Below are 143,272 nucleotides of genomic sequence, written 5' to 3'. Positions count from 1 at the left end.
ATTTCATATTTTTCATTGTTTTGTTTTAGTTTTAGTTTTTTTGTTCTGTTTTGTTTTGTTTTTTGTTTTTTCAAGACAAGGTTTCTCTGTAGCCTTGGCTGTCCTGGACTCGCTTTGTGGGTCAGGCTGGCCTCGAACTCACAGCCATCCGCCTTCCTCTGCCTCCCAAATGCTGGGATTAAAGGCATGTGCTAACACCGCCCGGCTTATTTCATACTTTTCAAGTGCTCTAAAATTTGTAATTACATTGATTTACCATGTATATGTGTGTGTGTGTATACATATGTGCAAATCAAGTACAAGAGGGCTCATGTGCCATGGCATACATGTGGAGGGAGGTCAGAGAACAATTTGTGAGAGCTGGTTATCTCCTCACCTTCCACCAAAAGGAAGGAGAATTTACACAAAGAGGAGAAGTAAACACAGCACAATTACAACAGCACAGGAAAGACAAAATTTCCTGAGATAGATAGATGAACGGCTGGGTGGTGGTGGCGCATGTCTTTAATCCCAGCACTCAGGGAGGCAGAAGGAGGTGGATCACTGTGAGTTTGAGACCAGCCTGGTCTACAAAGCGAGTCCAGGACAGCCAAGGCTATACAGAGAGACCCTGTCTTAAAAAACAAACAAACAAACAAAACAAAAAAACAAAACAAAACAAAAACCAGATGAACAAACCACAACTATGAAAGAAATTATCATGTCCAGTATGCCAGCAAAAACATAATACAGTGGACAAAATAATGAAAAATAATAAAAACAACCAACAAAATTCCAGAATGAGTAAACTCCTCTCAGTAATAAACACAAATGCAAATAGTTTCAACTCACCAATAAAAATATACAGACTATCTGACTAGCTTAAAAAAATAAGATTTAACTCTCTGTTATTTCTAAGAAACACAGTCACCATCAAAGACACCCACAGAGTCAGAGGAAGAAGCCAAGTTATTAAGTACATGAAAGCCAAAACCAAGCTGACATGGCTATCTCACATCTGACCTTGACACAATAATAGTGCGTAACTTCAATGCCTAATTCTCATCTATACAGAAGCCATTCAAACTAAAAAAGAAAGCAACAAATTGCAGAATTATATCCTAGCCCCCCAAAACATAAGCGCATCAAAATAATTTCTCCTATCTTAATGGATAATAGTGGAATCAAAGAAATTAATAAGAGAAGTACACAAACCCTTAGAGACTAGATTATTGAATGATCATTGAATAAGGGAGAAAATTAATACATCCCTAAATTCAATGAAAAAAAAAAGCATAACTTACCAGAACACCTAATATTTCAGCAAAGACAGCACTAAGAGTAAAGTTTACAGTTGTGTTTTGATTTTCCTTCCTTCGTTCGTGCACTCCTTCCTTTCCTTTCTTCTTTGTTTCTTTCTTGGGGTAGTGGCGGTGGTGAGAGCATGAAGTTGAGTGGAAAAATATGATCAAAATATTTTATATTAAAAGTTTCAATAAAAATTTTTTGAAAATCAGAGAATTCATATCAAAAAGTTAATGATGCAGGCTGGAGAGATGGCTCAGAGGTTAAGAGCACTGAGTGCTCTTCCAAAGGTCCTGAGTTCAATTCCCAGCAACCACATGGTGGCTCATAACCATCTATAATGTGATCTGGTGCCCTCTTCTGGTGTGCATGCAGGCATAACACTGTATACATAATGAATAAATAAATAAATACATAATTGTAAAAAAGTTAATGATGCACCTTAAAATCTTAGAAAAAGAAGCCAAACTCAAAAGGAGTAAATAAAGAAAAATAATAAAGATCATGGCAGAAATTAATAAAACAGATATATTAAAAACCAACAGTTATGGGCTGGGGAGATAAATCAGTGTTTAAGAGTACTGACTACATTTCCAGAGGACCTGAGTTTAATTCCCACCTCCCACATGGCAGCTCACAACTGACTGTAACTCCAGTTCCAGGAGATCTGATGCCCTCACACAGACATATGCCTCGGCCTGCGGGGTTCGACTAAAACTCGGGATGGAGTTCACCTGCTGAAAATGCAAGACACAAAGGAGAGTGAGTCTGATTGATCAAACTCTCAAACATTATTAGTCAGGCAGCAGCTTTTATAAGTCAGAAGAGCATATTGCTATAGCAACCGAACTGCAGGCCTTTCTCAAAACATAGGGAATTCCAGGCAGGGTGATAATGTCATGCCACACAGGGTATCTTGCTCTGTCTTCATCTAGCTTTTTATTCTAACTGCTGACTCACAACAGGGTCAGCTAGTTTCTGGTGAAAGGGAAGCTCTGGGAAAGACAGAGACTTAAAGGTGCAGACTTGGACAAGATGGCTGAACATTGGCCATATGGCCTATTGTCCCCAACAGACATACATGTAGGCAAAACACCAATGCACATAAAATAAAAATAAATACAATAAAAAGAAAAAAATATGAGATTAAAAGGGGTGGGGCATTACAACAGATTCTAATGAAATCCAAAGGATCACTGAGGAAGGTTTTGAAAATTCATATTCCAAAGAAACCTGAAAAAAATCTAGAAGAAATGGGCAAATTCATAAACATATATATATATATATCTACCAAACTTAAATGAAGAGGCTATATACAACTTAATAGTTTAATAACAAGCAACGATATTAACACGGTAATAAAGAGCCCCACAACCGCTTGTGATTCCAGCCCTAGGGGATTTGATGTCTTCTGTTGGCCTCTGCAGGTAATTCACTCATGTGCACAACCTCCCAGTGCCAACACAGAGATACATAGCGTTAAAAAAAAAAGCCTAATACATCCAAGCCGGGATTGGTGGTACATCTCTTGTAATCCCAGGACTCAGGAGGTAGAGGCAGAAGAAACTCTGTCTTGAAAATCAAAACAAAACAAAACTTAAAAGATACAAATGGGTCAATATATACTAGGAAAAGTGTTAAATATCCTTAACCATCAAAGATCTACAAAATAAAATTGCTTTGAATCAGGCATAGTATAGTACTCAGAAATCAGAAACAGGAGGATTTCTATGAGTTCCAGGACAGCCAGGGTTACATAGTGAGACCTTGTTCTTTAAAAAAAAATGTTTTAAATTGCTTTGAGATTCCATCTCACCCAGTCAGAAGAAAAACAAATAACAACAACTGCTAATGAGATTGTAAGGAAATAGGAATCAGCCTGGTGTGGTGGCGCACGCCTTTAATCCCTAATCCTAGCACTCGGGAGGCAGAGGCAGGCGGATAGCTGTGAGTTCGAGGCCAGCCTGGTCTACAAAGTGAGTCCAGGACAGCCAAGGCTACACAGAGAAGCCCTGTCTCGGGGGAAAAAAAAAAGCAAATAGGAATCCTTATTCACTGCTGGTAAGAATGTAAATTTGTGGGCTAGAGAGACGGCTGCTCTTCCAGAGGACCTGAGTTCAATTCCCCGCACCTACATGGCAACTCACAACTGTCTGAAACTCCAGTTCCAGGGAATTGGATGCCCTCACACTTTAGAGGCACAGGCAGGCAGATCTCAGAATTCCAGGCCAGTCTGGTTTACAGAGCTAGTTCCAGGACAGTCAGGGTTAGACAGAGAAACACCAAAATAAAATAAAATAAATAAAAAGTTCAAGTTCCCATAATAGACCTACTGCCCCTTCCAGTGTGAATCCAATGGTCTCAAAAAAAGACAGAAGGGCATGATGACTGATCAGAATCTGCCCCAGTCTGCCTAGCAACCTGTGATATCATTTGCCTGCCTGTGACTAGGGGTGGCCTTGCCCAGGAATATAAAAGGACAAACCCACTATCTCTCTCTCTTGCTCTCCTTCCTGTGCTTTTATCCTTCCCCTCTCTTTTCTTGTCTCTCTCGTTTCTTTCCCTCTATTCCTGTCTCTGTGAGTCCCTCTTTCCTTCTTTCTCCATGCTCATATAATAAACCTCTCCATTTCATATCTGTTGTGTGGTGCATATTTCATGCATCATATTTCATTGGTATTTAAAACTGGGAAGGCCCTTCCAGAATCACCTAACCCTGGGATCCTTTCTAGCTAGGACCACGTCCTAACTGCCACGCTGACTGCAACAGTTTGCCTTTTGTTCCAAAATTTACTTACTTTCTTTTTTTTTAAGATTTATTTTTTTATACAGTATTCTGCCCACACACGTGCCTACCCACCACAAGAAGACACCAGATCTCATTACAGGTGGTTGTGAGCCACCGTGTGGTTGCTGGGAATCGAACTCGGGACCCTCGGAAGAACAGATGGTGCTTTTAACCTCTGAGCCATCTCTCCAGCCCCCAAATTTGCTTTCTTTCTCACTCCAAAACCACTGCCTCGGGAGCTCAGTGGCAGCGATGGCTCCGTTGAGACACATGCACCTCACAGCTGCCACAGGAGAGCACTAACCCCGCCTTCAGACCCAGAGTCTAAGCAGAGTCTAAGCGAAGGTAAATTTCTGCTACTCCACTCTCTGCTCAGCTCTCCCACCATCTGCAACCTGGTGCGGCCCAGCCATGGGCACGGTGCACAGAAGATTCACTCTGCCGCATGGCTGCGCGGGTGGGGGGGGCCCTATAGCGCCAGTTAAGGCGCACCTCACAATTCTCCTTGGCTCTGCTCCCTGCAGGGTGGATTAACAGGCTGCCATGGGCAGCCACCGGCTTGGACTCGGGAGTGGCCTGGCTGTGGTCCGATCGCTCAAGCCTTGCCATTGAATTGCCATCATTCCTGACAGATGTCCGTCTGTTGTTGCTGAGCAAATGCCCACCGCAGAGTGTGACCGATTTTTGGGTCCTTCAGTGATGGTCGTAGACCCCCGCTGGTCTCGGGGAGCGGTCTCTCTCAAAAGGCAAATCTAGCACTCTCCTTGGCCGCTGAAGCACGCTCGCCACCTCACCCCTGCCCCTTGCTCCAGCCTCTTAGTGAGAGCCGCTTTGAGTTGGCCACTCCCCACCAACCACATGCCGGCCAGAGGTCCAGGGTGCAGCCCCGCTGCGCCTGGTGCCCCCTGCAGCGCCAATCACACAGCACGACCCCACAGCTCCCACACTCTAGGACCCGAGCCTTGGGCACTGAGGATTTTTTGGCTTGTGTCTGGGGATCCTACTCAGGGCCTGGGCCACTCCTGCTGTACTGGCAAACTGCGGAGCTGAGCTGGGATGGGGTCAGCAGGAAACCAGCAGCTGCCCCTGCCTCAGTGCTTCCCCCATCTGCTGAAACAGTGCATGAAGCAAGCCACCCTGAGTCACTGCAGCCTGCTAACAATATCAAATCTGCCTGCCATTGTTTGCTCACAACACGTGGCCGTCGCCTTGAGGGTTTTGAGATAGAAGAGGTGGAGCTATTGCCCACAGCCATCTTGGCTAAAGGCAATCACGTGACTAGCAGCCATCTTTGCTTTGGAGAAAATCATAGTTAAAGAGTGGAGTTATTTATTGCCTCACTGTAATCATGCGATAATCCACCATCCTTCTTTTAGAAGTATCCTGGCCGCACCCACCACCTTTATTAAGGGCTCCCAGGCCTGTTCAAATCCTTTTTCAGCCTTTTGTTGCTTGGTGTACAATGATACAATTAATTACAGGTTTAAAGTTACCTAATTCCAGCTGGGCGTGGTGGCCCACGCCTTAATCCCAACACTCCGGAGGCAGAGGCAGGCGGATCGCTGTGAGTTTGTGCGCCACCACACCTGGCTCAAAATATTTTTATTTCTAATTTATGTCTTTACTAATTGCTAGACAAACAAATACTGTTACTGTTCCTTCTGTCACCAGCTGCCTTGGATTCAACCTCAGACTTCCTGGCTAGTGGATTTGATACATTTAAAAAATTATTCTACAATGTCCTGCTGTATTAACATCCATTTGTTTACAATGTTAAAACTGGAGTCACGCCGGGCGCGGTGGCGCATGCCTTTAATCCCTAGGAGGCAGAGACAGACCAATCGCTGTGAGTTCTAGGCCAGCCTGGTCCACAAAGCGAGTCCAGGACAACCAAGGCTACACAGAGAGACCCTGTCTCGAAAAACCAAAACCAAAACCAAAACCAAACCAAACCAAATCAAACCTTGAGTCACTGCCTTATAAATATATTTAGCCTTATTTTCTAAATATAATGTTATTAATCATAAAAATGCTGTTCTGCCCTTTTCATGGACTGTGTTTTATATTTTTAAGATTCCAACTTAACAGAGATAAAACCTAAATTCTTAGTCTTTTTTTTTTTTTTTTAAGATTTATTTATTTATTATGTATACAAATCTTGTTATAGATGGTTGTGAGCCACCATGTGGTTGCTGGGAATTGAACTCATGACCTTTGGAAGAGCAGTCAGAGCTCTTAACCTCTGAGCCATCTCTCCAGCCCCCTAAATTCTTAGTCTTTAGTGATTAAGATAAACTATAAACAAAGTCTGTTTATCTAAATAGTCTTAAGATAAACTGCATTCTCACTGCCATCTTAACTAAAAGGCTGAGAATGGTTCCTAAGCCCCCATATAGAAACTGGTTTTAAAAAATACGTTTTGTTTTTGTTTTTGTAGACAGGGTTTCTCTGTGTAGCCTTGGCTGTTCTGGACTCATTTTATATACTAGGCTGGCCTTGAACTCACAGCGATCCACCTGCCCCTGCCTCCACGCCCGGTGAAACTAGTAAAAGTAGTTTTTAAACTCTTTAAAACCTGAAAGGAGCCTTCCCAACCGGCTCAGCTACAGAAAAAAAAACAAAAAACTATGCTCCAGGCCTTAGCCACTGCTCTGAGGCAAAGAAATAGAGGTCCAAAAGGTATAAGAAAATGATTTAAGAGCCGAGTATGGTGGCACACGCCTTTAATCCCTGCACCTGGGTGTCGGAGGTAGGCAGATTACTGTGAGTTTGAGACCAGCCTGGTCAACAAAGTGAATTCCAGGACAGCCAAGGCTACACAGAGAAACCTTGTCTTGAAAAAATAAAAAGAAAAAATGATTTAAGGTATTTAAATGTGCCAGGTGTGGGGGTGCACACCTTTAATCCCAGCATTTGAGAGGCAGAGGCAGGTGGATCAGTGTGAGTTCGAGGCCAGTCTGGTCTACAAAGTTAGTCCAGGACAGCCAAGACTACACAGAGAAGCCCTATCTCGAAAAACAAAAACCAAACAAAAAAAAATGACAGACGTTTCAAATTTATTTCCCTTGCTATGCAACTACTGTATTAAGACTTGAAAAGTTTGGGCTAGATAAATGGCACAGAGCTTAAGAGGTCCGGAGTTCAATTCCCAGGAACCACATAGGTGGCTCACAATCATCTATAATGTAATCTAATTCCCTCTTCTGACATGTAGGTAGATGTACATGCAGGCAGTGCACTGTATACATAATAAATAAATAAATCTTTTTTAAAAATTAAAAATAAGAAGACTTCAAAACTTCAGAGTTTTAACGTTAACCAATGAAGTTCTGATAAGCTATTAATCTAGCTCTGGTAAAGCGCTGCTACTGTGATCATAGTCACAAACTCAAGATTTTTAAATTCCCTTTGGTTGTCTTCTAAGTATAGACTTAAACGTCCTTCTCGTTGTGCTAAGAACACCTGTCTAATCTATATTCACTCAGTCTTCTGGATAGAGGGAAGAGTGTTCATGCTTTTAACCAAAAATAACGTTTGGGTCCCTGTTAGAAGCCGAGAAAACTCACTTCAGATATAGAAGCTTAAAATGAAAGCTTTATTTTCTGAGCTCAGGGACGTGGCCAATTTGGGATCTGAACCACATCCCTGAAGGGAAGCTGTATAGCATATTGAAAGGGTGAAAAACAAACGGTGAAGGAGGGGGGGTTGGTGAGTGTCAGGGACATCCAATCAAATTTTAACATTATGGGTTAAGCAAGAGAGTTTCTCATGGAGGCTGGGCCTGCCTGATCCAGGACACCTGGCCTCAAGGCCTTTAACTATTTTTTTCCAAGACATTCAGTCTGGAATCCAAGGTCCTTAATTTATCCTCCTAGACTTTTGGTGTGGAGCTCAAGATGATAAGGGAACAGACAATTAGGAAAATGTTGGAAGGAACCTGGTAAGGAGATGGCTCTACAAGCCTGAGGATGTGAACCTAGTTTGACCTCGCTAGGAAAATGAGGAGGGAGGCAAAATGTAAAAGTTGCTTTGAGAAGGCTGGGCTCCAGCAGCTGCCTCCTTTCAGTATCTAAGCTTTTTACCATGACTCAAAGGTATGGGTCTACTGCCTTTTCCACAATGCGGGTTTCACTGCAGATTACAAACAAACTTTTGTCTCTTTTTGTAACGTTTAAAGGAACATTCTTGTGCCTGGCTGGCATGGTGTCGCATACCTGTAAGACCAGCAGAAGCAGAGGCCAGCCTGGTCTACACAGTGAGTCCAGGACAGCCAAAGTTACACAGAGAAACCCTGTCTTGGAAAACCAAAACCAGAATCAAAAAACACAAAACAAAACAAAAAAAAAAAACCCCGACAAAATAAACAAACAAATATTCTTGTAAGCTTCAGGGAATCCACTTCTCACAGGTCAAATGGACTCCTGTGAACCAACAGCCTGTTTTCCTCTCCCCCCTGTCCCTGGTCTTGGGATTCCCTTACCCCAACCAGTGTTAAGAGTTCTTCTGTCTGCCTACCTATGATGTCACTGTTTACCTGCCATGGGGGCGTGGCCCTGCACAGAGCCATATAGAAGAATAAACCCTCCTCCTGTGTCTCTCTGTCTCTTTTTGTCTCTGTCTGTCTCTCTCTCCCTTCCTCCCTCCCTCCCTCTTCCCCCTCCTCTCTCTCTCCTCTTCCTCTACCCTCCTCTCTCTCCCTCTGTCTCTGTCTCTCTAAGGTACCCCTTCCCCCTTTTCCTGCTCCCCCCATGCTCATTTAATAAACACCGTACAACCTAATATCTGCTGCCTCGGTACCTTACTATAGCTTCTCTTACCTTATATCTAATTACTAAATATAAAAGCCAGGACCTTGGGATTGGAAGTTTCAAATGTCCACACCCTGGATAAAAGAATTTCCCCTAAACTCCTTACTTTTACTGATTGATTCAAACGGAATGAGCTAATGGCCAGACGAAACTATATGATATAAATGCAGGTTTATTGGGAGCAGCGTGGGAGGGGGAGGAGGAAGGGGGGGGGAGAGAGACACATGGAGAGAGGGACAGAGAAGGAGAGATACTGAAAGAGAGAGAGGTGAGCAGAGGAGAGGGAGGGGGAAGGGTAGAGAGCAGGAGAGGGGTGACAAGGTGGAAGGAACCAAAATATCTGGAGTATATAGTGAAGGGCCCCTGGGAGATAGGAAGCCCCGCCCCTAGTTAGAGGGCAGTCTATACCAGCCACATCCTTCAGCAGGACCTAACATTTACCTTCTGTCCCTAGTCTATCTGGCCCAGCAGATTTCTTTTTTCCCCTTTTTTTATTATTAATTTATTCATATTACATCTCAGTTGTTAGCCCATCCCTTGTATCCTCCCATTCCTCCCTCCCTCCGGCTTCCCCCCCTATTCCCCTCCCCTATGACTGTGACTGAGGGGGACCTCCTCCCCCTGTATATGCCCATAGGGTATCGAGTCTCTTTTTGGTGACCTATTATCCTTCCTCTGAGTGCCACCAGGCATCCCCATCCAAGGGACATGGTCAAATATGGGGCACCAGAGTTTGTGTGAAAGTCAGATCTCCTTCTCCACTTAATGGTGGAGAATGTCCTGTCCATCGGCTAGTCTGGGTAGGGGTTCGAAGTTTACTGCCTATATTTTCCTTGGCTGGTGCCATAGTTTGAGAAGGACCCCAGGGCCCAGACAAACCAGTAGTTTTCCAGGACCCTCTGGATCCTTCTATTTCCTTACTCTCCCAGGCTTCTCAAACCTAAAGTCTCAATAGGATGTCCTCCCCTCTGACCCACTTTCCTGGTAGGTAAAGTTTTTAATGGGGATGTACTCCTTGGACTAGTGTTTCGATATCAGTTAGTATATACCATTTAACTCTTTTTGCTTCTGGGTGAACTCACTCATTATGATAATTTCTAGATCAATCCATTTGTCCACAAATTTCGGATATTCCTTGTTTTTAATAGCTGAGTAGTATTCCATAGTGTAAATGTACCACAGTTTCTTTATCCATTCTTCTACTGAGGAACACGTAGGCTGTTTCCATGTTCTGGCTATTATGAATAAGGCAGCTATGTACATGGTTGAGCATATTTCAATGTTGTGTGGTAGTGCATCTTCTGGGTATATTCCAAAGAGTGGAATAGCTGGGTCTTGAGGAAGCCCTATTTCCATTTTTCTGAGAAAGTGCCAGATAGATTTCCAAAGTGGTTGTACTAGTTTGCATTCCCACCAACAATGAAGGAGTGTTCCTCTCTCTCCACATCCTTGCCAGCATGTGGTGTCAGTTGAGTTATTGATCTTAGCCATTCTGATGGGTGTAAGATGGAATCTCAGTGTCGTTTTGATTTGCATTTCTCTGATGACTAAGGAGGTCGAGCATTTCTTTAAGTGTTTCTCAGCCATTTGATATTCCTCTGTTGAGGATTCCCTGTTTAGTTCTGAGCCCCATTTCTCTATTGGGTTATTTGGTTTGGTGGTGTTTAATTTCTTGAGTTCTTTATATATTTTGGATATTAGACCTTTGTCAGATGAAGTGTTGGTGAAGATCTTTTCCCAGTCTGTAGGCTGTCGCTTTGTTCTCTTGACAGTGTCACCTGCCTTACAGAAGCTTCTCAGCCTCATGAGGTCCCATTTATTAATTGTTGACCTTACGGCCTGGGCTGTTGGTGTTCTGTTCAGGAAGTTGTCTCCTTTGCCTATGTGTTCCAGACTCTTCTCTACTTTTTCCTCTAACTGGATTAATGTCTCTGGTTTTATGTTGAGGTCTTTAATCCACTTGGACTTGAGTTTTGTGCATGGTGACAAATAGGGATCTAATTGCATTTTTCTACATGTAGACATCCAGTTAGACCAGCACCATTTGTTGAAGATGCTGTCGTTTTTCCATTGAGTGGATTTGGCTTCTTTGTCAAAAATCAAGTGACCAAATGTGTGTGGATTCATCTCTGCGTCTTCAGTTCGATTCCATTGATCCACCAGCCTATTGCTTTGCCAGTACCATGCTGTTTTAATTACTGTTGCTCTGTAGTACAGCTTGAGATCAGGTATGGAGATTCCTCCCGAGGATCTTTTGTTGTATAGGATTGTTTTTGCTATTCTGGGCTTTTTGTTTCTCCATATGAAGTTGAGAATTGTTCCTTCAATGTCTTCAAAATATTTTGTAGGTATTCTGATAGAGATTGCATTGAATCTGTAAATTGCTTTTGGTAGGATGGCCATTTTTACTATGTTAATTCTACCGATCCACGAACAAGGTAGATCCCACCATCTTCTGATGCCATTTTCAATCTCTTTCTTCAGAGATTTAAAATGTTTTTCAAATAGGTCCTTCACTTGCTTGGTTAGGGTTATTCCTAGATATTTTATATTGCTTGTGGCTATCGTGAAGGGAGTAGTTTTCCTCATTTCTTCCTCTGCCTGTTTGTCATTTATATACAGGAAAGCTACTGACTTTTTTGAGTTTATTTTGTATCCTGCCAATTTGCTGAAGGTGTTTATCAGCTGTAGGAGTTCTCTGGTGGAATTTTGGGGGTCACTTATATACACTATCATATCATCTGCAAATAAGGATAATTTGACTTCTTCCTTTCCCATTTGGATCCCCTTGATCTCCTTTTGCTGTCTTATTGCTCTGGCTAGAACTTCAAGAACTATATTGAAGAGATATGGGGAAAGTGGGCAGCCTTGTCTGGTCCCCGATTTTAGAGGGATTTCCTTGAGTATCTCTCCATTTAATTTAATGTTGGCTATTGGTTTGCTGTATATAGCCTTTATTATGTTTAGATAAGTGCCTTGTATTCCCGCTCTCTCCAGAACTTTAAACATAAATGGGTGTTGGATTTTGTCAAATGCTTTTTCTGCATCTAAAGAGATGATCATGTGGTTTTTCTCTTTCAGTTTGTTTATATGGTAGATTACATTGATGGATTTCTGTATGTTAAACCATCCCTGCAAGCCTGGAATGAAACCTACCTGGTCATGGTGAATGATGTCTTTGATATGCTGTTGTATTCGCTTTGTGAGTATTTTGTTGAGTATTTTTGCATCAATGTTCATAAGAGAAATTGGTCTGAAATTCTCTTTTTTGTTGGGTCTTTGTGGGGTTTAGGTGGCCCAGCAGATTTCAAATCAACTGCAGATTACTCCACCACCAGGCTCCAGGTGTTCCCTTGGAAAAGTGCATCCTAGACAGCTTCAAAGTGGCTAGCCCCAGGAGGTCCAGCCTTACAACCTGCTCCAAAAAGCTGCCTGTACTTTTGTATCCCAGATGGTCCTCTTGGAGCCTGAACAGCAACTGAAGAAGCATCTTGTTCTTTCTGGAAGTGGCCAGCATTCCAGGTTCTCTGGGATATCCCAACAGACACCCCAAAGTCAGCAAGAAATAATAATAGAGAAGATTCCTTCACCTCTCATTATCAGCAAAAAGGCTGGGGTATTAGGTTTCAAACTTGGGACAAATGGCTGAGGGACCTATTTAACATATCAAAGCAGACCTAGCCACCAGGTTCTCCCCTCCCCCCTTCAGCCTTTACCTGTTAGAGGGTCTTCCTGGCTGGCATATCCTGCTCCCTACCCTGAACTCTCCAGGGAGCTAGGCTGCTAGCAAATCTAGTAATTCCTCAGTGATTCCAGGCTCACCATTACTCACTTACCACCACACTGGCCCACTCTCATGAACTGAGTCCATGGCCTCAGATACTTACATCTTCATCTCTTATAAAAACTGAAGAATTTCTACAGAGGTCCTCACATCCCCATATGCATTCTCAATTATTTCCTTTCTGGAATCCCCTAAAATGATCATTCACTGCTTCCACGTGAGTGATAGATACATGGCCTGGATTATCCAAGTGTATTGGACCCTAATTCATTGATCCTCCCATACAGAAGTCCCCCAATTCTTGATTATTGGAGAAACTTAACCCCTAATTTGTTTTAGTGCTAAATTTAAGTGATAAAAGAAAACTTAAAACACTTTCAGGCAAGCCAGGCATGGTAGCAGATACCTTTAATCCCAGAACTCAGAGGCAGAGGCAGGACCATCTCTGAGTTCTAGGGCAGGACAGAATGGTCTATCTAGCAAGATCCAGGACATCAGGAGACCTTGTCTCAAAAATAAACACGTAGCAAAACAATAACCCACTTTCAGGCAAAAATAATAAGTTATTTGCAATGAAACAGGACTATACTTATACTATATTTCTTAGTTGTTATAACAGAAGCCAAACTAGAAAAAAAATCCTACAAATCATTGAGAAACAAGAAAACTGAGATCCAAGAATTTTTAATTTAGCCGGGTGATGATGTCACATGCCTCTAATCCTAGCACTTAGGAGGCAAGGCAGGTGGATTCTGTAAATTCAAGGCCAGCCTGGTTGACAAATCGGAGGCCCAGGACATCCAGGGCTACACACAGAAAAACCTTGTCTCCAAAAACAACAAAAAAAATGAATTTTTAATTCACTCTGGCTAGTTATCATCCCTCTGTCAGAACAAAAGAAAGGCATTATTATTATTATTATTATTATTATTATTATTATTAGTTTGTTTTTTGTTTTTTAAGACAGTGTTTCTCTGTATAGCGTAGGCTGTTCTGTTACACTTGCTTATGTTTAGGGATGGGAGAAAAGTGCTAATATAGTGAAACTCCAAGTTACAAATATTCTGACTCTAAGTAAACTTGTTGGACTTGCAGAGGACCAGGGTTCAATTCCCACCATCCACATGATGGCTCACAACCATCCACACTCTACTCCCAAGATACTTAACACTGTCTTTTGACCTCCAAAGGGGCTAGGCATGTACATGGTGCACAGACATAGTTGCAGGCAAAACATTCATACATATAAAATAATAAATAAATCTATTTTTTTAAAACAGGTTTCTCTGTGTATCCTTGGCTATCTTAGACTTGCTTTGTAGACCAGGATGGTCTTGAACTTACAGTGATCCAAGCCCAGGCTTGTCTCGAAAAACAAAAGCAAACAAACAAACACAAAAAACAACAAAAAACGCCCATATTATTGTTACTTTTTAATAATTTACTTTGTCCCAGATCTAGTAAAATTGATTTGAGTTTTATTTTATTTATTTATTAATTCTTGTTTATTTCTTTGTGGTGCATGTTAGGCAAATGTTCTACCACTAAACCACATTCCTAGGCTAAATTTTTTTTTTTTTTTTTTTTTTTTGAGTTTGGGAGGCAGTCCCTTGCTATGATTGGCTTCGAATTTCCAATCCCACAATCCCTTTTCCAAGGCCTCCAGTTGCTGGGATTATACACGTTCACTACTGCACTCAGTTTTCATTTCTTTACAAAGGCTCCTATGCCTTATAAAATTTATATTGAATAAATATTTATGCTTTTTCTCCTGATAATCTCTCAGACCTAGTCAAAAAATTTGCATCAATTACTTCCTGAGCATCTACCCAAGGGGGAAAAAAAATCTATGTGTATATAATAAACTGTGCACAGAATCTCACAGTAGCATTATGGTAGTTACTAAAAAGTGGAGACAACTCAGATTCCTATCAACTGATTAATGGATAAAAAAATGTGTTGTGAAATTTTATTCAGCAATAAGAAGAAATGAGTACAGCTGTCTCTCCATATTAATGCGTTCACCGTCCACAGATTCTGACAACTGAAAACCAAATATTTGGAAAACATCTTCATGTGTATATTTTTCTTATTATTTTCCACACAATGCAGTCTATCTCCGTAGCATTTATATCACATTAGGTATTACAAGTAATATAGAGGTGATTTCAAAATCAGAATGTTCAAGGGTTATATGCAAATAACATGAGGAGTTCTTTTGTTTTTTTGAGACAAGGTCTCTCTGTATGTAACCCTGGCTGCCCTGGACTCACTTTGTAGACCAGGCTAGCCTCGAACTCACAGTGATCTGCCTGCCTCTGCCTCCCGAGTGCTGGGATTAAAGGTGTGTGCCACCACGCCTGGTTTATAACATGAGATTTTAAAAGGGGACTTGGGCATTAATAGATTTTGGTATCTGCAGTAGTTCCTACTACCATTGTTGACTATTTTTGAAACAGTTACATTAATGAAATACATTATAGAATGATGGTTGCCAAAAGCTGAGGGGAGAGAAAAAATGAAGAGTTTCTGTTTAACAGATGTACTAGATGTCTTTTCTGTTGCTGTAACAAAACATCCAAGGATGGATATTAGGCTTTGTTTTGGAGGCTGAAAGGCCAAGATGCAGGGGCCTCCATGGTGGATAGTGTCACAATGATGAGAAGACGTGCAGTAGAGATGACACAATGAAACAAGAAGTCAGAAGGATTCAGGGTCCTACTTTGTTGTTTTCATTTGTTTTTACTTGCTTGGGAACTGATGTCTCTGAAGTACATGGCCCCTTTCTGAGAGGCAACCCCAATGACCAATCTATATTTCACTAGTTCCAATCTCTCTCTCTCTCTCTCTCTCTCTCTCTCTCTCTCTCTCTCTCTCTCTCTCTCTGTCTCTGTCTCTCTGTCCGTCTGTCTGTCTGTCTCTCTGTCTCTGTCTCTGTCTCTCTCTGTCTCGTTTTTTTGAGGCAGAGTTTCTCACAAGATCCGCCTGTCTCTGCAACCCGAGTGCTGGGATTAAAGGTGTGACACCGCACGGGCTATTTCTAACCTCTTAAAAGTTCCTCTATCTCAATCCCACCACACTGGGGACCAAGCTTCCAAAACAGGAACCTTTTGGGAAAACGCAATAAAAAGCATATCCGAACCGGATTCAACAAGAACCAGGTTTCACATAGACTAGAATTAAATTATAGTGCCTTGCCACACTGTAGCTGTAGTTAATAACATTGTTATAGTGCACTCAAAAATGCTGAAAAGGTTAAATCTCACCAGCCCCTTGATAGGTGACTTTTATGACGCTAGGTGAATTTTATGATGGGGCAATGTTATAATAGGTGAACCCAATAATGCTGTTGGTGACCATACAGCTAGTAAGGGGCTGAATAGGGCTTCAAACCTGGTGTCTGCCATGGAGCACACAGTCAATAAATGTTCCTGAATGGATAAATAACTGAATGGGTAAATAATTACTTTTCATTTTCAAATAAAAATGCTCGTTATTTTTATTAACATCAGCAATAAACAGTAATATTCTCTTTCATGTACCACTCAACATTGCTTTGAGCATGATAGTAGCTAATGCAATAGAAGATGAAATAATCAGAATGAACACTTGATGTGATATAATATCCAGGAAAAGCCACAAACCATGAAAAGCAACTAGCTTTCATTTAGAATTTGATAACTAGATTGTAAAAAAAATAAAATCACGCCAGGTGCAGTGGCACACGCCTTTAATCCCAGCTCTCGGGAGGCAGAGGCAGGAAGATATCTGTGAGTTTGAGGCCAGCCTGGTCTACAAAGTGAGTCCAGGACAGCCAGGCTAACACAGAGAAACCCTGTCTCGGAAAACCAAAAAAGAAAAGAAAAGAAAGAAAAAAATATTTAAAAAAGAAAAAGAAATAAAATCACAAGAATTAACAGATTTCCCCTATGTTAATAGAACAAAATTGTGCATTGTGGGTTTTTGGGGGGCTTTTGGTTTGTTTATTTGGTTGGCAGATTGACTTTGGTTTTTGAGACAGGGCATCACTATGCAGCACTGGTGGACCTGCAACTTACTATATAGACTAGGCTGGCCTTGAACTCACAAAAATCTTCTGCTTTGGCCTCCCACAGTGCTGGGATTAAAGGCTTGTCCTACCATACCCAACATCCCAACCAGCTATTTATCTAAAGTCTGAACCATCTCCTAAGCCCTTGGTTTTTTATCATATTTAAAAGGATAAATGTTGGCTTGGTATTGTAGGACATATCTACAATGCCAGCACTTTAGAAGCTGAGGCAGATCCATGACTTTGAGGCTACTTTTGGCTACACGGTGAGTTCCAGGCCAACCTCTTTTTTTTTTTTTTTTTTTTTTGGTTTTTCTAAACAAGGTTTCTCTGTGTTAGCCTTGGCTGTCCTGGACTCACTTTTTAGACCAGGCTGGCCTTGAACTCACAGCTATCCACCTGCCTCTGCCTCCTCAATGCTGGGATTAAAGGCGTGCGCCACCACCGCCCGGCAAGTTCCAGGCCAACCTAAATCAGAGAAAAAAGCCTTTCCAGTGAACAGTGGTGGGTACATAGTCATGGCTGCACAAAGTGATGCTGCAAATTAAGTGACAGATGAGTGAGTGCTTAGCCCTAAACAAGAGATTTACACTATATCTCTTCTAAGGCCTGGGGACCACTATGAAAGAGGAGACGGAAGCAATACAAGAAGTAGAAGTTAGGGATAAGGGCTGCAAAATGTTATCTTCTAGACAAGATACAGCTATTGCAATCACGAATTTATAGCAGCTGTGGATGCCTGCACTAGGTCTGCACAAAAATAGGACAATCAACAGTCAGGCATGGATGTGCCTCACAGGACCCAATCTCACACTGCTGAACTATTTGCTACTAATAGATTCAGGCAGAGGGAAAGATCACTGCCTTTAGTTGTGAACCAACTGGTGAAGCCATTGGGCTCCAGTGGATAGCTCCAATTGGACAGTCACACAAATGGCTCTGTTTAAACTAAATGGGTCAAAAACAAAACTAAAAGTCACAAATCTGGGAAAGGACTACTAGTAGAGAGGGGGTTTGATAGAGATAGAAAGGAGATAAGAGAGTGTAGGAGGAAGAGAGTAGTCAAAATATATGTATGTATGAAATTTTCAAAGAACAAACTTAATAACAAATTAAAGCAATAAAAATATTCAAATTTATTTAAGAATGAAATGATAGCTCACTAGGTAAAATATGAAACTGAGAACTTAGAAAGGAAAAGATAGATATAGCCAACCAAACCAGGCTTAAAATTTGTCTAATTATCCATGAAGACAGCTTTAAAAACTAAGAAATAAAGAAGTAGCCAAATGTGGATTACCAGCACTCGGGAGGCAGAGGCAGGTGAATTGCTGTGAGTTCGAGGCCAGCCTGGTCTACAAAGCAAGTCCAGCACAGCCAAGGCTACACAGAGAAACTCTGTCTCGAAAAACTAAAAGAAAGAAAGAAAGAAATATACAACATACACACAAAATTATGTTCAGAAAATGACTTAGTGGTATATATTGAATCAAATGACTAAGCTCACATGACAGTCTTTGGTCACAATTTAAAAACGAATAATATTAACAGTTTGATAAATCAGTTAAAATCCAATTAAAAAAGGAAAAAGTGAAAATCTCATATTTAAATAATGCAGGATTAGGCAGATCTGAGAGAATAATCACAATAGAATTCAGAAAACAATAGAAATAAGTTGTAGTGGTAATCTTACATTTCAAAACTTGCAGTTCTGGTGAGATGGTTCAAAAGATAAAATTCCTGGCAAACCTAACCGCCTGAGTTTCATCACTATAACCTACAATGGAAGGAGGGAACCAAGTCCCAAAAGTTGTCCTGAGTGCCACACTTGTGTTGTGGCATGCATGCATACTTTCACACACACTCATCACAAACAATAATAAGAACTTGCAACATAAGTGAATTGCTGAGTTATGTAATCCTGTAATCCTAGCATTTGAGAAGCTGCAGCAGGAGTATCCCAAATTTGAGTTCAGGTTGGAATATACAGAGAATTCCAAACCACCTGGGTCAAAAAGAAAGACTGTCTCAAAAGGCGAAGAAGCCAAATCCTTACAATGGAAAAAAGACAGCATCTTCAACAAATGGTGCTGGTTGAACTGGATGTCTACATGTAGAAAAATGACAATAGGTCCATATTTATCATCCTACACAAAACTAAAGTCTAAGTGGATCAAAGAACTCAACATAAAAAACCAGATACACTAAATCTATTAGAAGAAAAAGAGGGGAATAACCTTGAACTCATTGGCACAGGAGTGACCACTTCCTGAACCGAACGCCAACAACTCAAGTTTTAAGATCAACAATTAATAAATGGGACCTCATGAGACTGAAATGCTGGAGGTTGGTCTGATGTATTTTGATGCTAATTACTGCTTGCTGTCTCAGCCCCACCTGTACTTTGCCTAAGAGCCCAACCTGTTTGACCAATAAAAGGCCATCACACCTGGGCAGGGCAAATGGGATAGGCGTGGCTAAGGTTCCAGAGCTAGAGGAGACAGAGAATCTTGGGAGGAAGAGACCGGGAGGAGAGGAGAGGAAGAAGAAGGTTGCATCATCATGGGTTAGGTGGAAGAGAAGCACATGGCCAGCATGGATGAAGACTTGGCCCAGATGAAGAACATTAGCAAGTAATGGGATTATGGATAGCATATAGCTTGATAGAAATTATTAGAAGCAGATGGCATGGGATTGGGGCAGGTATCCCACATCTGCCCCACAATAGGAAGTAGTTTAGAGGATTGATATCTGCCCTGTCCTAGGTTAACTAAGGCTATTTTAAAATATAACAGGTGTCTGTGTCTTGATTGATTGCTAGCAGGTTAGAAAATATTGGCCATACTGATAAAATAACTGCAACACTGAAAAGCTTCTGTAAAGTAAAAGACACTGTCAATAGAACAAAATGACAGCCTACAGACTGGGAAAAGATCTTCATCAATCCTACATCTGACTGAGGGTTAATATCCAATATATACATACAACTGAAGAAATTAAACACCAACAAACCAAATATTCAAAATTTTAAAAATGAGGTACAGAGCTAAACCAAGAATTCTCAGCCAGCCAGTGGTGGCACACACCTTTAATCCCAGCACTTGGGAGACAGAGGCAGGTGGATTGCTGTGAGTTCAAGGCCAGCCTGGTCTACAAAGAGAGTCCCAGTACAGCCAAGGCTACACACAGAAACCCTATCTTGAAAAACCTTGAATGACTAAGAAGCACTTAAAGAAATGCTGAACTTCCTTAGTCATCAGGGAAATGCAAGTCAAAACAACTCTGAGATTCCTCCTATCAGAATGGCAAAAATCAAAAACTCAAGTGACAGCACGTGCTAGGAGGATGTGGAAGAAAGCAGAACACTCCTCCATTGCTGGTGGGAGTGCAAACTTGTACAACCACTTTGGAAATCAATCTGGCGCTTTCTCAGAAAAATGGGAACCACTCCTGGGCATATACTCAACAGATCCCCAACCATATAACAAGGACATTTGCTCAACTAAGTTCACAGTGGTATTATTTGCAACAGCCAGAATCTGGAAACAACCTAGACGTCCCTACACCAAAGAATGGATAAATAAACTGTGGTACATCTACACAATGGAATACTACTCAGCTATTAAAAACAAGGAAATCATGACCTTTAAAGGCAAATGGATGGAACTGAAAATATCATCCTGAGTGAGGTAACCTAGACCAAGAAAGATGTGCACGCATGGTATATACTCACCTATAAGTGGATATTAGCCATATAATATACAATCCAGAGACCTAAAGAAGCTAAGTAACAAGAAGGACCCTGGGGAGGATGCTTAGTTCTCATTCAGAAGGGCAAATAGAATAGACACTGGAAGCAGTTGAAGAGAGGGAACTCTTCTGTAAGACCACACCCAGCAGGGCATTGAAGCAGATATTGAGCTTCACAGCCAAACTTTAGGCGGAGCACAGGGAATCTAATGGAAGTGTGTGGGGTGGGGGAGGGGGACAGAAGGACTCAGAGGGCACAGGAGCTCCATAAGAAGACCAATGAGCCAAAAAATCTGGGCCCAGAGGGGCCCTGCAGAGACTGATGCACCAAGGACCACGCATGGAGAGGGCCTAAGACCCCCTTCTCAGATGTAGTCGATAGGCAGCTCAGTCTCCGTGAGTCCTCTATTAAGGAGAGCAAGGGGTTGTCCCTGCCATAGACTCTGTTGCCTGCTTGTTGATCACTTCCACTTGGTGGATTGGCCTTGACAGGCCACAGAGGAAGAGGGTGCAGGCAGTCCTGGTGAGACTTGATAGGCTGGGGTGAGATAGTGCGGGGAGGAGAGCTCCCCCTTTCTGAGGATTAGGGGAGGGGGAGGGAGGCGAGCAGGCTACAATCGGGATGTAAAGTGAATAAATAAAATAAAATTTTTGCATTAAAAAAAGAACAAGCTGAGCGGTGCTAGCGCACGCCTTTAATCCCAGCACTCGAGAGGCAGAAGCAGGCGGATTGCTGTGAGTTCAAGGCCAGCCTGGTCTAAAAAGAGAGTTCCAGGACAGCCAAGGCTACACAGAGAGATCCTATTTCGAAAAACAAAAAATAAAAGGTAAAAATAAAAAGAAATAAATAAAATAAAATAAAAATAAAAGAAAGCAAATAGGAAAAAAAACCCGTATCTCAGAAACAAGGATCACTTGTTAGTATCCCCTACATGAAGCAGATCCGATTCCATAGACCCCCATCAATCTACTCCCTGCAAAACATACCAAATGGGCCCAAGCCCACACTTCGCAGACCTACCAGTCACCCTGCCATGACTCCAGGGATTCTTAGCGCTCACTCACAGATACCTAACACCCTAAAGACCTTAGGTCACTTGGTTCAGGTTTCCCTCCTATCTTTCATCCTAAACACTAAACTGCATCGCTAACCCACAAACTTCAGGCAGCTCACTGTACTTTCCCATCAGGGACCTCTGAGAAACTTGAAATCCATGTCCTGACACCCCTGAGTAAAGTGTTTAAGTAGCCCTAAATCTGTTAAGCTCACTCTGAGTCCCTACACTGCTTTGCATTCTTGGACTCACTGGGCACATGCTCAGTGTCAGCCAGCAATCTACGGGCTCGCCACCAATAACACCCAGTGCACTTACACTGTGTCTGAGTGCGCGTGCTTGTCGGAGGAGAGGCGGGCTTTCCGAGGTTCTTCGGTGACTTTCGTCAGGCTAGGAAGGTGGCTGGCCCCTTGGGAGAATCTCTACCAGAACCGCCATCTTGAGAGGATGATCATTCGTGCCGCGGGTCACCTCTTCGTTTCTCTCGGCGGACTGCATGGGCTTTGCGTCGCTCTGGCCGCAGAGCAGCTACTGAGCATCAGTCACCTCCCAGGCTGTGGCAGGCAGGCTCGGAGCGCCGCTCAGCCCCCTAGTCCCACCCCCACTGTGGCGAGCGGCTGAGGTTCTAACAGACACCAGCCACGCCTCTGTGCTCACAGCTCTGGCTGCAGCCTTCGGAGCCCACCTGGAGGCGCCGCGGTCACAAGTTCTACACTGACTGGGGCCACGAATAGGATGGGTTTTATGCCAGAAAAGTCTAGCATCTGGGCAGTCACCGAAACTTGTGAAGTTCCGGAGTGGGGGGGTGGGGGTAATCAGAGGAAAGAAGAAGGTGTCACAGTGTCAGACTTAGGCCAGGAAGCCAAAGTCCCTGACCAAGGATCTGTGGGGAGAAGTCCTGGGGTGTGGGTGACAGCTGCGGTGGGGCTACCTTAGCTCACTTTCTTTCTTTCTTTTGAAAGATTTGTTTATTTATTATGTATACAGTGCACATCAGATCATATTACAGATGGTTGTGAGCCACCATGTGGTTGCTGGGAATTGAACTCAGGACCTCTGGAAGAGCAGACAGTGCTCTTAACCGCTGAGCCATCTCTCCAGCCCCTAGCTCACTTTGAAACTTGACTCACAAGCCTTTTTAGTTTCCTTTCACTGTTCCGCAGCAGTAAGGTTAACTTTTTTTTTTTTTCTTAAAAAAAGATACACTTTTAAAAGAAAATGTATCACTTTAAACTGGGTTGATTTCCCCCAGAGTAGCTTTCAAGTGCTAATTTTGTAACTTTCCGCACATCCGCTTTGACCCTTGAATTATTTAGCAGCCTGATGAGAAACTTGCAAAACAACAACAACAGCCAGCACCTCCTATGCTTTCTAATAACGTGTTCCTCATTTTCTTCTGAATGCTCCTTATCAATACCTAACAGTCATAAAAACTTTCTGTTGATATATGAGTTATCTAAAATGATCCATTGACTTTTTTTTTTTCTTTTTTTTTTGGTACCACATTCCTCTCTCAAAGTGGCTTCAATAACCATGCTTCTACCAACAATTTGGTTTGTAGGCAACCTAGGACTTTAGAGTCATCGTTCTTCTAGCCTAAAGCGGCATTTTAGGTGCTTGTCACAGTAACTTTCTTCCCCTGGTATCTAACTGTGTTTCTTATTGCAACTAACAAATCACCCCCCCCCCCAAAAAAAAACAACTGGTCTCTTAAAAGAGAAATTTGATCTCTTAAAAGAGAAATTTGATCTCTTAAAAGAGAAATTTGACCAGGGAGTATGGTGGAGGCAGAGGCAGAGACAGGTGGAGTTCTGTGAGTTCCAGGCCAGCCTGGTCTACAAAGTTGAGGCCAGAACAGCCAAGGCTACACAGAGAAACCCTGTCTTGGAAAAAAAAAGTTGGTGGAGGCAGACATGGACTTCTGTGAGTTAAAGGCCAGCCTGATCTACATAGAAAGCTCCAGGCTAACCAAGGTTACATTGTGTGACCCTGCCTTTAAAAAGTAAGAATTTTAAGGCTGGGGATATAATGCTTGCTTGGCATGCAGGAGGCCATTCCATCAGTCCCCATCATGGTGAAACAAGCACAAAACAGAAATTTATCTTGTCATAACTAGAGTCCATAGATCCAAAATCAATACCAACCAGCCAAGATTAGAGTCCCCCCAAGAGCTTTAAGGGAATCCACTCTTGTTTTGTCTAGCTCCTGATGGCTGCTGCCTTTCCTTGGCTTGTGAGCACATGCCTCTAATCTTTGTCTCTGTAGTCACATTTTCTCCTCTTCCATTTATGCCACCGATTTCTGCTTCTCTTTCAAAATTATTTATTTATTATAATTTATTCATATTCATATTACATCCTGATTGGTATCCCTTTGCTTGTATCTTCTCGTTTCCACTCACTATTTCTACTTCTTTCCTGTGATTTGTATTTAGGGCCCAGCTAGATAATTCAGGATAATTTCTCTATCTCAAAATGCTGAATGCATTGGAAAAGTCTTCTTTTTGCCATATGAGGACATTGACCTAGGGACTAAGGCATGGATCTCTATTGGGGGCTGTGCTATTCAGGTTACCTTAGTGAGAAAGGAATGTCTATTTCGCCAGGTGGTGGTGGCGCATGCCTTTAATCCCAGCACTTGGGAGGCAGAGGCAGGCGGATCTCTGTGAGTTCGAGGCCAGCCTGGTCTACAAGTGAGTCCAGGACAGCCAAGGCTACACAGAGAAACCCTGTCTCAAAAAATGAAGGAAAAAAGAAAAAAGAAAACAATGTCTATTTCAAAATGGGGTAACAGAGCCAGGAAAACTCAGAAATTAACTTGCATAATTTTTAGCATTATGCAAAAACAACGGAAGAGGGAGCTCTGACATTTGAAAAATCTACCCGGAAAAAAAGAAAAAAGAAAAAGAAAAATCTACCCAAACCCCACCTTCTTCAGAAAGTTCAGGAGCAGCAACATGAATGCACAGGAAATATCCCACACAGCTATAAGAATAGGACAGCAAGTGGTAAGATGTTAGAGTCAAGGAAAGCATGCCAGGGCCACTAGCTCACAACAGATCGAAACTGTAGCCAGCTATTTGGAACGAGCTAAGTGACATTATGAAAATTATTCAAGACAAGTAAAGAAAAACTTAAGAACTACCAGAAAAACTCAGAAACAATCATAGGTTTAGGGAAATACTTGGAAATAAAAGAAAAAACAACAGTCAGAAGAGTAGACTAAACTTCAAATGACACAAAGCCAATAAACAGAGTATGTGATGGCTTAAGAGACACAGAAAGAAGACTTGGGAGGCTGAGGTCGGGGATTGCATGTTCAAGGCAATTTGAGCTGCCAAGTGAGTTCAAGGCTAGCCTGAGGAACATAATAAAACTCAAAAAGAGAACTAGAAAGGGAAAAAGAGAAGTTTGTGTATGTGTGTTTGGTTGGTTGGTTGGTTGGTTGGGTTTTTTAAACAACATGGTCTCACTACATAGCCCTGGCTGTCCTGGAACTCACTTTGTAAACAAGGCTGGCTGCAAACTCAGAGATATGCCTGCCTCTGCCTCCCCAGTGCTGGGATGCCACCACTAGCTGGCAAGAAAGTATGTTTTAAAAATAAGAAAAATAAGAAAAAAGGGGGACCTCCTCCGCCACTATATGGTCATAGGCTATCAAGTCTCATCTTGGTACCCTGCTTATTCTTTCTCTGAGTACCACCAGGCCTCCCCACCAAGGGGGAGTGGTCAAATATGGGGCACTAGAGTTCATGTCCGAGTCAGTCCCTGCTCTCCACACAACTGTGGAGAATGTCCTGTCCATTGGCTAGATCTGAGTAGGGGTTTGATATTTACTGCTTCTATTGTTCTTGGCTGGTGCAGTCATAGACCTAGGGGAGGGGAATAGGGTGAAAGTGAGAGGGAGGGAGGAATGGGAGGATACAAATGATAGGATAACAATTGAGTTGTAATCTAAATAAATGAATTAAATAAAATTTTAAAAACTGTATCAAATCAGCAAAAAAGAAAGAAAGGAAGGAAGGAAGGAAGGAAGGGGCTAGGGCAATGGCTCAGTTGGTGAAGTGCCCACTGTGAAAGCATGAGATATCAATTTGGATTCCCAGCACCCAAGTTAAAAGTAGTGTCACATGATACCTATAATCCTAGAGCTGGGGAGGCATGGATAAGAGGATCCTTGAAATTTTCCAGCCAGCCAGTCTTGCCAAATCAATGAACTCCAGGTTTAATGAGAGACCCTGTCTCAAAACATAAGGTGGAGAGAGGCTACAGGAATTATTCGGCACATTCACATTAATGAACATGTACTATGCATAAAAAAAGAAGGGCACACTTTAACCCCAGTGCTCAGAAGGTAGAGGTAGGGGGATCTCTGTAAGTTCGAAACCAGCCTGGTCTACAAAGTGAGTCTAGGACAGCCAGGGCTATACAGAGAAAACCTATCTTGAAAAACCAGAAGAAGAAGAGGAGGAGGAAGAGGAAGAGGAGGAGCTAGAGATAGTGCTAAAGAACCTGCCCAGAATGTGTGGAGCCACGGGTTCAATCCTTATTATGGAAAATAGAGTGTAGGAACAAATTACAAATATCAAAGATAACTGGGCATGGTAGCGCACACCTTTAATCCCAGCACTTAGGAGACAGAGGCAGGTGGATCTCTGTGAGTTCAAGGCCAGCCTGGTCTACAGAGCAAGTCCAGGAAAACCAGAGCTGCTACACAGAGAAACCCTGTCTCGAAAAACCAAACCAAACCAACAACCAAACAAAAACAAATATCAAAGATATAAAAATAAAAGATACAACTCATATATCTTAGGAAACCTAGAAAAACAAATAAGGACTATGGAAAGAGAACTATACTTCTAGAACATTTCTGAAATTGTAAACAAAAACAAAAAGGGGAGGCTGGGGATGTAGATTCAATTGAATATTTCCTTAGCATAAGTGGGATCCTGGCTTCTATCCTACAGGATGCAAAAATCAAATAAGGACAGCAAAAACCTTTGAAACTACATATTGAAAGAGTACTCCAGACTTCCTTCTACTTTTCGCCAAGATGAAGTAACTAGAACAAGAATAACCTCCCAAATGAAAATGATAACCCAAATCGGGCGTGGTGGCGCATGCCTTTAATCCCAGCACTCAGGAGGCAGAGGCAGGCGGATTGCTGTGAGTTCGAGGCCAGCCTGGTCTACAAAGTGAGTCCAGGATGGCCAAGGCTACACAGAGAAACCCTGTCTCGAAAAAAACAACAAAAAGAAATAATAACCCATATCAATCAATGATCTGTGGGACACTGGACAGTAGACAGCGAGAAAGGGAAAACAAGGGACATGAGAAGCCCACAGAGAACGCTGTTCCTGAGTTAAGGGAGTGGCAGGAGAGTGAGGCAGCTGGAACACACAGAGCAGGGCGCCAGAGAGGAGAGAGCTGCAACGGAGAGGGAAAGGGCTGCCCACCTCTACGCCAGGTTCCCTTGACTCTTCAGGATCTTCCTTAGCTCTTGATCTCCACGTGTGCAAAGAACTACCAGAAATGATCAGTCAAATTAGTCACTACAGTAAGGCTTGGAAATAGTTTCTGCTCTACAACTAGAATAGAAAACCTTCTTGAGAGGGAATTGAGTACAACAGCACTTAGAGGCTTTTACCCCAATACTGGGAACAAAAATAAGCCCAGACCAAATGTATTTAAGTATTTTTTTCCAAAGTGAGGTAAAACTCACAGTGGCTCACATCCAATCAAAAATTAGCAGGCATAGAGATGGGAAAGAAACTCAGTGGTAAAGTGCTTACCTGGTGTGAATGAGGCTCTGGGTCCCATCACAGACACACACATGCAGTTCTCACGTGTAGTCCAGGCTAGCCTTGAAGTCTTCTCTTTTGCCTCTGGTTCCTCAGGACTGAGATTACAAGTGTGAGCTACCATGCCACGTTGCCTGGGCCTTTTGCTTTGGTAATTCAATTCTAATTCATATGCGTCAGCTGTTAGGAACCTTAGTAGTGAGTACTAATATGTCCTGAGTTCTATGGGTCCTTGTAGCGAGCAATTCCCTAAATGTGGGAGTAATTTGGGATCCAGTGACTCAATGAATTCAAAAGGCTTCTCCCACATTACTGAAATATGGCAACACAGCTACCTGGAAGGGAATGAGATAGAGGATGGAGATGAAAATTTCCTGGCACCTGGGTGGCTGTGAAGTTACTGATAAATCAACAACTAAGCTGGACTTTTTTTTTTTTAATTTTTAATTTTTGGTTTTTTGAGACAGGGTTTCTCTGTGTAGCCTTGGCTGTCATGGACTCACTTTGTAGACCAGGTTGGCCTCGAACACACAGTGATCCACCTGCCTCTGTCTTCCCTCCCGAGTGCTGGGATTAAAGGCGTGTGCCACCACGCCCGGTTTATGGCACAACTCTTATAAAGGAAAACATTTCATTGAGGTTGGCTTCCAACGTCAGAGGTTTATCCCATTGTTGTCATGGTGAGAAGCATGGCAGACAGAATGCTGGACAGGAAGTTGAGATTTCTACATCTGAATCTATAAGCAGCAAGAAGAGACAGTGAACCACTAAACTTGGCTTAAGCTTCTGAAACCCCAAATTCCCACCCACCAGTAACATACTTTCTCCAACAATGCCACAGTTACTCCAACAAGCTCACACCTCCCAACAGTGCCACTCTCTATGGGCCTATGGGGGCCATTTTCATTCAAACTACCACATAGTCTCTCTTTCATATGAGAAGAAAGAAAGAGCCTAATGTCCCTTCCAAAAGAGTTTCCAGTGAGCTAAAGACAACAGAAATGTGTTTGTAGCCGTTCCCTTCTTGCAGTAGGTAGCGAGGAAAGTGTGAACATTTCCAAAGGTGGCTTTGGAAGAATCAGAAATGTTTAAGTGTGTGTGTGTGTGTGTGTGTGTATGTGTAAGTGTGGGTGAGGTGGGTGGTGGGGTGGGTGGTACATGTGCTGTAGAGGCAAGCCAGGCTTGTCTATATAGAATGTTCCATGCCAATAATGGCTGGATAAGGGGGGCAGAGAAGGCACAGGAAGGTGGGAAAAATCCCTGCAGGTGTCACAGCCAGCAGGAACTGATCCAGATGAGGTAGGAATGAAACTTGGTTCAGCTTGACTTTAGCCAGGGATGGGTCAAAACTTCTGGAGTCTGATCCCAAGTGGTTTAGGTTTTCACACATTTAAACATAGTAAAACTTTGGGGAAAAGTTTCCGCAAGATGATTATCCCAACAAAACTTTAGGCATGGCTACATCAAAACTCCCTTGTAGAGTATATCTCTTTAGCAAAGCACCTGTGACCTTTATCATCAGAATGGATTCTAGGGCTGGAGAGATGGCTCAGCAGTTAAGGGCACTGACTGCTCTTCCAGAGGTTCTGAGTTCAATTTCCAGCAACCACATGGTGGCTCACAACCATCTATAATGAGATCTGGTGCCCTCTTCTGGTGTACAGGTGTACATGCAAACAGAACACTGTCTGCATAATAAATAAATAAATCTTTAAAAAAAAAAAAAAAAAAGAATGGGTTCTATTGACATAAAAACAGTGCTCCTGAGAAAGACTGGGTCTAGGGAGGAAGGGTTCCTAATAAGCATAATAGTGAGCTTTTTTTTTTCTTCAGTTTTTTGAAACAGGGTTTCTCTGTGCAGCCCTGGCTGTCCTGGACTCACTTTGTAGACCAGGCTGGCCTTGAACTCACAGCAATTTGCCTGCCTCTGTCTCCCGAGTCCTGGGATTAAAGGCGTGCACTACTACACCCAGTTCTAATAGCAAACTCTTTTGCAACACATGGGACCTCTTTCATGAGGATGGGCCCTATTGACTGAGAATGCTCAGAATTCTGGGGGATTCAGTGAGGGTTGGCTTTACAGAATAGCAAAGATTACCACGTATGAACACATCCACTCACAGTCTTCTGGATAGAAAAATGGGTGTCAATTTCGTCTGTTGAAGAAAAAAAAGCCTGTGTGTTTAACAATTCTGGATTTTTTTTTTCTAGTGTTTATCTGTAAGCTCCTCTACAGCTGCAAAGTGAGAGTGTGTCTCAAAAACAAAACAAATTTTTAGAGTTTGCATTGTTTGCTGGGTGGTAGCACATGCCTTTAATCTCAACGCAGAGGCAGAGGCAGGTGGATCTTTGTGAGTTTGAGTCCAGCTTGGGCCACATAGTGAGTTCCAGGACAGCCAGAGCTACATAGTGACTCCCCGTCTCAAACAAACAAACCTCAAAACCAAACAAACACAAGTTTGCATTGCTCTCTGTTCTCCAGTTAGAAGGAAAACAGCAAAACCAATTTTCCTTAGTAGAGAAAGGCTTGAGATAAATTGAAGTTTAAAGGTTTAGATAAAAAAAAAAAAAAGCCAGGTATAATAGTAATCATCTGTATTTTTGGAGTCAGGCAAGAGGTCTGCAAGTCTGAGTCCAGTCTAAATTACTTAATGATTTCCAGGCCTGCCTGAGCAATTTAGCAAGAGCCTGTCTGAAAGAGGCAAACAGACGAAAGACAGAAAACAAAAAATGGTCAAGTGAAACAAACAAGAAAAGCAAGCTAAGGAGCTGCCTTTGCAACAAAGCAGCCTCTCCCTCTGCTCAGCTTAGATTTCAAGGCTGCTACAATGCTAAGCCTGAGCACGTTAAGGTTTAAGAAACAGGAGAATCTTTTAAAAGGTTTTGTATCTTGTGCAATACAAATCGATGTAAAATGTTATATGTGTCCCTTTATCAAACACACGATGGCTCATTCTTATAAAGCTGGAGAGAGCAAGAGCCAGTATTAGTGGCTCAGAGAGCTCCCTCTGCTTTTTGCTGCCTGGGGGTGGCGGGGTGGGGATTGCAATTTGAACTGAGAATTGGAGACACAACAAACCTCCCTAAGTAATGACTTCCGCCTATTGCAGCCCCAAGAAAAAAAGAGAAACAATGAAAAGAAAGGAAAGCTCCCCGCTGCAATCCACTGTTCTTCATTTGCTAGTGTGTTCTTGCTGTCCTGAAATGTGTGGCCCTGGTGGCTGAAGGTTTTACAGACTCATGTGCCTGTTTTGAGTGGGTCTCTTTGGCGTTTCCAACTGTCAAGATAAACAGGCCTGTTTAGCAAACCCTGGTCTGTTAGTTGTGCCCCCAAACACAGCTGTCTGGCCCTCCTTATGTGGCTGTCTGCTTTGCTGCCATGGAAATTAAGCCGCTGCTTTTTTAAAGTCTCGGGACTGACAGATCAAAGTACCTGGCCTGGCCTCCGCTGAAACCTGATAGTGTGTTCTGTGCTGTTTCTGGCCCTATGTAGCAGGGCAGAAATGAAAGGTGACCTCAACAACAGCACTCAGCTTGACACAGACTCTACGGGGCCATAAATGGCGAAAATATGGGTGCTGACAGGACTGTCTGGGTCACAAATGCTGACAGGAAAGGGCATGTTCCCAGGGCACCGTCTGAAACTGTAGTGCCGAATGACTCTAGAATTTGCTGAAAGATAAATGCATTCCTAACCTGTAATTCCTCACACACATGCTTGAGGGGAGGACACCTCCTGTGGGAAGTGATGCCTGTACTCACTCCCCACATGTCATACTTGGGATCCCCATTAGGGATGTCTCTTCGCTGTTGCCTTGGGTTCCATTTGTAGATTAGTTACAGTTGATACTAAGGGATGGATAGCCTCTCCATTGCTTCTTAAGGTATGATTATCCACAGCAAGGGGGTTCTGCTGTACTTTTATTTTTTGGTTTTTGGTTTGGTTTGGTTTTTGAGACAAGGTTTCTCTGTGTAGCCTTGGCTGTCCTAGACTCACTTTGTAGACCAGGCTGACCTTGAACTCATAGTGATCTGCCTGCCTCTGTCTCCTGAGTGCTGGGATTGTAGGTGTGTGCCACCACGCCCGACTATTTTTTGTTTTTGTTTTTGAGACAGGGTTTCTCTTGTATTCCTGGCTGTCCTGGCCTCACTCTGTAGACCAAGCTGGCCTTGAACTCACAGAGATCTACCTGCCTCTGCCTCCCAAGTGCTGGGATTAAAGGTGTGTGCCACAATGCCTGGCATATTGGTTTTTTCTTTTTTAATGTTTCTTTTTGGGCAAATGATTGGGACAAAATGAATGGGAAGTTAAAAAAAAAAAAAAACTCTTGTAAAACAACCCAGGACTCTTCCTGACCAATTCCTGGATACTAATATGTATTTCCCATTTAGTTACTTTTAAATTTCCCATTAAATTGTGTTTTCCAGTAAAAGTTAAATGATTGGGAAACTTTTAAGTCATGACTTCAGAGAGACTCACTGCTTTTGTAACACTGGAATAAAAAGGGAAGTCCTAGCCAGGCGTGGTGGTGTGAGTTCAGGACAACCTGGTCTACAAAGCGAGTCCAGGACAGTCAAGATAACACAGTGAAACCCTGTCTCAAAAAACCAAAACCAAAACCAAACCAGCCAACCAACCAACCAACCAACTAAATACAAACAAAAATGAGATCCTGGGAGGCTCAACAGGGTCAATGATAAGCTTCATTAAAAATAATTATTGTATTTATACAGTATTCTGCCTGCATGTGTGCCTACACACCAGAAGAGGGCACCAGATCTTGATACAGATGGTTGTAAGCCACCATGTGGGTGCTGAGAATTGAACTCATGACCTCTGGAAGAGCAGTCAGTGCACTTAACCATTGAGCCATCTCTCTAGCTCTCTCCAGGCCTTTCTTAAGCTTTGCTAAACAAGGCAGAGGAAGTGGGCAGACATCTGAAACCTGCCAGAAGGCAGGTCCGGGGAGATGCAGTATGGATCTCTCTCAGCAATGGAGCAGGCTTCGGCAGCTGTCAAGGCAGCTCCAACATCGCTGCCTTGACCGCCTTGACCGCCTTGACCACCTTGACTGGCAACCAAGCCCTGAGCATCCTACAGCGGTTCTCCCACAGAATAAATGGAGGCTCAGATGGTCGTGGTGGAGAAATGGCAGGAGCAAGAGAGCAAACCAGCTAGCCTTTATTTACAAACCTTGGGCAGTGGGTAGGGACTTGTGGGTCAATGTGTCTGATTTCCTAGGTCTAGGGTTGCCAGATACTTGCTTTACGTGCAGTGTACATACAGTAGCATAGGGGTCCTATCACAAGAAGGAAAACAGTACTTAGTTATCCAATGGGTGGGAGAACTTATAGATACAACTAAAGGTCATTTGCTTAAGGCTAGGATCTCCTTAGCTTAGTAAGGTGGAGTATCTCTAGGATTCCCCAGGTACTTGCTGAATAGGTTTCTTATCAGGAAAGAGTCCAGTGTGTAATCTTCCCTGAGCACTATGTGATGCTACTTACGAGATCTCGGGTTCCCCAGATCAAGAGAAGAGAGAATGCTGATGAGAAACAGAGTCCATTGTAACAGACTGAGGTTAGCTGGCTCTCCAAATATGCCAGACTTTGACCTTTCCAGCAGTGCCCCGTAAGAAAGATAAACATGCTTTTGTGTTGAAACCCAAGTGTGGGATGGGGAACAGACTTGTGAGAGAGCAGGATGTTTTTCCACTTAGAAGTCGGAACCACTTTGTGGGGGAGCTTGGATGTTGCCAGCTGAAAACATCCTAGTAGAGACTCTGAGAGGAGATACATGAGAGAGAGAGAGAGAGAGAGAGAGAGAGAGAGAGAGAGAGAGAGAGAGAGAGAGAGAGAGAGAGAGAGAGAGAGAGAGAGAGGAGAGAGAGAGAGAGAGAGAGACAGAGACAGAGACAGAGACAGAGACAGAGAGACAGACACAGAGAGACACAGAGAGAGAAGAGAGAGAGAAAGAGACAGAGTGACAGAGATACAGAGAGAGACAGACAGAGAGAGAGACACACAGACAGAGAGAGCGACTGAGAGAGACAGAGACAGAGAGATGGGAGGGGTTGAGGGGGTGGAGGTTCTGGGCGCTCCTGGAGAGAACTGCCCTGGGGAAGGCTTCAAGGCTTTGGGCTCTGGCTGAGCCTCTGGGCCTCAGCTGCTGTTCCAGGTTCCAGCAGCAACCTTGGTTGAATTGCAGGTTTGCTGACTACACCAGGAGAATCGTTCTTCAGAACTGATCTTCTTAAGGTTTCATTATTGTGTTCTTTAATCTCCTTTTCCTATTGTTTGGGTTAGTCAGGTTGTAAGGGAGGTATGATCTGTTAGTGAGTTCATAATAAAGTGTAATTGTTAAGAAAACTGAGCCTACCGTGCCCCACAGGGAAGAGCAGACACAGGCTGGAAATGCTCTTGATTTATATTCTAATTCAGGTTGTGCTTGTGTTTTTCCCCTTTTGCCTGGGGTCTGATCTCACAAGCTTACTCATTTCGCTAGTCTGACAAGAATTGGCACCCAGGAAATAAAGGAATGGGAAATGGATCACTGCTACAAGGAGAAAAAGTTCACTGACCAGGCCATTAACTTCCTAGAATAGAGCAGTGTTCCTTTGTGTAAATAGAGGTTTTACTTTGGGGAGGAGGCCTTAAAACATTTGCATAAAAGTGTGGTGATAGAAGATAAAAGGATTTTAATTCTTTGTCCCAAACACAAATGGTTTTTAATGGTTTTTTTTTGTTGTTGTTATTTTTTGTTTTTGTGTTTTAGTATTGCATAGAAAAGACTTGTATTTGATACTTCTTTCAAGGTGAAGTCAATTCTGCAGTATTGTTGGGATCCTACTGTTGCTGGCCTTCTACTGATAATGGTGCTATAAAAGATGCCTCGGTCACCTGGACACAGTAGACACACACCTGTAATCCCTGCTTCTAGGGAGGCTATGGCCAGAGAAGCTCTTCTGGATTTCAGAGTCAGCTTGTTCTGCAAACACTGACTCCCATGTCAAAGAAAGGCCTGGTCCACCAACCAAGGGACAGACTGGCTAGCTGGGACTGTAATCCTTTGAAAGGTTGGCCTCTAGGAATGGTCCCCATGTCCCTTTTCTGCTAAGGATGGTCTACTCTGTCTGAACTGTGTAAATGGTAGGTGCTTATAGTCTGATCACCTAGAATTTTAGTAAACACAAAACAGAGGGAGAAAACCCTTGGCTCCAAATCTCTGATGGCCTTTTATGGGCATGTGGCATGTGTTGCTATAGGGTTGCTGCTAGTGAGCCCTCCCAGGGGGGAACTTGTACACTGCATCCTCCAGACTCTTCTCTTGGGAGTTCCCAACACAGGGAGATAATGTTTATGAATAATTATGAGATATTCCAATCTTACTATCCTCTGCATCATTGAAAACATGTATTTTTTGGTGTGGAATAAAGGAGCTACAGCTACAATTTAGAGTTAAAAAAATAAGTACAGCAGGTGAGATTGCTCAATAGGACAGTTGCTCCCAAGCAAGACACTTGAGTAGAAGAAGAGAAGTAACTCCATCAAGTTGTCCTCTAAACTCCACAAATTTGTTATGGCATGTGTGTTTATGCACACAGACAGACAAATAAAATATAATGAAAATTTAAACACAAATAAATACATGGTCTGAACCATTTTTTTTATTTTTCCCTTATAGTAGGTAACCATTATCATCAGCACTCAGCTGTTGTGCACTTAGAGTTCTATTCTATGCCCATTTTAAGAAATGTGTGCCAGCGCACACCTTTACTCCCAGCACTTGGGAGGCAGAGGGAGACAGTTTGCTGTGAGTTCGAGGCTAGCCTGGTCTACAAAGTAAGTCCAGGACAGCCAAGGCTACACAGAGAAACCCTGCCTTGAAAAACCAAAAAAAAAAAAAAAAAAAAAGAGAGAGAGAGATATGTTGCCCAATGTTTCCTCTTTTTAAAAACTACCTTTGAATTCACCAATAGGAATTTTCATATTTGTCTTTAAGATGGAAGAAGTGAAAATGAAACAGGTTCTTTCTCTACTCATGCTTAGAGAAGAAAAACTGGAATTGAAACTGTCATTAGTTTTTAACCCAGAGTTGCACTGGCATTTTTAGCATTTTGTCATGACTGAAATCAGCCGTTGGTTTGAGTAGCATTTGTATACTGCATTGTTTTAGCATAGTGGCCTATATTGAATATCCCCAAGATATGTTTTCCAGTTAAATCTTTAAATATTTGAACATGTTTTGTGGCCAGATGCACACAAGGTAAAGTGCATCACCTTAATCATTTTCAGTGTGTTCACCACGATTAAGTGTTCATTTTGTTGTGTTTTTCACTTCGCTAACCTCAAATTCAAATTCAGTGCCCATTAAATAACAACTACCCATGTCCTCCTTGCTTCAGCCCCTGCCAATCACTATTCTGCTTTCTGTCATTTAGAAATGTTATTGCTCTGGGGACTAATCAACGTGGAGTCACATAGGATTTGTCTTTCTGTGACTGGCTTTGTTTCACCTACACAATTGCTGACTGATTCATCATGGTGAGAGCATTTGTCAGGTGCCCTGGAGGTAGCTTAGTTGATATGGCGCTTGCCTAGACAATGCCAAGTCCCGGCTTTGATCCTGAGCACCAGATAAACCTGGCATGGTGGCACACGGATGTCCTGTCAGAGCTCAGGGTGGGCAGGCAAGAAAATCAAGAAGTTCAATGTTAGCCGGGCGGTGGTGGCACACACCTTTAATCCCAGCACTTGAGAGGCAGAGGCCAGCCTGGTTTACAGAACAAGTTCCAAGATAGCCAGGGCTACACAGAGAAACCCTGTCTTGAAGGAAAACAAAAAAATCAAACAAACAAAAAAGAAGTTCAAGGCTACACTGAGAAACCTTGTCTTAAAACCAAAACAAAACAACAACAAAAAGAAGTTCAATTTATCTACTGCTACATAGTGAAATTGAGGCCAGCCTGAGGTACATGAGTCCTTTTCTCAAAAAAGTATTATCTTATATCCAGTATATGTTTAATGACTGGGCAGTTTATACTGAGTGGCATTTAATCACGGATTTCTATATGTCTTGGACTTTCTGCATGGTCCTTGGGCCAGATTCTCAGTGAAAGCTGCAAGGTTTTTCTTCTGAGTCTAGCAGCTCCAGTTTAGGCCGCAGACAAGCCAGGATTGGGGCTCCTAGAAACAGTCTCATCTAGAGAGCTCAGTAGGAACACGGCAGCCAATGGCAACTGTCCCAAGAGCTCTCTGAACCCAGAGAAATACGGTGGCTCATGGGCAGGGAGGGGAAACACTGGAGCAGGAGTTTCTCCTCAGAAAGTTCGTTGGCTGAGAGTGAGCATTGCTGCTCTTGTAAGGGATTTGGGTTTGGTCCCCAGCATCCACATCCGGTGGCTCACAACTGCCTGTAATTCCACAGAATTCCACCTTCTCTTCAGCCTCTGTGGGCACTGAGCACATTCAGATGAGCATACACACACAAATAAAACATTTTCTAATTTAAAACAGGATCAGGAAATGGCTTAGCAAAAGAGCACTGACTATTCTTCCAGAGAACCTGGGTTAGATTTTCTACCACCCACATAGTAAGTAGCTAACAATTGGCTGAAGCTCCATTCCAAGGGATCCAAAGCCTTCTCTTGGCTTCTGTGTGCACCAGACATGCACACGGCACACAGACATACAGACAGCAAAAAAACCCATACATATACAAAAAAATGTTTTTTAATTAAAAATTTTTAATTAAAAAATATTTAAACCCAGGTGTGGTGGCCCACGCCTTTAATTTTAGAACTCAGGAAGCAAAGGGCAGGTTGATCACTGAGTTTGAGGCCAGTCTGGTCTACAAAGCAAGTTCCAGGACAGCCAGGACTACACAGGGAAACTCTGTCTTGAAAAAAAAAATGAAAATTTTTAAATTTAAAAAGTAACCTAGGGGGCTCATGATGGGCAGCAAGATGGCTCCTGCCAGCAGGGTCGTGCAGGTAGTGAAGCCACATGCTCTGCTCCCTGACAGAAGAGACAATCCTAAACTCAGTGCCTCAGAAGCTTTGAGATCTGCTGGGCTACCTTCTCACTCATCTGTAATTTTACAGCATTCTAAGGGAGGTATATCCCCAGATTTGCTCATGCATCAAGGGGCCACCAGACACTGCAGAAATAATAAAAACATTACCTCAGAAATACAGAAGGAAACCTATGTCTCAAGAAGAAATGGAATTTATCCAGCGTGGAGGTCCAGAATGCTCATTATGGCTGCTGTTTGTCGTCAGACAAGAGGATTATCTTTATAGTAAAGGACTTACAAAACGTCAAATGAAAAACTGTATATTAAACAACCTTAATAAATATTCTGCAAAAAGAATGAAGTATAGAAACTCTAGGTGGCCGTTTGTAGCTCCTCCTGCTCTATGTATCTTCGCCAGCTTCTCCACAAGCTGACCTGTATACTTCTTAAAGTCTACATTTTTAAATGTTAAAAAAAGTAACTTAGTAAGAATTTTAAAATAGTTAAGAAAGTAATTTTTTAAAAAAAGAACCCTTGGCTGGGCATGTGGTGGCACACACCTTTTGATCCCAGCACTCGGGAGGCAGAGGCAGGCAGATCGCTGTGAGTCTGAGGCCAGCCTGGTCTACAGAGTGAGTCCAGGACAGCCAGGGCTACACAGAGAAACCTTGTCTTGAAAAACCAAAGAAACAAAACAAAACAAAAAACCCCTTACTGAGCATGGTGGCACACAGCTTTAATCCCAGCACTCGGGAGGCAAAGGCAGGCACGTATTTCATACCGTATCCTACAATAAGGATAAGTAGTTGCTGTATTGCTTCTTTGAGACACTGGTTTTATTCTATGGTTGGCCTTGAGCTCCCACCAGTCTTTTTCCCTCTGCCTCCTAGATGCTCAGTACTTCTTTTTTTTTTTTTTTTTTTTTTTTTTTGGTTTTTCGAGACAGGGTTTCTCTGTGTAGCCTTGGCCATCCTGGACTCACTTTGTAGACCAGGCTGGTCTTGAACTCACAGCGATCCGCCTGCCTCTGCCTCCCGAGTGCTGGGATTAAAGGCGTGTGCCACCACGCCCGGCTCTCAGTACTTCTTTCTTTAAAAAAAATGCTATTGAGGGCCGGGGCATGGTGGGACACACCCAGCACTCAGGGAGGCAGAGGCAAGCCGAATGCTGTGAGTTCGAGGCCAGCCTGGTGTACAAAGCAGTCCAGGACAGCCAAGACTACACCCCCTCCAAAGAAACAAAAACCCTGTCTCTAAAAACCAAAAAATAAAAATAAATAAGCTATTGAAGGGGCTGGGGAGACGGCTCAGTGGTTAGGAGCACTTGGTACTCTTCCAGAGGGTGTTTAACTCTCAACACCCACACAGGAGTAATAGCCACTCTAGTTTCAGGGACTGTGACATCCTCCTACTGGCACAGCGTGGATAAGGTACACAGGCATACAGACAGACAAAACACCAACACACAATAAATCAAAATAAATCTTTATGCCCAGGACAGCCAAGGCTACACAGAGAAACCCTGTCTCGAAAAACCAAAAAAGAAAAAAAAAATAATTCACAGTGTTGTCGAACTATGGCTTTACTCTTTTAAAAGGTTTGTTATGCTGAGCATGGTGGCACAGGCCTTTAATCCCAGCACTTGGGAGGCAGAGGCAGGGTGATCGCTGTGAGTTCGAGGCCAGCCTGGTCTTCAAAGCGAGTCCAGGATGGCCAAGTCTAACACAGAGAGACCCTGTCTCGAAAAACAAAACAAAACCAAAACCCAAAAATGAAAAGTTTGTTTTTATTGTTTATGATTATGTGTATGGAGGTATATGTGCATGTCTGAGTGCAGTACTTGTGGAAACCAGAAGAGGGTATCAGACCCCCTGGAGCTAGGGTCACAGATGATGGTGAGTCAGCTGACATGGATTCTGGAAAGTGAACTTAAGTCTCTCCAGCCCCACACTCCTTTCCTTCTGAAACATTCCCTCATCCTGAAGTATAAACTCTGAAGTATACAGTATAAATGAACAAGTGAATTTCCCCTCAGTCACTCCTCTCTCCAGCCTCTGGCAGTCACCAATATGCGTACAGTTTTGTGAGTTTTTTCCTGTTCTTGATGTTTCATATAAATATAATCATACAATATGTGATCTTTTACGTCTGGCTCATTTTACTTAGCATAATGTTTTGGAAGCTCATCCATGTTGCAGCGTAAGTCTGCATCTCATTCCTTTTATGTATGGAAACATGACATTTCATTTATCCCTGCTTCTTTTGATGAACATTGGGGCCATTTCCACTTTGTGGCTATGGGCAATCACAGTAGATATTGTTCTTAGTTCATGTAAGGTATAGAAAACATCTACTAATTTTTCTTTTGCTTATATATATATATATATATATATATATATATATATATATATTATTTTTTTTTTTTTGGTTTTTCGAGACAGGGTTTCTCTGTGTAGCCTTGGCTATCCTGGACTCACTTTGTAGACCAGGCTGGCCTCGAACTCACAGCGATCCACCTGCCTCTGCTTCCCTAGTGCTGGGATTAAATGCATGCTTATAATTTACTATTTTAATTTATCCACTTTACAACACCATTGTAGTCTCTTCCCTCATCTCCTCCCTATCCCTCCCTCCCTCCCTCTTTCCCTCAACCCCATTCTTCTAGTCCTCAGAAAGGGGGAGCCCTCCTCCCCTACCACCTGACCCCAGCCTATCAAGTCTCATCAGGACTGCCTTTGTGCTTTTCCTCTGTGGCCTGGCAAAGCTGCCCCACCAGGGGGAAGTGATCAAAGAGCAAGCAACAGAGTCCATGGCAGAGGTACCTCCTATTCCCCATATTAGGGAACCCACCTGGAGACTGTGCTGCCTGTCGACTACATCTGAGCATGGGCTAGGACCTCTCCATGCATGGTCCTGGGTTGATGCATCAGTCTCTGCAGGTACCCCTGGGCCCAGATTCATTGGCTCTGTTGGTCTCCTTGTGGAGCTCCTGTCCCTTCCAGGACCTTCTCTGCCCAAAGTTTGGCTGTGAGTCTCAGCATCTGCTTTGATCCACTCTGGGTGGAGTCCGTCAGAGGACATCTATGGTAGACTCCTGTTCTCTTCCCTCTCTTCAACACCTTCCAATGTCTAGTCTATCTGCCCTTCTGAATGAGAATTAAGCCTCCTCCCTAGGGTCCTCCTTGTTACTTAGCTTCTTTAGGTCTGTGGATTGTAGTGTGGTTATCCTGTATTATATGGCTAATATCCACTTATAAGTGAGTACATACCATGTGTGTTTTTCTCAGTCTGGATTACCTCACTCAGGATGATCATTTCTAGTTCTATCCACTTGCCTGAAGTTTTCAAGATTTCCTTTTAAAATTTTTTGTTTTATTTTATTTTATTGTTTGTTATTGTTGTTGTTTTTTGAGACACAGTTTCTCCGTGTTAGCCTTGGCAGACCTGGACTTTGTAGATCAGGTTGGCCACTTGCCTCTGCCTCCCTAGTGCTGGGATCAAAGGCATGTGCCACTAAGCCTGGATTTCCTTTTTCAACAGCTGAGTAGTATTCCATTGTGTAAATATACCACAGTTTCTTTACCCATTCTTTGGTTGAGAGACATCTAAGTTGTTTCCAGATTCTGGCTATTACGAATAAGGCTGCTATGAACATACTTGAGCAAATGTCTTTGTTGTGTGGTGGAGCATCCTTTGGGTATATGCCCAGGGGTGGAATAGCTGGGTCTTGAGGTAGAGGTGTTCCCAATTTTCTGAGAAAGTGCCAGATTGATTTCCAAAATGGTTGTACAAGTTCGAAACATTTTTCTTTTCTTTTTTTTTTTTTTTGAGACAGGGTTTCTCTGTGTAGCGTTAGCTGACCTGGACTCACTTTGTAGACCAGGCTGGCCTTAAATTCATAGAGATCAGCCAGCCTTGCCTCCCCGAGTGCTGGGATAACAGGCCGGCGCCACCACACCTGGCATCATTTACTAATTTTTCATATGTGGTTCACTTTATTGAGCAGATACTCTTCTCTCACGTAATAATATTGGTCAGAGTTTACCTTATAGATTTTGTTTGTGATTTTTCTTTAAGTGTTTACTCTAGATAAACAAGATTTTATTCTTCATTTTATATTTAAAAAAAATTTATATATATATATATATATATATATATATTTTTTTTTTTTTTTTTTTTTTTGAGACAGGATCATGTAGCCCTGGCTGTCCTGAAACTCACTATGTAGGCCAGGCTGGCATTAAATTCACAGAGACTCACCTGTCTCTGCCTCCAGAGTGCTGCTAGTGAAGGTATGCCACCATGCCCTGCCCTGATGATATGCTTTTGAGGAAAAAAAATCCTTGTTGGAGCTGGATTAACTCAGCAGTTAAGAGTACTGGCTGCTTGTCCAGAGGACCCAAACTCTATTATTACCTCTCTATGTGATGGTTCACACCTGTCTTAATTCCAGGTCCTCTGCAAGCACATAACACCCAAACATATATTCAGATAAAATACTCACACACATTAAATAAAAATAAATAAGTTTTTTAGCTGGGCGTGGTGGCATACACCTTTAATCCCAGCACTGCTGAGCCATCTCTCCAGCTCAGCAAGAATTTTTAAAAACTTATTTATTTATTGTATTTTTTTTTTTTTGAGGCAGGATTTCTCTATGTAGCTTTGACTTTCCTGGACTCACTTTGTAGACTAGGCTGGCCTCGAACTCACAGCAATCTGCCTGCCTCTGCCTTCCAAGTGCTGGCATTAAAGGTATGCACCCCTACCACCCAGCTGTATTCTTGGTCCTAAAGTACACATTTCCCATTCATTCTGGATGAGATTCTGATGAACAGTGTGAGTGAAGGAAGAGAAAAATCCTTCTGGATACTAGGGCAATGAGGTTGAGTGTCAGGGTGGCCTAGGACATATAGCAAAAGTCACAGATAGTTTCAGGAAGTAGCGAAAAATGACAAATGTCATTTCTTGGTATCCTTGATGCTCTCCTCCTTAGATGTGTGTAGTGGTAGAAGACATAAGTCTTACTTGTGCCCTGTAGCTTGGCACAAGAACAGGAAGTAGTGTAGACGGGTCCACCCCCTCCCTTCCACGCCTGAGTCACTTCCAGATCCTGACTCATCCCTCCATTGAGTCAAGTCATAATGACAAGTTGTGGGGTGCAGAGAACAAAAGAGGCCAGCATTTGCCTGAGCAAAGAGGGCCAGGAATGAATGTGGGTGGCCTCACTTCTCATCTCCACTTCTCCAGCATCTTGCTGCCACATCCCCTCTGACCCCGGGCCAAGTAGGTAGGTAGGGGGTGTGGAGAAGGACAAATTCATCTGGCAGCTTCTACAGCCTTAGGTCTCAGCCCAGCTGTAACCAGAGCTGTGGAGAGAGAGAGAGAGAGAGAGAGAGAGAGAGAGAGAGAGAGAGAGAGAGAGAGAGAGAGAGAGAGAGAGAGATATTTTGGTTTTTTGAGACAGGGTTTCTCTGTGTAGCTTTGGCTGTCCTGGACTCACTTTGTAGACCAGGCTGACCTTGAACTCATAGCAATCTGTCTGCCTCTGCCTCCTGAGTGCTGGGATTAAAGGCATGTGCCACCACACCTGGCCTGAGACCATTCTTTCTATAACCCACTCAGTCAAAAGGACCAAGATGGAAGGCTCCTATGCTTTTGGATGGAAGATGCCAAGGTTTCCTCCACATAGTGCTGTCTGCTGAAGTTTTCCTTTTGCAGCTTGTGGAGAGTGCCTGAAAGCAAGTTCTTGCTCTGGTCCAGTCCCCTCACCCATATAGAATCAACTGAAAACGTATCTTTAGGGACTAGCTTGGGAGCTGCCTAACAGTTACTGGTTGGGGAAGGGGCGTTACATGTGTGTGATATGTTCTCTCAGTGTAGCCCAGATTGGCCTTGTGAACTCATCCTCCCAAATAGCTGGGATTACAGGTAGTGCCACCATTCTTGCCTCAGTGCCATTTTAATGCCTATTGTTCCCCACAATATTGAACACCAAGTTGTGCCAGGCACACATCAACTGGGTCTCTTTAAGTAAATTCCGTTTATCACACCCAAAGCCTCACTTCACAGGTGCTCTGAAGTTCCCTAGTAGGAAACACGGATTCCTCTGAGCACCATCATGCTGTGGGGGTGGGGGGGGAATACTGGGGAGTAGAAAGTTGCCTCATTAGTCTGATGTGTGTGTGTGTGTATGTATGTATGTATGTATGAAAAAATTGTAGTAAGTAGGAAGCTATAAATTGGAGCCTAAATGTCCAAGCTTTTAGTGCCAGGTATGGGTAGACTTGGTCAATTTATTAAATGAATTGAGAAATTCGTAGCTATTTTCAGCATAGGGAAAAGTACTTCCACATCTACAAAACAAAGAATTCATTTTGTAGTTTGAAGTTTTTATTGTCTTCCCTTTTATTACTGTTTGATTTTTAAGACAGGATCTCTGTAGCCCAGGTCAATCTAGAACTCACTACATAGTCCAAGCTGGCCAGGAATTTGTGATCTTCCTGCCCCAGTCTCCCCAGACACTATGTCCTTCTTGTCATCACTTTTCTGTATGTGGATGACATTTTTTACATGGAAATATATGTATTTATTTTATTTTTATTATTTATTTATTTATTTTTAAAGATTTGTTTATTATGTATACAGTGCACCTCAGATCACATTAAGGATGATTGTGAGCCACCATGTGGTTGCTGGGAATTGAGCTCAGGACCACTGGAAGAGCAATCAGTGCTCTTAACCTCTGAGCCAGCCCTCTAGCCCCATGTGTATTTATTTTTATTTTTTATATTTTGGATTTTTCAAGACAGGGTTTCTCTGTGTAGCCCTGGCTCTTCTGGAACTTACTTTGTACATCAGATTGGCCTTGGACTCAAGAGATCCGCTTACCTCTGCCTCTGGAGTGTTGGGATTAAAGACATGTGCCATCACTGCTTGACTTTTTTCCTGCAGTTTCCCTTTTAATATTATTTTAAATTATCTTTCTTTGTTGCTACAAAGTATAAGTAATATTTTTAATGGTTTCACAACATTTTAGAAAGACAATTTATGGGTTAGCTTAATCTCTTACTCCAAATTTTTGCACACAATATTTGAATTCAAATGTTTCCTTTTTTACAAATAATACTGATATCATTAAACACATACCTTTCAATTATCCATCATCAATTAATATTTATCATCTACCTATATTTGTCCAGAGGAGATGAGGATGAAAATGAAGATGGAGAAGATGCTGAGAGGTGGGAAATGGAACAGACAAAACAGTCCACGTTGCAAACGCAGATCCTGGTTGTGGCGCTTAGGCAGGCAGAACTGCCGCCACCACTGCAGCAGCGTGAGCTAGGGAGGAAACCCCTCCCAGGGACTGCGGACAGCCAGGCGACGCCCTTGCTGCCGCAGTTTGGCCTTGGCCTCAGGCGGTCTCTGGCGCCCCCTGCAGTTCACGACACAACCCTCGGTTCCCGGTCTCCTCTATTCACCCCTTCCTCCATTTTGGAGAAGAGTCTTTGGCCTTTCCCTCCTCTGCCTCTTCGAGCCCTCCCCCGTGTTAATTTCAGAGTCTTCTCCCCTCCCCGCCCCCCCCGACACTCTTGCGGAGCTAGCTGGTGTCGCTGGGCCTCGAGGGAATGGGCAGACCGAGAGAAGCCCAGATGACTGGCCAACAGGGTCCAGGATCCAGGTTCCTCTTGGTACTGTTATTGTGGGAGTTAAGCCTAACCCTGTTGCCCAGAAACCTCCGGACTGAAACCTCAGGAATGAAGCTGCTCTTTCTGCTTTCTAAAAGGAGGTGCCGAAAAGAACAGAGCATTTTGTGGGTTTGGTGATTGTGGCACTGCGGGGTCGTGGGCTTGCATTCCCCTATCTGCAGGCAGAGGAATTGGGGCATGAGGGAGGTACTGAACTTGCAGGTTTCTGGGGGCAGAGACTTTACCACTCCTTGGTTCAGGTCTCCATAAATTCCTAAATGGCATCTCAAGATGGTAAGACACGAGACAGCAGAGGGCATTGTTGTTGCTAGGAAGCGGCCTCCTCCCTGAGTCCCAGTTAATACCCCCTCCCTATTCATCCATTTTTGCATCCCCTTTTCCGTTTTCTCAGATGCAACCCCATCGTGTCCCAGGGGCTACTCTGCATGCACACGCATGTGCACATGCCCCAGTGCTGCTCAAATCCGGTGGAAAATCACCCTAAATGGAAACCAATTAGCATTCCATCTCACCTAGAATCATCCTTTGCCATGCCTCTGCATGCCTCTGTTTGCTTAGACCAGACTATCTTTGCTGCCACCCCAGGCCAAGGAATGAATATATATGACCTGACCCAAACCCTATAGGAATGGTTTTCAGGCAGGAGACATGACCCTCAGTAGACAAAGGTGAAGCCTGATTCCAGAAAGCACCAAGCTGCTGCTCTAGGGACCGTGCAGACCTAGACAGCAGGGCCAGTTCACCTGTGTGGCTGCGGGTGGGGGCGGGGGGATGGAGGGGACGACAACGACACACAGGGACACCTACTGACTCTGGAGCTGGGGATTCAAGCCAGGACACTGAATCACTGTAGCATTTTTAGATCTCAGAACTTAGCTGCCTGACTAGAGCTCACAAAGTTTTGGGATCCACACATATTTTTTTCCATTTCTACCATCTGGTCATCTTCATTTATCTGTCTACACAGTCACAAGTGTAGAGCTCCTTGGCTATTGAGATGCAAAGGGCTCAGAGGATAGGGGACTAAGACAGGGCTACATCACATTCAGGTGTAGTTAGGAACCACAGAAGACCTGTTGTAAGTCTGGGGGCAGAAAAGGAAGTGCTACTTTTCCTGCACTTCATAAAGGGCCGAGGCCAACACCCTATAACCAAAGAGTAGATAACACAAGGAAAGCACACACAAAAAAGGTCTTTTTATTACAGTTTTACTTGATAACAGTGTTACTGGGGAAATTGGGGTTCCCATTTGGGTTCTTAGTCTCCTTAATAAAATAATTTAAAACAGACTGAGAGGTTCAAGGACCATGTCATTAGAGTTTAAAACAAACACAACAAGGCAGATGAACTTGCCAGCTGCTGAGTGAAGGGAGAGTCAGGGTCCAAGAAAGCCGGCATGGTCATTGATGAAAGTCAGCAAGCAGCTGCATGGCAGATAAAGAAGGGGATTTCAGAAAACAAAAGAGAAAACCCAGAAAGAAAAAGTGCTTAGGCTTTTGGCTAGTATCAAACAAACAAACAAACAAACAAACAAAAGACGAGATAGAAAGGAGGAAAGGGAGAGGGTAGGTTTTTTGTGTTAGACAGGCTTAGTGGTGCATATCGGAAGTGTTGTAAGCAGCCGCAGTGGAGGAGGGGCTTCTGGGAAGTGTACTACCATTACCTCATTAAGGGAATAATTGTTCCTCCCATCTCCTTAGCATGTCTTCAGGTGAATCAGTTTTCTTGAGGTGCGGTCTCCTGACAAGGTGATTGGCAGACCTAGTTGGATTAACTCTTAAAGGAGGAGACAGTAGTTTGCAATGTTCTAATCTTTGGAACAAATCAAAATAGTCCATCTGGGTTCCAGGGTCAGAGATAGAACTCAGATTCCATTCCTTTGACCAGGAGAAAATAACCTTCCCTGAATGAGCCTCAGCAAAACCCTGACATGCCCCATCTTTTCATATGATATTTTAAATCCCAAAGAAGGGCAATTATGAAGCATCCTTTTCTGGTTACCAGGGAAAAAGGAAGTGTGACCAAAGCAGATCATCAGTAGCTTCCAAATGTAACTCTTTTTGGCTTTTTGAGACAGGGTTTCTCTGTGTTAGCCTTGACTATCCTGGACTCACTTTGTAGACTAGGCTGGCCTTGAACTCACAGTGATCCACCTGCCTCTGCCTCCCTGAGTGCTGGCATTAAAGACGTGTGCCACCTAGCTGAGCTTCCAAGTCTAATCCTTATAACATCTGCCCATGTCAAGAATTGAGGTTTCCCCCATCTCTCAGGAGGCAGAGGCAGGCGGATCTCTATGAGTTTGAGGCCAGCCTGGTCTACCAAGTGAGTCCGGGGCAGCCAAGGTTATCATAGAGAAACCCTGTCTTGAAAAACCAAAAAAAAAAAGAAAAAAGAAAAAAAGAAAGAAAGAAAAAAGAAAAAAAAAAAGGGATTGAGGTTCCTTAGCAGCTTTTAGGGACCTTGGCCATGAAGAACGACACAGTAAGAATCCAGACTGGGAAGTTCATGACTGTCTAGTTCAGAGGAAACATGCTGGGAAGGCAAGAGTACCAAAGACAGAAATTTAAGAAAAGCTAGCCAAAATGTACAAAACCACACCAGATGTCATCTTTGTAATTGGATTCAGAAACCATTTTGGTGGTGGCAAGCTAACTGGGCTTGGCATGATCTATGATTCTTTGGATTATGAAAAAAAATAATAACGAGCCTAATTATAGACTTGCATGACATGACCTTTATGAGAAGAAAAATCCTCAGGAAAATAGTGAAAGGAATGTGAGAACGAAATAAGGAAGGTCAGGGGGACTGCAAAGGCTGCTGGTGGTGCTGGCAAAAGGCAAAAGGAATAAAGATTCCATGGTGACCTCATCAGCTGTGAGGGTGAAAACTCCTAAGCAAACAAAAAGAAACTCATTTTTTCCAAGTGAAAATTTAAAACCAAAAAAGTTTAGGTCCTAACATAACTTAGGAAATGGGCTGAAACTGGGACAGAAAAAAGCTTAGGGTCTCTCCTCTTGCTGACTGTCAGGCCTTCCGGGAGGAACCAAAGGGACGCAGAGTAAGAACACAGCAAAACCACATGAGGGTGGATTGACCAAAAACGAGGGGAGATAACGTTCAGACAGCAGTTGAGTATGCAAAGTCCCAAGCCTAATCGTGTCACTCCTAACGTTCTAATAGATGAGACACATCTCGGAAAATCCAGAGATTCAATTCCAAAGCTCTTTACCAAAAATGATGGGCGTCTGGGCTGGAAGTTTAGTCACGTCATCAAGTACCGCTTGCAGGCAGCTATGCCAAAGAAGAAACTTATGTAGAGACCGAAACTAGAGCCCCAAACCCCTTAAGGGTGTCTGCCCTCCACCCAGAACATAACCAAGAGCATTTCCAGCTTCTAGCCAAATGACATGACAGAAATGATTCCCAAGAATCTGACCTAAAATTGTCTGACCAGTTTTTTAAAATCTCCTGTCCACATCAATGGCAGCCTGCAGATTCCCAACCCAAAGTCTTCAGCATGAACTGTCTGATTTTAAAGGTTAGCCTTGTATTTCAGGCAAACCGGTGCTGATTCATCATGACACAGTCAAGTAGAAAACACCATCTTGCAAGTCTTAAAAAAAAATACCAAAAAAACAACAAATCTTAAAGCAGGGTTGGCAAAAAGCTCAATAGGTAATGGGGTTTGCTGCCAAGCATAACAACCTAAATTCAATCCCCACGAATCACATGACAGAAAAAGAGAACTGGCAGTCCACAGTTATCTTCTGATCCTCCACATGCCTACCCCCAACACATATAATAGATAAGTGAATGTAATATTTTTTTAAGTGGGAGGGCAGCCAGTGAATGTGATTTAAAAAAAATTTTAGAAGAACAAGAGTGGTTGTAGAGAAACCCAGAGCCCTCAAGGGTAGAGGAAATCAATGAAGTATGTAAGAACTTAAATCCTTCACCTGACCATTGGCCTTTTAGTAAGTAAAGCTCGCCATTGGCCAAGAACAAAGTCAATTAATTCTTTATCACACCGCTTTGAAATCATTAATTCCAGCACTTGAGGTCAGCACCTATATCTAAAGACAGTCAAAGTCAGAAGAGATTTACTAATCTGTCGGTGTCAGTGACATCCTATCCATAGCAGGAGAGGTTATTGAAACCTTACCTGGCCATACTTTGGTTATGTGTCAACCATCAAATTGATAGAGGAGGAGGAGGAGACACAAGGCTTCCAGAGCAAACCAAAGTCCTAAGAGAAATCAATAGAAGAAGGAAGGAAGGAAGGAAGGAAGGAAGGAAGGAAGGAAGGAAGGAAGGAAGGAATTGGGTCACTGCCTTGACTGAAACTGAACAACATACACAGCCCACCATCCAGCTGTGTTTGTGCTGAGGAATGTAGGACGAATCCGCAGCACTGGAGTATGGATGGGTTTGTGCACAGGTTTCTACCATGGCCTCCAAACCAGTCCTGATCTTTGTCTTGGAACACAGATGAGGCTGGAGATTACAGCAGCGGTGATGGGGTGGATTGTTCTGGGCCTGGTTGCTCTGCTGTTTTGGGGGCACTGGGTGCCAAGAAGCAGAAGACGCACAGTGTCCTCTCTCAGACTCAGTTGCGTGCACTCAAAGATAAGAGTTCGGAGGCACAAGAACCTCAGGTTCCAGCAGATGCAAGACCTTGCCAGGTTTCTGAGCCTCTGTAACATACAGGTTAAGAAGACCTGATTCCGAGACCAGAGAAGGAAATGGAAAAGATGAGCGATAAAGCGAGTGGCTAGGTGACTTGGGACTCACAGCTCCAGAATCCCCAGGCCTCCGTGCCTATCTGTCCCCAGAGGAGCTGATGAACACATCTGGAAGCTTTCTCATTTGGAGGATCCAGTCCCGAAACAGCTCAACTTGCATCAGTCAGATCTGCAATGGCCATTCCTGGAACACCCAGTCCTGGTACACCCACTCAGGCCTGGGACAAGAAGACCCAGAACAGTCCATCCCGGTCAGTGCTGCAGAGAGTAATCTCCAGGCTCATCTGTGTTCCAGGACAAAGGTCAGCCCTGGTTTGGAGGCCATGGTGGAAACCTGTGGGGAAACCCATCCACACTCCAGTGCAGAGAGTGGAGTTCTACTGGGCTTTATTGATTTCTTCTATCCTTAAGGGCTCTAGGTTTCTCTACAACTATTACTTAGTTCTTTAACATTTGTTTTATATTTGGCTTCATGGTGAAGAGTTAGTAAGCAGTTTGGCTAAAGTATAGATTAATAATAATAATAGTAATAGTAGTAGTAGTAATAATAATAATAATAAAATAACCTTTAAAAATAATATGTTCCGAAAAAAAAGTCAATTTCTTTGAGACAAAACACATAATTTCCATACAGCATAGTAATTGCAGTCTAAGGCAATTAGCTCCAAAAATGAAAACTCTCACACCGAAAGCTGTACAGCAACAATCATAGCAGTTTTATTTAATAATAATGAAAAAGTGGAAACATCTTGTCTTCCATAATCATATGAATAGGCAAGTGCTGGTGCACTGGTGCATCTTACTATACAATGCTACCCAATGATAAAAAGGAACAGCCAGGCATAGGAGCACACGCCTGCAATCCCAGCATTCAACATGTGGAAGCAATAGTTCAAACTGGGTGTGGTGGTGCACGCTTTTAATCCCATCACTGAGCAGATCTCTGTGAGTTTGACGCCAGCCTGGTCTCCAAAAAGAGCCCAGGACAGCCAAAGCTACACAGAGAAACCCCTTCTGGAAAAACAAAAAAGAAAAAAAAAGTTCAAGATTATCTGTGGCTACATAGTGAGTTCAAGGCCAGCCTAGACTAAATGAGAACCTGTCTCAAAAAACAAGATAAAGCAAAATTGGGCATGGAGAGATGGCTCAGTGTTTAAGAGCTCTGACTGCTCTTCCAGAGGTTCTGAGTTCAATTCCTAGCACCTACATGGTGGCTTACAACCATCTGTAATGTGATCTGATCATACTTTATACATAATAAATGAATCTTTAAAAAATAAAGCAAAATTAATTATAGGTAAGAAAGTATTGATATAATGCAATAACTTAGGTGAATCTCCAAGGCTTTAAACTGTGAGTGGGAAAAGCCAAACCTGGAACGGTGCAAATGTGGCCAGGCCTAGTGGTCCACACCTGCACTTGGGAGGTAGAAGCCAGATGAGTTCCAGTTTGAGGTCAGCCTGGGCTACACCATTAGATCTAAGGCAGCCTGGGCTACACGAGACCCTACCTACCCAAACAAAGTCATATATATATATGTATATATATACATATATATTAATATTAATTCATTTATTTATTATTTAATACAGTATTCTGCCTGCATGTGTGCCTGCATGTACACCAGAAGAGGGCATCAGATCTCATTACAGACGGTTGTGAGCCACCATGTGGTTGCTGGGCATTGAACTCAGGACCTTTTTGTTTTTTGTTTTGTTTTTTGCTTTTTGTTTTTTTGTTTTTTCAGCCAGGGCTCTTAACCTCTGAGCCATCTCTCCAGCCCTATGATTCTATTTATATAGCAGTCTTGTAATGACAGAAATTGACAGGGCAGATTAGTGTCGGACCTTGAGGACAAAGAGTATGCAAGGCAAGCGCTCAGGGCAGCAGGAGAGCCCTTGGGGGCTGTGAGTCAATGATGCTCTACTGGCTGCTAAATTGTAGTACAGCTCTTGAAGGTGTGATCAGTGGAGGAAATCTGGTGAAGGCCACAACGCCTTTGTCTGTCTTTGTTTCTTCTTTCTTCTTGGTTTTTCCAGACATGGTTTCTTTGTGTAGCCTTGGCTGGAGTGGATTCACCTTGTAGATGAGGTTGGCCTAAAACTCACAGAGATCTGCTTTCCTCTGCCTCCTGAGTGCTGGGATTACAGGCGTGTGCCACCCTGTCTGGCTTCTTTCTTTTTCTTTCTTTCGTTCTTTCTTTTTGTTTATTTTTTTATCTTCCTTCCTTCCTTCTTTTCTTTTTTTTTTTAAATATTTATTTATTTATTATGTATACAATGCTCTGCCTGCATGTAACCTTGCACATGAGAAGAGGGAACCAGATCTCATTACAGATGATTGTGAGCCATTATGTGGTTGCTGGGAATTGAACTCAGGACCTCTGGAAGAGCAGCCAGTGCTCTTAACCTCTGAGCCATCTCTCCAGCCCTTTCTTTTCTTTTTTCTTTCTTTCTTTCTTTTTTTCTTTTATTTGTTTTTTTGAGACAGGGTTTCTCTGTGTAGCCTTGGCTGTCCTGGATTTACTCTGTAGACCAGGCTGGTCTTGAACTCACAGAGATCCACCTGCATCTGCCTCCTCAAGTGCTTGCCATCTATCTAGTTTGCTTGTGGCATACAGTTATAGCTATAGAGAGTTCAGTATAAGGCAGGGTGCAAGGGTCTCTTTTTTGTTTGTTTGTATCTCAAAGTAGTTATGATTTGGATTTCCTTGATGACTGATGATGTCAAACATTACTTTAAGTGTTTGTAATAAAGATCCAGTTGCCATTCAGGAAGCAGAGGCAGGTAGATCACTGTGAGTTCGAGGCCAGCCTGGTCCACAAAGTGAGTCTAGGATAGCCAAGGATAACACAGAGAGACCCTGTCTCTAAACAAACAAACAAACAAACAAACAAACAAACAGATCCAGTTGCCTCTGCCTCCTAAGTGCTGGAATTAAAGGTGTGCACCACAAGACCTGACCATCTACTATTTTTAAAAAAGATCTGCCCCCTTCCCTTTTCTCTATGTGCATGCACCATGTTCTGCCTGGGTACTTACATAGCCCAGAGAGTGTCACATCCCTTGGAATTGTGAGTGCTGGGAATTGAACCTAGGACCTCAGGAAGAACAATAAGTTCTTTTAACCTTCTCTTCCTTTCTCTCTCTGTCTCTCTATGTCTCTGTCTCTCTGTCTCTGTCTCTGTCTCTGTCTCTCTTTCTCTCTCTCTGTCTCTCTCTCTCAGCAAAGTTTCATTAATGCAGCCTTGGCTGGCCTGTAATTCACTATGTACACCAGGTTGGCCTCAAACTCAGAGGCTTTTGCCTCTTCCTCTTGATTGCCGGGATTGATCACATGCACCACCACTCCTGACTTGGTTTTTAAACAAACAAACAAACAAAACTCAGTTTTGTTATGTTGCTCAAGCTAGTTCAAACTTCTTGTTCAATCAACTGCAGTTACCTACTCCTATGTGCTCTATTATATTGTTTCCTTTAATTAAAAAAAATTTTTTTTAAACACAGAATTTCTCTGTATGTAGCCCTGGCTCTCCTGGAACTCCCTTTGTAGACCAGGCTGGCCTCGAACTCACAGAGATCCACCTGCCTCTACCACCCGTGCTGGGATTAAAGGCATGCACCACTACTGGCCCAGTGTCTCTATATCTTTTAAATATATTTTAAAACAGGAGTTGGAGCAGGTTGTGGTAGCACAGGCCTTTAGTCTCAGCACTCAGGAAACAAAGGCAGGCTGATCACTGTGAGTTCGAGGTCAGCCCAGCCTACAAATCGAGTCCAGGACAGCCAAGGCTACACAGAGAGACCTTGTTTCAAAATAAATAAATAAATAAATAAATAAATAAATAATAAGAGTAGGAATCTTAGAGGAATAAAAACAAGGAGGATCCTGCATTTGAGGCTAGCCTAGGCTACATAGCAAGATAACATCCCTCATCTCAGAATAAAAGAATAGTAAGGATTTATTTTTATAATTGAGAAATCAGAAGTCATGAAAGAAACGATGAAATCCCTTGACATTTAATTATTTGCTGTGCTTCTGAAGGTTTTGTTGCTCTTCTATTAAGAAGGTTCTTTTTTTGTTTTAGAGTGATGCAGACCAAGGACAGAGTCCTACATATGAAGCAATTGTTTGATGCTGGCCTATAGAATCAGGCTCTAAGATAATTTTTTAAATGAAAATGAGATCAGTGAGTGCTTATTGCTCTGCATGTTATTTTTATTCCCTTGGAAATAGCACAACAGCATCTTTCCAAGTTAATGCATTCCTTTTAATAAATTGTTTAATGAGCGTGTGGAAGTCTATGCAGCAGTTTCTTTATTGCTCTTTTTAACTAACAACACATGTGACAAATGAACAATCAACCTTACACTGACACTAATAATTTGTAAACATCTGTACCAAAGGTGTTCAGACTCATAATTGATTTTTTTTTATAATAGCCTCTGCTCAAAGTATGGCTAGAGACAAGAGGTTCCTTGAAGAAAATGGTCAGAGAATATTATACCCTACCCAAGTAGATTTGAAGTTTGATATTTGAAAAAACAATACAAAACTACAATTATTCAGATTAGGAGATAGGCGTAGGATAAAAGTATCTGATGTCAAGCCTGATCACCTGGTGGGAGGAGCGAGCTGATTCCCTGGGGTTGTCCTCTGACCTCTACATGTGCCTGCCCCAAGATATGCATGGGCACACACACATGCACACAATACACAAATTAATAATTTAAAAATTAAAATACAAATGTTCATTAATAGTCTGAAGATGATAAAGTTAAGGATGTTAAAGAATCACAGTTTTTTTTCTTTTTTTTCTTTTTACCACTTAGGTCATTCTTTTTTTTTTTTTTTTTTTTTTTTTTTGAGACAGGGTTTCTCTGTGATAGCCTTGACTATCCTGGAGTCACTTTGTAGACCAGGTTGGCCTCAAACTCACAGGGATCTGCCTGCCTCTGCCTCCTGAGTGCTGGGATTAAAGGCGTGTGCCACCATCGGCGGGCCTGGGTCTTTCATTTTAAAAACAAACACATTCAATACATCTCATTTTTTACCCAAATAAATCGTCTAAGCTGCTTCCTACAGGCATTGAAACTCAGGTTGCTATTTGGTTCTTCCCCCCCCCCTCTCTTTTAGAATATTGTCCTTCTCTATGGCTTATTTCTTTCCAGAAAATTCCCTAGATGGAATTCTGTGCGTAGTCCAGCAGAGGGCTCCATTTCCATTTTCTGACTGACATCCAGCCAGCATGCAGCCAAACCACTGCAGACAGCAATCAGCAAATCAGCAGTGAGGACTGCTGTCCTCCCACATTCCACCCACGGGGCTGGGGCTATTGGGTTCCAGTTCCAGCTGCTGAGCTTGAGACAGATGGTGTCTGTACTTGCTTTCAGCCATGGAGGCGGAGATAGACGTGGTTTCTAAGAATAAACTAGTGGCTCTGAGAGAGGAGTCCTATTATGTTAAAAGCATGCGAGTAATTCTTGCTGCAGCTTTTGTTCCACTGAGATACCTAATCTCCAAAGATATAGAGCTATCGAGATGCTTAGAAAAACATATTGAAAATATACAGCTGTATAAATGGTTGGTGAAGATACATTAACAAACAATAGTAAATGGAACAGAATACAACTGAGTTTGTTACAATTTCTTTTTATTTTTGTTTTCTTTTGTCTTGTTTTGAGATAAGGTCTTTATATATACAACACACACACACACACATACACACAAATATATATATATATACACATCTCCCAAACTGGCTCAGAACTTACCATCCTCCTGCCTCAGCTTTCCAAGTGCTAATGAGATAACAGGCATGAACCACCAACCTAGCTTAAGCCTTTCCTCAGAAGTTGATAGGCTCAGAAGTGCGTGCGTGCATGCGTGTGTGCGTGCGTGCGTGTGTGTGTGTTTACAGTAATAAAAAATCTGACTAATACATAGATGGAGTAGAGGATGGGGTCCCATTAGGCTTGGCCTCTCTCTAGTCCTTTCTCCCACGTGTAAGACATTGCTGCAATGAGGGCCCATGAGTTCCTATTAGACAAGGTAGTTCCTCAGATTTATGGCCAGCTCCCATACGGAAAGATAGGAGAAGGTTAGAGTACTAGTCCCAGGTTTTGTGCCTTGCATTGAGGGAGAGGAATGTGTAGTTTTTATGGCTTGCCTTAGGAAAGTCAAGCAAGAGAAGGGCCAGGGAAAAGGTCAGAAAGGTCTTGCTTCAACTGAGAGTAGAGAATATGTCAACTCACCATACTTTGTGGCAGTGTGTTCTGAGTCTGGATCACTAAGGAATTTCTTCTTCAACAAAAACAAAATCCAGCAGCCACAAACCTCTTAAGTACTTACGAGGTGACTTTAGTAGTGGCATGAGCTTCTAATCCCTAAACTGAGAGGTGGAGCCAGGAAGATTGTGAGTTCAAAGCAAGCCAAGGCTGCACAGAAAGACACTGTCTCAAAAAATGGAGTGACTTATTTTATTATATTAAGAATATTCTTCATAAAATTATACTATAATTAGGATCAAGAGACAAACCACAAAATTAAAGAAAAATAAAAATCCTCTTATTCACAATGTAAAATTGCAAACCAGTATAAAAACAGGGGACTCAACAGAAAAAAAACAGCATAAGCAACCCATAGCTGAAGACATTGCAAAAATGACATATTGTTGTCATTTAGATGAAGTTTGTGTGTGTCTCCCAAGGCTTCATGTATGAAAACTTAATTTTCATCAAGAGAGTGAAAATTTGGCCAGGCGTGGTGGTGCACGCCTTTAATCCCAGCACTCGGGAGGCAGAGGCAGGCGGATAGCTGTGAGTTCGAGGCCAGCCTGGTCTACAAAGGGAGTCCAGGACAGCCAAAGCTACACAGAGAAACTCTCTCAAAAAAAAAAAGAGAGTGAAAATTTAATCTGACTGCATTACTTAGAATGAAGACTTTATTATTTCATTTTTAGTTGAAAATTGATTCATTTTGAATACGATATATCATGTTTAATAAGATAAAACAAAAACCAGCACATCGAGGCTGGACTAGGCAATCCAACAGAAGTAAAAGAGTCTGAAGAGCAGGCACAAGAATCAGAGACCCGGGGGCTGGAGAGATGGCTCAGTGGTTAAGAGCACCACCTGCTCTTTCAGAGGACACCACATGGTGTCTCACAACCATCTGTAATGTGATCTGATGCCCTCTTCTGGCCTATAGGTGTACCTGTAGGCAGAACACTGTATACATAATAATGAATAAATAAATCTTATTTTAAAAAATCAGAGACCCAAGCCGGGCGTGGTGGCACACGCCTTTAATCCCAGCACTCAGGAGACAGAGGCAGAGGGATCTCTGTGAATTTGAGGCCAGCCTGGTCTACAAAGCAAGTCCAGTACTGCCAGGGCTACACAGAGAAACCTGTCTCAAAAAACAAAACAAAACAAAAGAATCAGAGACCCAGAATGAGTGCAGTGGCACATGCCTATAATCCCAGCACTCAGGAAGGCAGAGGCAGGTGGATCGCTGTAAGGTCGAGGCTAGTCTGGTCTACAAAACAAGTCCAAGAAAGCCAAGGTGACACAGAACAAAAGAAAAAAGGAAAGGAAGGAAGGAGGGAAGGAAGAAAAATAGAAAAGAATCAGAGACTCACTCATCTACACACTCAGGAGTCCTATAAAAATTCTAAGTTGAAAGCTACAATATCTATGCAGAGGAGCTGGTGCAGACCCACATAGGCCCTGTGATTGCTGCTTTAGTCTCTGTGAATTCATATGCGCCTTACTCAATTGATTTAGAGGGCCTTGTTTTCCTAGTGTCCTCCATCTCCTCTTTCTGCCTCCTCCTCCAAGGGTTTCTCTGAGCTCTGAGGAATTTGATAGAGACATCCCATTTAGAGACGTGTTCAAAGACACACACTGTCTGTCAGTCTTTCTGTCTGTCTGTCTCTCTGTCTGTCTCTGAAATGTCTGGCTGTGGATCTCTGTATCTGCTCCCATCTGCTACACAAGGAAGCTCTGATGATGACCGAATAAAGCACTGATCTATAAGTGTAGTAGAATACCATTAGGAGTTATTTTATTGATACTTTTTTAGCAGTATTGTTTGATTTTACCCTAGGCCTCTGGGATATCTACTGTCTGGTTCTTAGTCACCCAAGCAGTGTCAGGTATGTGTTCCTTCCACAGAGTGGGCCTTAAGTCAAATCAGACATTGGTTAGCCACTCCCACAAGTTCAGTACCATCAGTGCCCTAGCATATCTTGTAGGTAGGACAGATTATAGGTCAGGGGTTTTTGTCGCTGGGTTGGTGTTTACATTTCTCTTTCAGTAGCCTGCAGTGTACCTTCCCACACCAAAGAGACTAGAATGTAGGGATGAAGGCTCCATGTAGGCATCAGCTTGATTTCTCTTTGTTCAATGAGTTCTATGGGTGTTGTCAGTAACAGGGACCATCTTTCACTTTGCAGAGAACAACCTAGCTGGGAACCATGTATTCAAATGCCTGAGGCTACAGAGTACACCTCATTAAGAATACTACATATTAGAGGACAAAACCATAAGACAACACCCTACCATTACCCTTCAGCTCCCTCTTCCCAATGTTCTCTGTTCATTTTCTGAGCACTGAGTTGACACACCATGTCAACAACCACTTGTTCTCAGTAGTTTAACCTGCTATGAGTCTCTTTGGCAACTACTAGCTATTTTAAGAAGTTCTTCTGTTTGCAAATGTGTAGTAGAAGGTAATTTTATAGGTATACTATGTTTATTTAAAAATGGTTGCTTTTAGCCAGGCATGGTGGTGCACGCCTTTAATCCCAGCACTCGGGAGGCAGAGGCAGGAGAATCACTGTGAGTTCGAGACCAGCCTGGTCTACAAAGTGAGTCCAGGACAGCCAAGGCTACACAGAGAAACCCTGTCTCAAAAAAAGTGGTTGCTTTTAGCCAGGCATGGTGGCGCATGCCTTTAATCCCAGCACTTGGGAGGCAGAGGCAGGTGGATCGCTGTGAGTTCAAGGCCAGCCTGGTCTACAAAGTGAGTCCAGGACAGCCAAGATAACATAGAGAAACCCTGTCTCTAAAAACAAAACAACAACAAAAAACAAACAAAAAGTGGTTGCTTTCACTCTGGGGCTTATGACCTTCACGCCACAGGTTTTTGTCTTGATGTGGTGGTTTGAATGAAGAATAACACCCATAGGCTCAATTGTCTGAGCACTTGGTTCCCACTTGGTGAACTTCCTGCTTCAGCTTCCTGGCCTGCCACTTACTACCATGCTTCCCTTCCACAATGGACTCATCCCTCTGGAACCATAAGTCCAAATAAACCCTTTCTTACATCAATTGCTTTTTGTCATGATGTTTTATCACAACAACAGAAAAACTAATATGCCTGGCTTATAGTACCATACATGAATTCTCTCTATCGAATGGGCCTTAAACTCAAACAAGTTCCTACTTGTACCCAATACAAACAAACGTTCTTTTGCTCTCATCTTAATTACTAATATTGACTTTCAGTTCACACATTATGCATAATACAGTAAGTATGCCAATAGATACACATATATGTAGGCTACAGAATTTTTGGAAAAAAGGATGAACAGACAAAACAGCTTGAGAATCCAAACCTGAAAGATGTACAAAGGAGTCTGGCCATGAGATAACCAACCAGCTGCAGGTCTCTGAAGAGGCACTGCTGCTGCTGCTGCTGCTGCTACTGTTATTTCAGGGTCACAGGTTGGAATAGAACTGCCAAGTTGTGTTCAACTGAAAAGGAAATGGGGCAGAACATCTGTAAGAACAGATGAATAATGGGCGGATGAATGGATGGTAGTAGGTCCGGACAGTGGAACAGTAGTTTTAGTATTAAAAACTGCATGGTACTGAAATAAAAACAGACAGGGTTGATCAATGGAATCACATTGTAGAGCCAGACATAAACCCACATACCTATGGACACCTGATTTTTAAGAATATTTTTTATTTTTCTAGCATACAATACATTCAGACCACAGTTTCCTCAACCCCCAGTCATCCCAGTTCCCTTCTCACCTCCCCTCTCCTCTAGATCCACACCTTCTTTGTCTGCCCCCCAGAAAAGAGCAGGCCTCCCCGGGACATGAACCAAACATGGCACAAGATACAATAAGACCAAGCACAAACCTCATATCAAGGCTGGGCAAGGCAACCCAGTAGAAGGAAAATGGTTCCAAGAACAGACAAAAGAGTCAAAGACCTCCATTCCTACTGTCAGGAGTCCCCTTCAAAACAGCAAGCTAAACAACTGTAATATATATGCAGAGGCCTTACTTCAGGTCCATGCAGGATCTGCAATTGTCACTTCAGTCTCTGTGAGCAACATGAACCCTGTTTAGTTTATTCCATGGGCTGTCCTCTCCTGGTGGACACCTGATTATTGGTAAAGAAGCCAGAAATACACACTGGAAAAAGGCAGCAGCCTCAACAAATGAAGCTGGTCAATCTGGGTGGTTGCATGTGAAAGAATGTAATAAAAAAATCCATTTTTATCGTATGGCACAAAGCTCAAATCCAAGTGTATCAAAGGCCTCAACATAAAAACCACATACACTAAACCTAATAGAAGAAAAAGTGGGAAAGAGCCTTGAACTCATTGGCACAGGAGACAACTTCCTGAACAGTGCACACCAACGGCTCAAGCACTAAGATCAACAATTAGTAAATCAGACCTCATGAAACTGAAAAGCTTCTGTAAGGTAAAGGACACTGTCAATAGGACAAAACAGCAGCCTATAGAATGGGAAAATATTTTTATCCACTCTACATCTGATAGAGGACTAATATCCAAAATATATAAAAACAAACAAACAAACAAACAAACACCCCTCAAGAAACCAGTGGCAGGCAGATCTCTGTGAGTTCAAGGCCAGCCCAGTCTACCAAGTGTGTCTAAAACAAACAAACAAACCCAAAAAACAAAACAAACAAAAAACCCCCACAAACTCAAAAACCTAAACAATCCAATTAAAAATTGGGTACAGAGCCGGGCAGTGGTGGCGCATGTCTTTAATCCCAGCACTTGGGAGACAGAGGCAGATGGATCGCTGTGAGTTCGAGGCCAGCCTGGTCTACAAAGCAAGTTCCAGGACAGCCAGAGCTGTTACCCGGAGAAGCCCTGTCTCGAAAAACCAAAAAAAAAAAAAAAAGTGGTACAGATATAAACATAATTTTCAATAGAGTAAACTCCAAGGGTTGAGAAACACTTAAAAAAATGCTCAACATCCTTAGCCATTAGGAAAATGTAAATCAAAACTACTTTGAAGCTGGATAGGGTGGGGCATGCAGATAATCCCAGCACTCAGGGAGGCGGAGACAGAGGCAGGCCTGTCTTTGTAAATATCTGTTCTTCAGCTGAGGGACATCTAGGTTGCTTCCACTTTCTGGTTATTATGAATAGAGAAGCAATAAACATGGTTGAGCAATTGTCCTCACGGTAGAATGACTTGTCCTTTGAGTGTATGCCCAGGAGTAGTTTAGCTGGGCCTTAAGGTAGAACTATTCCCAACTTTCTGAAAAACTGCCATACTGCTTTACATAGTGGCTGTACAAGTTTGCACCCCCAGCAGCAATGGAAGAGTGTTCTCCTGGCTCCACATCCTTGCCGTCATGAGTAGTCACTTGTGTTTTATTGATCTTAGCCATTCTGACAGGCATAAGATGAAATCTAAGAGTCGTTTTGATTTGCATTTCCCTGGTAGCTAAGGATGTTGAACATTTCTCTAAGCATTTCTCAGCCACTTAGATTTCCTCTATTGAGAATTCTCTGCTTAGATTTGTACCCCGTTTTTTAGTGGGATTTTTTTTTTTTTTTTTTTTTTTTTTTTTTGCTATCTAGCATCTTGAGTTCATTATATATTTTGGATATTAGTCTTCTATTGAATGTAGGGTTGGTGAATTATTTTTTCCCATTCTGTAAGCTGCTGTTTTGTCTGAATGATGGAATCTTTTGTCACGCATAAGCTTTTCAGTTTCATGAGGTCCCATTTATTAATTACTGATCTTAGTGCCTGTGCTGTCAGTGTTCTGTTCAGGAAATCTTCTCCTGTGCCAAGGAATTCAAGATTATTTCTCACGTTCTCTTTTATCAGGTTCAGTGTATCTGGTTTTATGTTGAGGTCTTTGGTCCATTTGGAGCTAAGTTTTGTGCAGGGTGATAAGTACTGATTTATTTGCCTTCTTTTGCATGCAGACACCCAGCTAGACCAGGACAATTTGTTTAAGATGCTCTCTCTCAAGCCGGGCGTGGTGGCGCACGCCTTTAATCCCAGCACTCGGGAGGCAGAGGCAGGCGGATCGCTGTGAGTTTGAGGCCAGCCTGGTCTACAAAGTGAGTCCAGGATGGCCAAAGCTACACAGAGAAACCCTGTCTCGAAAAAACAAAACAAACAAACAAAAAAGATGCTCTCTCTCTCTCTCTCTCTCTCTCTCTCTCTCTCTCTCTCTCTCTCCTTCTCCCCTCTCTCCTCTCTCCTCTCTCGTCTCTCCTCCCTCTCTAGAGCATAGGCTGCTCTTCTGGAGGACCTAGGTTCAATTCCCAGCACGCACATGGCAGCTCACAACTCTCTGTAACTCCTGTGCCAGGGGATATGACACCTTCACACAGACATACATGCAGTCAAAACATCACTGTACATAACATAAACATAAATAAATTAAGGAAATCTGTCAGTCTGTGTCATTTTATTGGAGAATCGAAATCATTCATTGATAGAGTGTTGGTTCTTTATATTTTGTTGGTGGTGGTAGTGACACTGACAGTGGTGTGTGTGTGTGTGTGTGTGTGTGTGTGTGTGTGTGTGTGTGTGTGTGTTCATGAGAAAGAGAGAGAGACAGAGAGAGAGACAGACAGAGCCAGAGGAGAGAGAGAGCAGAGGAGACAGAGAGAGAGAGAGAGAGAGAGAGAGAGAGAGAGAGAGAGAGAGAGAGAGAGAGAGAGAGAGAGAGAGAGAGAGAGAGAGAGAGAGAGCACTTCCCTTTTTTGGCATTTGCTGGTCGAGATTGTTTATTCCTTGTGTTTTCATCAGTGTACTTAACTTCCTTGTGCTGGAGTTTTCCTTCTAGCACCTCATGTAGGGCTGCATTTGTAGATAGATATTGTTTAAATTTGGCTTTATAATAGAATATCATACTTTTTCCATCTATAGTGATTGAAAGTTTTGCTGGATACAGTAAGCTGGGCTGGTACCTGTGGTCTCTTGGAGTCTGCAACACATCTGTTGAGGCCTTTTAGAGTTTCCATTGAGATGTCAGGTGTAAAGGTGGGCCTGGTGGTAGATGCAGGTGGATCTCTGTGAGTTCGAGGTCAGCCTGGTCTACAAAGTGAGTCTAGGGCAGCCAGGGGTACATAGAGAAACCCTGTCTCAAAAAACCAAGAGGAGGGGGAGAGGGAGGGAGGGAAGTAAGGTGTAATTCTATTCTAATAGGTTTGCCTTTATAAGTTACTTGTTCTTTTCCACTTGCAGCTTTTAATATTATTTCTTGATTCTGTATTTTAGTGTTTTGATTATTATGTAGCAAGGGCACTTTCTTTTTTTGTCCAACCTATTTGGTGTTCTGTTTCCATCTTATACCTTTCTTCATAGACATTTCCTTCTTTAGGTTAGAATATTTTTCTTATATGATTTTGTTGAAAATATTTTCTAGGCCTTTGTCCTGGGATTCTTCTTCTTCTTTTCATAATGTGTCAGATTTCCTGGATGTTTCATGTCAGGAATTTTTTAGATTTAACCTTTTTGACTGATGTATCCATTTCTTCTATTGTATCTTCAATGCCTGAGATTCTCTCATGTATTCTGTTAGTGATGATTGAATCTATAGTTCCTTTCCAAATCCCTAAAATTTTCATTTCCAAGATTTCCTCAGTTTAGGTTTTCCTTGTTGATTCTATTTCAATTTTCAAGTCTTGAACAGTTTTATTCATTTCCTCACGCTCTTTGGGTTTTCCTGGATTTCTTTGAAAGATTTCATTTCCTTGCACTGTTTGTGATTTCTTAGATTTTTTTCATTTCATCTTTAAGCACCTCTATCATTTTTTGGTTTTGTTTTGTTTTGTTTGTTTGTTTGAGACAGGGTTTCTCTCTGTAGCTTTAGCTGTCCTGCACTCTGTTTTGTAGACCAGGCTGGCTCTGGTCTCTACCTCACAGAGATCCACCTGCCTCTGCCTCCCAGAGTGCTGGGATTACAGGAGTATGTCACCATGCCCAGCTGACCTCTATCATCTTTATAGAAGCAGTTTTAAGGTCTTTTTCTTGTGCTTCAGCTATGTTGGAATATTCAGGGCTTGTTGTGGAAAGATAATTGGGCTCTTGTGGAGACATACTGCCCTGGTTGTTATTGATTGTGTTTTTATGCTAGCGTCTAGGCATCTGAGTTTGGGATGATTATAGGTCTAGCTGCTGATTTCTGGCTTTGTCTTTGTGGGGTGGGTGTTTTGTTTCTTGGTTTCTGTTTCCTTTCTAGATTTTCAGAATGTGGGATGGCTGGGTGATGCTTATAGAAAATCTTCTTCGGACTTGACAGTTGTGGCTACTGGTGGAGTTCCATATAAAATGTATTTCTGGGTATTGGAAAATGACACTTAGGAATAGGGAAAGACTAGGGGTTTGTTTAAAGGAGCTCACAGGAGGAAGGAGAGTGGAGTGTTCCATCATGATCTGCTTATTTCATCTCCTTGGAATGGGGGTGGGGGAGACAATGAAGAAAGGTCACCCACTGGGAGTGAGACTAGGGGATTGGATCTAGAAGAACTGATGGAGAGGGGAAGATCTACAGACAGCCTACTTGTTGTCCTTGGAGGAGTGGTCTGTGGGTTAGCTGGGAGTGCCTGTTGGAGCTGGGGGCGGGGATAAAACAGCAAGTGGAGAGAAAAAGGTTAGAAGGGGAAGGCCTATGGGTTCCACGGTAGATGGCTATAGGGGACAGTGAAGGCTGCCATGGGTATTCTGCTTCTGAGCTCAGGATAGGACTGGGGAGTTGGACCTGGGGGAACAGAGGGAGAAAAGAAGATTTGTAGGTAGCATAGCTGATTTGCTGACAGGCATGTCCTGTGGGTTAACAGAGGATACATGCTGGAGTTGCAGAAATGAAGCCTGCCACTGATGTTCGTCTACAGAACTAGGGATGAGACTGAGGGCCTGGACCTTTGGGGAAGCAGGAGTGGTGAAGGACCTCAGCTGGCTTATGTGTTTCCTGTGCCTGATCAGCTGGTGTGTTCACAGGGAGTGTGTGCTGGTGTTGGAGGCTGGGATAGTGGGACAAGTTAAGGGAAGTGCGCTTAGGAGAGAAGATCCCTGTGACTAGCTGAGGAGAGGGTCATAGAGGCTGGGGATAATACTGGGGGTTGGGTTTAGAGGAACAGGTGGAGAGGGAAAAATCTGAGCAGTGAAGATATTAGAAGGTGATTAGGATTAAATGTTAGGGTGAGAGACAGTGACTGGGCCCTGGTGGCCTTATAAAGAAATAAGATAGGTTAATGAGATGGCTCAGCAAGACTGACAACCTAAATTTGATCTCCAAAACCCACATTGGAAGAAGAGTACCAACTCCTGAAAGGTGTTTTCTAGTATCCACACGTGTGCCTATACTCAAGCACAACACACACACACACACACACACACACACACACACACACACACATATTAACTTTTTTTTTAAGTGTAGGGTTTGGAGCTATGGTTCAATGGTTAAGAGTACTGCTTGCTCTTCCAGAGGACCTGGGTTTGATTACCAGAACCCACACGGCAGCTCACAACCAGCTGTAACTCCAGCTCCAGGGGATCGAAGGCCCTCTTTTCTAAACGTCATGGGGATGAGGCACACATAAAAAGTAGTATAGTTACATACATGCAGGAAAAACACTCATACACATTAAATAAATAAGTGAATAAATAAACAAATCTTCAAAAAAGAATAGGGAATGAAATCAGAAGACACACTTGTACATGTACACGCACATACACTTGGGCATACACACACACCTTCACTCATTTACCAATAAGTAAGCCATCGTCATACTGGGCCCTTGACCTGCCTGAGGTCAGAACTACAAACCTATATATACACATATATATACCCACCCTATCTATCTACCCACCCATCCATCTAGCTCTACCTACTTACCTGTGTACTTTATCTTCTTTCCTTCCTTTCCTGTTTCTTTCCTGCCTTATTTCTTCTCTCTTCTTTCAGTTCTCCTTTTCCTTTTCTTTCTGTTTTATATTTTGAAATACAGTGGTCCAAGGTGACCTTGATCTAACTATGTAACCAAGCTGGCCTCAAACTTGCGATCTTTCTGCCTCTGCTTCCAAAGTACTGGAGAAGAATCAATCCTTTTTATTTTTATTTTTTATTTTTTGGTTGTTTATTTGTTTTTTGAGACAGGGTTTCTCTGTGTAATAGCCCTGGATGTCCTGGAACTCTCTTTGTAGACCAGGCTGGCCTCGAACTTACAGTGATCCACCTGCCTCTCCCTCCTGAGTAATGGGATTAAAGGCGTGCACCACCCCGTCTAACCAATCCTCTTTTTTATTATATAAAATACTTGGCCTGTGATGTTCTTTTATTAGTAGTATAAAGATTAATATATGTAAAAATAAGCATATGAAAAAGGATCTGTCCAAATATGACAAGGACACTTTAAATTAAAACCACAATAAATATTACTATATACTGAACAGATTGTCCAACATTTTAAGTCCAACATTTAACTGGAAACAGATGCACCATCATGTGAAATAGCTTGGCATTACATAATAACTTTAAAGACAGGCAGTCTCCATGAGACAAGATGTAATTGTGTGTGTACCTAAACTCAAGGGCCATCCTTGAGGGCCAATGAAAGATTTCTCCAAATATTTCACTTGGTACCCATATTTGACCTTCAGTAATGTAATCAGTGGAAACCGATTTCTAAGCCCCACGAGCAAATAACAAATACTAACCTTGTAAATAAAAAAAAAATGCTTAAACTTCTCATTAAAATGAACAAAACCTTTAAGTATTTGTTGATCAGAGAAAATGACAGATGAATAACCCAATAGGCTTTCAAAAGGAGGCTTTCTAATCAAATGCTAGGTCCCTGCTCATAGGGTATGACCCTAATTAGGATGAGTCATTGTCCTTGTGTGTCAAGTCAATTAAGACTTGCTGTTAAGGGTCCAAAATTCAATACAGGACATGTTGCTCCAGCCTCTGAGGGTGCTATGGCAGACAGTGCTGAGTTTTAGTCCCTTTGGAAGTGGCTTGGTTGCGGCAAGCCTCCCTGTTCAAGGGTATACATTTCCAAGGCATTGAGATTCATTAGTGGATCAGTGACAGTCTCACCTTTACCCAAGCTCAGGAAATATATGATAGGTCTAGCTAGCTGCAGAGCTTTCTTCTGGCATCAGGCAAAACTGACACAGGGAGCACATAACAAGTCAACCGGTTTTTCTGCTCTTCCCTGTCCTCACCTCTCCATATTGAGTGCTAGCAAGCCAACACCCTAATAAAGGCTGCATGCTAAGTGGCACTGCAGAGCCTGCTGCTTACAGAAGTCAACCTGCAATGCCAGGTTTCAGTCTTGCTGCCTAGGCTGTCAGGCTTTAATGCAACAACAAGCCAGGCATTACCATGCCTGTAATCCCAGCTGTCAGAAGGCTGAGACAGGAAGATTATCAGTTAAAGACCACCTTTCTGTATTTGCTTTCACATGGCCTTTTCTCTGTGTGTACTCTATGTTACCCACTCTTTCCCTTCTCTCTCTCTCTCTTCCTTCCTTGAGACATGGTCTTGTTATGTAATTCTGTCTGACCTGAAAATTGCTATGTAGATAAAACTAACCTCAAACACACAGATATCCACCTGCCTCTGCCATCTCTTTTTTTTCTTAAAAGGACACTACCCATACTGATGAAGGACCCACTCTTATGATCTCACTTAACATTTTTTTCTTTTTCTTTCTTTTTTTTCTTTTTCTTTTTTTTTTTTTAATGCAGGGTTTCTCTGTGCAGCCTTGGCTGTCCTGGACTCACTTTGTAGACCAGGCTGGCCTCGAACTTACAGACATCCTCCTGCTTCTGCCTCCCAAGTGCTGGGATTAAAGGCATGTGCCACCACCACCCAGCCTCACTTAACTTTTAAAGGTCCCATCTTTAGGACTGGGAATAAAATTCACTTGGCAGAATGCCTTCCTAGCCTGTATGAAACCCTCGTTCAAACTTCAGCATTTTGTAAACTGGGTGGGATTTCCCCATACTGTAATCTCAGCATTCAGGATTTGGGGGTCAAGAGGATTAAAAATTCAAGGTTATTCTCAGGAAATATTGTGGGTTATTACCAGAGAAGACTGCTCAGACGTGGGTTTAAGTCAAAGAAAATATTTTTTTTTTTTTAAGTAGGAGGCACACAATTAAAATAATACAAGATTTTAAAACTCAAAAGAAAAATGTGAAACTTCTAAATGATGAAAACAAACTGTGAACAAAACTAACAAAGGATTCTAGGACCTGCAGAAAGATAGTTTTTCCTGTTCTAAACACATAGAAAACATCATCAACAAAAGCTTTTCCTATTTTGGAAAAGTTGTTTTAATAAAATTATTTAATGGGAAATAGTTTATTGACTTTCAAAGCCTGCTTTTTAAAATAAATTTATTTTTATGTATATGAGTGCTCTATCTACATGTATACCTGCATACCAGAAGAGGGGATTATAGAGTTTAGATGGTTGTGAACCACCATGTGGTTGCTGGGAATTGAACTCAGAACCTCCGGAAGAGCAGACAGTGCTCTTGACCACTGAGCTATCTCTCCAGCCCCTCAAAGCCTGCTTTATTGGCATCTAGTAATAAAGTATTAAATTAGGAAAAAATTAATTCACCATCAACTGTTTTAGAAAGAGCCCCATAAGAATGTGAGAAAGAGACCCTTAAGAATATGAACATAAAATATAAAAAACATGCTATGTCATCAAACAAGGAAATACTTTTAGAACAAAAAGAAGGGGCAATTATTAAAGAAAATCTTTATTAGCCAGTGTCTGGGATCCCAGTGTAGCACTGAGCCTTTCTTAGGGTGAACTTTTAAGCACACACACAAAGAAATATGTTGTGGGTTGACATACTTCAGTTAACAAGAACAGTTAGCCAGAAGCAGAACCACAGCTACCTACAAACAAGGTTAGTACATTTTGAGACTTTCCCAGAACTATATGGACTTTGATGGATTAGGCCGTTGTTTCATTTTTGGCTGGTGGTGCTGTCTACTTGCTTAATTTTACAGCCTGAGTTCAATTAAAAAGCACACTCCCTCCTCTGTCTACCAAAGCATTTTGGACACTGTCACTGGATTCCAGCAGCAGTTGCTCGTGACATCACAGTGCAGTGGGCCTGGACTGGGAGGTGGGAATTTGAGGATCCAGAAATTCCATTTCAGAAAAGAAAATTCTAAAAAGGAATTCAATCCAAAGTCATTTCTAGGAAATTATAATGTTTAGAATAATATACTATTCTCCTAGCCCTATATCCATTTTCATTGGTGTATATTTTACCCACAGTAAAATGTACACCTGCTGTCAGTATAAGGTTTAATACGTTTTGAGAAAAAATCCATACAGAACATTCCAATTGTCTCCAAAAATTGCTCTATGCCTGTCTTAGTCTACAAAGAGGTTAATTTGGGCTTATGGTTCTAAAGGCAAGGAAGTCCAAGAGAATTGTACCAGAATATGCTCGGCTTCTGGTAAGAGCCTGATAAAAGAAAAGGAAGGAGGAGGTGGAAAGGAAAACAGAAGGAGCTGGAGAGATAGCTCAGCCATTAAGAGCGCTTCGTTCTCTTCCACATTGGTTCCCAGCACCTACACATGATGGCTCACCTTCAATTCCAGCTCTAGGGGATCCAATGACATCTTCTGACCTGTGCATGCATCTGCACATCTCTCTCTCTCTCTCTCTCTCTCTCTCTCTCTCTCTCTCTCTCTCTCTCTCTCACACACACACACACACACACACACAAACACACACACACACACAAACACACACACACACACACACACACACACACACATGGAGAAGTAAAAGAAAATCTTTTTCAAAAGAGAGGACAGGGAGGCGGGGTCAGACACATTATGTAACTTATCCTGGGCCCTGGGGGAATGGCTCAGTGCCTGAGGATAAAAGCCAGGTGCAGCAGTGCATGCCTGTGATTCCAGTGCTGAGAAGGCGGAAACAGGCAGATTCCTAAAGTTCACTGGCCAGCCAGTCTAGCAAAAAAGGGGAGTTCCAGGTTCAGTGAGCAACACTGTGCCAAAAATAAAGGTGGAGATGGATTGAGAGAGACACCCAGGCCAATCTCTGGCTTCCACACATATATGCACATGAACTGGCATGCACTATGTGCACATATCCACACAAACATGTTTATAAGCATTCATTATTATCTTTTATATGTGTGAGTTCATGAGGGTCCAGCTGCGTATATCTGTGCATGTATATGAAAACAAGAGGTCACTGAGCGGTGGTGGTGCACGCCTTTAATCCCAGCACTTGGGAGGTGAGGCAGGTGGATCTCTGTGAGTTCAAGTCCAGCCTGGTCCACAGCGAGTTCCAGGATAGCCAGAGCTGTTACACAGAGAAGCCCTGTCTCGAAAAACCAAACCAAATCAAACCAAAAGAACAACAAAAAGAAAAAAAGCAAAAAAAAAAACCAAAAGAACAACAAAACAACAAAACAGAAAACAAGAGGTCAACTTCCAGTATCTTTCTTTCCAAAACATCAACTTTGTTTTTTATTATTATTATTACTATTATTATTAATTTCTGTGTGCATGTTGGTGAGGTGCACAAGTGCTATGTGATAACCTTCATAGTTTGTGGTCAATTCTTTTTTGGTTTTTCTTTCTTTTTTTTTTTTTGAGACTTTTATTTACTTGTTGTGTATACAGTGCTCTGTCTGTGTATATATCTACAGGCCAGAAAAGGGCATCAGATCACATTATAGATGGCTGTGAGCCACCATGTAGTTGCTGGTTGCTGGGAATTGAACTCAGGACCTTTGGAAGAGCAGGCAGTGCTCTTAACCTCTGAGCCATCTCTCCAGCCCTGTTTTTTGGTTTTTCAAGACGGGGGTTTCTCTTTGTAGCCTTGACTGTCCTGGACTTCCTTTGCAGACCAGGCTGGCCTCAAACTCACAGTGATCTGCCTGCCTCTGCCTCCTGAGTGCTGGGATTAAAAGACTGTACCACCACGCCTAGCCCCATGGTCAATTCTTTTTTGTTTTGTTTTGTTTTTGTTTTGTTTTGTTTTGTTTGTTTGTTTGTTTTGGCTTTTTGAGACTGGGTTTCTCTGTGTAGCCTTGACTGTCCTGGACTCACTTTGTAGACCAGGCTGGCCTCGAACTCACAGTGATCTGTCTGCCTCTGCCTCCTGAGTGCTGGGATTAAAGGACCGTACCACCATGCCTAGCCCCATGGTCAATTCTTTTTGTTTTGTTTTGCTTGTTTATTTTGGTTTTTTGAGACAAGGTTTCTCTGTGTAGCCTTGACTGTCCTGGATTCACTTTGTAGACCAGGCTGGTCTTGAACTTACAGTGATCTGCCTGCCTCTGCCTCCTGAGTGCTGGGATTGAAGGCGTGCACCACTGCCCAGCTCCCATGGTCAATTCTTTTGTTGGATATGTAGGCTGTTTCTAGTTTTTTGTTTTTATTTTTTACTTTTGCTAATATGAATAAAGCTACTTTGCATATAAGTTTTAGTGAGGATATGTAACATGCTGTGGTTGGCTCACCACAACCAGTTTTGGGCCTCTCTTGACTTTGGTTCAGTGATGTCATATTGGTAGTTTGAAATAGCCACTGTAGGAATCTTTAGACCACAATTGACAAATGCTACAAATTACAGCTCTTCTCTTCCCGAAAAGCTGATTGTTAACATTTACCAGCATACCATTCGGGTATATGTTTTCATTTCTCTAGAGTAAACACTTAGAAATGATGTTGTTGGACTACATGACTGACTGATTTTTTGATTTTTGATTTTCAGGTTATTTCCTGTCATGTTCGTGAAGAAAATTTAAAGAGAGAGAGATGCTATCCTTTTATAGAACTAACAGACCCAACCCATTACATACAGGTTCTCAAAATAACCACTAACTTGTTTTGAAGTAGAGAAAACGTGACAGCACCATTTGGGACACAGAGTTCCTCTTAAATTCGACTAGCAGTCAGGGTGGCCATCTGTTACTTAACTTTATCCAAAGGAAAACCAAGACTCATATCTTATGAGAAGCAAGTAATAACTTTGAGCTGGCTACATAGAGGAAGTGCCCACCAGACAGGGAGATAAGAGTGTTGTTAAATTTCAAAGAGATGGTTTCAAGACCCTTAAGGAAAATGTTCTGTCGTTGTGAAATTAGCAAGAGACCAATAGAGTCTTTTTGTGGGGGGAGGGGGTGCTGGAGATTTAACTCAGGGCTTTGTGGTTCATTCTACTGTTGAGCTATATCCCCAGAACCATACTAAGCTTTTAAAAAAGATTTACGTATATCTCCAATGGACAGAGAAAATACAAGTTTTCTGAAGGAATGTTCCAAGAAAGTGTGTGTGTGTGTGTGTGTGTGTGTGTGTGCGCGCGCGTGTGCGTGTGTGTGTGTTCCTTTTCTTATTCTGAGGCACGGAAAAGTTCAATTTAAGAATAATATTAAACCTATAATATGCTCACAATTGGCAGCCACAGTACTGCATTAGCCAGCTGTGGCCTGTCTTTCAAATTCCTCTTCAGTCCCTTCCCTAGGGAAGCCTCCTTCACTACAGCCAGACCTCCTGCACAGATACGCTAATTATCAAAAGTTATAATAACTACAGTCTCCTAGAGTTGGTAAATACTGAGCATCATTTAGTCTGAACCGATCCAGTTTTAAAGATTTGTGCAAAGTCCTTTAAAAGGTGCTTTAAAGCTGGGCGGTGGTGGCCACACCTTTAATTCCAGCACTCGGGAGGCAGAGGCAGGCAGATCACTGTGAGTTTGAGGCCAGCCTGGCCTACAAAGCGAGTCCAGGACAGCCAAGGCTACACAGAGAAACCTTGTCTCGGAAAAAAAAAAAAAAGTTGCTTTAAAATGTACTGGCTTCAAATTGTATTTAAGGGTCTCTCGGTCGTACTCTTTTCTGTTTGTTTGTTTTGTTTTGTTTTTCGCTTTGTAGACCAGGCTGGTCTCGAATTCTCAGCGATCCGCCTTTCATCTGCCTCCCGAGTGCTGGGATTAAGGGTGTGCGCCACCACGCTCGGCACCCGATCGTATTCTTAAACCTGTAAGATCAGTCCCAAATGAGCAGAAAATAAAAACCAAAATCAAGTCATTCCCGGGACACTCACACCAAAAAAAGAATACGCTTCTTTATTCTGCAGCACGGTTAGGGTTAAAAGTTCTCAACACAGTTGTCGCCCTGACTGCGCCTGCGCGCCAAACGGGCCATTTGCCCCTGAGCCCGCCATGAGGCCACCCCTCCAAATCCGGAACACGACCCACATTCCGCTGGTCCTGTGTTGACCGGCGTGATTTTACTCCAATAAGAATGGAGGACCGAGTTTCGGCGAGCCAATAGCCAAAAGCCTAGGGACGGTGGCGCCGGACTGTAAGAGGAAACAAGAAGACAGGCCCAAGATGGAGGCGGTGGTGGTGGTGGCGGTGTGACAGGTGAGGGCAGGCCCGGTAGGGTTTGGGGTTTGGAGCAGCCGCCGGACCCAGGTATGAAGTCTGGATCGAAAGCTCAGCCCCAAGATGCTTCCGTTTGAATCTCAGCGTCCCCCCGCGTGGAACCAAAGGAGTGGTTTGACCCGGGGCGAGACCATCATCAGCTGCGGGAGTGGATAGATTCCACGGGCAGGCTGCAGTGGTGGTTTCGCCCGCAGCCTGAGTGCAGTGCGTCTGCGCAGAACCTGAAGCCCTTTGGGGAGGGCTAGACCGAGCCAAATTGGGGGTCTGGGGTCTGGGGCTTGGTTGCGAAATTCCAAGATGAACTCTTAAACCTCTCTAAGTGTCTGATGGCATTTCCTCACCAAGTCCAGGAGATGCAGCTCTCTCCCATGGCTCCTTTATTGCCCTTAATATTCCACCCCTCTTAGGGAAATGTCTATGGATCGCGCCATTATCCTGAGTTCACCCCAATCTCCTTCGATGTTTTCCCAGTGCGTTTACACCGGTAATCTGTTTCTGACCCCCTCAGTAGTTATCAGTTTTTGGAGAGCCTTTCCCCACCCTTACTACCTCCATTTCCCTCACCTGGTCTTCCTTTTCCTTTCTACTTACAGTGTTTTCTGATGAGCCATCCTTACCTCTTGGATTTGACTTAAAATGTGCAGTGTGGGCCATTAGTCAGCTGCCTTTTACAGTCCCCACTGACTCCTATTACAGCTCTCTTCAGCTTAGTATTTGGTGAACCTCTTTGTGAACTCCTCACAGAGTCTGGTGACCTCTCTCCGACAGTCCCTTTGATTCTATCATCAGCCTTACAGCTCAGTGCTCTGGAATGCCCCCAGTGCCTTTTTAAGATCATTAGTGCAGTCTCCATTTCCTCCAGTCTAGGGACAAGATCTCATGATCCTCCTCCATTTTCCAGGCCCCTGTCTGTGACTCTTTTCACCATAGTGTCTGATCACCTCATTCTCCATTAAAAGCAAGGGCAGCCTGTTCATCCCCATTATGTGCCTGACACGTTCAGTCTCCGGTGTAGTACATACTGACCTCCCCATTAGTCAGTTGTTAGAAGAGTTTTGTATATAGCGTGGTCTCCAGGACACTGTGTACTGCCTCCTCGCTGCAGTGAGCCTGAGGTCTTGGCACTCAACTGCGAGATAAGCAATAGGAGATTTTGAGCAGAGAAGGATTAACGTCACTGGACTGTTTCATAAAAAGTGGGATTGGGGGGGGGCTGGAGAGATGGCTCAGAGGTTAAGAGCACTGACTGTTCTTTCAGAGGTCATGAGTTCAATTCCCAGCAACCACATGGTGGCTCACAGCCATCTGTAATGTGATCTAATGTGCATTGTATACATAATAAATAAATAAATATTTTTTTAAAAAGTGGGATTCAGGGAGCAATGGGAGCTTAGGAGATGGACTTTTATGTCTTCTGCCATTCTGCTTTCAGGCTGTTATTATTCGACCTCTAACTTTTTTCCTCTGCCCTCTCCTAGGAGCTCTATGGCACCTGCCCAGTCCTACCTCAGCCCATCTGGACAAAATCGTAGGCTCCATGGAACCACCACGAGGCCCTCCTGCTAGTGGGGCTGAGCCATCTCGGGCAGTTGGCACTGTGAAAGTGTACCTGCCCAACAAGCAACGGACAGTGGTGAGTCACTTAGTCCAAACTGGTAGGCGTTGCAGATGGTTCTAGATGGTTCCAGTTGTAAGTCTGGGATCGGAAGGGTGACAAAGGGTAGGGAATAGCCACTGTGAGGGATGGGATAATTGGCTAGGGCACTTATTGTGTAACTGAAGACCCTAACCTCTATGCACACACACATACACACACACAGGTGACTGTCCGGGATGGCATGAGTGTCTATGACTCTTTGGACAAGGCCCTCAAGGTGCGGGGTCTCAATCAGGACTGCTGCGTGGTCTACAGACTCATCAAAGGGTATGTATGGAAACCATATGCTGTACATTGGATCCCTATGCACCTCCCTTCTTCAGCGTCATCTTGTTTCTTCTCCTCCATCTTAGAGTCTTCTACTAGTCGAGGTAACCCAGGTAACACCTTTTGTGTTGCTTCATTCCTTCCTTGACCTGGAAGGTCTGCCACTCATTAGCTATTCTATCGTCCAAGTCCCCACTCTTGTTACCTTCCAGAGTTCATCTGTCTTGTTCTTTCACAATTTCCTGACCTCATAAGCTCTTTCATTTCTCATTTTCCCCATGAACTGTGGAGTTGGTCTTTATTGACCCTTCTTTTTATTCCTGTGTTCCCTGGTGCCTTAACCTTTTTGGATGTACTTCATATTTGGCATTTTATCTGTCGTTTTACTGGCGTATCAGCCCCTTTCTCAGGTGCTGGCTTAATACTTCTGAGATTTGGTTTCATTGGCCTCTTACCTTATGGCTAAGGTCATGGATTAAATGCGGGAGTGGTGGGCATACCTGTGATCCTAGCATTTGGGCAAATCACTTTATTCCTTGAGCCTGTTTGCTCATCTATAAAGTGGGAATGAGAATAGTGATTAACTTTCTTAATTTGAAATTTTAACTTTTTTTTTTTAAATGTATTTGAGTGTTTTAACTGCATGGGCTGTGTGTGCACTTTTATGTGTTCCCAATGCCAATTGAGGCCAGAAGAAGGTTTGAGATCCCCCAGAACTGGAGTTAAGGATGGTCGGGAGGCACCATGTGAGTGCTGGGGACTAAATTCAGATCCTTTGAAAGAGCAACAAGTACTGGTAACTGCAGAGCCATCTCTCCAGCCCAATAGTGATGAACTTAGTAAGAATTAAACATGCCAGCGAGTTAATTCATGGCTGGGGCTGAGAGGAACTTTTGTAACTTCCCTGCCTACTATGGCCCCAGTCCACCCACCTACTTCTTCTCTCCCATACTCCTTGCAGAAGAAAGACAGTCACTGCCTGGGATACAGCCATTGCACCTCTGGATGGTGAGGAGCTCATTGTAGAGGTCTTAGAAGATGTGCCACTGACCATGCACAATTTTGTAAGTGCCATGGGGGTGGTGGAGGAGGAGGAGGAGGCCACAGTGTTGGCAGGGAGGGCCCTCAGTCAGGCCTGGACTTCCCCGCTTTGTGGCTGCAGGTACGGAAGACATTCTTCAGCTTGGCTTTCTGTGACTTCTGCCTCAAGTTTCTGTTCCATGGCTTCCGCTGCCAAACCTGTGGCTACAAGTTCCACCAGCATTGTTCCTCCAAGGTCCCCACAGTCTGCGTTGACATGAGTACCAACCGTCGACAGTGAGCCCAGCCTGGGGTGGCTTGAGGGATGGGGAGGATAGAAGCCCAGGTCTAAGGGCTTACAGACCGCTGACCTATACTCACAGCCCTCTTGTTTTAAACCTTTATGTCCTCAAGGTTCTGCCACGTCCAGGATTTGCCTAGAGGCTCCAGGCAGCAGGAGGTTCCCTCAAACCCTTCTGTGAATGAGCTGCTAACCCCCCAGGGTCCCAGGTAGGGGTGCCTTAGATGAAAGGCTGGGGACCAGTGAAAGAAGGATCTGAGGACCCTGATAGATCGTACTTCTACTTGTTTACTTGATAAATATGCACCGACAAGTTACTCAACTGCAAGTGCTGGGTAAAGGCATGGGACTGTGGACTGTTGGTAAGGCACCCAGTCACTCTGGGTTTCAGTTTGGCTCATCTGGGAAAAGGGGATGATTCTTTACTACAGTGAATTCTGAAGAGGCTTATGAGCTGAAATGTGTGTAATGCTTAGAGCAAGATCTGGTACAGAGTAAATAGCAAGTCTTATTATTAATGATAAGTGTACTATAAAACCATCTAACTAGTTTGTTCATTTCTTCCAATATAACCACACTCAAGTCTTTTCTCTTTGAAATACATATTACTGTGTCAGAAAGTACTTTTATTTCTCTTATGTTGGATATAATAGTAGCATATGGTTTTATATGATATATAAAAATTGAGGTTACCATGCTATTATTTGTAGTTCTGAGTGTTATGTATGTTAATTATCTGTGTACTTAATCTCAGGGTGGTGAAAGGAAGAGAAAAATGTTTTTGTGTAAGGTGTGGTAATTCATGGGAGGTGGAGGCAAGAGAATCAATAGTTCAAGGCCATCTTCCACTAAATAGCAAGTTCAAGGCCAGCCTGGGCTACACAAGAATGTCTCAAAACAGCAAAAAAGTTTTTTTGTGATATATGACATATGGATAATCTTTATATTACGTGTACAATATGTATTGCATAATATGCTAATATGTACCCTTGAAACATTGCCATTTTAATATAGGTAATGTATATTATTATAAAATAAATAATATATTTGAAAAATACATGTCATTATGATATGTAATAAAAAAATCATATCTTACCCTTTCTCCAACTATCTTTGTCCTTCCTTGTCCCTCCTTTAGACCATTTCCCCAATGTTACCCTTTCTGAGAACCCACTCCTGACTCCCCCAGGGACACTTTCTACCTCCTTCATTTTATTTTCCTCTTTTTGTACTTATCACTAACAGCCATATTCTATATTTGTTTTTTATTCTTCTTCCTCTGCTAAAATAACCCTACAGGGGCAAGAGCCTGTATGGATATCTATGGTATCCATAGTTTGCTCTCTGTTTAGAGTGGAATCTGCCACACACAAGGTACTCAGTAAATGTTTCTTGAGCAGACGATTACTGTATGACCAATAGACATGTGCTGTTTATGAGCTATATGTACATTCAGAGTGGTGGAGTTAGGCTTTCTTTGCTTTCTACTTCTACAATGATTTCACAGCTTTTTCTCTATCAGCCCCTGTACCCAGTGTACCCGGGACCCGGAGCACTTCTCCTTCCCTGTCCCTGCCAATCCCCCACTGCAGCGCATCCGCTCCACATCTACTCCTAACGTCCACATGGTCAGCACCACGGCTCCCATGGACTCCAGCCTCATGCAGGTGCGTGTCAAGGAGGCGATGGTGGGGAGCATGGAGCATTGCTCTGAGCCATTACTATTGGCACATCCTCACTTTGACTTCTGCTCCCACCTCCTTCCAGTTTACTGCTCAGAGCTTCAGCACCGATGGTGAGAGAACCCCCCACCCCTTCCTGTACCCTGAGCTCTTTCTTCCCCACCACCCCACTTGCCTCCACTCACAATATTCTGTACAACCACAGCTGCTGGTAGAGGTGGTGATGGAGCCCCTCGGGGTAGTCCTAGCCCAGCTAGTATGTCCTCGGGGAGGAAGTCCCCACATTCCAAGTCACCTTCAGAGCAGCGGGAGCGGAAATCCTTGGCAGATGAAAAGAAAAAAGTGGTATGCCATAGGAAATCCTTGGGGGCCACCACAAGCTTAAGTGCCATGACTGAGGGCTGTGGGTAGGCCCCTCTGATGCCACCCATCTGGCCCACAGAAGAACCTGGGGTACCGGGACTCAGGCTATTACTGGGAGGTACCACCCAGTGAGGTACAGCTGTTGAAGAGGATCGGGACAGGCTCTTTTGGCACTGTGTTTCGGGGGCGTTGGCATGGCGACGTAGCTGTGAAAGTGCTCAAGGTGGCCCAACCTACCGCTGAGCAGGCCCAGGCCTTCAAGAATGAGATGCAGGTGCTCAGGTGAGGTCGCTGTGTGTGTACTTGGGATGGGATGGTGGCAGGCAGTGTTTAGTGTTTCTCTGGGGAAAAGCCATGCTGGTGTACTCCTGGGTGTCTATACTATATTTGTGCTGTGTTCAAGCATAATTAGACTTGGTTTCTCTCTAAGAGATGACATTTTCCCTTCTGAGCTGATGATGGTGAAGCTGATGTTTCTTTGGATTTAACACATGAAGAAGGTTTTATGTAATCCCAGCTCCAGGAGTGCTCACATCCTTACTTTCCTTTTGCTGAATCATTCGTGTTATGTTTATTGTGTTGTGGGCTTGTTGTTAATTACAATAGTGCTTTGATGCAAAGAACAATATTGTTAGTTATAACCATAGTCATAGTCCAATTGTTTAGTTATAAAATTGCTGTAATTAAGGTATAATCAATACTATATTAGTTCATTCACACTGAGAAACCCAGGGTGGCATCCTTCTAGCTTATTATGTAGCATAGTACTTTGTGCCTCGATTGTATATAAGCAAGAGTGTATAGGATTTTGTGTATGTGTGTGTGCGCGCGCGTGCGCGTGCACATGTGCGCACCTGTAACGCAGGGCTTCGCCCTTATTTAACATACGTTTTGCCACTAAACTGTCCCCCCTGTCATCAGGAACATAAACTTTCTGACAGTCCTGAGGATGCCTACATACGCTTCCCCCCTGTGTCAAATAGACACAGTTAGATGCCACAATAAGAAAAGCCTTTATTCTCAGCTCATCTGTGTAAATTTTGATGACTTCAGTAGGCAATAACTTGCATTCTATTTATATTTTATCCATTATCTTACCACTGTTAAGACTCTTTGGGGTGCTGAGGTGACTCGGCGCCAACCCTGACAACCTGAGTTCAGTCCCTGGGACCTACGTGGTAGAATTGTAGAAGGAGAGGACTGACTCCTGCAAGCTGTCCTCTGGCCTCCAAATGCACGCTGTGGCAAACATGCTCTACACACACACACACACACACACACACACACACACACACACACACACAGAGCAATCTTCATATTTGGCTGGGAAGATGGCTTAGTTAATAAAGTGCTTGCTATGTAAGCACTTGAGTTTGGATTCTCAGCACCCACATAAAAAGAAAAAAAGCTAGGTATAGTGGTGCACATCTGTAATCCTAGCACTGGGACAGCAGATATAGGAGAGGATCACTGAGGCTTGCTAGACAGCCAGTCTAGCCAGTCGGTGAGGTCTAGGTTTAATATGAGATCCTGTCTCAAAAAATGAGATGGAGCGCAAACAAGGGAGATGCTCAACGTCTGGCCTCCATACCCATGTACATGTACAGATGAACATACACACACACACACACACACACACACACACACACACACATATATATCACATCCAAAGCAATGTGGAAAGTGACTGAGGAATACACCTGTCATTGACCTCTGGCCTCTACTCGTGTGCACAGATGTTCATGTACATGTACACCTGTACATACCTAACACCCCCCCACACACACACACCCCACAAGAATCCCCCTGCTGAGCTGAGTATGATGGTACATGCCTGAAATCTCAGCATTTGGGAGGCAGAGGCAGGAGGATCAACAGTTTGAGACCAGAGCTAGGATGGTAACTCAGTAATGTACATAGCATGCAAACATGAAGAACTGAGTTTGATTTCTAGCACCCATGTGAAAGGCTAAGTATAGCAGCACAGGATTACAATCTCAGCACTGGGGAAGCAGGGGTAGGATTTTGGGTGCTCAGCAGCCAGCCAGTCTACATGAGTTAGCATGCTCCAGGTTCCAATGAAAAATTTCTACCTTATAAAACAAGATGATAAAAGAAGTAAATACGTAAACAAAGTGAGTAGCTCCTGAAAATGACACTCTAGGTTGACCTTTGGCCTTGACTTGCATGTGCGGATCCATGCACTAACACATACATATGTATTTGTATATACGCAGATACACAGACTGTTTAAACCATCTGGGATATGTGGTGAAATCTTGTCTCAAAAAGAAGTTTTTGTCTTGTTTTGTTTTGTTTGTATATGCTTAGCTTTGTGGTGGTACATGTCTGTGTTCCTAGCCCTTGGCAGGCTTAGACATGAAGGTCAGGATTTGAAGCTAGCCTGAGCTACATGAAGCCCTGTTTGAAAAACCAAAACTAATCTTCGTGTTTAGAACTCAGTGGTAGAGCATTTGAAGGGCTCTGGGTTCCACCTCAAGTATTAAAAAAAAAAAAAGAAGGGAATGTCCTGGTGCTCTGTTGTCTTCTGTGGTGTGGCAACCTTGTTTGCATTTGTATATTCAAACTATTGCTAATACTTATGGAAAAGAATGTGGTTTTCTCATAAACCGTGGTAAAAGGTTTTTGGATATGACCAGTTTCTGTGAGGTAGATCCAGGTACCCAGAAACCAACTGGAAGTTTCAGAGCATTTGCTTTTTGTTCAGCTCACTTTTAAGGGCCGTATAGGTCGTTTCCTCACCGCTTGGGACGCCCTCACAAAGCAGCTGCTGCAATAACATCTATATGGTTTGAGAACAAGGCGATCAAAGAGCTTAGAGGGCCCTGTCCAAGGTTGCACAGTGAATAGCTGGGGAAGGTCGGGACTGAACTTGGATTGTAACATGCTTCCAGACTCCAGAGTCTTTATCCCTAAACCTCTCAACGTGATCGGTAGACTATCTTCCCCTTCATCACATGTCTCCATGTCTTGAGCCTGTGTTTACTTGTTTTGATAAAGACCGTTGGCTTCCCACTTTGTCTTCTGTAAAATAGCCACTGCTGGGTGTGGTGGCTCATGCCCATGATCCCACTGCTTGGGAGGTTGGGGCAGAAGGGATCAATGAGAGTTTGAAGCCTGCCCAGGCTATTTAAGTGAGATCCAGGCCAGTTTGGAATATAGCATGAGACCCTGTTTCTAAAACAGAAGAAAATAGCTGGGCATGGTGGTACACGCCTTTAATCCCAACACTCGGGAGGCAGAGGCAGGTGGATCTCTGAGTTCAAGACCACCTGGTCAACGGAGTTTCAGGACAGCTTTGGCTGTTACACAGAGAAAACCTGTCTTGAAAAAACAAAAAACCAAACCAAACCAAAACAAAAAGAAAAAACAAAAACAACTAGAAGAATTTTGTTGGTGAAGGTCAGGACATCTCCCCTGCCAGCCCCCTGCTCTTCACCAGAGAATCAGCCAAGTCTCACTCATTGGGATCTGACAACATTCTGGACCCGAGCACCTGATAAAAATGACAGTGAAGGCAGCTGACATTGCTTTTCCTGTTTCTAAGAAAATACATGACACTTGTTCTATTTCCTGACCCCTTCCCCCAACCTACCCCCCCCCTACAGGAAGACACGACATGTCAACATTTTGCTGTTCATGGGTTTCATGACTCGGCCGGGCTTTGCTATCATCACCCAGTGGTGTGAGGGTTCCAGCCTCTACCACCACCTACATGTGGCTGACACACGCTTTGACATGGTCCAGCTCATTGATGTGGCCCGACAGACTGCCCAGGGCATGGAGTGAGCCTCCCATTTTAGATCTTTGGGGGAGGAGGGAGGGAGAGATAAAATAGTCTCCAGCCAATTCACTGCCCTGCTTCCATCTCCACAGCTACCTCCACGCCAAGAACATCATTCACCGAGACCTCAAGTCCAACAGTATCTACCTGTGTCCCTGCCTGGGGCTGGGGAGTGGGGGTGGGGGTGGGTGTTAATCAAGGTGATAGTTTTGAGGGGTGACTCTTGGAGGAAGATTCTGGAAGTATTCCATGGTTTCTTGCCAGGTAGCAGAAGTGTCGCTGGTGAGTGGCCTTTAAATGAAGGACCTTTGTTCAGGAGTCAGATGGTTCATGTACTATTGGGTACTCTGGTCAGGATGTGAGATGCAGTAGTTGTAGAGGATATTACAAGGATCTCATGGTCAGTGTCCCAGGCATGACAGCTTTAGGTATTGTCCAAAGGACTTCTTGGTCTTGGGTCACAGTGAGACCAAGTGGGGCCCCCATCAGTTGTGGATAGTATGAAATGGGGGTGGCTTCTGGCCTGAGACATGACTCACTAGCATAAGGAGTTCTGAGAATCTCCTAGTCAGGGGTGAGAGGCATATTGGGAACTATTGAGATTCCCTGTAATGGCCCTTGACCTTGCTGGATATCTTCCTACATGAGGGGCTCACAGTCAAGATTGGTGACTTCGGCCTGGCCACAGTGAAGACACGGTGGAGTGGGGCCCAGCCTTTAGAGCAGCCTTCGGGCTCTGTGCTATGGATGGTAAGTTGGGCTAGGCTAGATGGGGAGCAATGGGAGATGTGGGCTTCTGGATTAGGGCATGTGGGACAAAGTGGGGATGCCTGTGTCACATGTGGGTATCTGGACTGCCCATGTTTCACCCTTTGTGGGTGGCTCTGAGTTGTCTTCAGTGTGACTAGCAGGATCTGGTACTGTGGGCCAGCCATTTTTTCTTTTGACCCTCATGCTTCCCCTGCTCTGTCTGGCCTACTGAAGGCAGCTGAGGTGATCCGAATGCAGGACCCGAACCCCTACAGTTTCCAGTCGGATGTCTATGCCTATGGCGTTGTGCTCTATGAACTTATGACTGGCTCACTGCCCTACAGCCACATTGGCAGCCGTGACCAGGTGAGCCCCATAACTTGCCCGCAGTTCTCAGAGCTTCATTCTCCACGTCTCCTCCTTCGTACAGACTGGAAACAGTTCTCCCCGCCCCCCAACCCAGCCTAGGGATTTCCCGGATGAAGAGTCTGGAGTCTGTCTCCTTCTAGACATCTCAGACTAACTCCCATCCTCCCCACACATCCACAAAACTCTGAGCCAGAACCCTTAAAATCCAGATTCCTTTGACTCCCTATATTCAGACTATCCCTAGACCCACAAACGCCCAGAAACCCTCTGAATCCTTCAATATTTACAGTCTCCTGCTGTGGATGCGCAAAATACCCCAGGTGCCCAAGACTCAATCCCTTTGTGTTTCTCCAATACCCATAGTCTCCCAGGGTTTGGGTCCTGGCATCTCTAACACTCTAGGTCTTGGTTTTTCACAGTTCTCCAAATTCAAGGTCTAGAGCCTTTTATGTTTTTAGATACCAGGATTCTCTTGGTTCCAGACGCCAAGTATTTGAGCCTTGAGTACTTCAGTCTACATAGCCTTATTTATACCCCAGACCTCAGACTCCTACAGAAATGGAAGTTTGCCCAAGAAGCAATAGTCTGCATTTCCCTGCATCTCAGTATTTTCCAGTTTCTTTTAAACCCCCTATAAACTCTGTACTCCTATTGTTCTGGGCCATACACACTTGTAATCTTTGACACCCTGATCTTAATTCCTTCTGTTCTATCAGCAGAAGATCCTCCCAAGTCCTCAGGGACCCAGACTCCTCTGGGCCCTCTAGCGCTAGACACCTAGTCCCCAAAAATTAACTTCCTGTATCTCTTGAGATTCCTAGTTCCCTTGGGCCTCCCAGCCCAAACCCAAAATCAATCCATTACCCCCCCCCCACCAGATCATCTTTATGGTGGGCCGTGGCTATCTGTCTCCGGACCTCAGCAAAATCTTCAGTAATTGTCCCAAGGCCATGAGGCGCCTGCTGTCTGACTGCCTCAAGTTCCAGCGGGAGGAGCGGCCCCTATTTCCCCAGGTGGGCTGAGTAGGAGGGCTGGATGCCTTGGGGAGATGCACTGCAAGATAGAGGATATAGAGATAGAGGCAGATGTGAATGTGGACCATGTTGAAGGCTGGGGATTGGGGATGTTGGGGTGCCTCTGGGACTCGACACGCCTCCTCATCTCCACCTGCTCCCAGATCCTGGCCACGATCGAGCTACTGCAGCGGTCACTCCCCAAGATTGAGCGGAGTGCCTCCGAACCCTCCTTGCACCGCACCCAGGCTGATGAGTTGCCTGCCTGCCTTCTCAGCGCAGCCCGCCTTGTGCCTTAGACCCCACTCCCAGCCACCAGGGAGCCAATTTCTGCCTGCCATGCTAAGGCACCCCTTACTACCAGCCAATCATTGTTTTGCCTCTGCCTTGATACTGCCTCAGGATTCCCTATCCCACACCCTGGGAAATTTGGGGGACCCCAAAAAACTGAGATCTCCTGCTTCCTCCATAATTTGGTTTTCTCTTGGCTTTGGGGATATTTCTAATTTGGAGAGCTGTTTTCCTCTCCAACGGCTGGACTTCACGGCAAGGATTCCACTCAGAACCATTTTCTAAAGTTTTTGCCTGATATGTCTTCACTGGATTTTGGGGTTCCCAGCACCCCATGTGAATTTGGGAGTTTCCCTTTGTCTCCCCCACTATACAAGGACTCTCCTCTTTACCAAGAAGCACAGAATTCTGCTGGGCCTTTGCTTGTTTATTTTGCTTCCCGACTCTTCTCTGGGGGTTCAGAGTCACTGAGGGGTGGGGCAAGTCCAGGCAAGGAGCGAGGTTGGAGGAAGGTGCGGACCACACAACAGCGCCACTGTACGCATTACCACAGGCGGCACAAACGAGGACCACATATGCCAAGCACGGCACAAGAGGAGGCCAAGTCAGTTACAGACATAGACATTGGCAGAGGTGGGGGAGTGGGAGACCACTGGCCTTCCTTGTGCAAAGGATTCTGAGAGGATGGGTGGAGTTTGCATATTTAAAGACAGCTGTCAGAGGCAGGAAATTGGGGAGGGGGTTTCTGGAGGAGGGAACTGAGGGGTCCTAGAAGTGGAAGGAACTCCCAGTATGCTGAATGGGGTAGAGGAGAGCAGGTGAAGGGAAGTCCTTGAGAGAGTAGGTGGTGGATGGTAGGTGGCATTTGAAGATGTGGATCTTCAGAGAGATGACCTCTGGAAGGGGCTTAAGGGCAGGGGCTTCTTGAGGAAATGGAAACTTTAGATTAGGAGCAAAGTGTGCTGGAGAGATTCAGGAGCAAAGAGGAGAAGGGGTTTTCAGGGATTTCAGAGCTCCAGGAGAGGCTTTGATGGATTAGGCCAGAAACGGGCTTTCTGGGAGGAACTTCCAGGGAGGAAATCACTCTTTAGAGGTACCGAAAGTAGAGGTCTTCAGGTATTTGGGGGGGGGGGTTCTAAAACAGATCTGGAAGTGACCAGGAGCAGAATTCTAAATGGACTTGGGGATTCCCACATGTGAGAACTGGATTTAGGACCAGGTTTCTCGTGGGGGTGGATATCAGCATCTTGAGGGATGAGAAGTGGGATGCTGGAGAACCGGGAGAGGAGTTCTCAGGGGATTTGGAGAATCCACAAGTGAGAAATGGACTCAGGACCCAGAGAGGGTTGTCTAGGGATTTAGGGGTTCTCAGAGTGGGGTGTCAGTCGGAGAAGAGGCTGGCGAAAGACTTCCTCAGGCTGCGGATGGTCTCAGCTTTCACCTCGTCCTGGCTAAGGCTGGGCCTGGGCGGGGCTGGCTCTGGAAGGTTGAAGGCATTGGTCAGAGACTGGGATTTGCTAGAGAGAGACAAGGTGGAGGCATGGGAGGAAGGGGGGGAGAGGAAGGGGAGGAAGGGAGAGAAACACAATGTTACCCCAGGCCCAGCCCCAGCCCTGCCCCTCTGATCCTGGGGCTGTGCCTGTGACCTTCCCACCCCCGAGCATGGGCCTGGGCCCTGATGGAATCTCAAGGGTAGGAGAACTCTTGCAGCAGATGAGGCTGAGGCCAGGGAGGATGTGGGGTCTGCTGGGAGGACTCAGGTATAAGATAGTGGCGTGGTTTAATGGGAACAGTCTTCGGCCCAATTCTAGGGTAATTTGTTAGGGAGGATGGGATTTCCAGGCAGAATGAGTAGTCAAGGAAGGGCCAGGGACAGTCTGATAGGGGGCAAGTCAGTCTGAGGGAGAGCAAGTGGAGGGGGCAGGTAAAGCTTTTGGGCCAAGGGTTAGGGGGATAAAATGGACCAGAAGAAGCAGAAATGGTGGTGTGATGATTTGAGAGACTTCAAAGTGTACCAAGAGGATTTGGGGATGGACCAGAAAGGAGCCTAGTCTATTCGGGAAAGTTTGAGGAGAGGCTGCAAAGAGTGAAGTGATGGAAGGCTACAAATTGGCCTGAGGGAGTTGGATGGCTGGGAGGAGGGTGATACTGGGCGAGCTGCTGGGCAGAGAGGTACTGGAAATGGGTCATTCAGGCTATTGAGGTGAGCCAAAGGCCTGGAATGGGGGTTTTCCCAGGCCATGTAGGGGAGGAACCCGTACTGGAAGTAGAGATATTGGGATTCTTCCTCTCAACTCTTGGGACTGAAACAACGGGGGGTTTGGCCCAGTCTGGTGAGAGTTCTCAGGCAGATAAGACTTGGCTTTCCTTGGGATGTGGGGATGCCCTACTGGAGCCAGTGCCCTCTGTGAGCAGCAAAAAGGCCAAGGCTGCTATAGAGATCCCCTTACTTGAGCTGGGGGTGCGGGGGTCCCCCGGCAGTGGCGGTGATGGGTGGCGGCACATCCTGGCTGGGTTTCTGGGCCAGCTGTGGTTTCGTGGGACGTCCAGCAGGACCTGGGCCGCTGGGCCGGGGCTGCTGTGTGGTGGGTGGCCCAGTGCGCGGTCCGGGACCTGCCTGGCTGGCCTGACGAGTGGGACCAGCGGGGCCTGGGGGTTTCTGGGGAGGGCCCTGGCGCTGCTGCCCTCCTGGTGGGGCTCCTGAGGCCTTTGGTGGAGCTGGACCGGAGACAGATGCCTGACGGGTAGCCTGTGGGGGCCCTGCCTGACGCTGTGGAGACGGCGAGGCTGGCGGGCGGGTTGCTGGAGGTGCCCCAGGGCCTCCTGCCACTGGCCTGGACTGGCGGCCTTGACCCTGGGTCATTGGTGTGGCCTGAGATGCGGACTGCTGAGGTGCTGCTGTAGGACTCGGTAGGCGCTGGGGTAATGGGCTGCCAGCTGGAGGTCCAAGGCCAGAAAGATGCTGCTGGCCCTGGGGGGGTGGGCGCTGTTGCAGTGGGGGACCCTGACGCTGAGGTCCTGGGCCTGGCTGTGGAGGGCCTCCTAGGAACAGAGAAAGAGAACAAGTTAGAGTAAGTGAGCCAGAGAGATGAGGCTGTTTGGGAAGGCAAACCCAGGAAGTTTGCCCTCACTTACCCTGTGGTGGGGGTCGTTGCTGAGCAGGAGGTCCAGTAGGCTGCTGGGAGGTCTGGCGGCCCAAGGTCAGGGCTCCTGGGGATGGAGTCTGGCAGAAGAGTGGAACAGGAGAGATTAAAAATAGTTCCCAGACAGTGGGAGCAACAGCCAATCAAAATGACATGGATTCCCTGTGTACTGGGTGTTGCCCCCATTTGTGGTCAGTTGAGGGCATGTGGGGCTATGAGGCCTGTCACCCCATACTTGGTCAGGAGGCTCTTAAAGATGGCAAGGAAGCAGCCATTTATTGAGGCCACATGTGCCTAACTGTGACACCAGTCTACTGATAGCTCCTCAGTGGCACCAGCTTAATCAAGGGCTGGCCTCCTTCCCAGCTAGTTCAATGCCAAGGGCCTGACCTGGCTGTGGGAGCCCCTGCCAGGGGAGGCATCCCTCTGTCGCTGCCTAGGTAAAGCCTGAGTCATTTTGTTGACCACCAGTTCCACGATGAGCTGTTTGTCTTCATCCTGGTGGTCCCCAATGAGTGGCATGGAAGAGCCCACCACCTGTGGAAGGAAAGGGGAGCGAGTATTAGGGGGAGGCAGGAAGTGATGTGCGAGGCCACAAGTGTCAACACACTTTCACTTGGCAGAATAGGGTGCCTGCGAAGAAGAGAGCTCTGTCTAAGTTTCTAAGGGGCACTGATTGTGCACCATAAGGAAGGCCTGTCTGTTCCAAGGCTCTGGACAGATTTGTGGGTGGCGTGTTAGAGCTAGCCCTGCAAATCAGAGTCCATGGGGGCAAGTCTGGCCTGCTACATGTTTATTTTTTCCCCTTGTGGCTCATGAGCTAAGATAGATTCAATATCTTTTTCTTCTTTTTTAAAGGAGGCAGAACCACAGTCACACAGGTGAGTCTAAAACCCACCAGTCTAGCCCTGTACTCACAGGCACGATTTTGCCTCACCCTCCCAAGTTGCTAGGATTATGGACATGTACCATAGTCCAGGCTACCCTCAAACTCTTCAACTCCTGCCTCAGCCTTCCAAGTGCTGGGATTACAGTTTCTCACTTCACCCAGCCTCTGATGTCTTTCATTGCTTGGGGGGAAAAAAAGACTTCATTTGTGCAAAGGAGAGGATATTTAAATTCAGTGTACTTAAAAGTTAAACACAGAAGTTGTACCCATATGCGCAGCTGCACTAATTTCCCATCTTGTTTGTGGCTGCTTTTGTAGAACCGAGTCAGTAAGAAACTGAATGGCCCAGAAAGCATAAAATATGTTCTTCTGGTCCTCTATAGAAGATGCTTGCTGGTCCCAGCTTTATAGTTCACTGGGCACTTTGCCTTTTACAAAGTGCTTCACTGTGGTTTCTATGACACTTCAAAGGTTACCTAAGTGCTTTGCCATTTACCAAGGCATCTCTAGTCACAGAGCACTTTATACCTTAGCAAGTGTTGCCGTTCATCAAGGATAGCCAAGTTTTTAGCATTGCCATTTTTCTAGGGATGTCCCAGCTCACACAGTACTTTACAGTGTGCACCACCATTCACTGAGGGCTTTGAGTCACAAAATGCCTTACAATATAGACTGTTGTTTCCATGCACCCACTCTTGCCTCTATGTCCCACCAATCCCTGGGTGTTCCTACCTCAATAATGTGATCCCTTCCATCCTTGCCGTGCAGCGCTTCCACTGCGCAGATGTCAAGTCCCCCAAAAATCTCAGAGCACGTGTCTACCCACAACTTGTACCTGCCAAGGCAAGGGACAGGGCATCTTGTCATTGCTCTGCCCAGATGATTCTACCCCACCATCCCTCCTCCCACTCCTCACTTAATGTCTCTCACCTGTCAGACATGGCAATCTGCTCAAGCATGGCGGAGCCAGTGTTGGTCTTCCAGTTCCCTGACACTGATGTCCTCCTAGTGGGGGAGGGGGAGGAGACTTAGTGGAGCCTGAGCTGCACAGGGTAGGGCTCCCTGAAAGGCCTCTGCCTGTCCACTCACATGTAGGCCTTGTAGTTCTGCCCAATCTTCTGGACACGCACATCGTATTTGGCATCAATGAAGGGCTCGGCAGTGGCATATGTCTTGGTCAGTGCCACAACACTTGCAATATCCTGGAAGTCATGTTGGTTGTCAACCTTGACCTGTGGGTATGGGTGTGGGATGAATGCAGCAGTGAGGAGTGGAAGTTATCTGGAGGTATGTGTCGACAGATACAGAGTAGATATGCCAAGGCACTCAAACATGCATAATTATGGGTATTCTGCTTCACACATGTGCACACAAACATAAAGGTGCTTGTATACAACTCTGAATAGGCTAAAAAAAATCACTTTGCAGTGCTGGGGACCAAACACAGGGCCTTGCACATGCTAAACAAGCATTCTACCACTGTGCTATGTCCTCAGCCCAAATTAGCCACTTTAAACAGGAGAGTTGCCTGGAATGTGGAATTACACCTCAATAGAGCTGTAAAAAAAAAAAACCATTCATAGACACAAAAACTCAGTGGTAACACACAATATAAAAACACAGAAGCTGAGACACATTCAAACTTACAAATTACAAATCTGCTCGCTACATACACACAGACAAAATCAGCTGGATGGAAAGCATACTGGACCCCAAGAGCCTGGAACATAAAAGATGATGTGTGATCATCACAGAGCCATGCTTAGATAGACACAGCCATATGCTTGGTACACTAGCGCAGTAACGGGACATACAATTTGGCTGATTGCATGAGAAAAATATGGGCTGAAAAAAAAATCAGCTGAATATGAAAATACAAAATCCAATTAAGCGAAGGCATCCCAGAATGCATCAGCAAATGGAACTATTGTTGTGTATTGAGTGCACCGATGCACATTTAACCACATACAGTGCTGGAACGTGCACTATATAAACATGCATTATGCCCTTCTGGAACTCACCTTGCCCATTCCAGAGTGTGCGTGGCCCATCTTCACGACCACAGGGTATGTTGTGCTGCTGAGCTGGTGAAGATGAAGGTAGAAGACGCATTGTCAAAGGAGTAGTGCTACCCTCCAAGAGCTGGTGACCCATAGAGTGTGAGCCGCACTAGTTACCATTTTTTTTCCCCAGAAAAAGGTTGGTCAAAGACGGGTGGAGCAGTCAAATAGTTTCACAGCAACTTTGAGCCCAGAAAAGAATGCACAGCCCTGCCTGCTGGTTACTGGCTCCAGTCTTTCAGCCCTAGGCTTCCCATATCTGCTTTCCTGGAAGGAGGCCTTAGATGAGGGTGAGGGAACTTCCCGGAAAAGAGAAAGTTTGTTTTTATAATGATTAGATGTTGAAGTGAGTGTGTGTGGAGGTGTGGTAGTTAGCATGCAGCAAGGAGACCTTCAGCCAAGCCTTACATGGTATCATCATTATGTGTCCACACACCCCTTCAAAACTCAGATGACTCAGCCAAAGCCAGAGCTGTCCACATCTATTGAGACAGACAGCCACAGGTTCAAATCACATTTAGTTCTGGGACTTGAATCAGCTCATGGGATCGTTTTGCCTGCCAAGTGCTCTTAGCATGGGACAGGAGCCAGTAACTCCTGAGCAGCATGTACTCCACACTATTTTTTTTTAAAGAGATTTATTTATTTATTTATCATATATACAGTGTTCTGCCTGCATGTCAGACAGAAGAAGGCACCAGATCTCATTATAGATGGTTATGACCCACCATGTTCGGCTGCTGGGAATTGAACTCAGGACCTCTGGAAGAACAGTCACTGCTCTTAACCACTGAGCCAACTCTCCAGCCCCTGTACTCCACACTATTAGGACTCTCAGAGCATACACATGGGCTCCCTCCCCTTGCTCTCACCTTCATAACAGAAAGAGCCACTCATGCAGTGTAGAAGCACACACAACTCTAGAGGCACACAATAAATGGCCGTATGCAGCACTCACCGGCGTGGCCACAATAAACAGAAGGATCAATACAACAAAGAGAAGCCGGATGTGGTGGCGTACGCCTTTAATCCCAGCACTCAGGAGGCAGAGGCAGGCGGATCACTGTGAGTTCGAGGCCAGCCTGGTCTACAAAGTGAGTCCAGGATGGCCAAGGCTACACAGAGAAACCCTGTCTCGAAAAAAAAAAATACAACAAAGAGAAAGTGAATGCATTTCTAGGCATTCGCATAACCAAATTCCTCCAACTCAGACCTCAGCACATTTCTGGGTCCATGAAAAGTATATCTAGACATTCAACATCTTTTTTCCCGCATCTACAATACAAACAAACAAAAAATCAAGACACACAGAGAACACTCCTTGGCATGGACAAGTAATTCAGACAAGTATGTGTTAGGCAAAGATGTGTTAAGTCTCCCCCTCCCCCACCCCCACCCCTGTGCCCTGGGGCAGGTAGAGGGGTACAAGGTTGGAAGCCCCTAGCCCCATGTGCAAATACAGGGCCCCTGCTTCCTACTGGCAGGGTAAGGACAGCATTCTTGGAGGAGCTCTGGGGCGGTGGTAGTTCCCAACAGGCACAGGAAGTCCTGTAGTCTAAGGGTGACTGATTTGAACTTGAGGCTCTCCCTTGACCTTCAGGTCTCTCCCTCCCTCTACAATCGCCTTCTTCCTCATTTCCCAAACAAGTGACATCACGGGGAGGGGGAGGGCTGAGTGGCATGGTTTTGGAAAGGGGGATGGTGGTTAAGGGTGTCATCCAGGCAGCAGGCCAAGGAAACAATGCCAAGATATCTCTCTCCTCTCCCACCTTCCCTCCCTCCCTTCTTTCCTCTCCTCCCCTTCCCTCCCCGTGTGTGTGTGTGTGTGTGTGTGTGTGTGTGTGTGAGAGAGAGAGAGAGAGAGAGAGAGAGAGAGAGGGAGGGAGAGAGAGAGAGAGAGAGAGAGAGAGAGAGAGAGAGAGAGAGAGAGAGAGAGCGCGAGAGAAGGAGGGAGGGAGAGAGACCTTCCATTCAGGCATCTACTCATCATACAGAGAAACATGATACATATTTTGCAGCCTTCAGTGATCAGAAGCAACACACCTGGCTCTCAGGAAAGGACACAGAACACACTGAGGGACACATGCCACTCCCAGAGGCATAGACACACCAGAAAGCTGTGCACACACAAGCACACTTACTCCCATCTGCTGAGCTTTCTGGATCCTTGTCATAAACCAGCTTTGCTTCCTCTGTTCCTGTGCTTGAACACAGTGCTGTGGGTGCATCTAAGTGTGTGCCTGTCATAGGTACATACAGGGGGGCTGGGGATTTCCTGGAGAGCTGTACCCTGCCATCTTGGCCATACAAAATCCCAGGTAGGTACTGCCTCTCTGGGCCTCAGTTTCCTGATCTGTACAAAGAGCAAGCACTTACTACTTTGTCGGGGTCATCAGGTATTTGCACATGATAGCAGACCCCTATGGGAACCTCACGCCTATCCAGTTCGGTGGATAGTCACAGGCCAAATGCCCCTCTTCTCTGTCCACCTTACTCCTTTTCAAATCTGAGGCCTCCGTGTAAACAGTTGGCAATTCTGGGCTGACTCAGGTTTCATAGTTAAAGAGCTGGCATCTCAGAAGCAGGGTCATGAAGAGGCAAGACAGAACTTTCCCTATCTTTACTTCTCCTCAGTCCTGCCACTTAGTTACTCAGCCCCCTGTCTCATCCACTTTCTCACTCACTTTCACAATCAGATGGCTGAACATTTGGTTTCCTTCCCTTTCTTCCTTTTTTGTACCTCCCACCATCATCATCACCACCACCACAATAATTTCTTCAGTATCGTTCCTGGACAGGCCTTTTGAGCCCTTTCTGTCTGTTTCCTCATTAAGTAGTGAAAATAATGTTAGAAAGAATAAGTCAAGCTGGTTGTGGTGGCGCATGCCTTTAATCCCAGCACTCGGGAGGCAGAGGCAAGTGGATCGCTGTGAGTTCGAGGCCAGCCTGGTCTACAAAAGCAAGTCCAGGACAGCCAAGGCTACACAGAGAGACTCTCTGTCTCAAAAAAAAAAAAAAAAAGTCAATTATTTCAGAGAAAAGTGTTGGTTACTATTGTTGTTGATTTAGCACTGCTTAATGGTAATTACATTAAGGAACAAGGAGGACAATAGCAAACAAATGAACAAAAATCCTGGGCTGACTGTGGCCCAGCAGATAAAGGTGCTTGTGCCTCCATGTCTAAAAATCTGAGTTTGAAACCCAGAACCCACAGGGAAGGAGAGGACTGATGCCTGAAAATTGTCCTCTGAACAATACAAGCATGCTTTGGCATGAGTACAGGCCCATGCACACACATACACACTAAATAAATGGTGTCTTTTTTTCCAAGACAGGGTTTCTCTGTGTAGCCTTGGCTGTCCTGGAACTCGCCCTGTAGACCAGGCTAGCCTCGAACTCACAGTGATCCGCCTGACTCAGCTTCCTAAGTGCTGGGACTGAATAAATGTTTTGTTTTGTTTTATATTAAAAAAAAACCCTTAAAACAATGTTTTGTACACAGGAGTACTCTGTTGAGGGCTGGCAGTAAGTTTTTGTGTGCTGTGGTTACTGAACTAATCTACGTTAATAAAAGTTGTGTAAAGTAAATTTACACAAATATTTTAGCAATGATCTACAGTAAGTGTTATCACTACCATTATCATTTTGTGTGTGTGTGTGACAGCATCTCACTATGCATTTTTGGCTGTCTTCGAACTTACTGTGTAGACCACGCTACCCTCAAACTCTCAGGGTTGGCTTGCCTACTGGGATTACAGCCATTGTCGTTATTAATGGTCTGTCCTTGTATTAATTGAGGGTGTTAATCAGCCCACAGAAACCTTCCACAAGACCCCAGGGAGTATTCCTGCATCATCAGGAAGCTGATGGGCAGCAGTTGCCTCATCCCACTCCCACCAGGGGTGTGGGCTAGTTGGTGGGGAAGGGGCAGGGCAGGATGGGGTGGGGATGGGTTTTCTACTGACTCATTAGCTTCTTTTACCATCACTCACACCCCCGCCCCGTTTCCCTCAAATGCTCACCACACCATTGCCCACTTGCCAAGATTGTGCCCTGCCTGAGTTAAGATCTCAGGGTCAAGAAGCCTAGGTTTAAATTCCAGTTTTGTCTTGTGTTCCTGACAAAGTTCTCTTCAGCTCTTTGCCTGTTTAGTTTTGCTTCTGTTTAAGACGGGGTCTCTTGTAGCCAAGGCTGTCTTAAAACATTTTCAATTCTAGGCTCCGTGGTCTGTACAACCACAGCAAGGTTTTCAGAAAAGGTTACTACCTACACTCTGTCTGCACCCCAGTTCCCTCCCGGTTGTGCCACACTTAACTGCCATCTTGCATAAGTCATGGACACTCTCCATTTCCCCAGTATGTATTTGTGTTTCTTCTCCCATCCTATGTTCCTCAACTGCTTTTTCAGTTAGTCTCTCCTCTGCCCCCGCCCCCACCCCACCCCCAACGCCAGAATGCCAGGTCCACCAGCAAAGCCCTTGTGAGATTGTTACATAGTACATAAAAGGCGTGGGAATGAAGTTATTGGCTTCTGCCTTAGGAAGTTTGGGGGATGCGGGAAACTGGAGAGGCACAGAACTTTAGGGGCTTGGCGGTCTTTCCTTAGCCCTTCAAAGCCGCCAGGAATGAATGTGTATGACGTGGAGCTGGGGGAAGGGGCGCAGTGGGCTGGCTGGCAGAGGAGGGAGTATCCCTGGGCCTATCCTGCAGCCCGCCCCTAGGCTTCAACTCTAGCGGTGGGTGGATGAGTAATGCGTCCAGGAAGCCTGGAGGCTGTGATTTCCGCGCCAACCCCGCCCCTCGCATGGACATTTATTCTCCACTGCTCAGACCCTGCCGCCATCGCTGCAGATCGAGCTCCTAGAGAGACAGCAGAGGTAAGTGGGAACCGGGTATCCAGGCAGAACTAGGGCTTGCTTTGGGGCCTGGTCCCTGCCATACTAACCGCTCAACTTGCCCTGCAGATATCAGGAGCTCTCGTTAGCCAGGGGAACAAAAAGGGGAGTGGGTCTGGAACGACTGTCCCAAGCTGGACTCTCCAGACTCCCACATGCCCTTGGCATTCATGCTCAGGGGCTCCAAACACCCAAGCCTTTAATACCGTAAATACTTCCCAACTCCCCTGAATTTCCTTATTGTCCCCCAAATCCCTATAGCTCCTGTAACTAACTCCGCCTGCCCCAAACTCTGTCATGTCCAGCTCCTAGAACTGCAAAAGTTCCTCTGCCTTCAAATTCCTCAAGCACTACCATTACCTTACGCCTTCAAATTCAGCCAGACCCTTAACGCCCCAATTTCCTTCAGCTCCCTAAAGCCCGAAACCTACTCTCCAACCCCTCAATATCCCCAACTTCCCAAGCCCATTATATCTTAATAGCCCTAACGCCCAACCTCTCCTTATATTTCTCCAGTCTCCCAAACTCCAAATTGTTCACTATACAAATGTCAGACTTCCCAATTCTGTTAAATTCTCAAAGTTGTCAGCTCCTTTATTCACCAGCTGCCAAAAACTCCATTGTCTTCCAATTCACTGTCTCCTAAATCACTGGGACTCGATAAATCTTGAGACCTTCCCAACTGTTTAAAAGGCTAGACTTCTCTAGGTTTCTCAATTTTCTTAAGCTGGCCAGGCCTGGTGGCACACACCTGTAATCCCAGCACTCGGGAGGCAGAGGCAGGTGGAGCTCTGTGAGTTCAAGGCCAGCCTGGTCTACAAAGTGAGTCCAGAACAGCCAAGGCTACACAGAGAAACCCTGTCTCAAAAAAAAAAAAAAAAAAAAAAAAACAAAAAACAAAAAAAGATCCCTTAAGATGAGAAAGAGTTCCCTAATCTTCTAGGGCCCATGAGTAAGCAGATCAATTGGATTGGGAACCAACTAACACCTTTTCTCTCCCAGCAGATACCACTATGGCCCCCTTTGCGTCTCTGGCCTCTGGCCTCCTTTTGTTGCTATCACTGATAGCCTCCAGTAAGGCCTGTAGCTGCGCCCCACCCCACCCACAGACAGCCTTCTGCAACTCGGACATAGGTGAGTCTGGCCCTGTTTCTGTCTCTCTTAGTCCAGTAGGGCTCATGATGGCGGTTATCTCTAGAATGGCTCTACCTAGCCTTGTGTAGATCTGCTTAGGCCATACTGACATCCTTAAGCCTAAGGCCACCTTTGGCTGGCTGTTCCCTCTATCAGGTACATGCTGGTACCACATGGGTGGCCACCTCAAAGGTCATCATCTTACTGAGTTGCCTGCTTACTTTAACTTCTTTTTCTTTTTTAGTTTTTCGAGACAGGATTTTTTTGTGTAGCCTTAGCTGTCCTGGACTCACTTTGTAGACCAGGCTGGCCTCGAACTCACGGCGATCCGCCTGCCTCTGCCTCCCGAGTGCTGGGATTAAAGGTGTGCGCCACCACGCCCGGCACTTTGTTTCACTTTTAATCCCTGCCATGTAATAGTCCTGATCCTCTGTTAAATAATGCTCTTCATGGCACTTCTTAGGGCATAGAAAGGCAGACTTCACTCAGGACCGTGGCAACCAGATTTTGTAGTTAGGGAGAGAGATTGGGTTTAACTCTCAATATTGCATGGGCAAATGGAACAGTTTAGGGGTTGGTGAATGGGAAATCCCTGAGAAGAAATATCATAGGCAAGGAGTAAGAGGATTCAGGCTAAGCCCATTAAAAACAAGATTTGTTTCTATTGATGAGTTTGTGTCTATATGAGTGTGGAGTCCAGAAGGCATCACATCCCCTGAAGCTCCAGTTACAAGTGGTTGTGAGCCCCCCTTTTGTGGATGCTGGGAACCAAACTTGGGCCCCTCTAGAACCATAAACTCTAGCTCATAAGCTTACTTTTAGTTTTTGAGACCAGGTCTCACTATGTAACCCAGGCTGGCCTTGAACTCTTTTTTTTTTTCTGTTGTTTTTTGTTGTTTTTTTGAGACAGGGTTTCTCTGTGTAGCCCTGGCTGTCCTGGACTCACTTTGTAGACCAGGCTGGCCTTGAACTCACAGAGATCCGTCTGCCTCTGCCTTCCAAAGTGCTGGGATTAAAGGCATGCACCACCACGCCCGGCTGGCCTTGAACTCTTAATCCTCCTCACTCAGCCTTCCTAGTCTGAGATTACAGGCCTGTGACAGCACAGACTCTTGATGAAAACTAGCAAGTGTAAACACCTGGTGGCCCCATCACATAGTGAGGAAAATCAGATGAGGGAGGGTGTTTTCACTAACCTGATTTAGGATACTTCTCTACAATTGGATTTTAAAGAGAAACTGCACTGATGAGCTTGGAAGAAGGTTAATAAGCCTGAGTAGATTGTGGTTAAGCAAAGACTTATTTGTTAACCCTCTCCCTACTCTAATTCTCCATCACACTTAATAGCTTCTAAGAAGCCATATACCTTCCTTTCCCCTTCCGTACTGGGGATTGAACCTAGGAAGTCTCATGTGCTACACAAACACTGCACAACTGAGCCACAAACCCAATCCTTTTTGTTAATTTTTATTCTAAAACAGGTCTCTCTAAGTTGTCTAGACTGGCCTTGCACTTACCCTGTAGTAACCCTCCTTCATTGGCCTCTGACAGAACTGTGGTAACAGGCCTGTGCCCCATGCCCGGCTACTTAATTTTTTTTCTGTCTCCTTCTGGATTAAACATGAATTCCATAAGGAAATGGATTCCTTTGTTTGGGTCACTATTCTTTCTCTAACACCCTGAACAGTGGCTGGCATACAGCAGGCACTCCAAAATATTTGTTGAGCAAGCTGACAAATAGATATGTGAAAAGGGCTGAAAACAGCACCTGAAAGATGTATAGATGACTCAACAGATGTGGAAGCCATTATGGATTCTGTCTCTATTAGAATTATGATGTATATATGCTTTGCTTTATGAGCTCAGGCTGCCCATCTGACTCCTTATTTTCCCCTTCCTTTCCTCTAGTCATAAGGGCTAAATTCATGGGGTCCCCAGAAATCAACGAGACCACCTTATACCAGCGTTATGAGATCAAGATGATTAAGGTATTTCCCCTCCCTTCCTCCATAGCAAGCAGTACCTAACCTCTTCCTCTCCCTCAAAATAGAAGCATCTAGCTTTTCGTTGGTGTGGATGGTTTCTGTAATCCTGTGATTCAGATATATAACATCGGGAAAGGGAAAGTGGAGTGGGAGGCTTATGTCAGTAAAAGATACACTTTTTGTCACTCCATGGGCAGATGCTCAAAGGATTCGAAGTTGTGGGGAATGCCGCAGATTTCCGGTTCGCCTACACTCCAGCCATGGAGAGCCTCTGCGGATACATGCACAAGTCCCAGAACCGCAGCGAAGAGTTTCTCATCGCTGGTAAGGTCCCGCCCCTTCGCCTTGGGCCACACCCCTTCATCCTTAGATGCTTCCTGGCAACTGGGAGGAGCGAAGCTCTAAAGGGAAAGGGCCTGGTTGACATGGCGGTGGGAGGGCCTGAAATCTAATGCTAAGCGGGTGACCCCTCCCAATACCACTCAGCCAATCAAAAGCCTGTCGGAATTTTGCTTCTCTTACAGGACGCTTAAGGAACGGAAATTTGCACATCACTGCCTGCAGCTTCTTGGTTCCCTGGCGTAGTCTGAATCCTGCTCAGCAAAAGGCCTTCTCGAAGACCTATAGTGCTGGCTGTGGGATGTGCACAGTAAGTGCCTGGATCCAGGTCTCCTGGAGATAATTCTTGCAATGGCTTCTTTCCCCCTCTGGCTACTGCTTGTCATTATATATCTACTTACCAAACACAATCATTAGCTTTGCTTTCTCTTGCAATTGCCCCAAACCTGGGACTGCTCTTAAGGAAATTCTGGTTGTTCTGTTATCTTGGGACTGCTGTTCCCTGAAATTTTCTGTCTTTCTAACTTTCTTTTGTGACTATTCTGAAATACCACTGCTTGTTTCTGATCTCCCGGCATTTGATGTTGCTTCCCAGGCATGTTCTGCAAGAATTCAAAGTGCTAGTCTCCAAAGCCACAGGGATATGTCGACCATCTGACTATTTCAGAACTGTTCCCTGATGCCACCAAATATCCTCTGACTCCCAGTCCGTGACAGCTCTGCTGCCTAGCCTCATGCTTAATGTCCCTGCATGTCAACTGTTCCCCAATGCTATCAGTTCTCTGCCCTGTGGGACAGTAGTACCTCAGAAGACCTGCCTGAGTGACTTCAAGTGACAGTTCCTTATTCACTACAGAACACTGGCTTTCTTCTCCCCAAATGGGAGAAGCTGTTCTTTGGTCTAAACGCAAGTGGGGCAACAGCAAGCCTTCCCAGCAGCTCTGTGTTGTGAAGCCCTCTATATAGGGGAGGGAACCGGGGGTGGGGGGTGGGGTGGAGGGGGGAGGCGAAGTCTTTAGACATGGTCCTTCCTCTCCTTTCCCAGGTGTTTCCCTGTTCATCCATCCCTTGCAAACTGCAGAGTGACACTCATTGCTTGTGGACAGATCAGATCTTCATGGGCTCTGAGAAGGGCTACCAGAGCCGTAACTTTGCCTGCCTGCCACGGAATCCAGGCCTGTGCACCTGGCAATCCCTGGGGGCCTCGGTGACCCGGAACCTGCCCCCAGTGGAAGCGGAAGCCTGAACACTCTTTACCTCCCTTCCCTCTTTCTTTCTCTTAGATGGTGAAATAAAGAACTATCACACAGCAGCACTGTCCTGTTTCTGTGTAGTGTCTGGGAACAAATTCAAGACGCTGATGAGCTGATGGGAGCATCCAGGGACCAGTGAAAAAGAAAAGATGAAAAATGTTGAATTTGGAGGCTAGAAATATAGCTTAGTGGTAGAGCACTTGCCTAGCATGTACAAAGCCTTAGGTTTAATCTCTAGCAAAAAAGAAAAAAAAATGAGCCCCAGAGTGACTTTGTGAGGTCCAAGACAGCCATGACTATACAGAGAAACTCTGTCTCTAAAAACAAAAACAAAAAATGGTGTTGAGTGTTTATATTTAAAAAAAAATGATATATTGGTAATAATCTCAACATTGCCATTAGCACTGGGTACCTGCAAAATCAGGAATGATAATTCACTTTGGATTATCAACTCCAATTTATTGAAGATTTCCTCTACTCAATATTTTGAGACATCTTAGAGCAGTAATTTTTTTGTTTTCTTTTTATTTTCCTGTATATGTTGGTGTAGATCAATAAAGGCTTGTACATGCCATAGCAGTCAAATGACAGCCTTAGGTGTCTGACCTCACCTTTACTTTAAAAAGAATCTCATTGATCACTGCATACACCAGGCTAGCTTTCCTGGGATTCTTCTTTCTCCTCTTCCCAGTTTACAGACAGATGGAAGCTACCACTGCCCAGTTTTATGTTGATTTGGGGGATACAATCCCAGGTCTTCATACTTGCATGACAAGTGCTTGGTCCACTAAGACATCTCCACAGCTCCAGTTTTCCACCACTACCCCAAGCTTTTGAGACAGGCTGGCCTCAAACTTGCTGTAATCCTCCTGCCTTTGTTTCTTTTTCTACTTGGTAGCCCTAGCTGTCCTGAATTTACTTTGTAGACCAGGGTGGCCTCGAACTCATAGAGATCTGCTTGCCTCTGCCTCCTGAGTGCTGAGATTAAAGGCATGTGCCACCATGCCTGGTGCTCTTTTTAAATTAAAAAATATTTATTTATTTATTTTTCTGCCTCTTTTTTTGTTTTAGTTTGAGACAGAGTTTCTCTATGTAACAGCCCTGGCTGTCATGGACTCGCTTTGTAGCCTCATACTCACAGAGATCCACCTGCCTCTGCCTGCTAAGTGCTGGGATTAAAGGTATGAGCCACCACACCTGGCCCTGCCTCTGTTTCTTGATTGCTGGAATTATAATAGACATGTGCCACTACCCCATGCTTACTATAGAAATTTCTAATTCCTACTTGCCCGTACTTCCCTAGTTAATAAATTATCCCACAGCTGAAAAATTCTTCTATTCACAAATATTACCCATTGACAAGTTAATTGAAAAATACCCTATCAGTTGGTAAACATCTCTCCTTGCCTCCGGCTTTATCCTGGTAGTCTAATGAAGATGCTCCATCCAAGCCTTTGTACTTCCTAAATCTGACATAGTGAAAGGAAGGGGTCCTGGAGACATTGTCACCTAATCCAAGGACTCTGGAAAGTGACCTTAAATCAGCGGAGAAAAGGATCAATGCTGAAATCTTCTAGGTCTGATCTACTCTCGTTCCTTTCGCTCTGAGCAATTATGCTGGAAACACTCACTGCATATAGACATGGAACTAGGGATTAATGTATTCATTTTCTTTTTTTCATTTGTGGTACTAGGGATTGACCCTAGGGCTTTATATGTACTAGGTAAGCAGCAAGTACTTTAATACTAGGCTATATCCTGTAGGCCCACATATGGTTTAGAATGAGGACCACCCATGTCTCAGAACCAGACTCTCAAATTCTGGTTCCCTTTCTTGATCATCTTTCTCTGTAAAAATTGAAAGGGAAACCTGACAAACATCTGTCTAGGATTTCCAGCTCCTACAGATGGTCCCAAGTCTGTCCAACCCCTACCAGCCATATAAAGATTCTGACCCAGGAACCAGAATTTCAGATTGATGCACTCAAGGAAACACTTTAGTATTGTGTTGGCATGAATTTGCTTGGAAAAAAAAAAAGACTCCAATGTGCCTTCTTTAGTGAACAAAGTGACCCTCAAATTCCACTCCCATTAAACTATGCGCTGTTCCTATCAACAGGAACAGGTATGTATGGTATCCTTGTCTACAATCTTAGCACTTGGAAGGCTTAGGCAGGAAGATCGCAAGTTTAAAACCAGCCTGGGCTAGATAGGATGATCCTTTCTCAAACACACACACACACAAACACACACACACACACACACACACACACACACACACACAGAGAGAGAGAGAGAGAGAGAGAGAGAGACAGACAGACAGACAGGCAGGCAGGCAGGCAGGCAGGCAGGCAGACATATTAGAACTAGCACATGCTTTGGGTTGGGGGGGTGTAGTTCATTGATCTAACTTACAAAGCAAAACATGAACGTCTCTATCTCAATGATGTTCTAGGTCAACACATGTGGCCCCCTGGGTCCTCTGTGGTCTTGCCTTATAGTTTTGTACCTTTCTTGGAGGTGCAAGCAGGCCCAAGTTATAACTCTCTATATCAGGCTGGGCAGAATTTAAAAAAAAAAAAAAAAGACAGTATCTACTATATTGCTCTGACTGGAACTTGCTATGTAGCTGAAGCTGGCTTTGAATTCATGATCCTCCTGGCCCAGCCTCCTTAAGCCTGGGTATATGGGCACGTATCACTGTGCCCAGCCTTGAGAAAGCAGATTTTGAGCACATAGTACTTATTCCCTTGAGTGGAAGAATGCCTACTGCAGCAACAGGGTCTGCATAAACACTGTGCTGATGGCTATAAGTGCAAGGGAGAGGCCTGGGTCCTGTATTGGCCCTGGTAACTTCGTTGACATTGCCTCAGGTGCCTGAAAGATTTGGGCAGCTTCTGATCAGTTACCAAACCCTAGTACCAGCTCCCTGAACACCAATGTGACCACTCTGTTTCGTAGAGTCCTCAACTATTTTAGCCCTTGGAAGGAAGCGTGGCGGGGGGGTTGGCAGGGGGAGGATGAAACTTAGTACCGCTGAGCCATTCTTCCACCAACCTGTCCACCATGCAGGTAGGACCTGTACCCAGACCCAGTATGTAGGAGAAAATACAGGCATGACCTGATGGCCATCCTACTTGGCACATTGCACTTCCAATTAAGAAGCATGACATGTCATGCTTCTGAATATTCCCAGAAGCCAGAACACTGAATTCTGAAGTAGCACGAGTAGCTGGCCCATTGACATGTCTGCGTTCTCCATGTCTCCTTTAATGCCCTGCTTTTGCATAGAGACCTCAATGCTATGAGTGCTCACAGTCCAGTCTGAGGTAAATGTGCTAACCAACCATAGTCATAGGCTTCCGCTGAATAAGTAGTTGCTCTATGCAATAAAATAGAAGCTGTTACCTGAAAACATTTCTAGAGTGGTTTATCTCTACACTCTTTACCAACCCACAGACATGGCAGTCTTGTTGGGGGACACCCCAGTACTGATTGCCATGGCACTAGTGGAGCATGGACAGGGCTGACAAATACCTTCAGGGTACACAGAGTTCAGAACAGCGTACAAGGCCATTCCCCCTCATCCCCTGAGACCCAGGACAAGCTCTTGGCAGTATTTGTGGTTCCTGGAATCCCCATCTCCCATCACTTTTCTAGAAAAACCACTGGACACCCTCAAAAGTCACCATGTCCATTTGTGACCCTCTTTGAGAAAAAGTCCATCACAGCTGAGATGAAGTGCACAGAGGGAGGGGTCACAGCCCTATGATTTACATAGCATGACATCCAGTCCAACTGATGACCTGGGGATTGCTTTGTCCTTCTCCTGAGCCTCAGTCCTTCTCCTTAAAAAATGAGCATCACAGTCCCTTTAGAGTAGCAGGCATTGGAAGATGATTTTTTGCCATGTGGAGAGTGAATGAATGAAGTTCTGAGTGACTGTGCTGCTGACACGGGGATGACTTGTCAAGCACTCCAGTGTCTCAGCCCAATGGGAGTGGCAAAGCCTTCCCTGTGTGATGCTCAGGGGGACAGCAAAGTCTTCCTGAGGCATCCTAGTGTAAATGCTGACAGTGTGTGCAGAAAATGGCCACGGTAGCCCCTCCTCCTATGTTTATGGCCTGAAGACTGCTCCCTGCAAAGACTGCTCCTATCAAGATGAGATAAACTCCTTGATTTAACTGTGTAACACAAACACTGTCTCCTTGTTGAACTGTATGTAATAACCTCACCTTCCTGCTCAACTATGTATAACAAACATGCTGAGCTGGGGTGGAGGGAAGAGGCCTGTGGTTTCTCCATCAGAGAGCCTGGACTATCCAATCACAGTTTTCTGTGTCAGTATCTGTGTGTCTGTCTTTTCTCCATTCCCTGAAAGCCCTAGTCAAGTCGCTGAGGCCTGCAGGAGTGCAGCCATCATCCTTTGCATACTTTTTTCTTTTTCAGTTTTTACTTTTATGTGTTTGAGTAGTTTTGCTGGCATGTAGGTCTGTGCCCAAGGACTCTAGAAGATGCCATCAGATTGCCTGGGATGGGAGTTTTGGCCAGTTGTGAACCACCACGTGGATGCTGAAAATTTAACTTAGGTCCTCTGGCAGAAGCTGAGCCATCTCTTCAGTCCCAACCCTTCAAAGTTTTTGCTTTTCTCTTTGTTTTAGTTGTTTTGTTGTTTGTTTTAGGTAAAAACATGTAAATAATATACGGAGTGGTGGTCCATGCTTTTTAATCCCAGCACCAGGGAGGCAGGTGGGTCTCTGTGGTTTTGAGCCTAGCCTGGTCTATATAAAAAGGTCCAGGCCAGTTAAGGCTATACAGTGAGACTTTTTCCTCAAAAAACCAAACAACAAAAACAAATGGACCTCTCAGGAAGGAGATGTACCAGTGCACTTGCCTAACAGGCACACAGGGCTGAGTTGGATCCCTAGCCTGAGCCTTGTAGAAAAGATACCATAGAGCTTTCATATTAATAACTAAATGTGCAGTATTAATAACTGTGACCTAATTTCTACGCAGACATGAACCCTGAAGTTTGGGTCATCTGCATTCCAATCTTGCTCCTTCCATGTGTTCTTGGGGAAGTCAAATTGCTAGTTTGTGTTTCAGTTCCTGCATCTGCAAAACGGGTGTAAAAAGACGCCTAATTCATAAGGATAATGGATGTATGAAATGAAATAACATACGCAGTGCTTGAAACAGTGCTAGAAATGTAGTACTTACAAGTAGTAGTCACAGTAGTGATAATTATCAGTAGTTATTATTATAATACTATACATTGTTTTAATATTAGAAATAATAAGCAATGGAAATGTGTAGTATTAGTAGCAATAGTTCAATGCACTCTGGAAATGAAACTCAGTTTAATTCACGATTGTGACAGTCTCCCTCCAGAATGTAACAGATATTTAGCATGCTCATTTGTAGTATTATTTTTTTTAATTTTGATTATATTATTATTATTATTATTTTGGTTTTCAAGACAGGGTTTCTCTATGATAGCCTTCCCTGTCCTGGACTCACTTTGTAGACCAGGCTGTCCTCGAACTCGCAGAGACAGATCTACCTGCCTCTGCCTCCCAAGTGCTGGGATTAAAGTCATGTGCCACCACCGCCCAGCATGTAGTATTCTTTTTAATATGCCACTTTCTAGTGTGAAAATCTCTCCTCTGACAAGTATCAATGTTCTCAAAGACTTATGAGGAAAACAAATCTCCCAAACGAGGTACTGTTACTCACTGTGCAATCCTCATTGTGGACAAATCCCTATTTTTATAAATACTGTTGCCAAAGCTACAGAAGCCAAATCTCAAGTCCTTGCAAATTATTCCTTTGAATAGTCCCTTTTCCCCATGGAGACAATCCTATCACAAATATCTCACTAAGAAATAATCTTTTATTCCCATTTCATAGACATCCCCCATTAGTTAACCTATAGACAAATATCTCTTTTTATAAACACCTAGCAGCAATCTACTGCCTTCTGATGGACCCCAGTCACAAATATCTTTCTTAATAATTATCCACATGTTAGATATCTCCCTGTTGACAAATATTTTTCATGACTATCTGTCTACACAACCTTTTTTGACAAATTTTCCCATTCACAAATTGTGACCTACTAGCATATTTCCCCATTTCAGTTATGAATGATAAACTTCCCCTGTGATATCTTCCCCCAGTCCTCTCAATAAGCTTCCAAACTGGTCACTCACAAATACTACCACTGATAATTATCTCATTAATGATCCTGATAAAAATTCTTCCATCATAAAAATCCATCTAGTCATATATACTTCCTATTACTTGGCCCCAACTGACACATTTTTGATCTTAGGTATGTCCAGGTGGAAAATACCCTTGCTAGAATATCTCCCATCATATACCCCATATGATGAGCCATTTCTCTCAACTACACAGTGACAGATGGGGAAGTCAATTTGTGCATGTACGTTTTACTGGAGATTTAACCTGGGGCCTTAGACATGCTTGGCAAGTGCTCTACACTTTGTTACAACATTAGCTCAGAGAAGTGGATTTATGTAAGGCACAGCCTTTCCATTTCTTATCAATAGTAAAGCTCCACAAAAGAAAAGAATGACAGCACAAATTCTCTCTGGATAGAAGAGTGAAAAGATAGTGTCTATGTAGCTACAACTGGCCTCCAGCTCTTTTTTTTTTTTATAGTTCCTACTCTCATTCCCCAGCTGTGACTCTTTATCCCCCACATTCTGCTACTCCCTATGCCTTTTTCCTTATCTATGCTTCCTCCAATCTCTCCTCCTGACCATCTGCTCCTTTTGCCCAGCACTTGGGGGTAGAGGCAGGCAGATCTCTGTGAGTTCAAGAGCAGTCCGCTCTACGTAATGAGTTCCAGAGCAGCCAGGGATACATAGTGAGACACTGTTTTAAAACAAAACAAAACAACAACAACCACTGAGCACCCAAAAGAAACTCCTACCCCATCAACATACCTCCTCTGTCTTTCCTGTAACTCCTCTTGTCTTCTTCTCCAACCCCAAATTCCCACATTCCTGATATTGTTTATTCTTACCTCAAAATATCCTCTCTTCACAGAAACCAGGGATCCTGGACCCAGGGAAGGGACTGGAGCCAGAGGTCTTGGGGATTTGACACTACTTGCTATGAGCTCTCAGTAACTATTGGCTATGCCACAAATCATTTGATGTGAGGTAGCAAAGGAGGGGAATTCCCTATTCCCACAACAACCACCTCAAGTCTGTGACAAAGGTGACATGACCTAATCAAAAGGCATGGAGAGTGGAGGCGAAGAAACTGTCAATTGTGCTTATGGGAATCTTCCTCTTGTTTCCTCTCCACCTTTGACCATTTAGATACAACCGAGCTAGACAGTCCTCAGAGGAATCCCTCCATCCTGCATCCTGTATGGAAATAGGTGGGATACTGAGCTAGAGTAACTCCAATCACAGATGGAGCTTGAGCATCTCCAACCAAAGTTTCCCAGTGCAGTACGAAGAAGACAACTCCTGTGCAAATCTAGGCCCAGCTTTTAGATGTTATTGGGCTTTTGTTGTTGTTGTTTTTTGTTGATTTGTTTTGTTTTGTTTTTTGGAGACAAAGTTTTTCTATGTAGCCCTGGCTGTCCTGGACTTGCTTTGTAGATCAGGATGGCCCCTCGAACTCACAGAGATCTACCTGCCTCTGCCTGCTGAGTGCTCGGATTACAGGTGTATGCCACCGTTCACTGGTTTAGGCCCAGCTTTTGATCCTCCATGGTTCATAGAGAGGTGGTGGACAGAAGAAGGAAAGTCTTGGTAAGGTGTCCTGTGGGGAGTCTAATGCCTCTCCCACTACATTTCAGGACCCTGTTCACTTTGTCTATTTGCCAGGCACAGAAGTCCTGCTTTCCGGCCATGCCAAAATGACCTCTGCACAAGACACCAAGAAGAAGCATGGCTATCCTACCAGATAGCAGAACTTAATGAGAAGATGTTGTTACCATGCTGTGATGCCAGGTGTAGTGGGACATATCTGTTATTCTAACACGTTGAAAGTAGAGGCAAAAGGATCAGGAGTTCAAGGCCAACTTAGGCCACGTAAGAGGTTTTCTTGTTTTTTTCCTCCTTTCTTTTTCCCTTTGGTTTTAAGACAGGGTTTCTCTATATAGCCCTAGCCATCCCGAAACTCAATATGTAGACCAGGCTGGTCTCAAACTCACAGAGATCCTCCTGCTTTTTGCCTCTTGTGTTCTGGAATTAAAGACATGTACCACTATGTCCAGTTACATACAGAGTTTGCGGTAAGCCTGGGCAACATGAGACTCTGTGCCATATAATAAAGAAACAAACAAATGAACAAACAGTTGACACTGATACAGGTACAGAGAAAGGGATTAGGAGAACTGAACAGAGTGAAGACCTCCTTCACCTGTATATAAAATGTTAATAATGGGGGCTGGAGAGATGGCTCAGTGGTTAAGAGTGCCGCCTGCTCTTCCAAAAGTCCTGAGTTCAATTCCCTGCAACCACATGGTGGATCAGAACCATCTGTAACATGATATGGCGCCCTCTTCTGGCTTGCAGGAGTACATGCAAGCAGAGCATTGTATACATAATAAATAAATAAATCTTTTAAAAAATTAAAATGTTAATCATATATAAAAGGGGTGGTATACTACATTAGTAGGGGAGGAAATTATTTATAAGGCAAAGTGTGAACTGATACCTACCTACCTGCTACAGTTTGGATACAGCTTCAGTGTGTCCCCAAAGGTCTGTGTGTTGGAAGCTTGGTCCCCAGTGTGGTTGTGTTGATGGGATGGAACTTTTAAAAAGTGAGGGTCCAAAGGAAGGTGGTTGAGCCCTTGGGGATACAGTGCTTGGAAGACATTAATGTAGTCCTCATGGGATTGTGTAAGTTCCCTAGATGTGTTGTTATAAAAAGTATGAGCCTAGTCCCTGAACCTCCCTGGCTTCCTGTCTTGTCATGTGATCATTCCCTCATGAATGCACTTCCAGAGCAAACTACAGCACTGCTACATACTGCACATTAAAATCTATTTCAGATGAATGAATAATATCAATGCAATGCTTTATCAGTGCTTTACTATAAAGCCCCTCTTGTCTCTGGTCACTGGAGTTGTCATTGATCTTAGAAACTACATTTCCATATGTGTATGGATCTGTACCCAGATTTTTAAGTTTTGTTCCATTGCTTTTTATATTTATTATTATTGTTGTGATTGTTCTGTAGGTGTGCAGTGTGTGTGCGGGTTGATTCGCATGAGTCACAATGTGCCAGAAGACAACTTTGTGGAGTTGGCTTTCTCCTTCCACCATGGCTTCTAGGGAGAAAATTTAGAGGTCATCAGGTGTGTGCAGCAAGCGGCTTTACCTGCTCAACCATCTTGCTGGCCCAAATTTTGTCCTTTTACACTTCAGTCTGTTTATCCGTGTGGCATCACAACATTTAAATAATAAGCTGGGTGTGTTGGTGCACACCTTTAATCGCAGCACTAGGGAGGCAGAGGCAGGCGGATCTCTGTGAGTTCAAGGCCAGCCTGGTCTACAAAGTGAGTCCAGGACAGCCAAGGCTACACAGAGAAATCCTGTCTCAAAAAAATAAAAAAAAACAATTTTTTTAAGTAATAAAACTGTCATGATGTGTTTGGTGGCGGAGGCATTAGGTTCCCTGTAGCCTGGTAGCATCTGCATCTCCTCTGAGCTTGTCTTTGTCAGGATTCTCTTGGTCATTCTTTTGTGTTTTACTCTCCTGTGGGCACTTCCTATCAACTCATTTAGTTCTAGATAAAACTTTATAGGTTTATTTTTGATAGTCATACTGTTAGCAAATTAAAGATCTGAGCATAGAAACGAACTTTTTAATGACACCGGTTCATTCCAGCCAACCATAAGGAGCAAAACAAAGCTTGATTAATTATGTTTTTACATCCTTTAAGAGTGTTTTAAACTTTTCCTCATAAGTCTGCGTGTCCCTTGTAAACGTCATGCTGAAGCATGTGATCTTTCCCCGTTATGCTTGACAATTTCACACAGGTACATAATGAAATATGGTCAGATCTAGCTCCTATTTCTTCCTTCAACTTCCCTAATACATCCCTTAGCACATCCCACTCCCAATATCTTGTTTGCTTTTATAACCCACTAAATCCAGTTATTAAAGTATTTTAAAATATTTTGTTGTTATTGTGAATATTGTTTTCTAGTATATCTTCTATTATTGTTTTTGATGTATCCGAAAACTACTGATTTTCATATATTCATCATACACTCTGCTATGTTACTATTACATTATCTTATTGCCTAGGCTAGCATTATTATTGGTTTATGTGTGTGTGTGTTTGTGTGTGTGTGTGTTTTCTAGGTATGCCATCATATTATCTACAAAGATATTTTATTATTTTGGGGATCAAACCCAGGCGTTTGTACAAGCTAGGTAAGTACTCTGCCACTATGATACATTCTTGGCCCAAATAAAGATTGTCAAATATTCTCTTCTTATGGCTGCAATTGTTTTTTTTTTTTTCTTGTTTTTTTGAGACAGATTCTCTCTGTGTTACCCTTGGCTGTCCTAGACTCCTTTGTAGACTAGGCTGGCCTTGAACTCACAGCGATCCGTCTGCTTCTGCAACCTGAGTGGCTGGAATTGTTTTTAATACAACTAATTGCGTTGATTCAACATTTTTAGAAAATTGTCAAAAAGAAGTAGAGGCAGTGAGCACCTTTGCCTTGCTCCTGTTCTTACTGGAAATGCCTTCAATATTGTCCATTATGGTGATAATTTTAGAATTGAGATATACAATTTACCATGTTACCATGTTAAAGTACTAGCAATTGATGTATTTTTGAATGCTTTTATTAAAATATGCTCTCAAAAGTTTCCTAAATATCTATGGAAAACTATAATTTTCTCTTTAGATCTATCAGTATATTGCATTATTGTAATACATTACTTAAATGAAATATTCTTGTGCTCTTATAAGAAGGAAACTCTCTTGATATTCCTTCCTTTTTTTTTTTTTGGTGGAGTGGTTGTTTTGTTTGTAGAGACAGTCTCACTTTGTAGCCCATGTTGTCCTGAAATTTACTATATAGTCTAGGCTAGCCTAGACTTGAGACACGCCTCTTGAACCACCATGACTGCTCTTTTTTTAAAAAATTATTTATCATGTACAGTGTTCTGCCTGCTTGTGTGCCTTCATGCCAGAAAAAGGCACCAGATCTCATTATAGATGGTTGTGAACCACCATGTGGTTGCTGGGAATTGAACTCAGGACCTCTGGAAGAGCAGCCAGTGCTCTTAACCTCTGAGCCATCTCTCCATCCCACAACTGCTTTTCTTCTTCTTCTTCTTCTTCTTCTTCTTCTTCTTCTTCTTCTTATTATTATTATTATTATTATTATTATTATTATTATTATTATTGCAAAACGGCAAAGAAACAATAAAACAAAGAGACAAAAACAGGACCAAATATCCTGTAGAGACTGATGGCAGGTCACATGGGTGAGGGTTCTGAAAAACCTAGAAGTTAGTATTTTCTTAATGTGGTTTTATATTTATTAGTTAGCAGTTCAAGATTTTGACATTAATATTCATGGGTAAAAATGTATATATTTTAATTTTTGTGCTGTCAATGTTATAAATGCTTTAGAAAATATAATGTGCAAGTTTAGTTTTAGTTTTTATTATTTGGAAAAATTTGTGACCTATGAGTGAAAAAGATAAAATAAAATCAGTATGAATAGGAAAAAAACCTAAGAATTTTAGTAAGGTTTTTGAGAGCAGCTTTCACGCAGCCCAGGTTGGCCACGAACTTGTTATATAAGCCAAGATGAATTTGAATTCCTGATACTCCTGCCTCCACTTCACAAGTGCTAGGATTGCAGGTATTTACCATCACAACTGATTAAAATGACCTTTTTCTGCACTCTATAAAATGACCAAAAATGTATAATACTCCAGGAAAGCTGCCATTTCATTAAGTATAGTAAATTAAATGAAAACTCAAAGAGGTAATTGTCATGGACTGAGATCCTGCACTAGGGTCCAACAGATAATAGGGGAAAAAATCAAAATGGAATCATTCATCCTAAACTTTCTCATGACTAAACCAAAATGAAGATGTCAGGAGAAATGACAACCAAAATTTCCATGCAGGCCAGTTTCAGTCAGCATGTTAGGACGACAGGCATGTTTTTACCTTTACAAAAAAGTTAACATGGAGTTGGAGATGTAGCTCTGGTGGTACAATGCTTGCCTTGGATCTAATCTCTAGCAGTATAGAAAATTGGGTGTGATAACACAGATGCCTGTAATCCTATCCCTCAGAAGGTGGGGAACAAAAAGATGAGAGGTTCAGCCATCCTTTGCAAGCTTTAGGCCAGGCTGTGCTACATAGCATGACCCTATTTCAAAAAAAATACTTAACATGAAGTAACCTTATCTTAACCAGTTATTTTTTTTATGGTTCTATCTCTCCACTCCCAGCTTGTAAAGAGAGTAAGATTGAAATGTCTAATATGATTTTTGTCTTTTGTTTTTGCTTTCTTTGGTTTTTAATATCTATAAAAATTAATCTCCTTTGCTCAGCTTATTAGAACATTCATTATATTACATGGAATAAGGTGTTGCTTTGATTTTAGAGTTGAAAATAAAGCTAATTAGAATCATTAAATTGGGAGGCCTGCCTTTTTCTGAAGGGAAATAGAGGGGGATCTAAGGGAGAGGAGAGGTGCGGGGAGGAACTGGGGGGAGTAGAGAGAGGGGCACTGCAGTTGCTATGTATTGTATGAGAGAAGAATATAAAAAAGAATCATTAGATTGTTGTAATTTTGCCGTTTGACATTACAGCAACCACTGGATGAGACGGAACAGAGCGGGAATTCCTCCAAGGCCCCATTCCAGAAGAACTGGCTGACCTTGAAGCTCTACACAAGCAGAAGCGAAGATGTAAACAGCCTGCCAGAGCATTAAAGGCATGCCCAAACATGCGCATCAAGCTCATCAACAATGTGTTGATGTTTAAACAAGATCTAGCCACATGTGGTGCCCTGTACCTGTAATCCCAGAACTTGGGAGGTTAAGGCAGGCAGGAGAATTGTATTTTGTATGACTTCTAGGTCAACTTGGGGTTACACAGTGAGACTCTGTCTCAAAAAAAAAAAAAAAAGAAAAAGAAAAGAAAAAGAAAGAAATGAAAATCTGCTCAATTGAACTTGGGGTGGGTGAAGAATAAAATAGGATTCCTCAGTTGCCACATATGATCAAGATGGGCAGTTTCAACAAAAAATTTATGAGCTATGCAAAGAAATAAAATGGTATAAACACAGGGAGTGTTAGAAATCAGGCATTGCATTGGGGGAGGGGGTTGGTGCACATCTTTAATCCCAGCACTCGGGAGGCGGAAGCAGGTGGATCTCTGTGAGTTCGAGGCTAGCCTGGTCTACAAAGTGAGTCCAGGTCAGCCAAGTCTACAGAAAGAGACCCTGTCTCGAAAAACAAAAACAAAAACGAAAGAAGGAAGGAAGGAAGGAAGGAAGGAAGGAAGGAATCAAGTGTTCCTCCAGCCTGCCTTTAGCAACTCAGTGTCAATAGTTAAGTAAGCTATGTTGCCACCAGTTGCCACTGCTTTAAAAGGTTTCCTTTATCACAGATTACTCTCTCACTCTGTCTTTGGGTCTCTCTATCTGTCTCTCTCTTTCTCTCTGTCTCTCTCATGTCCTCACTCCAATGGCCTTTCAGCCCGCTCCCCAACACTGGTAAATCTCTTGCCTGAGATCTATTGTGTGGTGTGATCTCTGTTGCAGCATTTCTTGGCTCCCATACACCAAGGTAGTCTGCCTCTGAATCCTTACACATTGATGCTGATGAGTAGGTACGTTCTCCCGATGCCTGTGAACCCATCTCCCCCATACCCCCCAGAGATCTAAGCCAAACCAGCTCAATCCACCTGCAACAAATATACCTTCTGGTCCACCAATTGATTGGCCTTCCATCCATTACCAGCAATTGGCTTAAATGTTTCCTTGAGTCTCTGGTACTCTTGGAGGCTGAAGTACCTATCGATGACCCTTTCCCCTGGGTGAGGCTTCATTTTTGAGTTCAGTTTTTGCCTTTCAGTTTCATTCGAAAGTCCTAGTACCAGGTACTGAATCTTTTCTTGGGCTTAGCCAGGCAAAGCCACGCCCTCCCCACCCCCCACAACTGTGAGGTGATGACCCACCAATCGGCTTGTGCCTTCTTCATTCAGTCTCCCTAAGGCTTTGGGATGCCTTGGACTTCAGGCCTTGGACCTCCCCCTCCACCTAGTGCCTGACTTAAAGGCCTCTAAACTTATCTAGCTTTCCAGTTGAATCTCTCAATACCCCTTAGATAATCAATCCAAATGTGGCCAACTAATGGTATCCTAGGTCGCAATATTATCTGAGACCTTTTCAAATATTGCAAGCAATGTAAACAGAAAAACAAAACAACCAAACTACCATTCCCTCTTTCTTTCTTTCTTTTTTTTTTTCATTCCAAGCTCTGTTTTATTCGGTCTGGTCTCCTGGGCCCCTGCCACCCCACCCCCTTTGTAAATGTCCTGTCTTTAAGTCAGGGTTGATGGATTTGTAAGTGTGCTACAAAGGGGGAAGCCAGGGCAGACCAATAGGAGCAGAGAAAAACAAAGGCACAGGCCAGCTGCAGATGCACACACCTGTTCTCCTCTGCAGCACCTGCTCCGAAAGAAGCTGCTAATCTAACTCTCCTAAGTATGTATGGATCAGTTGTGTGTAAGTTTGCCTCCAAATTCTAGAGTCCGATTCTTCAGCGGTTGCTTCCCTCCAGCCTTCCGTGCCCGCCATGTGGGCACCTGTGTGCTTCTCCGGCTTCTGTAGCCTGCTGCAACAGTGTACACACCTCCCTTCTCTCCTCCTCTCTCCTGACTACCGATGGCTTCAGCTCTCAGGCCCCTCTTGGAGCTTATAGTTAACACCTCCACACGGTGTTCAGTCTTTTTTCACTTTCTCTTTCTCCGTGGATGCAGATTTTATTACAGCAGCTTGCCCTCAGTACAGATCAATAGCCAAGAAAAAAATTTTTTTTGCAAATTCAATTTCCAGTTTTTCACAAGTTGTTCAACAAGAGCTACTGCATAGAAAATGATCCCCAAATATCTTATATCTAAATTTGCTTCACTCTACATTTTCTCTACTTCCCATTCTTAACAATCTTTTATCTCTATGATTTCTTGGCACTTTTTTTTTCTCAAAAACCCCTTTTAAGATTATACTGTAATCTCTTATCTCAGGATTTGCAAATTCATTGGGTATGGTTTTAAATCTATAAAATCCATAACAAAAATTGGCTTTAAACTTGTAACAAAAGGCTTATAATCAATATGTATGTAATTCAACTCTTGTTTAAGATATATATGTGTGTGTGTGTGTGTGTAACTTGGATTTAAATCTTTCTCTATATATGCATATATATGACTTAAGATGTGTATATACATATAAATGTATATATACATATATGTGTAGCTTGGATTCAACTCTTTATGCATGTGTATGTAACTTGAACTCAACTCCCATTAAAATATATGTATAGATATGTACATACATTATATATATACCCATATATAGTAGGAAAACTTATATTTTTAAAGTAGCAACCACATGGCTCTCCTCCATCTAGTCTGGTGACCTCATTAGGATGTAAGCAGCTATGTGACTGGTAACCATCTTTACTAAAGTTAAAGAGCACATGCTCTACCATCTTAAGATGACCACACGGCATAAAGCATCATTTGTAAAACTTTTTAGTCCTAATGAGCTCTCTGTGTATCATCATATCTCCTTTTAGACTAAAGAAGCAACAATTCTCAAATATTTTGGATTCGTATGGATTTGTATTATGATAAAAATTTAAGGTTATATTCACTACAACATACTATATATACATAACTTAACTCTGGTTTAGAATATACTGTATATGATGATAAATTTTAAGGTTATAAAGATCTGTTCAGATTAACAAAAGCTGGCTTAAGATGTATATCTAACTACTTATATCTTTGCTAACTGTTCAACACCAAACTGCTAGAAAATTCAGATAAGTAACAACATATATTTGATAAATAAGGTATATAGGATAATCAATATTTATCAATTCCTAGGCTTCACAGTCTTATTTATCTAGCTTATTTGTCTTTTAAGATTTAGCTATTTGGATAAACTAATCATACAAAAAACCTGTAGTATTCCATAATGGTGCACTATAAAAGGATCAGTAAAGCTGCCAATCTCCCTTTGAAGTCTATCTATAATTAAAGTGTTTTATTTTACTTGGGGAGGCAGAGGCAGGTGGATTTCTGTGAGTTTGAGGCCAGCCTGGTCTACAAAGCAAGTCCAGGACAGCTAAAGCTACACAGAGAAACCCTGTCTCAAAAAACAAACAAACAAAAAGTTTTATTTTCATACTAGAAGAGCTTAAATTTAAAAATTATCTTTTAAAGGCTCAACTTAACAGGCATGCAATGTAAAGTCCTAGTCTTATAAAAGCTACTAGCTTATTTATTTATTGGTTTTTTTGAGACAGGGTTTCTCTGTGTAGCATTGGCTGTTGTGGACTCACTTTGTAGACCAGGCTGGCCTAAAACTCACAGTGGTCCACCTGCCTCTGCCTCCTGAGTGCTGGGATTAAAGGCGTGTGCCACCACCACCTCGCATACTACTAACCTATTATAAACTGTTAAGGATAAGTTCATAGTCACCTTATAAATGATAAAATTCTCTAATGTGTTTAGAACTATACTTGTAGTCATACTAAGTACTAATGTAATTAATTACAAGGATAAGTTTTATTTAGTCTCCTATATATGTTTCAAAGTTAAGCATAAAGCAAGTAATTAAATCAGGTATACTTAATATATAGAGGGTTCTCAAACTTTTTAGAGATCTGCTGAATATGACCTTTAAAATATTTAATAAGAAAGCTTTTGTAACAGAGAGATATCAGCTCCTGGCAGCATCCCTAATCTCCTCCAAAGACGATGGGCACAGAAGAACCTCCACCTGGAGCTTGCTTTAAATGTGGCAAAGCTGGACAGTGGGTGAAAAACTGCCCTTTACCTTGTCTGCCACCAGGACCTTGTCCAAACTGTGGACAAGCAGGGCACTGGTGAGTTGATTGCCCCATTTTGTCTAGACAAGGTAGGCTGGCCCCCCAAGTTCCTACTCCACAGGAAAGTCTGTTGGATCTTCTGGGACTGGCAGCTGAAGATTGATACTGCCCTTGTGCCTCTGTCCACAGAGGAATTTAGGGTGAATCTCAAGGTATCCAGTAAGTCTCTGCCATTTTTAATAGATTCAAGAGTTGCTTGGTCTGTACTTTCTGCTTACTCTGGAGAAATTAATCCTTCTCTTCCTGTCTCTCATAGGGTTGGCAACTAGACTAGTGATAGATTTGTCAACTTAACAGCAGCAACCAAGACTTCAGATGCCTTCTAATTTCTCTTCAAATGTAACAATCAGGCCACAGGCCTCACTCCCCTAGAGCCACTACTATGTCTGTCTAGACTGTTTATCTTGTTAGCAGATTCAGAAAAGAGATAGACTGACAAAACAGGTTTCAAAGTAAGTTTATCTATTCCTCTATTTGAAGGAACTCACTTTACAGTGACTGCTCCCAGGAATCAACCACCTATGTCTCATGGTGAATCATTGGCTATGAAAAAGGTATAAACTTTATGCAAGGTATGAATATATGAAAGCTTAAGTTGTGAGGATCTAAGAAAATGCTTTAGGATCTAAGAAGGCTTTTTAGGGTGTGTAAATACAAGTTATAAAGGTCTGAGGAGGTGAAAGTTTAAATTGTGCTAAGAAAATTAGCTGCGTGTAATGGCCCACCCTTTAATCTCAGCACTCAGGAGGCAGAGACAGGCAGATCTCTTTGGTTTGAGGCCAGCCTGGTCTACAGAGGAACCCTGTCTGGAAAAGCCAAAAAAAAAGTGACTTTAGGTCTTAAAAAAAGTTTCAGATTTCTTTTCCTTGATATGTTGCTAATATAAAAAAACTTCACAAGTTCAGACTTTTGCCAGGCCTGGTGGCGCACATCTTTAATCCCAGCACTCGGGAGGCAGAGGCAGGCGGATCGCTGTGAGTTCCAGGCCACCCTGGTCTACAAAGCGAGTCTAGGACAGCCAAGATAACACAGAGAAACCTTGTCTCGGGGGGAAAAAAAGTTCAGACTTTTAACATTAGTCAGTGGAGTTCTGATAAACTATTAATCTAGCTCTGGTAAACACGGACTACTATTATCATAGTCACAAGCTCAAGATTTTAAATTTCCTTTGGTTGTCTTCTAAGTATAGACTTAAAAGTGCTTTCACTGTCCTAAAAATATCTGTCTAATCTATATTCAACCAGTCTTCTGGACAGAAGAAAGAGGCCCTGCTTTCATGATCTGTATCCTATTCATAGTTAAAGTCAAGAACAAGCTAGCTTTTGCCCTTCTGCTCCATGGGAGGTTTTCATCCTCTTTGAGCTTGCCTTAAAGAGTGGTCATGCTTTTAACGGAAAATCATTTCCAAAGCTTCTACTGTGACACAAAGGCATGAGTCTACTGCCTTTTCTACAATGTGGGTTTCAGTACAGAATAGAAACAGTGGTAATGCTAACATTTCTAAAACTTAACTTTTTTTGTAAACTTAAAATTTTTTTTTGAAAGCCTCAGGGACTCGAGTTGAATGCATCTCTCATGGATCAGATGGACTCCAGATAAGCACCCCTGTCAATCAAGAGTGCGTTTCCTTGCCTGTCTATTCTGCCTATTCCTGAGGGTGGGATCTCCCCTGCTCTCCCTGGTCTTGGGATTCCCAACTAAACTCTAACTTCATCTTCCGTTCATCACATATGAACATGACATCTGGTGTTCCATCATCCTGACAGGTCCAGTGTCCCCCCTAGAATCTACATCCCAGACATCTTCAAAGTGCCTACTCCTAATTGGTCCAGCTTCACAGATTGCTTTGAGTAGGATGGCATTTTTCCTAGCTCCAGATGCTCCGACACAGCCTAGCCAGTGAGCGAAACAGCCTGCTCTTCCAGGACTTGGCCAGCATCCTGGCTTTCTTGAGTCCCCAACATTTCAATGCCCCCAGGTAGCAGGAAGTAGTCTAAAGAACATAGTGCCCCCCAGTCTCCCCTTCCTGTTTCCTTACCGTTTAAAATAAACAAAAGGGAGGGATTTTAGAAATCGGGCATTTCCCCATCCTGCCTTCAATAACTCAGTGCCATCACCAGCAGCCAATTCTTTAAAAGATCCTTATCACCACAGATTGCCCTCTGTCATTCTCTCTGTCTTCCAGCCTCTGTCTCTCTGATATCTCTACTCTGAGATGGCTTTTTGTTTCCCCTCCCTCCAATAAGCCTCTTGCATGAGATCTGTTGTGTGGTGTGATCTCTGCTGAGGCATTCCTTGGCTTTATTCTCTGATTCATCAAGGTACTCTGCCACTAAATCCTAACAGGAACATTAATAGTCACTTAAAATTTGTACTCAAGCCGAGATGTTGGACTTAATAGAAAAAGTCTATAGATCAGTGATTTTAAATATACTGTTTTATATATCTTTGGTATGAATGCTTTGTTTGGTTTGATATACATTTTTGTCTCCTGACTTAAAAGGCTATAATTACATTTATAGTCTTTGGCATACAATTGGTAAAGATGTTATTTATTTGTATACCAATAATAGAACAAAGGGATATGAGAATAAAGCTATAAAATTATGTGGAGGAAAGAAATTTTGCTACTGAAATTAATTCCAATTAGAGTTGTTTAAGGTTAAGAGATAAGCTTGTATATGTTTTCCCTAGGGAAAACACTAAAAATTTATTATCTAGCTAAGGATTGCAGTCAGAGCCTTGTGCATGTTACACATAAAAACATTATATTCAGGAAAGAAAAAGGATAATTAAAGTGGTTTTCAAGACAATATTGAACATAAAAATTATTAATGGATGGTGTCTGTTTGAGAAAGCAAATATTGAAGAAAACCTCAAAATTGCAAACATAAAATAAAAGAATTGCTAGGTGTGGTGGTGCATACCTTTAATCCCAGCACTTAGGAGGCAGAGGTTGATCTCTGTGAGTTCAAGGCCAGCCTGGTCTGTATAGTGAGTTCCAGGATAGCCAGGACTACACAGTGAGACCCTGTCTCAAATAAAACAGAACAAAGCAAAGCAACGCAAACCAATAAAAAATGGGTAGGAGATTATTTCAGTGATAAACACTGATAAAGCATGCATAAGGCCATGGGTTCAAATCCTAGTACAACCAAAAAGCATCCATATTTAACTTGGTGTGCTAGAACATGTCTTTTGTCCTAGGGGGTCAAGGCAGAAGGATTATATTTAAGACCTTCTGGGCTACATTGTGAGTCCAAGGCGAACCTGGACTTTAAAGTGAGACTCTGTCTTAAAGAAAAAATAAATAAAAGAAGAAAAAAGTTGGCCAGGTGGTAGTGACACCAGGTGGTGGCACATGTCTTTAATCTAACCACTTCAGGCAGAGGCAGGTGGATCTCTGTGAGTTTGAGGCCAGCCTGGTCTACAAAGTGAGTTCCAGGACAGCCAGGCCTACACAGAGAAACCCTGTCTTGGGAAACCAAAACCAAAACAAAAAAGGAAAAAGTTACAAACATAAGTATGACTTACTAGTAATTACATTAAGTGAAAATAAGTCAAACACTCCATTTCAAAGGCAGAATGAGGATGGAGAGATGGCTCAGCAGATAAGAGCACTTGCTGCTATTACAGAGCACGCAGGTTCAATTTCTAGTTCCCACATGGCAGCTATCATATATGCAAGGAAACACTCATATGCATAAAATTTAAAAAAATAAAATCATTCTAGAACAGCATAATGGATATAAAACATGACCTAACTATGTGCTGTCTACAAGAGACAACTTTTATTGATCTCAAAACACCAAACCAAACCAAACTAATGGGTTGATCTGTAAATAAACCTAATCCATACATATTTCTTTCTTTCTTTATTTTTAATTTTAAAATTTATTTATTCATTTCACATATGGATCACAGCCTTCTCTCCTCCAGGTCCTACCTCCCACTCTTCACCCCCTCTTCCCCTAAGAATAGGGGAGTCCCTCCTCTCAGTACAAACCTACTGTGCCACCTCAAGCCACATCAGGACTAAGTACACTCTCTTCTACTGAGGACAGACAAGGCAGCCCAGTTAGGGGAAAATGATGCAATCATAATACTTGCACTGTTAGTAGTAAAGTCAATAATGCCAGATTATCACTGAATTTTAATTATAATTTAAGCCATAAAATTGATAATGTTTATTTGTGTAAGTAAATATAACTTGGTAGCATTGGAAAAATTAGCAGTTAGTTGTAAACTTTGATGGAATTACTAAGAATGATTCAACTTCTATTTGTAACTAAAATTTGACTTATAAGCATAGTACTTATAGTAGATAGTAACCATAATGTAAACATCAATAACCATAATAGCCATTGAAATATTAGCAATTTGATTTCTTCTCAATATAAATACTTAATCATGTATATTGGTAATATTAATTTGTTACAATTGCAATATATTACAGTATTTCTATTTGAATATGCTTCAGAAAGACACTTCTAATTTGTATGCAAGCATGATTTGTGATAAAGTTATCTATAACCTTTGATGACAATTATTTGATTTCTATGTGGCAAGGATGCCCTCAAACTCATAATCCACCTGCTTCTGCCTTCTAAGTGCTAAGATTATAGGCCAATGACATGACATCTGGCTGATTATTTGATTTGTAGTAAAAATTTTAATTTAATTTATAATATTGATACCAACAATATATATCAATTACAATAATTTGTACTGTTCATGATCATTTGTAGTAATAATGATTATATTTTATGATAATAAACCATAGTTAAATTTCCATTTGTAAAGAGTTTATAACACTGCTATTGAACATCTTTATTGGCAATCCTAGTTTGAAATATGGGTAAAATTTCTATTAGAAGGACTATATCATAACGTTAGTATCACCTATTTGGTTTCAACATGGAATACAATCTGATTTATTATTATTCTATTCTGATTATTATTAATTCTATTAATTCACACTAGAAATACATTTTTCATACTGGTAAGGGTGAATAATATAAAATTAAGATTTGATAAATATTGGCATCAATAACTTAACCATACTGGTAACTATTAAGAAATTTGTGTTCCTAGTTGAGCATCCCTAATCAAAAATCAAAAATCTGAAATGTTGCCAATTTTGAAACCTTCTGAGCACCACCCTGTGCTCCACAAGTGTCATGTTCTACATGTAACCTCATGTGACAGGTAGCAGTCAAGACACAAGCTTACTAAAAATACTGTATAAGAGTAACCTGGAGTTATGTGCATATGTGAACCATATTAATTTCATGTCTAGACTTGGATCTCAGGCTAGAGAGATGGCTGAAGGATTAAGAGCCTTTACAGAGGACTGAAGTTCAGTGTCCAGCACCCACATGGTAGCTTACAACTGTCTGTAACTCCAGTTTCAGGGGATTTAATACCTTTTTCTGGCCTCCGTGGGTACTGCATGAGTGTGATGCACAGACACACATCCAGGCAAAGCACCCACACGCAGAAAAGAAAACTAAATAAATCTTTAGACTTGAGTCCCATGTGCAAAGTAATGTACAAATGTACACACACACACACACACACACACACACACACACACACACACAAATAATTCGAAATACAAAAGGAAAAATCTGATATCTGAAGCATTTATGATTTTCAAGCCTTTTGGACAAAGGCTCCTCAACCTGTATGATAGACTCAATCATAAAGCAAAAAACAAAAACAAAACCCTTTAATACAGCTCCTCATGTTTTGATGAGCCCCAGCCATAAAATTATTTCATTGCTACCTTCATAACTGTAATTTTGCTATTGTTATGAATTCTAATGTGAATAGCTGAGATGCAGGCCATCTGGTATGTCATCTCTGTGAAAGGGGTGTGATCCACGTGTCACATAGAACTGGTGCTCTATGCATTTCCACCTGTAACCCCCAGATAGCATACCACCAATGCAATCATTGACAAGATAGCAGTTGTTCTGAATTTTTTCCCACTCTTCTCTCCCAGGCTTACCATCTCTTTGTGATTAGGGTAGAAAGTCTGATCAATCAGAGGGAATTCCTCTGTTCCAAGCTTCTTGTGTAGTCGAACCATCTGGGCAAACTATGAGAACCGGAAGATATGAATCAGTGAGGTCCTTACCTCAGGGGAGGCTCTAAGGTGGTACCCCAAGTGCAAATTTGGATCTGGAATGTCCTCAAGGCCCATGTGCTCAAAATTTGTTTCCCAGAGTGGTACTGTTGGGAGGTGGTAGAAACTTTAAGAGGTGTGGCCCACAAAGATGTTTAGGTTATTGGGGGGGGGGAACACTATCACAGGGAATTATAACTTCCTAGTTTATTCTTTCTCTCTCTCTTTACTTCCAAAAGAAAGGTAGCTTTGATCCATGGTGCATTTCCACCATGATGCTCTGCCCTGCTACAAGCCCAAAGCAACAGGGCCAATATGCCATGGATTGAAACCTTAAAAACTGAGCTAAAATAAACCATTTCTTCTTGTGAGTTGATTATCTCATGGATTTGGTACAGTGACATAAAGCTAACTTGCATATTCAATTTTCAAACATCTTCATTTCTGAAAAGACAGGGTGGCTCCAGATTCCCACATGCACATATGAGTAATTCCATCCCCAGGAGCATTCTTCCTGTAACTTACCACCCAGGGTTTGTCACAGAAGTTGTAGACAGAATGCAAAGAGTTAACACTGGGGATTCCAGCATACTGCAGCCCAATGACCAAACTGCGGTAGTCTCCATTGCGAGCCATGCTGAAGGCATGCTGGCGGATCAGCACAAAGTCTGGCTTCAGAGACCTGGGTTGGGGGTACAGATATGAATGTTGAGCACCCTCAACCTTCCCCCCCCCCCACCAATCAGGAATTTCCCTTCCACTCTTGAATTTCTAAGTATTTATAGCTCCTGGAAATTGCAAAGTTGCTTTTCCCCCCTCTGCCCATATGTGCAAGCTGGTCCTTCTGCCTGGAGCATTGTTGTCGCCCTTTCCCCATCTGGTGATTGATTCCTTTTCAGTCTTTCCTATCTACTAAAGGTCAGCTTGCAACTCTACCCACTCAGCTCTGGCATCTCCCTGATCACAGTCTCCTCAGACTCTCAGTTGTCCTCCAAGTGTATTGCTCAGCCCAGACTGCAGCCTCAGGGGATCTGTGAGCAATTCCCTCTGCCTGCAACATTTCCCCTAGCACACCTATAGGAATCTCTCCTTTCCCTTTCTCCAGGTCATTCTCAACTGTTTCTGATGCTACCAGGCCTCTCTAGCCCAACTGCAAACCCCATCATCTTCCCACAAGCCCCACGTCTGATTTACTGTTCTGAGTTTTCCTTGTGATTTCACTTTTCTTTTTCTGTTTTGGTTTTCCAAGACAGGGCTTCTTTGTGTAGCTCTGGCTGTCCTGGAACTCACTCTGTAGACCAGGCTGGCCTCAAACCCAGAGATCTGCCTGTTTCTGCCCCATATTTACATTTTCTTATTATCTATTCGTAGAGCAAGTTAAAGGCAGAAGGCTTTTTTTTTTTTTCCTTTTTTCCTTCTTTTTCAAAACAGGGTCTCTCTATGTAGCCTTGGCTGTCCTGGAACTTATTTTGTAGACCAGGCTGGCCTTGAACTCACAGAGATCGGCCTGCTTCTGCCTCCTCGGTGCTGGGATTACAGGTGTGTGTCACCAGGCTGGCTGGTCAGAAGGGTTTTATATTTTGGGGGTGTTATGGTTTGTTTACCACTAGGTCACTCAGCATGTAGAAGAGTTCTTCGTATATAATAGATGTTAAATAAATATCTGTTGTTGTCAAATGCTGAGGACAGCACCTAGAATGAAGTAGATGCTTAACAGATATTTGTTGAATGATCTGTTGAGAAGTTTCCTTGTGGTCTGCTGGGATCTTTGGCTATTTAGAACTCCCCCACCTCCCTGCCACATTTTGCACCTAAGATTTTGCTCACCGAAGATGTGTAGGGAGTTAGTGACTCCCAGTTCTAAAGGAGTCTCTTATGCTTTCCCCCATATCACCAGTGTGCCTTTTTCATGCTCACCTCACAACTTTGACGCCATTCCGAAGAACTTCCATGTCCACAGAGAATCCACCATTGGCATGAGCCACAAGATTGAGATCAGAGAATTCAGCCTGGAAGAAACAGAAAAAAAATGAGTGATGTTTACATGCCCACAGCATTTAAGTGTGAACAACTGGTCTGCAGCCCAAACGATGGCTTTCCAAGCCCGCCTCCTCAACTTACTTGCTCTACTTTAATGTCAATTTCTCCATGGATTTTCTTCCCTTTGAAGTATTTTGCCCTGGAGAGAAATACAGAAGGGCAAATCCATCAGTGCTCAGATCTCAGACATGAAGACTACTTCCAGGCTGGTCCCTTGAACCCTTTTCCTCTTCAGTGCTGGTACAGAAACCACATAATACTTTAAAATTGTAGTAGTTTATAAAATTTAATTGTCAATGCGTTGTGAACAATGAACAATGTCGTATCTGTGGAAGTGTACAAAAGATATTATAAAAGACCATAGAGAGCAGGCATGTCCCAAAATATGGTATCTCATCACATTAGTGGTCTAAATGTTCCAGTAAAAGCTTTGGAAAATGAATGGTGTTGTGTCAATTATAACAGAGGTTTTTAAATGGCCAAGAACCTCAGAGAGTATAAATACATTGCATGGTGTGGTATGTTTCAGTGCCTGTGTGGGTCTTGGTACTTGTGTCTGCATGGGTCCAAAGTGACTCTCTGTTCTCGCTTTTACCACGAAGCAGCACCTTGATCATGGGTGTCATCTGTTGTGGGGGCCCCAACAGCTCTGGGGGGGGGACAGTCGAATGTGAACAGGAGCTGCCAATTGAGGCGTGCAGGCTACAGCTGGTTGTAAAGAAGCTATAGCCAGCAATGATGGGGGAGGGAGGATTGCAGCGGAGGATGAAGGGAAGACACAGGAAGAGGAGCAGGAGCAGCAACAGTAGGCACATCACAAATTGCTTTGTCATTGTCTCCAGCCCCACCCAGCTAAGGCTCAGCTTCCAGCAGCCTCCTCTGCCAGGCTCATAACTCCTACCAGACAGGCTCTCCAGTCAGGATTTTCATAGAAGGGAGATAAAGAGACACTCCTAGGAACACCGGTCACTGGCATGTACACATTCAGCAACTCTGATACATACATACTGCACAAATGGGTCCTGTTGGCCTCACTGTTTCCTTTTTTTTTCTCTGTATACTGTCTCTCTTTTGATCTCTCTGCTTTCCTCCATCTGAGTCTCTGTCTTCCTCTGTCTCCTCTATGTTTCTGTCTCTCTCTGTCTCTGTCTCTGCCTCTCTCTGCCTCTCTCTGTCTCTCTCTCTCTCTCTCTCTCTCTCACACACACACACACACACACACACACACACACACACACACACACGCACTGTTCCCCAACAAATATCAGAAGAGAATCTTTACGATCTGCTGGGTTTCCAAGTAAAAGTGATGTTAAATGTGGATGACCCCTAATTTCTTGAGGCTACCCCATGACCTACTTCTGCTCTCAAAGGGGTATGAAGGTGTGCTGGCTAGTTTTATGTCATCTTGACACAGGCTAAGACTTTCAGAGAGGAGAAAGCCTCAATTGTGAAAATGCATACATCATTGCTTTTCAAAGTGTTTTGTTTTATTTTGTTGTTGTTTGCTTGTTTTTAACAATAAATGTAGTGGCTACTATCGTGTTCCACTTAGGATTCTCTTTGGGGCCAGCAAGTCTTGGTCCTTTTGACAGCTCATGGCATTGTCTCCATTGAGAACTGTCTTCTGTGACAGGCCACTGCCTTGGCCAAGGTGACACCTAATTTCTTTCCTTCCTTGCTTCCATTTCTTTCTTTTTTGAGGCAAGGTCTCACTGTGTAATCCTGAGGAGTGGCCTGGAACTTGTTTAGTAGACCAGGCTGGCCTCAAACTCACAGAAATCTACCTGTCTTTGCCTTTCAAGTGCTTGGATTAAAGGCATGAATCATCATGCCCAGCAGCACTTAAATTTTGAGCTTAGCCCTGACCTATTTCTGATCTTGATGGGGGTATGAAGGTGTGCTTGCTAGTTTTAGTTCAATTTGACATAGGCTAAAGTCATCAGAGGGAAGGGAGCCTCAGCTGAGAAAATGCCTTTATGACATTGAACTGTAGGTAGACCTGAAGGACATTTTCTTAATTAGCGATTGGTGTAGGATGGCCCAGCCCATTGTGGATGGTGCTACCCTTGGGCTAGTGGTCCTGTGTCCTATGAGAAAGCAGGAAAGCTTTTTTGCATATTCTTTGGTTCTGCCATCCTGAGAGTATTTTAGGCACTTGCTGGACACCTGTCTCCTTGCCTTGGAAAATTGAGAAAATCAAGGATTTTTGCTAACATCTCAGTGGAAGTATGCAAAATCCATCCATGAAGAACAAGATCAAGAACAGAGATAATGTGAAGTTCAACTTTCACTGCAGCAGATACCTTTATACTCTGGTCATCGCAAACAAGGAGAAAGCAGAGGATAGGCGTGGTGGTGCACACCTTTAATGCCAGTACTAAGGAGGCAGAGGCAGGTGGATCGTTGTGAGTTCGAGGCCAGCCTGGTTTACAAAGTGAGTCCGGGACAGCCAAGGCTACACAAAGAAACCCTGTTTCAAAAGACAAAGAACCAAAACAAACAAAAACAAAAACCAAACAACAACAAAAACGAGGAGAAAGCAGAAAAGCTGAAGCAGTCCTTGCCCCTTGGTTTGGCAGTGGAGGTTCTGAAATGAACTAGACCTCCACATTTGACTATTAAAAACCCTGAAAAGTTAAAGAAAGAAAGGAAGGAAGGAAGGTAGGCGAGGCTAAGCAAGCAATGGAGAGCAAGCTAGCGAGCAGCACTTTTACATGGTCTCTGCATCAGCTCTTGCCCTCTTTGGATTCTTGCCATGACTTCTTTCACTGATGGACTACGAATGTGGATGGAATCCAAACAAACCCTGTCCTTTCTAACTTGATTTTGGTCACTCTGTTTCAACACAGCAATGACTAACCTAATTAAGACAGAAGGCCCCAGCACTCAGGAGGCAGAGGCAGGTGGATTGCTGAGTTTGAAACCAGCCTAGTCCATAAGGAGAGTCCAGGACAGCAAAAGCTATACCGGGAAACCCTGTCTTGAAAAACCAAGGGGGGAAAAAAAAGACAGAAGACTAGCCTCTTTCCCTCATTCTGGGCTGACTCTGGAGGGCCAGATCAGCTCCAGAGCACCTCCTGGGAACAGCTGGGGCCTCTGACCTGATGATGGCCTAGCCTCTCCTCTGCTCAAACCTATACTCTTTATAGTGTTGACCCCAAAGGCATACCCAGTAGACCTTCTGCATGAAAATCTGCCTCTTGAGTCTGTTCCAGGAAGTCAACTGATAACACTGGGCCCTAGGGGTCGAACTACAGAAAAAGACTCTTTTTTTTTTGTTTTTCAAGACAGGGTCTCTCTGTGTAGCCTTCAGAAAAAGACTCTTAATATGATTCTGTAGCTGGGTCATCCAGCACCCAGTTGGAAATGAGCAGCACATAGCATACTGTAGGGATACAAATTCCTCTGAGTCAGGTGTAGTTTGTGCTGCAAAGAGGATGCCATATGATCTGGCAGGCCATATGACACCGGAGGGGTCTTGGTGGCAAAAGATGAAACATGGAATTTCTTTTCTTGAGTGATGAAGAATGACAGAATGGGCCCCTGGCATTAGGGAGGTGCAGTGACTTCCTGGTGGTGGGCTGCGACAGGAATCTAGTGCAAGAAAGTGAAGCAGCTGGTGAAATATCCTTGACACTTGACAGATGTGAGAGAAATGGTAACCAGATTGGGGTAACTGTTTGTTAAATGGCACTTGTTAACTGTAGAAAGATCTGATATACTGAGAGTGAATAGCCACCACTTCAAGGCAAAATATGAAAGGCAGAGGATGCCTTTGGCTTTTTTAAATGACACCTTAAGCTGCAGCCAGGGAGCAGATGGAAGGAAGGACCAGGGTCAGGATTTAACTTTTAAGTATAGTGGAACTTCATACCATGCTCATCCCTAAGAGGACAGGAGTGGCACTCTAAGGCTTGGGACATGGATACACAAATAGATGCAGTTAAACATCCTGAATTTACCCGTACCAGCAGAAGCAGTCTACTCACCCTTTCTATATAGAAACCTTGCCTCTGTTTGAGACAATGCAGAATGCCTTAAGTGAAGCTGGTACCTTATAAGTTAGTGCCTGCCCTGATCAGGATCTACTCCTAATTATGACCCTGGAAAGCTGACCAATAAATAGATCCTGCTTACAGTGAGTCCCTTGGACCGAGAGACACCCTAATGTTCATTTCCATGACTAACCCCACAGTGCCATAAAAGGTATTGGAGAAAAGTCCAAAAAGAAGCCTCTGAGATGGCACCTCCATGCCCCTAACAAGCAGTAAATCAGGGCTGGGTATTTAGCTCAGTGGCAGAATGCATCCATAATATGCATGGAGTCCTAGCTTTCAATCCCAGCACTGGAAAAAAAAAACCAGAAAAAACAACAGTAAACTGAAATCAGTGCTGTATGCATTCTGGGGGGGGGGGGATTGTAGAAAATAGGTCCACTCAGAAAGGTCTGTAGAGGATACAAGGACACTTGTCTCATTGTATCTCCATTTAATTAACCAGTTGTGTCCCTGAAAAGACTGGACAGATCCAGAGAATTCTTGTAGACTACTGCAAATGTCACCAACTAGTACCTCTGCTTGCAGGCACTATACTAGACCTGCTATTATTAGAGATTCATAAGGTGTCACATATGACAGGCAGCCATCAATTTGGCAAATGTATTTCTTCAATTCTGATTAGGAAAGAGGATCAAAAACAGCACACATGGCACTGACAATATCTGTCGATAGTTTTTCCATAGGAATCTGTTATTTCTTTTAACCTACATTATAATATAGTCCAGAGGAATTCAGACAATCTGGACATCCCACAGAATATCACACTGGACCATTGTATCAGTTACATCATGCTGATTATGCAAGATGAATAAGAAATGGTTAGCATATTGCCTTGATAAGACACATGTGATTTGAGGTGGGGATGGTAACACAGCACTCAGAGGCCTAGGGCAGGAGGAGGATGAATTTGAGGCTAGTCTAGGCAATCTAGTGAGTTCCAGGTTGTTCTTGGCTTTATATTAAGACCATGTCTCTCAAACATCAAAGGACTCATGAGCTTGAGATGGCAGGGAAGAAACCATTCAGAGACATGGAACCTATCATATTAGTAATATTTTAGGGATCCTGTGACCAAAAGCATGCCAGGACAATATTTCCAAAGAATAGAGCAGAGTTTTGCATTTCATGCCTTCTACTGCAGAGAGACAGCAGGCAAATTTCTTTCAAGTTCTGGAAGCATCATATTCTACACCTGGACCCATGTTTTAGGTGACAGGTAAAATTGTCAGTTCTGAGTTGGGACAGAGCATAAGAGAGCTCTGTGGCAAATAGAGAATGTGGTGCACACAGACCTGCCACTTAGGCTATTTGACCTGTCAAGTCTTCTGATACCAGAGGTGTCAGTAGTGGAGACAGATGCAGTGTGAAGCCTATGAGAAGCCTAAGTATGAGACTCTCAGGGTTCTACAACTAGGCCTTGCCATCTTCAGTAGAGGCTCAGATACCGTTGTGGTTGCTATATTTGAGATTGGGTCTTACTATGCAGCCCTGACTGTTTCAGGCCTTGCCATGTAGCCCAAGCTGCCATTAAACTAGTAATCCTTTTACTTCAGCCTCCTGAGCTGGGATTGCAGGCAAGTGCCACCATGCCTGGTGAATGATATGCCACCCGAGAAACATATTCCACTGCAGTATTTCTGATAGAGACAAAATGCTTGACCACAGGGCACCAAGTGACTGTGTACCCCAAAGAGCTCATTACGAGCTGAGTCAGACCAGACACACCAACTGATAAGTCATGTATTTATGGACAATGTTGAGTGGCTTGTCTGGTTGAGGGTCCAGGAAAAAAAAAGACTGAAAGATCATGACAAGAAGGTCTGGGGCCCAGAACTGTGGGTGAACATATGGAAGTGGGCAAAAAGGGAGGAAGGAAGATCTTTGTACTGTGTGCTAACACCCACCAGGCTTCATCCACCATGGAAGTGGTACTAGGCAACCAAGTAGATAGGATGAGTCAGCCAGATGATGTCAGCCAGCCTCTGATGAGCCACCCCAGTGCTAGCAGATGGACACAGGAATGAAATGGCAATAGCAGCAGAGATAAAAGCTATGTGTGGAGTTAATCTTCCAGTCTTCCAGCAAGAGAGATCAACATCGAATCTTTGACATGACACCATACCTTAAGACTAACCAGCCACTTGGGCAAACTGACTGCTTCTGGCTTCTATGTTGGAAAAAATAGTAATCTGTTTTGACTAGAAACTTCCACCTGTGGTTTGCTTTTTCATTTTCTCAGTAGGACTAGTAAACATCACTGTCCAAGGGTTTAAATAATACTTGATCTCCGGCAGCATGGGATCCCATATAACACTGCATCAAACCAAAGGACACATGTCATAACAAAGTTAAGTAAGGCAAAGTAAAGAGGTGCAAAAGTGGCCTATGACTATGGAATCAACCAATGAGGTTCCATACCACCCAGAGGGTGTTGGCCTGAGAGAATGAAGACACAGGTATGACCTCATTTGGGAGATGATACCATGCAAGAGTTGGCATTACCTTCCTAAAAGCAGTGGAAACCCTCAGTTCATGGTTGTTGTATATGCTGTTTTCCTACTAGGTAGAGTACATGAGTCTGGGAAGACAGAGGTCACAGTGGGAATGGCCCAGCTTACCATCAATCCCAGTGATCCACTTTTAGAATCTGTGCTTCCTGTTCCCTCAGGGTTCTGCAAGGTTAGAGGTCCTGGTTCTCCAAGGGAGGGAGGGGCACTGCTATCAGGGGACACAGCAAGAATCCCATTAAACTCTAAGCTATGATTGCCACCTGGGCATTTCAGGCTTCTTTTGATAAGTAAAGAGAAGTCACTAGCAGAAGAACTGTAACATTGATAGCTAGGAAGGAGAAGGTAGGACTGTTGGTACACACTGAGGGTAGAAAGGAGCACATTTGGCACCCAGGCCATCCACTTTGGCATCTGTTGGAACTCCTTGTTCCGCTTTCATGGCAAGTAGACAAGGAAGCAGCCAGAGTCTGAATCAGGTGTGGGGATACAGGCTCAGGGATCCCTCAAAGATGAAGGAATGGATCACCCATCAAGTAAGCCACTGAGACCAACAGAGGTGCTAGCTGAAGGTGAAGGGTCTGTTTCCAGGAAAGTCTATCTAAGAAAAGAAGCCACAATAAGAAACACAGTTTATATAACCCACTATATACATATTTACATAATGACTCATGCCATATATATATATATTATGTAAGACCCATATGTTTTATGACAAACAGGATTCAGATATGCCTTATATAATATATAGTACATAAAATACATATCACACATTCTCTAGGATGGTTAGTAGAATATGCCTAAGTATGCATATATAATTGGAATTAAAGTTTCAGCTGGGCATAGTCCTATAAATTGGCAACCCATCACTTGGGAGATGGAGACAGGAGGGTCATGATTTTGAAGCTAGCCTGGGTTACATAGCAAGGCCCTATCTCAAAAATGTTTTGGTAAATAATTATCTTTACTATAGGCAATACAGTTTTGTATTTCTTATTTTACTTTGTTCCGTACTTATAGATGTATTATACAGTATAAAGCCATTATATAACACATGCAATATGTAGTATATGCCATATATAATATATAATATACACCATATATTATATATTATTGGAATAACAGTCTTATTAGATAACTGTTTACTAAATCACTCTGTTCTCTATTTTCATTTATCCTGCTTCATGAAGACAGTGGCATGCTGGTCATGGGCAATAGTTGACCCACAGATTGAAATACAGAGGAGCAATTTATCTCTAAAAAGAAGAGATGGAGTAGAGTACAGTGGCACATGCCCGTGAATCCTAGCAGAATCATAAGTTCAAGGCCAGCCTAGGCTACATAGTGAGACCCTGTCTCAAACATTAAAAAAATAAATTTTATCATCTTAGAGGGTGGGGCAACATCAAAGCATGGTGGTTCAGGGAGAAAAAAGACTGGTGAAGACTAGAGAGATGGCTTCAGGGCATTCATAGGTATATGTATATTACAAAGGTGTAAAGCCTCTCCTGTATTCCAACCTGAAATCTTTGAAGCTTGCATGGTTCTGAAGGGCTGCAATTTCATGCAGGGCTCTGTTCCCACACTGAGCCTGGTGGACTCAGGCTCTCTCCTTCTGTCCACATCACCACATACCTAGCAGACACTAAATGAATATTGGCCAAATTTCCTAGATGAAAAAGACCGAAGGAGCTGTTGGAATAAGTGGGGCTTTTGGGGTGCTGAAGGAGAGGTGGGGATAATCTTTTGCTGAGTTCAGTAAGTAGTCAGTAAATGTTTTCTAGAGACTAGAGAAAAATAGAAGGCATTGGATTGCCATTACAGAAAGTGGAGAAACTGGCACAAGGGTGTGTATGCAATTAAACAACCTGTTTGTAGGTTTGGACTGAAGAAGGAATGTCTACCAATATGTAGCACAGGCCTCATTCATGTTTTCTGACTTCAATAAGGCAAATGCAGCCCAAATGACAGTGCCTCAGGGGAACAGTTTATAGTGAAGGAATTACGAACTCAATATATGTTTTAAGGGTTGCTGGAAGAAAGTGGAGAATGTGGTTACCTGAAGAGAATACAGCAAGAGATTAATAAGTGCTTTCTGAATTAATGGGTGAGGTGAAAGACTGCTTGGGAGGTGGCTACAAAGTGTGTGTGTGTGTGTGTGTGTGTGTGTGTGTGGGCATGTGTGTGTGGGCAGGATCTCATCAGAAAAACAGGGAGGGGCGCGGGGGGAGGACTGGACTTCAAGACAGGGAAATATGTTCTTCAAAGTATACAATATGTGCACATTAAATGCTTATAGGGATAATTAGGAAACTTATAGGAAATTCAGCTAGTGGTTGGGATTAGAAGAAAGGGGAGCTGAGATAGGGTTCCTCCTAGCATACAGAGTGTTTAGCAAATGCATCCCACATTCTGTCACATAGAAAGCATGTAATAAATATCCGTATAATGGATGAAACGGCTTAAACCGAAAGGATGGCATGGTGAGGGCTTCTGAGGAAGGGGCGATCAAGCTAGTAGGCAGATGATACTCAGTTTGACTTAACTAGATCTCTGGAGAGTTGTTAGCTCTTCAGGCCGTGGCAAGAGCTTCAAGAGACCTGGAAAGAGGAGACTTAGGATGACTCATATGATTGGTGCTCAGTAAATGTTGACTGGCTTAAGTAGACTAACAGTATTTTGGTGTATGGACTTAAGGTTAGGAAGAGGGATTCCTAAGGGGGTTACTAAAGAAAATGGGAAAAGGGTAACTCTTATATAGTGGATTCTGGGTTAACTGGAAGAAAGCTTAGAGGGCAGGCTTCATGGTTGGTGCAGGTTTTCCTAGGAGTAGTGAAGGGAAATGTAATTCCTACACACAACAGGTACTGGATGGGTGCTGGCTGCATCCAGTGCAGGAAAAGGGATCTGAGGAGCAGGCACACACACACAGGAGATCTCCATAAATGCTCATGGGAGCCACGAGAGGAAAGGGTCTTTGGAGGAAGGTCATCAGACTAGAGTACAGAGTGGACAAGAAATCCACTGAATCTATTCCCAAATGACCTTTAGTGAGAAAGGCTAGGGATGAGTGCAGAATTGTTTGCTAAATTCCCACTGGATCCTTGGAGGAAAAGGGGAAAGGGGTGCAGATGGAAACTTTGACCTAGGCAAGCACAGTTCTCCTTTTATGCAAGGGAGATTTTTTTTTTTTTTTTTTTTTTTTTTTTTTTTTTTTTTTTGTGGAGAAGGCATAGAGCAGGTGCTCCGCAAATGCTCTAAGGAGGGATGAAAAGAAAAGTGACCCAGATGATTCCTGTGACAAGATTAACTCTTGTCACAGGCCTTGGGAAAAGGTCTTTGGCTGGGTCATATAAAAGGCGCTCAATATATGCTGTTAGAAGCCCCTGAAGGAAAAGGCATTGGATAAAGGCTTGGGACTGGGGTATACAGCTGACACTCAACAGATGCTTGCTGAATATACTAAAGCAAAGAACCTTTAAACAAGGCTCACATTTGAGGGAACTGGTCAATATCGAATGGGTCCACCGAAGGCCTTTGAAAAAGTGTCTGGAGAACAGGAGATACAGGAAGCACTCTTCTAGATTCATGATAGGAAAAGGTCATTGAGGAGAGACTGGCAATGAGTCACACACAGACGGCTCTAAAACCCTCACAGTCTTCACACTTGGAAAAATGATTCGTTTGAGTCGGGTTTAGGGACCATACACATGAAGCATTTAATACCCTTCGATCCTTCGGAGAAAACAGGTCCCTTCAGAGCACGCACCTGGACTTGGACTACATAGAAGGCAGTCAAGGTTCATAGGATCCATTAGAGGCAGAGCTTGTGATGAGAAACTGGGGTGGAACACACAACAGGCACTCAATCACTGTTTACAGACAAGTTTGAAAGGTTTTTCAGGAGGGATCACCAACTGGATATACGTTCACAAGATCCACTAGAGAGAAGGCTTAGGGCAAGGGGTGAGGCTAACAGGGCATGAACCAGGCTCTCCAAACATGCCCACGGAAGTCAATAAAGCCAAAGACCCTTCCACTCCGAGAGTAGGGCTCTTCAGTGAGGTATATTGCAGGTACTGAATAAATGTTTATTAAAAAGACTCATTAGGGCCAAGGCATTCCAGGCAAGAGTTGGGCAAAGGAGGGCAGGCACATTTGGCCCTTTAAAGCTTTCTGTATATATCAAAGCCAAAGGCTTTTTGGAAACGAGGATTGGGAGGAGGTATAGGCAACAAATAATTGCTCCTTGTACCCATTTTAGTTTGGGGAAAGTAAAAGCGGGGCATAAAGGGAGAGCTGAGCATACATCACTAAAGGGAAGGAATTGGGTGAAGGGCCAGTACAGGCGCACAAGTGGCTCTTAATAAATTGCTCATTCACTGTAGAAACATCTCGGGACCCAGACTCTCGAGGAGGCGCAACAGCGACTTACCAGTCGGTGTGCGGCTCGTCGATGACCAGCAGCACCCTGGCGGCGGCGCCCCCGCGACCTGCGCCCCCAGAGCCACCGCCCACCTGCTCGCTGAAGGTGGCAGCTGCAGCTGCTGTGGTTTGCTTGACGGCGTTGGACAGCGATGAGAAGAAACCACCGCCCCCCGAGGACCCGGGACTAGGGGCTGCCGGAGAGGCCACTGGCGCTACAGTGGAGGCCCTCTCGGCAGTGGCTGTCCCGGAGCCGGGCGTGGCCCCAGGGCTGGCGGCTGAGGGTGGCGGCGGGGGCGGCTGTGGGCGCTGCAGGTCTGTCATGTACCCATTTGGCAGATTGGCCATGAAGTTGCTGTCCGACAGGCGGCGCCGCAGGTAGTTCATGGTGGCGGCTTGGGGCAGGGGATCCTAGGGGCAGTGGGTCCGTGGGCCGCGGGGGCGGAGCGCGAGGGGCCCAGGAGCACAGCAGCGCTCTCGGACACGACGCAACTCCTCTGCTGCCCGCTGCAGACTGAGGCAGCGCGGAGGCTCCGCCGCCGCAGCGCGTATGGTCGCGCCCGCACCCCCCTATCTTGCACCTCTTGTGGTGCGGTCCGACTGGACCCACGGCGGCGCGGACGCGACCAAAGCAGCGGGGAAGGGGAGTTTGGGGAGGGCTGGAGAGTGACGTCAGCCCGCCTTCGCTGCTGGGGAGGTGGTGGCGCGCGCCGGCGGCGGGGGCGAAGGCTCTGTCCGCGGTGCTGAATCCCAGAGTGCGCACGCGCCACGCCGCATTCTCTTCCCCTCCCCCTCCGATAGGGGATGCGCAATTTGGGGAGTGGGGGTGGGGTTCTTGTCCGGAGGGTCGGGACCCATAGTAAGGAAGCTCCCTACTCACGATCCCACCCTGTTTAGCAGTCTCTTTCTGACCACTTGCACTCATATACATCCTCCCCAGACACTTGGTTTCCAGTGTTGATTTTCACGCTGAAGGCATTTATTTTGGGGGTGAGGGTGCGAGTAGAGACACACTCGGAAGGGAACATAAAAGTAGAAATTCTTACTGTGGTGTTCCCGGCGAGATGTTTCCACATTGTCAGGCAACGGAAAGAGCATGAAGGTGGCGTAAACATCACCAGACAGGCGGAGGTGGACACTTGGGTAGTTTACATATACTTGCCCTTGGTGGTGAGAGCCTGAAGGAACACAGGGAATAACACATAGAAAAGTAAGGACAGACACAGGTTATATGTACATCACAGATCACACAAGCATCCAAGTATATATGCAGACATACAAGCCCACGATAACACACACGAGCTTATTGAGCACACATTATACACATAAGCAACACATTGACACACAAATACAAGTATGCATATCTAGAAAAACACATGCTCTCGGATGAGCATGGAAATCTCTAGGTATGCAATGCAGAAACATTCACTGCAGCGCTAGCTCTGATATGTATCCAGCCTCCTCCCCAAGCACACATTTAGTCTACATGCCCTCATTACTCTGTTCTGGGCTTAGCCCAAACCCAGCGTCATCAGTGTCCATAGATGTCTTCCTCCATGCATAAGAACTTTGAAGAGAGGAAGCTAAATAATATTTTCTTATTAGAGAGTAAGGTAATTGTGGTGGTCTGTATAAGAATGGTCCCCATAGGCTCATATACTTGAATGCTTAGTCACCAGGGAGTGGCACTATTTGAAAAGATTAAAAGGATTAGGAGATGTGTCACTGCAGTGGACCTTGGGGGTTTAAAACCCCATGCCAAGCCCAGAGCCTGTCTGTCTGCCCGTCTGTCTATCTCTGTCTGTTGCCTTTGGATCAACAGGTAGCTATCAGCTACTTTTACAGCAGCAAGCCTGTGTGCCTGTCACCATACTTCTCACCATGACGATAATGGGCTCACCTCTAAAACTGTACGCAAGCCTCCAACTATTATTTTTCTCTTATGAGAATTGCCTTGGTCATGGTATCTTTCCACAGCAATAGAACATTGACTAAGACAGTAATCCAGACAGTGGTACGATATAGAAGCTTGTTATGTCAATTGGTGAGATTTTGTCTACAACAAAATAACAAATCCATAGTTATTTGCTTATGTGTACATCGGCTTATCCAAACCTTCAAACAATCCTATGGGCAGATAATTTCTGCTTTGCACATGAGGGGAATCCATGAGCTTCAAACCATCCTCCAAAGAGTCACGCTTGCTGTGATTGGAATATGTGGCAGGAAGATAAAACAGCCAGTGTATTCATAACAAAGTGGGATGGTAGTAAGGGGCAGGGCCAGAATGATTGGATACATTGATCCTAGTGAGAAATGATAGTTGAGCAGACAACCTGGCAGGAGATACGCAAGAATATTCAGGGTTTCTTGACTGAAAGATTTTCAAGCAAATCATCCACTTATTCATTTCTTCTTAAACCAGATCTTGCTATGCAGCCCAGGCTAGCCTGGTATTATGTAGCCTTGGTTGGCTTCAACCTCTTCAGTAAGGAGATTCCTGGTGTGCATTGCCACACCTGGCCATTTGCTCATTCCTTATTCATTAAATCAATGGTTGGTTAAAATAGCAGTGATAGTGTGGGATCTGGAGTCACGTAGTTGGGTTCAAGATCAGCCTCCATAATAATATGGTTGGGGAAGTGACTTAGTTTCTCTGAGAGTTGGTTTTTTCATCTGGAAGAAGGGGAAGGAGGGGGGGCATAATGTCTGTGCAAGTGCTGAAGTGCTGTAACACCATCAGAAATGCTTTTTCAGTCAGTACTCAAAATCTGCCTGTGACCATCTCTAGAAATCATGCCTCCACTTCTCCTTTTCCCATCCCTTTCCTGCTAGGTTCCTTCAGTTCTGAAGTTCAACATTCCCTCCTCCATCCTACTGAGGCTCCCTCTGCTCCCAGTCCTTTGCTTGGCAAATCCTTCCTCTTCCTCTGCAGGATGCCTTCTGGCAATTCAAATGAGGAACTCCTTGTATATTGCGTATTTTCTAATGTTTTGAAATACGTAATTCTCTTGATGATTTAAAAGAAAAACATGGCCTGTGGTGACCTCTCTGGTTACTCAGGAACAGTTGTAGGTCTACAGATGGTTTTGGCTCCTTTGGGCCTGAATAAGAATTCTGCACCTTGACTGTGTGGCTCTTCCTTAGAAACATGTAGACTCCTAGTCTTTGTAGCTTCCTAGTGCCATCCTTTTCCCAGGTGGCTTAAGGTTCTAGAAATGAATGTTTGCAGGTTATCTTTTAGAGGAATTCTCATCGAACTCCTGGAGTGTCTTAACTCAAGGCAGAGAGGTAAATGTCCACACCATCTCCAGCAAGAATTGGCATATAGAAGAGTCTGAGCATCATTTTCTTGTGTGTTGGTGAGCAACAACCTACTTAATTACACACCCCTGACACATGTTCATGCCAGGATTGTACCCATAACAAATACCTACCCATGCCACCTTAGTGTGAGTGAACATACACACACTTCTCATGGTTTTGGTACAGTTATAACCTCTTACACCCCCTCCCAAATACAACCCTAACTCTTGCACAACTCTGGAGGTCTACATTACAGAGCTTTCTTTAACACAACAATGTGTACATACACCACCAAGCTTCCACGTGCTTGCAAGCATGTGTCTCTTACACCCTGTAGCAGCAACTAGAAAGCCTCACTTTGACTCAGTCTTCCCAAGATGACCAAGTCCTCATTGACTTGCTTCCACTTCTACCCATTAAGTGGATCATGTTACATATTCTGACAAAACTTTGGGTCTTACACATCTCCTACTGAAACACCTCCACACAGAAGGGTCCCCTTCACCTGCTGCACAATGTTGTAAACCCTAACTCCTAATACTTAACACTGCATGGCCATGCACGGTGCTTCAAAAATATCCAGTTCCTTACTTGGTGGTGCTAGTTTCTTCCTTTGTAAAATGGGGATAATATTGACCATCATGGGTTCATTCTGGATTAAACGAATCCACACTGTGGAAAGCCTTAAGACACTGTGAGTCCCCCAGTAAGTTGCTTTCTAAGTGTTAGCTATTACCCCAATTATGATGATTCCTTCATGAAGGGGCTCAGGATTCAGTGAATGGTAAATGAGTGAGCACATTCTAAGAACACGGGTGTCTGGGTTTGTCCCCTTTACTGTGGAGACATAGGTAGATGACTCCCTCTTCTTTCTTGTGTCCCCATGCTCAGCACTATTGTTAGTATACAGTAGGCATTAAACCTTGAATACACGTTTGAACAAAAGGAATGCCTATTTTGAGTCATCTCACTGGCTCTCAAAATGTTCTTCCTTTACCAGTCCTCCCCCAGCCCAGATGCTCAGACTTATCTCTAGCATACAGTAGACATTCAAGTGTTAAGTGAACAAATACAAAAAAGAAGATTCATTGGAGTTTGTTTTGGGGGAGGGGTTCCTCCAGGCCAATGTTAACTCTAGCTTCTCTTTACCCTTGTCCTAGCTCAAACTGCATCATAGCCACCTCCTCAGTGCCCCTTCCCCCAGCTATTTGTTGTTGGTAATTGTGGTGTTAGAGCTAGGCTGTTTTTAGTGGGCGGGTGCAGGTGCTTTCTCAGCTGGGTGCCAACTCTGGTCACATCCCACCCAATTCATCACTGTAGCAGATCTGCCAGCTGAGAGGCTCTGGTGTGTGGGTGGGAACCTAGGAAACTTCATAAAGTAGGAGACAGCAACTAAATAGCACAAGGACCAATCAAAAGGTTCCCAGTAAGCTGAGTAGCCAATGGTAAAACCCACCTTGTTGCTTTCCCCCCAAGTCCCACTCCCTTATAGTCCTGGCAAAGATGGGGTGGGGCTGGACACTGCTTTCAAGCTTTCCAAGCTGTAAACACACTAAAACAGAATATTTCACAATGGGCCACTACTAGAAAATACTCTAGAAAATTATATTGCCCTAATTCCAGGAATGGGGACAGGTCCCAACCCCAACCCCCTTTCTTTAAGGAATCTTAGAAGAGTCTAGAAAGGCTGATTTATTGAGGTCTGTAAGGTTAGGGGACCAGAATGGAAGCAAGGGACTTTAAGGTTTCTCCTCCTCTGGGTCTTTGCAGGCAGGCGCATGTAGACATGGCCGTTTCTCTTCCACCACCAGCTTCTGCCCCTGTAGCTCCTCACATCGTGGCCGTGGAGTCCCCCAGAAGGTAACATTCTTCTCACCCTGACCTTCGACCATGGAAACTGTAGGCCTGGGGTGTTGTGGAAGCAATGGAGGAAAGATGCTCAGGGAAGGCAATAATGCATTGAAAAAACTTTTTTTTGAGAGTCTAATCTCAGACTCAATGATCCCTATGCCTCAGCCTCCCAAATGTGGGAGTCACAGGCAAGTTTCATAACATTTTTTTTTTTTTTTTTGGCATTAGAGATTGAACCTAGGGCCTTGTACTTGATAGGCAAATGCTCCATCATACCCCCATAGCATAACATTATCTTTTCTTTCTTTCTTTTTATTTTTAGGTCCTACCAACCTATCCTTTCTCTTTCTTTTACCCAGCCTAGCCTTGAACTTCTTCTGCAGTCTAGGGAGGTCTTGAATATGTAGTCTTTCAAGTGGTTAGGATTACAGGTTTAGACCACCACACCTGAATTAACAACTCACTGTGCACTTAATCACCATGTCTAACTGCGATATTGGGCTATTTCCGACAAAGAGATAGAAAAGATAATCCTCTGTGCCTCAGTTTCCCTCAGATGAGGGAAATGGCAGCAAGAGGAATAACTTACCTCCAAACCCTCTCACTCCTCATACTCACTTTAAATCCCTATCCGAAGCCATTGTTTCTTCATCATCTCCTCCTTTTCTCTTTTCTCTGTCCCTCCCACTTTATCCAAATGGAACCTTATATCCAGGATTTTTTTTTTTTTTGGCCAGGATTATATCTCCTAACAGGCAAGCCCTCTGTTCATTTTCACCCAGGTTCTCTCAATTGGTCCTTCTTCACATAGTCTCTAAGTCTTTTTCAACCTGTCTGACCCCCACAGCTGGGAAATCCTACCCCAGTGGACAGGCCTCTCATTAGCTGGAAAAAGGTCACTTAACCTTGACCTATGTGATGTAAGCAAAGGATGGGTAGCTTAAGCCTTTCTAATCCCTGGGCCACCATGGTATCCAGTGAGCACTCAAAGGTGGCTAATCACCTCCTCCAGGACCTGCTCCCAATCTAGATGCCAGGAATGTTTCCCTGGAAAGGTCTACTTA

At 43.7% G+C, this 143,272-nt stretch overlaps 4 protein-coding genes and 2 pseudogenes across 7 annotated transcripts in view; 4 read left to right on the top strand and 2 right to left on the bottom strand.

Moving 5' to 3' along the window:
- The first annotated feature begins 37,270 nt into the window (after positions 1-37,270).
- On the top strand, positions 37,271-37,769 carry LOC127184698 (alpha-ketoglutarate dehydrogenase component 4-like; annotated as a pseudogene).
- A 9,743-nt stretch (positions 37,770-47,512) lies between these two features.
- LOC127184697 (40S ribosomal protein S24-like) lies at positions 47,513-48,146 on the top strand (annotated as a pseudogene).
- A 25,176-nt stretch (positions 48,147-73,322) lies between these two features.
- Positions 73,323-86,083, top strand: Araf (A-Raf proto-oncogene, serine/threonine kinase). 2 transcript variants are annotated; one of them, XM_051142506.1, is made up of 16 exons: positions 73,326-73,489; positions 74,989-75,143; positions 75,331-75,434; positions 76,396-76,498; positions 76,597-76,751; positions 76,869-76,964; positions 78,278-78,422; positions 78,523-78,550; positions 78,643-78,782; positions 78,880-79,082; positions 82,430-82,606; positions 82,698-82,744; positions 83,237-83,355; positions 83,590-83,721; positions 84,603-84,737; positions 84,902-86,083. In XM_051142506.1, the coding sequence occupies exons 2-16, from the start codon at positions 75,048-75,050 to the stop codon at positions 85,034-85,036; spliced, it is 1,815 nt and encodes a 604-aa protein (XP_050998463.1). In that variant the 5' UTR covers positions 73,326-73,489; positions 74,989-75,047; the 3' UTR covers positions 85,037-86,083. The 2 variants fall into 2 exon arrangements, with proteins under 2 accessions (XP_050998464.1, XP_050998463.1); XM_051142507.1 differs by lacking the exon at positions 84,603-84,737 and having other exon boundaries at positions 73,323-73,489.
- A 181-nt stretch (positions 86,084-86,264) lies between these two features.
- Syn1 (synapsin I) lies at positions 86,265-137,601 on the bottom strand. 2 transcript variants are annotated; one of them, XM_051142497.1, is made up of 13 exons: positions 137,062-137,601; positions 126,140-126,197; positions 125,936-126,027; positions 124,544-124,700; positions 123,902-123,991; positions 91,082-91,144; positions 90,150-90,292; positions 89,991-90,065; positions 89,793-89,895; positions 88,562-88,708; positions 88,164-88,251; positions 87,479-88,070; positions 86,265-86,545 (listed from the first exon to the last, which is right to left on the bottom strand). In XM_051142497.1, exons 1-13 carry the CDS (start codon positions 137,436-137,438, stop codon positions 86,410-86,412), a joined length of 2,121 nt encoding a protein of 706 aa, XP_050998454.1. In that variant the 5' UTR covers positions 137,439-137,601; the 3' UTR covers positions 86,265-86,409. The 2 variants fall into 2 exon arrangements, with proteins under 2 accessions (XP_050998454.1, XP_050998455.1); XM_051142498.1 differs by having other exon boundaries at positions 86,265-86,507.
- Positions 95,833-100,787, top strand: Timp1 (TIMP metallopeptidase inhibitor 1). Of its 2 annotated transcripts, none has more exons than XM_051142512.1 (6): positions 95,833-95,996; positions 97,020-97,148; positions 99,057-99,136; positions 99,331-99,457; positions 99,658-99,782; positions 100,518-100,787. In XM_051142512.1, exons 2-6 carry the CDS (start codon positions 97,028-97,030, stop codon positions 100,716-100,718), a joined length of 654 nt encoding a protein of 217 aa, XP_050998469.1. In that variant the 5' UTR covers positions 95,833-95,996; positions 97,020-97,027; the 3' UTR covers positions 100,719-100,787. The 2 variants fall into 2 exon arrangements, with proteins under 2 accessions (XP_050998469.1, XP_050998470.1); XM_051142513.1 differs by having other exon boundaries at positions 95,834-95,996; positions 97,017-97,148.
- Positions 137,602-141,471: 3,870 nt separating the features above from the next.
- Cfp (complement factor properdin) overlaps positions 141,472-143,272 on the bottom strand; it is a 6,459-nt gene continuing 4,658 nt past the window's right edge. Inside the window, exon 9 of the mRNA XM_051142508.1 lies at positions 141,472-142,262. Coding sequence (XP_050998465.1) covers positions 142,097-142,262 — 166 coding nt within the window. The 3' untranslated portion in view covers positions 141,472-142,096. The remainder of the gene's footprint in view (positions 142,263-143,272) is intronic.

This window comes from Acomys russatus, chromosome X (genome assembly GCF_903995435.1).
Source record: "Acomys russatus chromosome X, mAcoRus1.1, whole genome shotgun sequence".
NCBI classification, from domain to species: domain Eukaryota; kingdom Metazoa; phylum Chordata; class Mammalia; order Rodentia; family Muridae; genus Acomys; species Acomys russatus.
This window is presented reverse-complemented; position numbering and strand designations above follow the sequence as displayed.

Excerpts from the sequence above, each read along its gene's own strand:
- Araf (XM_051142506.1), top strand. The coding sequence starts at position 75,048 with ATGGAACCACCACGAGGCCCTCCTGCTAGTGGGGCTGAGCCATCTCGG. Across the intron at positions 75,435-76,395 it reads GTCTACAGACTCATCAAAGG|AAGAAAGACAGTCACTGCCT; the intron begins GTATGTATGGAA and ends TACTCCTTGCAG. Across the intron at positions 76,499-76,596 it reads CACTGACCATGCACAATTTT|GTACGGAAGACATTCTTCAG; the intron begins GTAAGTGCCATG and ends TTGTGGCTGCAG.
- Syn1 (XM_051142497.1), bottom strand. The coding sequence starts at position 137,438 with ATGAACTACCTGCGGCGCCGCCTGTCGGACAGCAACTTCATGGCCAAT. Across the intron at positions 90,293-91,081 it reads CACACTCTGGAATGGGCAAG|GTCAAGGTTGACAACCAACA; the intron begins GTGAGTTCCAGA and ends CCATACCCACAG. Across the intron at positions 88,709-89,792 it reads GAAGGGATCACATTATTGAG|GTGGTGGGCTCTTCCATGCC; the intron begins GTAGGAACACCC and ends TTCCTTCCACAG.
- Timp1 (XM_051142512.1), top strand. The coding sequence starts at position 97,028 with ATGGCCCCCTTTGCGTCTCTGGCCTCTGGCCTCCTTTTGTTGCTATCA. Across the intron at positions 99,137-99,330 it reads ATGAGATCAAGATGATTAAG|ATGCTCAAAGGATTCGAAGT; the intron begins GTATTTCCCCTC and ends CTCCATGGGCAG. Across the intron at positions 99,458-99,657 it reads CGAAGAGTTTCTCATCGCTG|GACGCTTAAGGAACGGAAAT; the intron begins GTAAGGTCCCGC and ends CTTCTCTTACAG.